The 119,547-nt window shown below is 41.1% G+C and overlaps 3 protein-coding genes across 14 annotated transcripts in view; 2 read left to right on the top strand and 1 right to left on the bottom strand.

Annotated features, from left to right (window-relative positions):
- Window positions 1–1,323, bottom strand: part of LOC113418589 (uncharacterized) — an 18,463-nt gene extending 17,140 nt beyond the window's left edge. The window contains exon 1 of one of the 2 annotated variants that reach the window (XM_087947578.1): window positions 1,070–1,323. The gene's annotated coding sequence lies outside the window, so the exon portion shown is untranslated. The remainder of the gene's footprint in view (window positions 1–1,069) is intronic. The other variant, XM_026677561.2, reaches the window with a different exon arrangement.
- Window positions 1,324–50,393: 49,070 nt separating this feature from the next.
- Window positions 50,394–96,480, top strand: KREMEN2 (kringle containing transmembrane protein 2). Of its 10 annotated transcripts, none has more exons than XR_015745996.1 (10): window positions 50,394–51,577; window positions 65,160–65,426; window positions 66,672–66,796; window positions 70,774–70,927; window positions 84,939–85,271; window positions 86,920–87,048; window positions 91,069–91,141; window positions 92,825–93,985; window positions 94,102–94,140; window positions 95,646–96,480. XR_015745996.1 is itself a non-coding variant. In XM_026677564.2 (8 exons), exons 1-8 carry the CDS (start codon window positions 51,511–51,513, stop codon window positions 93,120–93,122), a joined length of 1,446 nt encoding a protein of 481 aa, XP_026533349.1. In that variant the 5' UTR covers window positions 50,394–51,510; the 3' UTR covers window positions 93,123–96,480. The 10 variants fall into 10 exon arrangements, 1 of the variants encoding a protein (XP_026533349.1); XR_015745997.1 differs by having other exon boundaries at window positions 95,689–96,480; XR_015745998.1 differs by having other exon boundaries at window positions 50,421–51,577; window positions 92,825–93,799.
- A 4,594-nt stretch (window positions 96,481–101,074) lies between these two features.
- On the top strand, window positions 101,075–117,943 carry PAQR4 (progestin and adipoQ receptor family member 4). Of its 2 annotated transcripts, none has more exons than XM_026677568.2 (3): window positions 101,075–101,511; window positions 115,142–115,360; window positions 116,304–117,943. In XM_026677568.2, exons 1-3 carry the CDS (start codon window positions 101,349–101,351, stop codon window positions 116,735–116,737), a joined length of 816 nt encoding a protein of 271 aa, XP_026533353.2. In that variant the 5' UTR covers window positions 101,075–101,348; the 3' UTR covers window positions 116,738–117,943. The 2 variants fall into 2 exon arrangements, with proteins under 2 accessions (XP_026533353.2, XP_026533355.1); XM_026677570.2 differs by having other exon boundaries at window positions 101,199–101,317.
- Window positions 117,944–119,547: the final 1,604 nt, after the last annotated feature.

A 119,547-nucleotide genomic window follows, 5' to 3' on the forward strand; every position in this document is an offset into this window, starting at 1 on the left:
ACATCTTTGTGACCTAAAGCAAGATTTGCCTGGTACCTTCCCCTAACCCGATAATACATTTCGACTACAACTCCCATTCTGACTGGGGATCCTAGGAATTGAAGTCCCCTATTAAGGATTTCTGGTCTCTTAAAAATGTAGCAATGGAGCTCTTTTATTACAGAGGGAGTCCTTCTCTGCAAGAACTGAATACACCTTTTTGTACTCAGGGGCCATCACGTTAATTTTAAAAATTAATAATTTTTAAAACTACTGTTATCTCTTCCAAAGCTTCCAGTCCTGAAGAAAACTAGAATCCCACCACTGGTTGGGACTAAAAAAAAAAAAAAAGTGACCGAGATGCCTTGTGCCAAGTAGATCCCACTTTGTCTTACTCAAGGCGGATTCTGGGCTATTATCCCCCTTCCCCCCATCCATCTTTCCTGTACCCCCTTTCCCCGTGCGACTGCCTGGCAAAACCCAAATGCAGGTTCAGAAGATGCGTTTGAGCCTCTTCTCTTTTCTCTCCTCCGGAGAAATCGACGTCTAGGTTTCTCCAGGACGAGAAGCGTGTTTCCAAGAAAGCCCCTCTCTTCCCTTCGGCGAACAGCCCACCCACAGCCCTCTCCATGGCGCATGAGGCGCCCATTCATTTCTTCCCTCAAGGACCCAGGTATTCTCCTCCTGGCGCCGATCCAGCCTCCTTCCTCTCCGCCTCCTTTCTAACGGACCCGGCAGGACTAGCCCTGTTTCCCGGGGTGTAGGGGAGAGGATGGGGGCTCCTCGCCGCCGCCCTCCTTCCACCCCGAAGAACTGCTGAAGTTCTGATCCCGGGCTCCGAGTCCCGTCCCTCGCGGAACCGCCTTGGAGCTCGGGCTCCTCGCCTACCCTAACGGACCCGCGCCAGTCTGGAGAAGCGCCGAGTCCGCGTGCGAAGCTCCCAGATTCCCCTCCGGCTCAGCCGCCCGACCGCCCGCCTAAAGCCCGGGAGTCCCGGCTCCAACTACTTCTCCGCTCCCCTTTGTTTCCTCCGCCCGCCCGCCCGCCTTTCTTCGCCCGCCTTGGCGCGCCCCGGGCCCGGCTGCGCTACCTGGGCCGGGGCGCCTCCAGCGCGGCTCTCTTTAGGGCTCTTGTGGCGGCGGCAGCAGCGGTAGCAGCGGCAGCAGGAGAAGCAGCGGTGGCGGTGGCTCCGCCTTGAGTTCCGCGGCACCCATCATACCCTGGCCGGCTCGGCCCGCCCCAGCCCGTGGCCTCGCCCGCTGCGCCGCGCAAGCCCTCCTCGCCTTGCCCTGCCCTGGAGGTGACCACCAGGTTGGTTCCCGGGCTGCGCCGGAGAGGCTGGGGTTAGTCCCCCTCCACAGGGCAGGCAGTGGCTGCGATCCCTGTCAGTCAGCGCCGAAAGGAAGGGGAAGCCGGCTTGGGACAGCCCCTCGCCCAAAGGGGAGGGGAGGCTGAGGAGGGTTGCCTTGCCACGATTGCTCCATGGAGGAGTCGCCGAGCCGGGCCCTTCGCTGGATGATTTCCTCCGCCCGCTGGGATGCGCCGGGGCCCAATGGCGCGCATCTGGGCCCGCTGCTCCTTCTCCTTGCCCTCCCGGGCCCCTTTTCTCTTTCTCAAAAAGGGCTGGAAGGTATCCAATTAGCAGCATGTTTGGGGATGAGTTTTGTGTGTGTGTGTGTGTGTGTGCGCGCGCGCATGGCTTCTGAGTATGTGCAGAGTGTTCCTCCTCCGGGGGAAAGGAATGACCATCACTAGGGAAGGCACAGAGGTAGAAAGATGAAAGGGGAATTTCTGGGTTTCTATGGCCCAATGGAAAGCAGTGCTGAACACGAATTTGGAAAAAAAAATTGGTGGCGTCAACCTGGACAAGCCAAGAGATGAGTTTCAGGATTTCATTGCAGATCAAGAACTGCGGGACTGGGTTAGATGGATCAGTACTTGATAACAGACTTGGGTCTTTTCAGGTGGGATTTTAATCTTGCACTTACTGGCACACTTACTGTCTTATTACTTAATTTTCACTAGGGTTCCAAGTGATGTTGTGGTCCTTTGTTAACCTCCAGTATTTGCCGTTTACTACTTTTCTTTTTTTTTAAAAAAAATGATTCAATAGAAAAGACTCACTGAGGAGAAAGAGATGGACTAAGCCTTGTCAAAAAAACAAAAAAACAAAAAACCTAGCCCTAAACTCTTGCAGTTTAAGATAGCATGAGACAATGCCTTTTAAAAGGAGCATGATATGACATGACATCTCTTGGCACACGTTGCTAAAGTTAAGTTAGGAACACCAAACTTTGCCTGCACTTAGGAATGGGTTTACCAAGCAAAGAAATACTTTCTACCTACCGTCCAATCAATATGTATAATTCATAGTGACTGGCTTAAGTTTAAAAACCTCCAAAATAAAAAAAAAAATCATTTTTAAAATAGCATTTACAAGTAGCAGACTGAAGAACTAATGAATTATTTCTTAACCAGAGATCTCAAGGAATCCTTACCCATGCCTGGTGAACCTTTTTGTCAGGGTTTTCAATGGACAGGATCACTGCAGAAGAAGTCAATCAGAACTTTGATCAAAATAGAGCTGGAAAAGATCTTGTAGATCTTCTAGTAGTCCAACCCCCTGTTTAAACAGGAGACCCTATACCATTTCAGACAAGGGACTGTCCGGTCTCTTCTTAAACACCTCCAGTGATGAAGCACCCACAATTTCTGAAGGCAAGCTGTTCCACTGGTTAATTGTTCTCACTGTTTAGGGAGTCTCTCCTTAATTCTGGAAGACTGAATCCTGGAAAACTGCCCAAACTTCTGAATGATGAAGCATACTGACCTTGTACTATCCTTCTTAATGCCTTATATGCATACATCGGCTGTGATAGTACAATCATATGCTCTGCACTGTGATTTAATGTGGGTTAAGGAGCTGGCTAAGACCAGGCAGGCTCATCCTTGAACCCAGAAGCTCATTGAATTATTTGAGGCTCTCTGTCTCACAGGGTTAAGGAGAAATAGGATCTAGGACTATGGATGCCAAAGTTCTTCAAGGGAAAACGGGATATAAATTAATCAATAGCACTACTGGTAAAAATTGTAAAAACCCCTGAGGTGTGTATTCTTGCTTTGGTGGTTGGATAGAAAATATGGTCATTTGGTAATCTTATTAGCAACTTTTTGATAAGCATGAAGGGTCAGAAATGTGTAGAACTATTGTTATTTTTTAAATTTTTAATTCAATTTTTTTTATTCTGCCTTTGTTTTATAAGTAACTCAAGATGGCAAACATACCTAATACACCTTCCTTTTGCTATTTTCCCCACAACAACCCTGTGAGGTGGGTTGGGCTGAGAGGGAGAGCTTTAATGCCTAAAGTAGGATTGCAATTCACAGTTTCCTGTTTCTAGCATAGTGCCTTAACCACTAGACCAAGCTTGTGAAAAAGACCCTGGGGAAGTCGGTAGGGCAGTTTTCCAAGAAGTGATATCTGAGCTGGAAATCTAGGTCTTTTAATCCCAAAACTGGTTATGTGATGGGATAGCAAGATTCATTGCACTTTGCAGAGTGCAATTACCTGAGGAGAGAAAAAATTTCCCTACAAATGGTCTCACAACAACAGTTTAATATTTTGTTTGGCCTCCGGGCCATTCATAACGAAGAGTGCTCCCAAACCATTGAATACATACCGTATATACTCGAGTATAAGTCGACCCGAATATAAGCCAAGGCACCTAATTTTACACAAAAAACTGGGAAAACTTATTGACTCGAGTATAAGCCGAGGGTGGGAAATGCAGCAGCTACTGGTAAATTTCAAAAATAAAAATAATTAATTTGGGAAACGATCTCAAATTAAACGATCCTTTCACTATCATGAAAGGTTTAATTGATTCACTAACCCAAAAGAAGAAGATGATGATGACAGCGGAGGCAGGAGTCACTCTCTTCCTCCCTCGGAGGCCCCTGAGTCAGGAGTCACTACCGCCGGAGCGGCCCCAGTCCCGCCGCCTCGGGAAGGGAAAGGCAAAGCTTTTTGCCTTTCCCTTCCCGGGTTGGGGCTGTTGGGAGTCGCTGCCGCCGGAGGCCGCGACTCCACACCATTTATTTTTTTTCAGAGGGGAATCTGAATAAGCCGAGGGGGAATTTTTCAGCACAAAAAATGGGCTGAAAAACTAGGCTTATACTCGAGTATATACAGTACCTACTTGGTTCCCCCTACTTTTTTCCCCTAATAACACAGAAGTTTCATCTTTACAGGGCAGGGGGAGGTGTGAATACTTTTTTTTTTTAACAATTAAAGGTGACCTGATCATGTCCAGCTTTCCCTACAGTTATGGTACAGGAAGCAGTGGCAAGTTGTGATAAAGAATTCAGATAGTCCTTGATTTATGGCCAGTTGGTTAAGCACCATTCAGAGTTACAGTGGACAGTCTCAGAAAGAGTACTTTACAGTCCTTCCAGATGTTGTAAAATGTCATACTACACCCATCCGCCGTGTGGTCATATGGCCATATTTTGGACATTTGACAACTAGCTCATACTTATAACAGGTTGCACCACCAACAGTTACATGACTGTTTGTGATTTTTTTTTTGGCAAAAACTGCCCATTTTTCAGAATGAGTTTGCACTTAGGATGATATGATTTGAATAATGCCTGCTGTAAAACCAGTTTTGAAATCAGGTCCGGTCACATGCAGGCCTCAACTTTCAACTGTCACAGATTACAACCAAAATTTCAGGCCCAATTGCAGTCTTATAGGTACCTATAAGAAAATCAGTGGATGAGGATAACAGAATAACAGAGTTGGAAGGAATCTTGAAGGTCTTTACTCCAACCCCTTTGCTCAATTATTCTGTTTGTTGAAATGAATATTAGAGTCTGCTTGATTGGGTATTAACTCCAATGATATGAAGTCATGGAGCTATCATTGCCATCATCATCACTTCCCTTCCCTCTCTTCCTCCATCCTCCATCCCATCCAGAGGTGGTATTCAGCAGGTTCTGACCAGATCTGGAGAAACGGTAGTGGAAATTTTGAGTAGTTCAGAGAACTGGCAAATACCAGCTCTGACTGGAGATTTTAAGTATCCTTCCCCTATCACGCCCACCAAGCCAAGCCCACAGAATCGGTATTAAAAAAAATTGAATCCCACCACTGATCCCATCTATATTTGGTAGAACAAAAACACCAAAATCAAGTAGCGGTATGAAAGAGGAATTCTTGTTATTCTGTGTAGAGAGTCATTATTAGCGAAAGACAACAGACATGAAGTCACATCTATGATATTTCTTCTCTCACACTTTTTGGTTCTATTCCCGAAGCTGAATGTGGGTTACAAATGAACCTGGTAACTTTTCAATGTCCATACTGAATCTTATTTTTTGGCACATCAGATAAAAATCGATGCTGTGCTCTCTCTAAGTTGGAGCTGAGCCATAAGTTCAACTGGGTTAATTGTCTCTCAAAAGAAAACTGGGAATATGTGGGGGATGAATAAAATATCCTATTAGAGCTCTCTAACTTTCTCATACACTTTAACAGAATTCCTTAGAGATTAAAGGAAGTCTAACTGGTCAAAACAAGTAGCATTTCTGGCAAACCAAGAATTGGCTTTTTTAAAGGATACTCCCGTGAATGAAGTTCCTGAAAAAAACCACTAGATGGCAAACCGAGCATTAGACAAGAAAGAGGCTTTTATTCCCATCAAAGATAATAGTTTTTCTCCTCATCACTCAAAACTGGTTCTTGCCTTGCAAAGCTAAAGGGCCTGTGAAAGAAAGGCCTGCCTGGCTTTTGGCATACCAGGTGTTTTGCTCAAAAATGCTGTTTGCAGAAATTCTGGAAAACTTAACACACGGGGCAAAGAAATGCTGAGGTAACGGAGCGTATTAAGCAAGCTGTTGGTGCTTAGCTGCCCTCCAGGTTGGAACCAAGCAAAGGCAGACAAAATCTGAGGTGATTAAGGATACCACTGTCTCTACAGTGACCTTGGGAGGAAACTGTTAACTTAGTGGGAATTATATCATTGGGGAAGAGAACCCCAACAACTCAGATTTGATATTTTGAGTTAGATCGAATATACTGATATCAGTTGTACCTTTTCAACTTGTCAGAAGAAAAGAACATGGATGCCAGTAGGAGAAAATTGTAAAATTTACCAGTAAACTTCACATCTTTAACATTTACTTATTTGATTTAGATCCCACATTTTCAATCAGCAGTACACACAGCACTCCCTTGTCTATTTTTCCCCAAAGCAACAATAGGTAGACTGGATTAGGAGAGAGTAGCTGACCTAAAGTCACCCCGTGGAGCTTCCAAGGCTCAGGGTAGACTAGAACCCAGAGTCTACTGATTCTTAGCATAATAATACTTAACGATTGGCTCATTTGGGAGTTTTACACATTTGAGATGCGGCTGCTCAACTCCAATGGTTGTCGAGTTAGGAATGTAAAATTTAGCAGAATTAAAACTGAACACTTCGTGCAAGTTTATTAACCTCTTATATAAAGCAACTATTGAATGAAAAGATGGTTGGAGGATCAGTGCTTTTACTACCATAGATAAATACTATTGCCTCACGTGAACTATAATTTCTAAGAGCTAATTGCCAGCATCCCGATCTCAGTTTCAGATCTCTGCTGTCCTACTAACAATATTTATTTATTTGTTAAATTTGTTGCCTTATTGTTGATGACATATCAGGAATGTCCTTAAGAGGTAGCCTTCAATTTGTTTAATGGCAGCTTTGAAAAGAGTGCTTTTCAGACATTTCTAGTCCTTGTAAAATGTGCATCCCCTCCATAGTCACCTGACCACATTTTGGGCACTTGGCAACCAGCTTACAACTGCATGGGGCAGTAAACACTGGTCTCCAATTTGCTATTTCCTGCAAAAAGACCCCACCCATTTGGGAGAAGGGAAACACTCTTACGACTGTGATTTTATTTACTTGTTTGTTTGTATCCTGCCTTTTTATTTTTAGAAATAACTCAAGGTAGTGAACATATTCAACACACCCTTTTCCTCCTATTTTTTCTTCACAACAACCCTGTGAGGTGGGTTGGGTTGAGAGAGAGTGACTTGCCCAAAATCCCTATTTAATGACTAAGGTGAAACTTTTTTTTTTGTAAATTTTATTGGTTTTTAAAGACAAACATAAACAAACAAAACATAAAAACATCAAACTTTCTTCCATAGATATACAGACAGTGTGCCGGTTGGTTTACAAATCATTTTGTGCATCCATTTCGTAATCTTCAATTACAGTTACATTACATAAGAGCTCATATTATCAAACAAAAATTAAATACCCTAATATCATTATTAATGAATCATTTGACTATAATTTTATTCATTCATATTTTACAAGATAACCACAATTGATTTAGTTTATTTTATAACATTTCATATTATCTTCCCGAATCTATCCTAAAGACATTTTGTAGATATAATAAAAAAGAAATACATCTTTATATATTTATTATTTTCTAAAAATCTACATATTTCATTACTGTATTTTATTATCTAACCATTGATAGAAAAGGTCCCAAATTTTATAAAATTGTTTATCCTCTTGTTCTCTAATTTCAAATGTCAATCTGCTCATTTCAGCACATTCTAATATTTTCTTAATGATTTCCTCCTGTGATGGTATTTTCTCATTTTTCCAGTTTTTAGCAAATACAATCCTAGCCGCTGTTAATACATTTACAATCAGGTATTTCAAATCTTTGCTATATGTTTCAGGTAAAATTCCCAATAAAAATATCTCTGGTTCCAAGTCTATATGTTTTTTTGTCATTTTTTCCAACCACATGTGGATTTTAGTCCAGTATTTTTTAGCATCCGCACAAGTCCACCACATATGGTAATATGAGCCAGGTGTCTGATGACATTTCCAACATTTTTCAAATTTGTTCTTGAACATTCTTGCTATTCTTGTCGGGGGGGAAATGCCACCTGTAAAACATCTTATACAAATTTTCTTTATAAGCTGTTGACATTGTCATTTTATAATTTTGAGACCACAATTTTTGCCATTTCTCTAAATCAATCCCATATCCAAAGTTCTTCCCCCAAGCAATCATAGTTTCTTTAACTTGTTCTTCTAGTTTAATTTCTAATAAATATCCATACAATTTTTTAATCACCTTTTCATCAGTACCTGTCAAAATCTTATCTAGATCAGTCAATTTATCATAGGAACCTTCTGTTTTAAAATCTTTATCATACCTTGAATGTATTTGCGCGTATGAAAACCAATTCATCTTTATACCTTGTTCCTCTAGTTTTTGCATAGATTTAAGTTCACCCTTTTCATTCAATATTTCCCCATATATAACTGTTTGTTCCTTTTTATATATTATAGGATAAGAAAATGCTTCAATAATCGATAACCAGACTGGAATTTTCAAATAACATTGTCTTTTAATCTTCTCCCAATTTAACCACAAAGACTCCCGTATATGATGCCTTCTAAAATACCTCTGAATTTTAGTTCCCTTGTACCATAAAAAAGCATGCCACCCCAACAACAAATCGTGTCCTTCTAATGTCAACAATCTAGTATTTCTTAATGTCATCCATTCCTTGACCCACATCAAGTTTGTAGCTTGGTAGTACAACTCCCAATTAGGCAAACCAAATCCTCCTCTAATTCTAGCATCTTGCAAAAGCTTTAACTTTATTTTCGCTTTCTTACCTTGCCATATATATTTCAACACAATTTTATTTAAATCTTCAAAATAGTCTTTTCCAAGTCTAATTGGAATTGTTTGGAACAAATATAAAATTCTGGGTAATATATTCATCTTGATTGTTGAAATTCTCCCTATTAGTTGTAGATTTTCCCATTTCGCCAAGTCTAGCTCTATCTGCTGTTTAAGTTTGATATAATTATTCTCTTTTAATGTGCTACATCTTGCTGTCAAATGTATCCCCAAATACTTGATCTTATTCTTGACTTGAATTTTCAATAAATCTGCCAATTCTTCCTTTTGTCTTGATAACATATTCTTTGTCAAAATCTTTGTCTTGTCTTTGTTTATTTTCAAACCAGCCACCTTGCCATATGCCTCTATCTTTTCCAATAGTTTTGGTGCTGTTTCTAAGGGGTCTTCTAAGATGAAAACCAAATCATCTGCAAAGGCTTGCAGCTTAAATTCTTCCTTTTTAATTTTCATTCCTTTTATACTCTTTTCATCTCTAATATTTCTGTTTAACACTTCCAAAGTTAACACGAATAGCAAAGGTGATAGTGGGCACTCTTGTCTTGTTCCTTTTCTTATGTTAATGGAGTCTGTCAATTCTCCCTCTATCATTACCTTTGCCGTTTGTTTGTAGTATATCGCTTCTATTGCTTGAATAAATTTTCTAGCAAAACCCATTTGTTCCAACAATAATAACATAAATCGCCAATTCACATTATCAAATGCCTTTTGTGCATCTAGAAATATCAAAGCCATTTGTTTTTCAGGATCTGCCTCATAGTATTCCAAGGTATCCAAAATTACTCTAATATTATCTTTAATTTGTCTCTTTGGCAGAAATCCATTTTGATCAGAATGAATAAAGTTATTTAAATGTTTTTTAAGTCTTTCTGCCAATATTGAAGCATAAATTTTATAATCTGCATTTAGTAGAGAGATAGGTCTGTAGTTCTTAATTTGCAATGGATCAGCCTCCTCTTTTGGAATAAGTGTGATATAGGCTTCTGACCATGATTTGGGTATCTTCTTTAGCATAACTTCATTCATAACTTCTAGTAATGGGAGATTCAACGATTCTTGTAATGTTTTATAAAATTCTGCCGGGAGTCCATCTGGGCCTGGTGCCTTTCCATTATTTTGCTTCTTAAGTGCTCCATCATAGTTATATTGCTTTCTAACATTTTTTCAGTCTCTTGGGTAAATTAGCATTCTGTAAGTACTGCTTAACTCTTTCCTCATCAATATTCTCTTGCTTATGTAGTTTCCCATAAAAGTCTCGAATGATTTCCTTCTTCTCTTTACTGCCATGGCAAACTTGGCCTTGATCATCTATTAACTGCAATATTTTCCTTGATTCTTTCTCCTTTCTCAGTTTATATGCTAACCGTCTACCTGGTTTGTTTGCATCTTCAAAGTAGTTCTGTTCAGCACCTCTAATTTTCTGTGCTAATTCCTCTTTCTCTATTTGACCCATTTTGTGTTTAATTATATCCATTTTTAGCTTAATGTCCTTTTTCTGTGACATTTTCTGTAGCTCTTTTTCAAGTCTTTTATACTCATCCTCTAGAGCCTTAGAGGCTTGCCTTTTCCAAGTATTCCTTTTCCTTGTATAATCTATTATCAAGCCTCTAGCATATGCCTTCATTGTATCCCATACATTCTGAATTGATGTATCTTCTTTTTTATTTTCTCTAAAGAAAAAGGCCAATTCTTTCTTCATCCACTGTGTGAAATCTTTTTCCTTTAAAATAGTATTATTTAACGTCCATCTCGATCTTCTTTTTTGTCCTTTCCATTTAATTGTCATTGGATTGTGGTCTGCCCAGGTACTTGTTTCAATATTTATTTCTTGAATATTAGATATTAATTCTGTTGACATCCATATCATATCTATTCTGGACCATGATAAATGTCTATTTGAATAGAAGGTATATTGTTTAGTTTTAGCATTTTTTTCTCTCCATGTATCTTTTAAATTTAATTCATCAACCATTTTAAAAAAGGATTTTGGGAGAGTCTTTCTGTTTTGCTTTATTGTTGTTGCTGTATAGTCCAATTTATTGTCTACAATTCCATTAAAATCTCCCATCATAACTATATTGGCATAGTCCAGTTCAATTATTTTCATATGCAATTTTTTGTAAAATTCTTCTTGTTTATCATTCGGAGCATAGATTGCAATCAGGAGTGTTTTCATATTATTGTCCATTATTTCCACCATTAGTACTCTTCCATCTTCATCAGTATAAATCAATTTTGCTGGGGTGGTCTCTTTAATATATAAAACCACTCCTCTTTTCTTACATTGAGTCAAAGAGGTAAATATTTTCCCTAATTTTGGCTGTATCAACAATTGTTCATATTGTTTTTTAATATGTACTTCTTGTAGACAAATTATATCAAATTTTAATTTCTCTAATTTATGAAACGTTTTCCTTCTTTTGGCGGCTGAGTTGTCCATTTATATTAATTGTTATCAATTTTTTCTCTTCCATGGTTATATTTTATAATTGGATTTAGCAGCTCTCGTAGATCTTGGTTCACGTTGTTCTTTGGTTCCCTCCTTTCCACCTACTGCGCCTTCTTTTTCAGTCTCCATTTGACAGTCCTCTTGGAATTCAATTAGTGAGATCTCTTTTTCTGCCTCTTCCTCTTTCCTTCCAAAAAATTCTGTATAAAATAATTCCGCTTTCTCAAATGAATCAATTCTATGTCTCTGTTCTTGCCATGTGAACATTAACCCTTCTGAAATCAACCATCTATAATTCACCTCTTTTTTAAGTAGCATTTTAGTCAGGAATCAGTATTCTCATCTCTCTCACTCTTCTGGGTATTTGTTTTAAGACCACAATCTCCTTGCCTTTGTATTTCAATGTTTTCTCTCTTGCCACTTGTAATATTTGCATTTTAATGGCTTTCTTTGTAAATCTAATATGAACTTCTCTTGGTAGGCTATTTCTCATCGCATATCTTGTAAAGACTCGATAAACCTCATCTATTCCATCCATCATCTTCAGTTATTTCCGAAGCTTCGGCCAATATTTCTATCATTATCTCAGCTAGATTTTGTCCTTTTTCTTCCTCTATGTTTTGAAATCTAAGATAAAATTCTGATCTGTCCATCTCCCATCTCAGCACACCAGTTTTATCTTGTTCAACCACAGTTAGTCTGCTATCAATGCCTCCAATCTTCTTGTCTCTTTATCTTCTTCAATTTTTTGGAATCTCTCATCATACTTCGACATCGTTTGTTGAATGTTCTCCACTTTTTCATCAGTTTTCCCTGTTCTTTGTTCAATGTTCTCTATTCTCTTTTCAATAGTCTCTGATCTTGTTTTAATATCTTGAATTCCTTGCATAATCATCTGTAGAGTCACTTTTTCTTGTTCTTTTTCTTGCTTTAACATTGTCTGTATTGAACGTTGTCCTCCAGCTGGTGGAGAGGCAGAGTAGAAGTTGAGGATCCAGGACCTGTGAGTTTCCTACTCATTTTAAACAATTCAAAATCTTCAGTTTCTTCTAAACCTTTTTTTTTAAAACAAATTTTATTAATTTTTAAAGACATACAAGACATAAAACATAAGAACATAAAACCTCTTTTCTGAAAGTTATTTGTAAATTTTAACAAAACAAATAAAACATTTTATACATCATTGACACATCTTATAAACACATACATATCCTTTCAAATTTCTCATTATTTCTCCCTTTACTTTTATTCAATTATATTTCTTTTCTATATTTATCTATTATTTGCTTTATTCTCTTCTATCTTTTATTCTCAATTGTCCTCTTCTAACATTCCTCCAAGGTTTTATTAACTCAATCAAACCTAAACACACCAAAACACAAAACATAGAAACATAAAAAACATCTTTTCTGAAAGTTGCTTAGTCCCGGGTTACAACTCTTCGTACAGACACAAATTCAAATTCATATTCATTTTGTAAACCATTCCATATCTTATTACCATTTTCAATTTTCTGTATAGCTTCTCATCTCTTTTAAACTTTCTTAGTTTTATTTTATTTATCTCATCTCAATTCAAATCATAATATTTATTATTCTTTGTCTGTTCTTTTTCCAGCTATCCATTTATCTTTCTTCTTTAAACAAAACTTCTCCTGTACACTAATTGGAGTATGACGCCTTTATCTCTTTCCCCTACATTTATAATACTTAATATAAAATACATAGCTTACATTGGGATTCTGTTTGGTACATTCTAAAATTATACAATATTATCAATGCCAATACAAATCTATTCATTAATGTTAATATTCATTTATATCTTACACACTTAACATATTACTTCTCAGTTAAATATCATATTTTTATGGGAACACTTCTATTTTCCATAGTTATTTCCCCCCCCCACATCACATATTTTAAATCATTATTTCATTAAAATGTTCCCTTCTCCTACTTCAAATCTCTCATTTATTTCATTGCCTTCTTTTTCTTCACAAAAAAATTCACTGAAATAACACAATCTAATCATTAATATTAATATTCATTTATATCTTAAATACTTTACACATTTCAATTAAATATCATGCCTTTATGGGAACACTTTATGCTTTCCATAGTTATCCCCCCATCACATATTTTAAATCATTGTTTCATTAAAATGTTCCCCCTCTCCTACTCCAATTCACCCATTTATTTCATTGCTTTTTTCTTGACAAAAAATTTCACTAGATTACACTAAATATTTTATCACATTTTAAATTACATATTATTTCCAATTTTCTAAGGTTATTTCTAAGTACAAATATAAACATACAATCTTAAGTACCTTTCCAGAATCCCTTTTTCAATAAAGTTTACCCATTATCTCTAAAAGGCTTTTGTTTCTTTGCATCTTTCTCCCCACCATTGAGGCTTCTCATCCCTTCCTTTCTCCCTTGCTTATTCTTCTCCTTGCCCTCTTTACCCCCTTGTCTCTCCACCTCCCTTTTGTTCTTCTGCTTTCCTCCTTTCTGTTGTTTTCTAACATAGTATCCACTTTTCACCTTATTCTTCTCTTTTTTGGTTGTTTTTCCAAGTCTTAAAGTCCCCTTTTCCTCTTCCTTTCCTTCCCCAACTAAAGTCACTTGTTCATCAAAAATGGCTTCTTCTTTATCCCAGTCATCCTGTTGTGCAGTCAGCTTTTCATAAGTACAAACCGCCATTTCTAAAAATTGAAAAAGAGTGCCAAGAGAATCCTTCCCTTCTTGTTCTTCTTTTTTATATTTTTGATATTCAAGTTTCAATCCATCCACAAGTGATGCCATTATAGAGAGAAAAGGTTTTTCCAAACAACCACCCAAGTGCTTTTAATCAAGGATAGTTCTCAGAAGTTCCAAAATCACCAAGCAGTCCAAATAAGCTGTTTCTTTTAAGTACTTTCTCCTTCTTCACTTTCTCTTTCTGGGGTTAGTATTTAATCACAAAGTTCCATTTAAAATATATCTTTTAGAAGTCTTATCAATGTTTAATAACTCTTTAAAATTCTAGGCAATCTTCTCCTTATTTTCAAATTCTGCTCCAATTTTTTTTCCTCTCCCTTCCCACTCACAGCAAAAAAGTGTTTTTTTTAAAATGTTCAGAAATCCTTATCCCTTCAGCATTTAATTACCTCCAATGCAGATTTTCCGATTTCTCTTATGGTTGCACCCGTTGTCATGTTAGGAAGGAGAGTGAAAAGAAAGAAAAAGAAAGAAAAAACTTTCCCTTTTAGAATTCCATTGGCCGCTTGTAACTCTCTCTGGAAACAATTTATCTTTGGCAACTTTCAAGTTCCAGGGTACTTTCTCTTACTTTATCCTGGTCAGCAAAAACCACTTTCACTTCTTCACGACTCTTCCAACTTTCTTCCTCCTGCACAATCTTATCCAGCTGCCGGTTTCTTTGTGGCGGCCATTATTGACCGCCGCTCCTCCGCCTTGGGAAAAGGGGGTTTTGCCGGCTGGGGAAGGGGTCTGTGACACCCCCAAACCCCTATCCGGATCCCCTATCTTCAGCTGCCTCTACGGGCAGCTATATCCCCAAATCCAAAAGGATCGGGGGAACCATGGCGAGCGCAGCAGGGATCGTGCGGTATCGCGAATCCCTGCCGCTGCCGAAGCCTTGCAAACCAGAAGTCCCAGTTTCTTCTAAACCTTAATCCAATTGTGAAGTAGCCAATTATAATTCAGAGTAAAAAATAAAAATGGTAAAGAGGAAAAAAAGCCCAATAATAATAAAAGGGGGGGGGGAGACAAAATTTCTTCAGGTTCTTGTAAACCTTAATCCAATCAGTAGTTAAATAAAGAAAAAGACTTTAAAAAAAACAAGAGAAAGGGTAAAATTCTTCAGGTTCTTCAACACCTTAATCCAATTGAAGGGTCTCAAATATAAAAAAGTGCATAAAAATAAACCAAAAAAGTAGATAAAACAAAAAACAAAAAATGCCAGGAAAGAAAAGAGAAAAGGCTTTTAAGGCTTTCCCTTTAAAATAAAAAGCAAACGTGGAGATTGGACTTCCAAAAAAAAAGAAAAGAAAAACAAGCTCCAACCAGGCCAAAAACCCAAATAGTTATTACAAGAATAAAGTTTTTAAAAAAATACAATAAAGCTGGTAAGGAGGGATAGCACAGCTTAGAAAAAAAAAAAGAGCACACTGCACTTTGTTTTGTTATCCAAGGCTCTTATTATGACTCTCTTCTCCAAAAACTTATCACCTTTTCTTTTCGTAAGCTTCAACACCAGGCTCCAGCTGTTGATAGAAATCCAGAAGAGCACCTGCAATAACACTCTCCCATGCTCTTCCCTCTATCTTATCTCAGCAATGTCCTTGAAAGGGAGTCTCAGTTCTTTCTTTCTCAGATTTCTCATCTTCGTCTGGTCACAGGAAATAAAGCATTTTCAAGCCTCTAGTTGGCAGTGTTACAAAATTTCTTTACTCTCACTTTCCCCCTCCTTTCCCAAGCAAAACGTAATAAAAATTATCAAAAAAAAAAAAAAGAGGAAAGAAATATAAAAAGTAACTAAGTAACTAAAGGGAGCCTCTAGCCTAAAATATTACAAAATCAAAAAGGAGAAGAAAAGATAGGTATAAATAAGAAAAGAACCAGTCCAGTTTCAAAAATGCAAAATCGCATATAGAAATCCAGCAATAAGGAAAAAAAACACCTTACTTTGACACTTCCGTTTAAAATCGCTGCTTAATCACTTCTGCCAAAACTTTTACTTAGGTAAAAGTTAACTTAGGGTGTCCTTTCAAATCTTAGAATAAAAAACTTCTCACCAAACTGGCACACTTTCTCTTTCTGCTCTCTTCCGTTTTGGAGCTGTCCCAACTTCAGCAGATTTAATGGCTGCCTCTTTGCCGTTGGCAAGAAGAGCTTCTCCTGGATCTACCAGGGACTTTGCAGTGTCCCTGGGATCAGCAGGATGCGCTCTTCACTTTCGCCGTCTCTTCGGGACGGTTTAGATCCGTTTGGACTGTCCAGGGGCAAAGATATCGGCTGCGATCTCAGACCTCCGAGATTGCATGCCGTATCGTCACGACGCCAGCTCCGCCCTCCTCCTGACTAAGGTGAAACTTGAATTCATGGTCTCCTGCTTTCTAACCTAGTGCCTGAACCACTAGACCAAACCGATTTACTTAATAACCATATGATTTGGACTTACAGCCATGTTAATGGCCACCATAAAAACAATTGTAAAATTGGGTTTGATCCAGGGATGCCTCAACTTAATGACTGATGAAACCTATGAATGAAGTTCTGGTCCCAATTGCAATTGTGAGTTGAGGACTAGCTCTTTAAAAAAAAAAGTCATTTGATGTTCCTTTTCATTAGTTCTGAGCAAATACATCTTCCCCTCCTTGTTAAACTATTGTAATTTGCTATGCTGTATCATTTATCATACATCAGCCTGAAGCTTTCCAGATGTGTTAGGATCTGGAGGATACTTGCCTGAAGAAGGCTATCATTGGACACAATACAAAGAACAAGGAAAATAAACTTCATTTCATGCTAAGCATTTTATAAACTGTCCCTTTATCAACTATCTGTCTGCACTCTAGTTTTATGGTACTAATTAAGGCTGATAACTTAAGCAATCAAGCAATTATATTAATTAACCTAATCCACAATTTTCAAGCAGTGTTGAATTATGAAAAGTTGAATTAGCTAGATTAATACACCTTTATTTTTAGTACACATACTTAAGAAAACAATGATTGGCTGCCTACGTCTTACAACAGGCATTTCTTGTCACATATAGAGAAAAGATGGCTAACTTGTGTAAGGCCCCACTATCTTAAATCCCAAAAAATGAAAGATGATTTAATTTTTATGTAAAGCTACAAGTAGTCCTTGTTTAGCAATGTTCACAGTTAGGACAGAAAAACTTTGTGACCAGTTCTCTATGACCTCCGCAGCTTTGTAAAGCAATGGAAAGCTGAAGTAAAATCATAAAGTACAGTTGTGGTTCCACTTAACGACTACTTTGCTTAATGACCAAGTGGCCGGTCCCACTTGTAGTCATTAAATGAGGACTACCTGCATTCCGATTCTCAGCAAATCTCACATTTCCAAAGAAATTCCCACTGACTTGACTTAAGCACAAGTAACCGCACAAAAGATTACGCCGTTAATTCATCAACTGATTGCAGATCACATAATTAATAAATTTAAACCAGTGGAACCTCAAGGGAATCTTTTTCTAACTCTCTGCAATTCAGGCTCCTTTAGGTTTCAACACCTCTGTTTCCTCACTCTGGCCGATTTTGTTCTGCTGAAGGTTTCTGTGAAATTCCAAAGTGTGTATTCTGGCCAGAACATGTTTTAAAGTAAAATATGGATAGATATATCATGATTGCATTTGTTATCCCTAAAGATCTGGAACGATATCTGCCTGCATTAAGATGGCAAGTTTCACTCCTGACCCAAGAACTTTTCTTTTAGCCCCCTCTTACCAAACTCAGGTGTCCCCCTGCCTTTGCTTTCCCTTTCCCTCAGGCTTTTGTCATTCACACTTTCTCATTAAGCTGCTGTCTCTCTCCTGCCAATTCCAGCAGGCTGGGGCAGACTAACCGGTTCCTTTGCCAGGAGGAGAGGAGCAGCGAGGGAAGGAGGGGGTGCCTTTGTCCTGACAGGGTTCCCCCACACCTGTCAGCCCACCCACTCATTAATCTGCTGAGTGCATGCAACACCCCCACACACACACCCCTTGCATCTTTCGTCATGTACCCCAATATTTTATAGTCTGACCTCTATTCTTAGACCTCCTAGACACAGGTCTGGCTGTCAAGGGGCTGTGACTAATTTATGTGGGGAAGATTTCTGCTTCTCCTAGCAGCTGCCAGGGGAGGACAGCGGCAAGAGGGGGTTTTGCATAATGGTAGTAATTGAAAGCGAGTAGCAAACACCCCATTTCTAAAGGAATCTACGCTGCATTAAAATGCCAAAGTTAGCATGTGTAAAATCCCTGTCCGGGTTGCTAGACATGGAAGGAGATCACTGCAGAATATTGGGATTAATCTTATATTCAGTTAGGTACTCTTTATTAAGCCCATTTTGAGAAGCATTGCAATAATCTACTCTCCCCACATAAATCTGGTGGAATAATAAACCGGGAGTTAATTTTGATATGTGATGTCCTTGCAGCAAGAAGAGAATTGAAATTGTCACTTGATTTCATGATATTAAAAGCTCCTCTGTAACTACCATACAGGACATAAAACTTTCTGAAAATCCATCTTGTTTTACCCACCCCAGCAGTAAATCTGAAATTCTGAACATTAGGAGGCTGTTAATTATATATGTGAAGCTACTGTCAAAAAGGGTCCAAAATTTTATCTATTTCTTGCCTAATTAAGGGGTTTAAAAAGGGAGGGAGGGGTTAGGGTTGGATAATAAACTTCCAATTCCTCCATTCACTCTGAAATCTCATTTATAAGGGTAAACTGATCAGATCTGACTGCAAAAATAATTAATAAGTGTTAGTCATATTGAGTAAACTTGTTTTTTTCTGTCTTCTAAAATGATTGCCAGATTTTTATAGCCCAGGTTTGATTGTTCTGAAATGGGAAAAGATTGAGTAAAGAGGTTTATTTATTGTAGTCAAATCCCACTTTGTGCTATCTCATTTAGGATTGGTTTAAATGACTTGTGTGATCCCTTCCCATTTCCAGAATCTGGGATATTGATACAAATGTCTGTTCCTTGGTGATTTACAACAATGAGCAATTGCTGGTTTGCCAAGGGATATCACAAGTCTACCATCCCTGAGAGGGCCCCTTGGATCATCTCAGCTCACAACCACAATGCTTTTCTAGCAAGGTCAAATCAATATTTGACTGCCAGTTAGACGAACCCAGTCATACATGCAGGCGAACCCAGTCACATATGCAGGCATACATCTTTCCTTTGTAGATCTAAAATTCCTGGGTTTTTTGTTTTTTTTGTTTTTGTTTTTGCACAAAACACTCACTAAAAGGATAGGGAAAGTTAATTTGTTTACTGCTCCTTAGCAAGCCTGATTAATTAAGTGCCAGGTTAGTTAACAGGAATGTAGAGTTGCTGATTGCATTGAAAAAACTAATTTAAAACATGTATTATAAATCAACCTTACCTTACCTGGGAGTGACAATTGTTATCATCCCATTCTTGTTGGAATTTATAATCTAACATGGGTAGAGACCAGGAAGACAGCTAGGGATGGGAGTTGTAGTCCACCACAAGGTGCTTGATTGGGAAGGAACGGGCATATATAAAGTCCATTGCACTTTTTACCAGTACAGAGTTACATGCTAGATAAGAAGAAAAAAAACCTACATTTTCTTCCCTCTGCTAGTCTTACTTTGTCTTTTTTTTTCCAGTCATGTTTACAGATAGGTGATTTTTAATCAGTTTTGGGTTCTGGGGCAGGAGGGGGCACTGTTGTAAGTATGTCGAGGGTGCTGAAAGTCTGTCTAAAATAAAGGATCTGCATTCTGAGGAAAGCCCAACTCTCCCTCTGAAACATGGGATAAAGCCAAGTGCAGCTCTCCCTCAACACTGCCTCCCTGTCACAAGGCCAGCTGGTGGCTTCTGGCCTGCTACACACCGAAGTGGAGCCCACAGCTTCTGGGTTCTCCGGCTTCTCCCATATGGCTATGTGCCCTTCCTGCGGCCCAGCCTCTGGATTGCCTTCCCTCATTCGGCAGTAATGTCAAACAGTTGTCTGTGGTTGGAAAATAATGTTTTTAACTGACAATTTGGAAACTTGTGAGAGTGTTCAGCGTGTGATGGAGTGGAGGGAGCAACTGGGAGGTTCCCAGGCTGTGGAAAGGGACATAGGAACACGTACACACAATGCTGGATGATGCCCCTACGCTTAATGCCCTTCTCTTTGTCTTTCGAAATGCACAGGACCATTTTTGTTTTTAATTGACAAGGAAGTTGGTTTTATAGCACACTGAGTTTCTGCTTTTGACAAGCTAAAATTGGCTATGGTACGTAGTTAATGATTCAGCAATGTTGTTTGAGGCTACCAGAATTTGGCTTCTGGATTACCACCAGATGTGCCATAGAGATAAAGAAAGTGTAAGATTTGGAGTTTTGCAGTGTAAGGTCTGTAGCCTTGGTGTGGGAATCCAGCTCTCATTTTGAGACAATCCATCACATTAAGTCACAATATTGTTTACTTGCTTAGGGACAACATGCAGTAAGACTACAATTACATTTTGTGAATTTTCTGTATTTTAAGGTTTAGTAGGTGGTAGATAAACACTACTGTGTTTGTTAGAAACCCACTGCAATTACAGGTGGTCCTTGTTTAGCGATCACAATAGGGACCAGCAATTCAGTCATTAACTGAAGCAATTATTAAATGAAACTGAAACAATTTTATTTCAGCTTTCCTTAGCCCTAACGGATGTGTGAACATCATAAATGTGAAGATTGGTCATAAAGTTATTTTTGTTTGTATTTTTGCTTTGCTGTTGTAATTGTGAACAGCCACTAAATGAGGGATTCTACTAGGCTTTGTTCTTTGATATTTACTACTTGTCTCAGAAAAGCCAACTCTTCATTGGCCCAAATATTTATATGGCTAACTTGAAGCCACAATTGCCTCAGTGCCACCCTGAGCCCTGCACAGGTAGAGAAGTTGGCCATGTAAGGCAAACCTTTTCTCTTTCCCTCCTGTTGCCCATTCTGATAGGGCTGCCATTCCACTATAACTCCCTACATCCTGCAGCCCCTTTCCCCAGCCTTGAGCTTCCAGATATGTTATTTGCTGCCAGTGTTGATTAGGGATGATGGGATTACAGCCCAACCAAATTGTAAACACTGCATTTGGGAAGGCTGTTTTAAGTAGCCATGAGGAAAGCAGGACCCTTATGCAGAACAGAGGGGAACACAATGCAGAAACCCAATCTGATTGTTATAATCTAGAGACTCTAGAGCAGGGGTGTCAAACTCAAGGCCTGGGGGCCGGATCCAACCCGGCAGGTTGCCCTGGAAACAGCAAAGGACCATTGCAGCCAGAAAGGGAGCTCAGGAGCTCGTTTTTCACTGGCAGGGTAATTGGGCTGCCACAGGAGCCCCTGACACAAGTGATGTCCAGCTGGCCATGCCTACCCCCCCCCCCCCAAGATCAAACACAACCCTGATGCGGCCCTCAATGAAATCGAGTCTGACACCCCTATTCTAGAGAAAGAAGGCTTTGTCTAGCTAACCATTGGTTGATTCATAGGCCGACAGTTGGTCATTTCACTTTCTCCCTGTCCTCACTGCCCCTTTGCTTTGCTGATCGGTCCAAACGATATTGCTGTTCCAAAGAAGAGAGGAATTTAAAGAGCACCGTTAATTTGGTTTGCTTGGAGATGATACTTAAAATAGTAGATAAATCCAGGGAATGGTGGAATTAGGAATGACACTATAAGGGAATGGATTTATGAAAGTCTCACTGATGTTTCTCTATCTTTCTTCGTATAATCCTATCATCGTGGCAAGAGAGTGAGTTGGCTTAAGTGTAGTGGTTAAAGACCTCAAAGTAGAAATCAGGAAACTAATTTTTAATCTTAATTTAAGCCTGAAACCAACTTGGTGACCTTGGGCTACTCAATCCTTCTCAGCACTAAGAGGACAAACTACTTCCGAAAATGCTGCCAATAAAATTCCAGGGACTTGTCTAGGCAGTGGCCGGGGAGGTTGGCTAAGTTGAAGGCACAAATATATCTCATCATGATAATTAGTATGTGGATTGAGGTTGTTAACTTTGCAGTGTTTTTTAGAGATCCATTGGGTACGCTTGTCCTAGGGCAGTGTTTCCCAGCCTTGGCAGGTTTAAATGGGTGGACTTCAATCCCCAATGCCAAGCTTGGGAAACACTGCACTAGGGATTTCTTGTTTAACAAAGCCAAGCAGCTACAGATTTCTCCCTCTCTAGCAGATTATCTCCAAGTCTGGCCCAACTTTTTACAAAATGCCTTGTTTTCTTTATGTGAAAGCAGTTGATCTCACTTCCTTTGGTTTCATTCCTGGTCACGCTTGAGAGTGTGTTCACCGAATGCCAAGAACCGGACATTTGTGGTCTTCAATGCAAATGAGAACTCATGAGCCGTGTATGGAAGAGCAGTGGAAACAACATTGTCTGCCTTTCTGTCTGGATTCAGCTTCTCAGCTCTACTGTCAAGCTGAAATTACACAGTAAAGACCAACCCCAAAGGGAATAATATCTGTCCTACTTATTATACGTGATGGGACTTATAAGAGGCTTTTCTCTTTTCTGAGGGTCTGGGAAGGAAGAAAAGTTGATCGCTAGCAACTCTGATTGTTTCCTGAGACGAAGGGGATGTTTGTCTAAGGAAACCTATCAGGGTATCTGGCACTTTGTCTTTAAAAAAATTTTTTTTGGGGGTGAAGATTTGCAAATGGATAGAAATCTATTCTAGTGCCATTAAGGAAACCGAGGGCTACAGACGGGACTGATTGAGACTGAGACCTGTTTTTGATTTTTTAAAAACATTTAGTGAGATCAGTAAAGGGCAGCATGGCTCAAAGAACTATATTTGCCAATTGCCACATGTCAGATACCACATCAACATGTCTGCATTTATAGTGACTCACAAGCCATAGTAAGAGGCTGCATACACAGACCACCCTGGTGTGTTCTTTAATAGCATTGGCACATCCACGTATTATGCAGAATTTAACTCACGGATAGGAAGTTGCATTCAAAACATACACACAAAATGTTGACAAACCTTTGCTTCAGGCAAAATGGTTAGTGTTGTGTCCCCAAACTTTCCTTATTCATCTCTACCAATTTTTGTTTAGCATTTTAAAAAACAACAGTATGTACTGCTATGAACAAAGTGGAAGGTTTTAAAGAGAAAAATACCACACTCAAGTATTAAATCATACAGTATATATATTCTCTCTCTCTCTCCCACTCCCATCCTCCCTCCCTCTCTCCCTCTCTCTCACACACGCACACACTCAGTTGCTTTTTCCAAACCAGTCTTCCCTCCCTCTGCAAACTTCAACAGCTGCCCAAATTGCCTCCAGCACAAAAGCTTCTGTTCTTTTACATATACATATATTATATCACACACGAACGTATTAAGTTTCTCTCTCACACATACACAACTACTGTCCATTTTTAATGAATAACTATTGCTGCTCTCACACATGTTAGCCATTATACTTTATACTTTATATTTTTGATTATTTCATTTCATTCATTCATTATTCATCACATTTATGTAGCGCCAAATCTTTTGACTTTCATGTCTGCTTTAAAACTCTCTGAAGCCTGTTTATGTGCTAACTATAGCACAAAACCCACAATTAATTGCTGAATGTTAGCATTAGTAATAATAAAGGCCATCAGTTGTTAAAATGGAACCGCCACATTCAGGAGCAGTGTGCCATTGGATCCTAGTTGCTACAAAATGAGCAATAGTGAGGTGGCTTGTAAGCATCAAATGAGGCTTTGGGACTGATCATCCATAAGCTGCTGGATGAGATAGATTTCAGTGGGATTAAACAAAGCTTAAAAAGGAAAACTCTTGATCACTTTATCAATCAGTATGCCCATTCCTAACACTTAACTTGCATGCATCATTCTCTGTTTGCTGACAGGGGGCACTTAACAAATTTGCCCAACTGCAAGAAACACCAAATAAGCAGATGTCTCCATTGTGGCACACCAATAATTCCTGCTTCGTGCCACTAGTACACCGATGCAGAGAGACGCACATGCTTGACAACGTTTACCGTCTCCGCCTCTGTGAGTGACACATGGGGATGTTTGATACACATCTGGCAAAAGGGTTATGTTACTCCATCTGGAGGGTTGTGTAATGTAGATTCCTCAGACTGTGAACGAGCTGTTCCCACACCCACCTCTGCTGGAGAGGTACTTGTGCTTATACTTATAGGGATGTGACTGCACAGAAAAGACAAGGCTAAAGCAGTTGCTTTGGATCCCCCTCCATACATGGTGGATAGGGCCCAGAGGGGCATGCAAGAGTGTGAGGCAAAGGCAGAGGAGTTATAGGCCTGTGGTATGGAATAACTGAGGCAACATTTTTACATAGCGGATGTGCAGGATCTGGAGCCTGGTGACCACATCCTAACCTCCGGGGACCTCAGCGCTATTGATAATTTATTGCAGTCCCCAGTCCCCAAAAATATTTTCTAATCAAAAGCAACAAGAATGGCTTACAGATTGAAATAAAACACATTAAACCAATAAAATGTATGCCAATAAATACAGTAAACCTAAGTTGTGTGTCTTGGGAAAACATTTGGTCCATGATAATAAGTTGCCTTCATAGGTCTTCATAGCAAAAAAACAAAAGCAGCAACTGCTGCTTGCATCAAACTCCATTGCAAAGATCCAACAAGTTACAGTTCATTTAACGAGCATTCAAAGTTCATTTAGTGATCATTCATTTAGTAACCACTCAAAAGTTACAACGGCACTGGAGAAAGTGACTTATGACTGTTTTTCACAGTTACAACCTTTGCAGCATCCCCATGATCATGTGATCAATATTCAGATTCTTGGCCACTGGTTCATACTTATGACCGTTGCAAAGTCAATGGGAAAACCAGATTCGCTTAACAACCAGGTTACTAATTTATCAACTGCGGTGATTTACTTAATAACTGTGGTAAGAAATGTCATAAAAAAGGGGCAAAACTCACTTCACAAATGTCTCACTTTAACAACAAATTTTGGGCTCAGTTGTGCTCATAAATCACCTGTACCTTCATAGGCAATGCAAAACTTACCAACTGATCTTTCTAACATCAGGAAAGGGCTGAACTGAATACGCCCCGTTAGCGTAACTTAATTACCATTCAAGTTATGAACTGCTTGTAAATGTTCATGAAATGAAAGAAGAACCGACTTGAGGTCTGTCTCCCTCCCATCCACCACTTTCCTGAGGAAACGCCACTCAAAGAGGTACCATTGGCTAAATGGCACACTGTCATACAGCAACACTATAGTGGCAGGGGGCTAAGAATGCCCCCTGGTGACTTCCAGTTTGCAAGGCTTCGGCGGCGGCAGGAATCCGCGATCGTGCGCGGTTTCTGCCGCGCTCACTGGAGTGCCCCCGATCCAGTCGGATTTGGAGGCTATAGTTACCCCGTAGGGGTAGCTGAAGATAGGGGAGAACCAGGCAGGGGTCCGGGGGAATCGCAACCCCCTCCTCAGTCGGCTTAACTCCCTTCTCCGAAGGCGGTGGAGCGGTGGTCAGCAATGGCCGCCACAAAGAAGCCTTCAGCCGGATAAGAATTGTGCAGAAGGAAGTTTGAAGTGAAAGTTACTGGCTGACCCGGGACAATAAGGAACATCTAAATACCCTGGAATTTAAATTTTACTAAAGATACATTGCTCCCAAAGAAGACGGAAAAAGCGGCGAACGAAAGTAAAAGGGAAAGTTTATTTTTTCTCACTCTCCTTCCTTACGGTGATAGCAGATGGAGATCGGAAAAACCTGCTTTGGCATCAACAGGTAAAGCCAAGGGGACAATAACTAAACATTGCGGGGGGGGGATTAAAAAAACTTTTTTTGCTATAAGTGGGAAAGGAGAGGAAAAGAATTAAGATTCTGCTGGAGGAGGCTGCTTGGAACTTATAAGACTAGAGCTAAATTGTAACAAGACTTCTAAAAGATATATTTCAACTGGAACTTTGCAACTGTAACTCCAGGAAGAGAAAGTATAAAAAGAAGAAAGTGTTTAAATGAAACAGTTTGAATGTATTTGGATTGCTTGGTGACTTTGGGACTTTGGAAATTATTATTTGAAAGACTAAAAACATTTGGGCTGTTTTAATTTTTTTTTCACAATGCTACTACTTGTTGATGATCTGAAAATTGAATTTAAAAAGCTAAAAGAAGAGGAACAAGAAGGGAAGGGCTCTTCTGGATCTGTTTTTCATTTCTTAGAAATGGCGATTTCTACCTATCAGAAACTTCAAGAACAAAAAGATTGGGATGAAGAAGAAGCCATCTTTAATGAACGAGCAATTCTAATTGGGGAAGAAAAGGAAAAGAGGGGAAAGAGAAAGGAGAAATTAAGACTTAAAAAAACAACCAAAAAAGGGAAAAATAGGATGAAGAATTGTTACAATGTCAGAAAGTAACAGAAAAGAGGAATACAGAAGAGGGTGGAGATTAAGAGGGTGGAGATTAAACAAAGGGGTAAAAAGACTAGATTGGAAAAGAAAGGGAAAAAGGGAAGAGAAGTTACAAAGGTTTGAAACAAGATGTAAAGAAACAGGATTCATTCAGAGATAATGGGTAAAAATATAATCTAAAAAGAGATTCTGCAAAAGTACATAAGATTGTATTGTTGTATTTGTATTTGAAATAATGTTAGAAAATTGGAACATTATATGATTATAAAATGGGATAAAATATTAAAAGGAACGTGTAAAATGTTTAAGATTTAACGATAGAGTTTAATTTGTTATGGATTATTGTTTTAACTATATTATAAATTTATTATTCCTTATTTTAAAATATAGTATGTAGTTTTAGAGTGTACTAAGCAGAATCAGAATGAAAATTATATATTATTTTAAGTGTTATTTAGGGGAAAGATATAAAGGGGTCATACTTCAATCAGTGATTACAGGAGAAATTGTGTGTCAATGAGAAAAGATAATAGATAATTGAAACAGAACAGACAAAAGATATAAGCATAATGATTTAAATTGAGATGAAATAAATAAAATAGAATTAAGAGAGTGAAAAGAGGGGAGAAGCTATATAGAAAATGTAGAATGGTAAATAAGATATGAAATGGTATATAAAGTGAGCATGAATTTGAATTTATGTCTGCACAAAAAGATGTAACCTGGGACTAAGCCGCTTTCCAAAAAGAAGTTTTATGTTCTTATGTTCTGTGTTTTGTATGTGTATGTTTGTTTATTGAAAATTGATAAAATTCTTATCAAAAAAAAAAAAGAATGCCCCCTGGCACCCCCAGTGGTTCTTTGGAGAATTGCTCCAAGAGGGACCCAACTGCAATATTTCCAACCTCCCACATACACACGTTATGCCTCACCCCCACCACCCACCCCCGGTCACCCCTAACCGATCCCCAAGCATCCATCCACTCCTCTTAACACACTTGTTGCAATTCCCTTTGGTAGCCGGATGCCAAGAGCAGGAGACAGAAATAGCTGTGCTTGGTAGACTATAGGATGAGAGGAACAAAAGGCAGCATGCATGCCTGGAATCTCAGGCACCCTGCTTCAAACAGGAGCCGGATCAGAGCAGGCTCAACATTTGCCAGGTGCAGCTGGAGGCAGATCTGAGCGCAGAGGGGGTGGCGGGAAGAAAGCCATTCCTGGCTGATGCGCTTGGAGGATTCGGTTACTCGGAAGCTGTGGAGGGGGGCACTGGAGGGGGTAAGGAAGGAGCAGCAGAGACTCCCATGGGGCAGAGAGGTCCTAATCCCAATGCATTCACTGGACGATTTGCAAAATCTCTGTTTTCGGATCATCCCAGGATTTTTTTTTTCAGGTTGTAGATTTCAGAAAGGCTCTGCTACCGCTGATGTTGCCAAAGAGGTACAGGTAGTCCTCAACTTTTCGACCACATTTGACCCCCAAAGTGTTTGTTGCGAAGTGAGAAATTGGTTCAGTGAGTTTTGCCCCATTTTACGACTTTGCTTGCCACGTTTGTTAAGTGAACTGTTCAGTTAGCAACACGCCTGCTAAAGGAATCTGGCTTCCCTGTTGCCTTTGCGTGTCAGGAGGTTGCAAAAGGGGATCACATGACCCTGGGACACTGCAACCGTCATAAATATGAACCACTTGACAAGCATCTGAATGTAAATCCCATGACCCTGGGGATGCTGCAACAGTCGTAAGTGTGAAAAATGGCCATAAGTCACTTTTTTTCAGTACCGTTGTAACTTTGAACAGTCATTAAACAAACTGTAGTAAGTCGAGGACTACCTGTACTAAAAAAAGATCCTTGAAAGTCATTTATGAAGACCTGAACACTAGCTCTGGAGAACGTCAGAAATAGAGCCATGGGTGGAAGGCCATATTACTGGTGTTTTGGGATGTGCCTGTACACCTGTGTGTGCATATGGCACATTGAGACTAGCAAAAGGTGGGTTGGGCTCTGCATTCAGAGGTGACATTCAGCAGGTTCTGACCAGTTCTGGAGAACCGATAGCAGAGATTTTGAGTAGTTCAGAGAACTGGCAAATACCACCTCTGACTGGCCCTGCCCCCATCTATTCTGTGCCTCCCGAGTCCCAGCTGATTGGCTGGCTCTTCTTTGGTTGCCCTGCACAGGAGAACGGAGCTGGAAAGCAGGTTAGTGGGATGGAGAGGGAATGGGAGTTTTACAGTATCCTTCCCCTGCCACGCCCACCAAGCCACGCCCTACAGAACTGGTAGTAAAAAAATTTGAATCCCACCACTGCTCTGCATGCCTAAGAACTCTGATAACAAACAGCAGGTCATCACTATTCAAGCTAAGCATTCCTGTTTAGAAACTGATGTGAAAAATGTGTGTCTGATGTTTTGTCTGCTTTCTCTACTTCTGAATGGCTGAATGTGACCTGCTGTGTTAGGATACCAGTTTGAGTGAAAAGGGAGAAATGCTGGCATGACCTTCTGCTTTATGGCAAGTGGACTATAGTTCCTTGTTGAGGAATAGTTGAAAGCATGTATAATAGTCTGTGGTGAAATGATTATTTTTAGCCATTGTCTACCCACTGCAGGATGAAGGCCTCTTCCGCATGTTTCCAACCAATACAGTCCTGAGTTTTGTTTTGTTTTGTTTTTGCCAATTGGGCCCACAATACTTGCTGAGATCTTCGATCCATCTTGTTTTAGATCTCTTTCACAGACACTTTTTATCAAGTGAGATCCTCTGACTGCTTTGGTCCACATGCCATCTGTTCTTCCTGCCCGTTTCCATTATTTTTCTCTCTTGATATCGTATATTTTCGTTTGTTCTCTAATCTACATTCGGGTATCTTTCTGTTTTGTCTTGTAATGCCAAGCATTTATCTTTCAATGGCTCTTTGCGTCACTCAGAGCTTTTGTATCATAAATATATCCTATAAATAAACAGCTTCTTCTATGAGAAGCGAAATGCCTTCAAGGAAAACAGTTGCCTTTTGAAAAAGCAGCTTTGGGACAACTATGACCAGGATGACTGACAATCTCCATGGCCATATAGGAAGCCTTACCCAATCTGGTGCCCACAAAGTGTTGCAACTGCAGCATCCAGAATTCCACAGCTGCCCTGCTGTATGTTCCATCATGCAAGGCAATCTTCCAGCTGTAGAATTCTGGGAGTTGTAGTCCCAACATAACTGGAGGATGCCAGACTAGAGAAGATGGATACCTACAGAGGCACTGGGTTTATCATTACTGCGCTTGAGTAACTCTAGCTTCAGTTTTTCTTTAATTTCCACATTGGGGTGGCCTTCAGCAATGGGAGAGGAAGAGGGGGGTGTCCCTCTGCTGCAGCATCAATTCTGGGACTCATCAGGGCCAAATTAAAAGAAAAGGGATGTGGCATTGAGTGGGTAGGAAGTGGAGATTTTTGAGGCCGGTTTTTCAGCTGGAGGCCAGATGAAGATGAGGCCTGTCACATTGTCACCATTTGATTTGCATTCTACTTAATCCTTAATTAATGGACAGGAAGAGGCAGAAATTGCCACCCGCTCCTCACCCCGCACTTGTCCTCCCCTCTGGAACCACCTGTTTGAGTAGGAGGGAATTTCCCCCAGGATAGAGTCCTATGTCCCACATGAGTTAGGAAACAATCTCGCATGGAATTGCCCTCTGCTTGGGTTGCACAAAGGCTAGCCCAGAATAGCTCCAGTTCCCAGCTCACAAGATAAGGCTGGAGATGTTTTGATCTTCAGTTCCCACAGTCGTTTGACATTGACCAGGCTGGCTGGAACAGATGGGAGCTGGAATCCTACAGTCCAAGTGGACCCTGTCGGGTTCTTCTTCCCACTGTGTACAAGTAGTCCTCGGTATACGACCCCAATTGAATCCAACATTCCTGTTCCTGATTGAGACAAGTGAATTTTATCCCGTTTTATGACCTTTCCTGCCCCAGTTGTCGCATGAATCACTGCAGTTGTTAAGTTAGTAATAGGGTTGTTAAGTCAATCTGACTTCCCTTTTGGCTTTGCTTCTCAGAAGGTCACAAAACCTTCAACCGTCATGAATATGAGTCAGTTGCCAAGCTTCTGACACGGCAACCGTCATGAATATGAGTCAGTTGCCAAGCTTCTGAATTTTGATCATGTGACCATGAAGATGCTGCAATAGTTGTAAGTGTGAAAAGTTGTCACTTTTTTTCAGTGCCATTATAACTTCGAATGGTCACAAATGAACTGCTGTAAGCCAACGACTACCTTCGCTAGGCCAGGAAGGCTTGGGACAATCAAAAATCCATCTCCTCCTGGATTAGTTATGTTGTGCCAACACAACCACAGAACCTAACCTGATTTCCATTCACTTCTGCTCCCAAACACTTTTCCCCACCTGGTACCCTGAGCGTCATTTGGGGCTGCAACTGCCAGTATTTAAGCTTCCCTGGACATTTAGGAGGATTATCTTGACACATCTATAGGGCACTAGCATGAGAAAGCCCACTTGTACCCTGGTTGTGTTCACACAATATTTGAAAGCTAGCTCACGGTTCAGCCAATGGTTTATTTATAGAAGACTGAACCATAAAACCACCACTGGATGGATTCATACAACTCTGAGACATAAACTGGCAAGCCATAGTGGTGGAGTGTGTTGTGGGAGGACAGCCAAAGCTTTTCAGAGTTCTCCCTGTCTGCAGATGGTTAGAGGCCTTTCATACACAAGGCATATATTATCTATCCTTAGGCCACAACTTTTCGGCAAAAAGTTACAATTCTCTCCTCAACATTTGGAGGGGTAGTAAATCTGAACCACAGGGAAAATATATAGTTATCATGTAGTTTGCCTCTGTGGATTTGTCTTATTCCCTTTTAAAGGCCTCCAGACTAATGACCACCACCACATCCTGTGGTAGCAAATTCCACAAATTAATGACGCGTTGTGTGGGAAGATTCTTTTTTTCCTTTTTCTTTTGTCTGTCCTAAGTTTCCTGCCAAACTATTCGACTGGATGACCCCAAATTCTAACTTTATGAGGAAGGGTAAAATAAAATGTATCATTTGGGTCATTTTGCCCACATCTAACACTCTCTCCCCACACACAAACACATGTGCACACACATACACACACATGCCTCCCAGAGACATCTGCAGAAAAACAAAAAACTCAAAATGGCAGCCTCAACTTTGCAACTGAACCCTGTTTCTTTTTATGTGCACATAAAAAGCTGTGTGGCTTCAATCACACAATTGCAACTGCTATTTTGCCCTTTTGTTTTTTAAGCTGCTCCCCATCCCAACCCACCGTCACCCATGGCCCCACCTTTATAGCCTTTATAGCTGTTGCATTAATGTCAGTCTTTTATAGGACAATCTTTCCACACGTACTGGATAGATTCCAAGACTATGTTCAATCTTAAATCCAACCAAAACAAATAATTGTTGAGCTCTCATAAACATGTTATTTCTCTCCCTCCCCTACCAAACAACTCATTTAACATGGTGGCCTGCTTCAGAAAATGTGCTAAGATATTGTCTGGATTCCCACAACTCAGAGAACCACAAACTACCCAGCTCTAATTAGCCTCATCTAGGATACTGTGAGAACTCTGCCAATGTGTAATTAACTGATGGGATTCATTGCTGAAACAGCCTTTAAGAGGATAGGACTAAACCAGATACCCACAGACTCATTGTGGTGTTTGCTGGGGTAGCAAAATAAATCCTTCACAGCCACAGAATGAGAAGATGGGCCCCACCAGTGTTTAGGGTGGGGGGAAGGACGGGGGGGCAAATGTATGGAGGGAAATCTAGCTGGTTTCCTTCCCAATATTACCTCATCTGGGTTGGTGTTCCAGGTGTTGCCGCTACTGTGTTGTTGTCTGGAGCTCTGCTTAAGGCTACGTGGCTAAGCAGTGGGGGGAGCTGCATGCCCCTAAAATTTTCCTCCCATTAAAAGGATCTGGCTTTCAGGTGAACATCCAGTGGGCCCAATCCTTGCCTTTGGCGGTTTTATTGCTGAAAGTGACTTGTTCTGTTTTTCCTTTAAAAAAAAAAAAAAGAAGCTCCAGCCCATCTCCTGAAAGGCTGGCTTGGATTTTTGCAGTACCAATTTGGGAGTTATTGTAGAGTCAGCAAGTGAATGAAAGGAGAAGGAAGACGCTTGGCTTCTTGCCATCCATCCATCAACTGGATGCCAGCAGAATCCAGTTGCCGACTACTATTGTATGAGTCTCGGGGACGATGTGAAATTTCCTGCGTGTTGGGTCCTGGGGCAATGGTGAACTACTCTGCAGTCATCATATATTAAAAGATGAGAAAACAAGCTCGTCTCATGTGAGTCTCTCACTCCAGGTCCCTCACTCATAAAAGGAAAAATGATCCTTGGATGCTTGAGGACTAACTTTCCAGTGGTTTGGCAAAGCATGGCAAAGCCCTCACTCAGTCTTGTGTGCATAAAAAACAGTCTTTTCCTCCCCCTGCCCCAAATGGGCTCTTGCCAGCCCTCCTTTCCCACATATCTAACTTCTACTTCCAAGATGCTAATTGCTGGAAGGGACACAAAAGATGAAGGGGAGCCACGATCACATGTTCCATGATCTGGAAGAAGAGAAATTTGAGAATAGAATTCCGTTTTGGACAACTTGAACATTGAGGTTGGTTGGTTGACTGGCTGGCTGGCTGGGTCCCTATTCAGCCCACATTCCTACAAACCTAGCTTTGAAATCTATTGCTAATTATCAGCAGTGGGTTTCAAGAAGCCTTGTTCATCATTTTTCAGAGCCCTGCAAAGCAGACATAATGGCTAGAAATGCTGCTTTTAAAAAAAATGCCTAAAACCTGGTCAGATCAGTCAGTCTTTCCTAATTTTTTGCTTTGGGGACCTGTTCCCATTTTTTAAAAAAAATATATATGTAGAATTCCAAAAGAGGTTTTGTCTGCATGGGATAGATAGGTAGATAGTGTCAATACTGAGCTCTGGATTTAATGGACCAGCGGTTCCATCTGATAGCAAGCAGCATCCACTGGGCTCCTGAATACTGACAAAGGTAGAAACTGTAAATGTAAATGACCTGGGTGCTGACAAATGTAGAAGCTGTTTATTGACTAACTGTTTGGAGGGGTTATCTGTAGGCTTCAGGTATAGCAACTACAGGGGAGGGTATTTATTTGGTGATAATGTTTGCCCTCCCTGGTTGATTCCTCTATGGAGAAATGGAGAAACACCAGCGTCCAAGGCTCTACCCTGTCATCTCAGTAGCTCGCCATTCCAGGCTGCGCTGACTCCATGCAGCAGAAGGCATGCATTCTGCAATGCTCAGGGGTACCCTTGCAAACGGGATTCAGGACTCAAATCTGGTAGGGTTGCTTGCTCCTCAAGCAACACTAAGCAGGAAGATCTTCAGATGCAACATTTTGAAGTGTTGGTTCTGTGTAACGAGGCAAGCAGCCTGGACTGGTCATATCACTTCTGGGAAATCCCCTTTTTTCACTGGGGCCTCTTTTCACCCTGGGGAGCATGAGGAACAGTAGAATAACAGGCGGTGAAGTGGGGCAGTGACTGCTTGCAGTTTACTGCCCCAGGGGCACTTACTAATTACAGGTATACTGCTTCCAAATGGGCAGCCAAGTAACTAACACAGAGGTGCTAAATCATATGAAACTAGACACATCGTGGAAGCCTAAATCTCAAAGCTATGTTTCAGAAAAAACTATCCTGTAATCTGAAACTCTTACACTGCAAAAACATATGGACTACACAACTCGATCAGGGCAAAGCAATAGACGCAATCTACATAGACTTCTGTAAAGCCTTTGATTCAGTGGTACACGACAAACTACTCCTAAAACTAAAATCTTATGGTATCTCTGGACAACTGCATAACTGGATAGAAGCATTGCTGTCAAACAGACAACAAATGGTCAAAATTGGGAATGTCTTATCAAATTCTGTACCTGTCAATAGTGGTGTCCCACACGGCAGTGTTCTAGGACCAATTCTCTTCATACTCTACATAAATGACCTCTGTGATCATATTAAGAGCAACTGATGATGTAAAGCTGTTCAATACCACAGATAATACTGCTACCCTTCAAAAAGATCTTGACTATATATCAGAATGGTCAAACAAATGGCAACTTCAAATCTCAACAAATAAATGCTCTGTCTTACATATTGGCAAAAAAAAATCAGAAATAAAATACAAGCTGAATAGTCAAGACCTTGTTGATGATCCAAGCTCTGTAAAGGACCTTGGAATACTCATCTCTAATGATCTAAGTGCTAGAGCCCACTGTAACTACATAGCTAAAAAGGCATTAAGAGTTGTTAACCTAATCCTACGTAGCCTTTTCTCTGTTAATATCACACTACTAACTAGAGCATACAAAGCATTTGCTAGACCAATACTCGAATACAGCTCATCAGTCTGGAACCCACATTACATATCTGATATTATCAGAGTTGAGAAAGTCCAGAAATATTTCACAAGAAGAGTTCTCCACTTCTCTACTCGTTGTAGAATACCCTATGCCACCAGACTTGAAATTCTAGACCTAGAAAACCTTGAATTACACTGTCTTCAGTCTGATCTAAATATGGTATATAAAATCATACATTGCAACGACTTACCTGTCAATGAATACTTCAGCTTCAACCATAACAACACAAGAGCACACATTAGATACAAACTCAAGGTTAACTGCACCAAACTTGATTGCAGGAAATACGACTTCAGCAACAGAGTGGTCAATGTCTGGAATACTCTACCTGACTCTGTGCTTTCTTCCCCAAACCCCAAAAACTTTAACCTTAGACTGTCTACTATTGACCTCACCCCTTTCCTAAGAGGTCTGTAGGGGGCGTGCATAAGTGCACCAATGTGCCTACCATCCCTGTCCTGTTGTTTCTTTTATTTTTCTTATATGTACCCATTTCATGTATTTATAACTATGTATATACAGTACTTATACCTACTATCTTGTAAGCGATTGACAAATCAAAATAAATAAAATAAAATAAAATAAATATGTCTGGTTTGCTTTGGTCATGGCATACGTGCAAATTCAATGGAGAAGTCAATGATGCTCGGAATGGATAGTGGAAAGAGATGAAGGAGCAAGCAAAAAACCCAGTGGCTTGATAACATCAAATCTGACACACAAAATGAACATCCAACAATTGAAATAAGTTGTGTTTGACACAGTACAATGGAGACCACTTGCCTAAGAAAGTTGCCAAGAGTAGGAACAATGGAAAGATTAAACAACAATAACAACCTTCCAGATATGGAGGTTCTATGTCCAGAACTTGAGGTTGGGTTTCTTTTAGTAATAGTAACTGCTTCTGATGGGACATACTGATGGGGTTTGTGTGTGTGTGTGTGTGTGTTTCATCATCTGTTAAAAGGCAGAGCTGCATGTTCCCATCTTGCCACCTTGCACAACAAAGAATGTTCTTCCTGTGTCAACTCAAAAAGTGCAGACGGCCTAAGGAGCTACTAATACACATCTATAGAAGAATTATTGAATATAATTTGTACTTCTATAAGTGTCTGGTTTGATACAGTAACCAAACAGAACAGGTACAGATTTCATTGGATGGTTAGGACTGCAGAAACAACTATCGCAATCAGCCTATCTTCCATTGAGGACCTGTATACTGCATGGGTCAGAAAGAGGGCTGTGAAAATATCTACAAACCCCCCACATCCTGGACACAAACTGTTTCAACTTCTCCCCTCTGGACGCTGCTATTGAATATCGCATACCAAAACAACTAGACATAGAGAAAGGGTTTTTTTGGGGGGGGGGTGTGTGACATCCCTCTGCTTAACACTAATTCCCACAGTACTGTCTTATGTCTAAGTATATTTACCCATGTAGTATGGCAGTATCACTTTTAATCTTCTCATCTACTACCTTCTCTTATTAGTATCATGATTATGATTATTATTACTTTGATATATGATTATTATTATTTTGTTGTTTTGCATATACTCTAAGAGCTTATGCACCGGAGATAATTCCTTTTTATCTAATCATATGATCAAATAAACCTGTTCTGATTCTATTCTGTTCCTACTCTACTCTATCCTGATGCCTTTAAATTGTAGCTGAGGAAAATGTTCCCTGTTGCCAAAATTGAAGTTAGATTAGCTTGCCAGCCTGTTCAAGTGCTTTGTATGAACTGGAATCAGAACCTCTCAAAATCAAACCTTTATTACAGCCACAAGCAGGCATAAGGAAGGTGTAGAGTCATGAAAACAATATAATGGAGACATCAATAGTAAAAATAAAAGTCTGATGAAAGAATGATGAACAACTAAAAGATACAAAGAGTATGAATTTAAAATGAAAAGTATACAGGTAATCTTTGTCTTAAAGCTATTCATTTAGTGACCATTTGAAGTTACAACAGTGCTGAAAAAAATGACTTCCAACAGGCTCTTGCACTTACGACCATCACAGCATGCCATGTGATCAAAATTGGATGCTTGGCAACTGTCGGTTATTTGCAATGGTTGCAGCCTCTTTGGAATGATATGGTCACCATTTGCAACCTTCCCAGCTGGTTTCCAGCACCAAAGTCAATAGACAGAGATGGATTTGCTCAAGGACCACATGATCTACTTAACAACTGCAGTGATTATTTTAATAACCACAGAAAAAAAAAGACTAAATATGAGGCAGGACTCATTTAAACCATCACCTTGCTTAGCCAAAAAAATTCTGCTCTCAACCTAGATCATAAATTGAGAACTAAAGGTAAAGCTAAAGGTTCCCCTTGCACATATGTGCTAGTCAGGGTGGTGATCTCCGTTACAAAGCCGAAGAGCCAGCGCTGTCCGAAGACATCTCCATGGTCATGTGATTGGCATGACTAAACATAGAAGGCGCACAAAACACTGTTACCTTCCCACCGAAGTGGTCCCTGTTTTTCTACTTGCATTTTTACATGCTTTCGAACTGCTAGCTTGACAGAAGCTGGGACGAGTAACAGGAGTTCACTGTGTTATGCAGTGCTAAGGATTCGAACTGCCAAACTGCTGACCTTTCTGATTGACAAGCTCAGCGTCTTAGCCACTGAGCCACTGCGTCCCCTAAAAAACAGGATTACCTGCAAAGAAAAGTCAAGAATCTAAAATAAAAGGTAGCAGCAGTAAACTCGTATAGCGAGCATAAAAACTTAGTGTGTAGAAGACTGTGGCAAGTTACAAAACACTCTAATGAGGGAACTCAATGCTCATTAAATCTATTTATATAGCACAACTCATCAACAGATAAATTTTGAGCACTGTTGCACCAAACCTGGCAATGTTGTTGTATGTCACTACAGGTTTGGTATGGGAAGCACAGACTGGTATAAAATTGTCCTGTCTGTCCTGGGTATTGAAGCAGTAATGATGAGATGAGACAAGTTAGAGCATCCATCTTGTTATCTCAGGCAACAAAATTTCTCGGGCCAAGGTTCAAGCCATTAGGGCATCCGAGGGACAAAATCCAAATAGCAGACCTGCCTGTCGTTTTAACACCAATTCTGGCATTAATTACTCAACAGTTTGAAAAGGAAGTGGTCTGCTTTTCTTGACTGAAGCTTTCAGGTTCACAAGTCCTGTCCTGCTCGCATTCTTGATCTATGGCCCCAGAGAGACGGCCTCTCAGCCTGCCTACCCAGGCTTGTGAACAACATCAGCCTCACCCTACCATTGAGAAAGGACTTCCTCTACCCTCCCCCCAGCCTTAGTCATGTGATTTACATTCAGGGTGTTGTATATGCCCAAATATGGCCAAGGAATGGAGACTCCACTCATTGGCCCAGCCACTGGCGGGAAAAACGAAATCCCAGAATAGCCCGGATGAAAGCCCTAGCCAGAAGCTATGTATGGTGGCCGGGGATGGACAAGGAGATAGAAACCTGGATCGCCACTTGTACATCTTGCCAAGAATCTAGGGCCAGTGCCCCTGGCTGCAAGATCCAGAAAATGGGAAACACCCACCACACTATGGGCCTGAATACATGTCAATTTTGCAAGGCCCTGCCAGGGACAGACATTCCTGATAGTCGCCAACACTTATTCAAAGTGGCTGGAAGTAAACTTAATGCAATCCACCACATCAGAGGTGACAATAAAGGCACTCAGGCGCCTGTTCACCACTCATGGACTGCCAGATGTCCTCGTCTCATACAACGGCCCAGAGTTCACCTCGAAGCCGTTTGAGGCGTTTCTAGCCGAACTGGGGATTCAGCACGCACTATCAGCACCGGCCCACCTGGCCACGAACAGTCAAGCAGAGATAATGGTCTGGGCCACTAAGGAAACACTACAGCATATGGGCTGGGGGGACGAGCAGGAGAGGATCGACAAAATGCTCCTCGCTCAGCACATCACACCCCACACTACAACACACCGCAGCCCGGCAGAACCTTTAATGGGTCGACAGCTATGGACCGTACTAGATTGGGTCCATCCCAACTACAGCACAGAAACACCCCAGACTGCACGGGGAAATGAATGCAGACAATTCACAATAGGGGACTCGGTCTATGCACACAGCTACACCAGAGGACCAACGTGGGTGCTAGCAAGGGATTGTCAAAAACACAGGACCGTGGTCCTATAGAGTAGAGACGGAGGAAGGGAAGCTATGGGAGTCACACAACAATCAGTTATGGGGCCGGGTCCCAAGCACAGACAACTGGCCAATCACCTGACACGCATCAACTGAACAACTTAGGCTGCAAACACCAACACTGCAGGCACAAATCCTCGAACAACAACAACAAAGACATTTATCTTGAGAAGAGGAAGTCCTGCAGGATCCTTCTGAGGCCTCAGGCTCGACGGTCCCTACCGCACCAGTAACAAGCTTTGAGATGATTTCACTGGCAGGGACCGGAGCAGTGGCGGACCTGTCCGCTTGGGCCGCCATTCTAGGAACAAGTGAGGTGCGCAGGTCTAGTTGCACCCCTTGGAGCCCCGCCTACTTACATGATTACGTACGGTAGGCGGGTGCTAATTGGAGGAACACTAACTAGGAGGGGAGGGGTGTTGTATATGTCCAAATATGGCCAAGGAGTGGAGTCAGCTAATAGACTCCACTCATTGGCTCAGCCACTGGCAGGAAAAATTAAATCCCGTCAGTGGCTGAAGCTCTGGACAGCGCCGGCTATAAGAAGCAGGCGCCTGCCGCGGCTGAGCGGCTTTTTCCTTGACTAAGAGAAATAAGGGTTGCTTTACTAGTTCCCACTTCCTGCCTCTCCTTTACTGCATGGACCCATCGAACACAGAGGCTTGGCAACTGACTCATATTTATGATGGTTGGAGTGTCTCAGGGTCATGTGATCCACTTTTGTGACCTTCTGACAATGTCAATGGGGAAACCGGATTCACTTAACAAATGTGTTACTAATTTAAGAACTGCAGTGATTTACTTAACAAACGTGATGAGAAAAGTCATAAAGTGGGCAAAACTCACTTAACAAATGTTTCACTTAGCAACATAAATTTGGGGCTCAATTCTGTCATACATTGAGGACTACCTGTATATATCTCTTTGTTAAATTTCTTTAGAATTTAATAATCTTACATTTTCAAACTAGTGTGCACTGAAATGTTTCAAAAGCGGCTGTTTAGTTTAGTTTAGTTTACTTTAGTTTACTTTATTGTCATCGCACCTTGTACAATGAAATTAAATACCATCTTCAATGTACATTATGACCATGAAAATAAACACACGCATCCTTCACATTCTATACATTGAATTGAAAACCCCTGATATTGCATTAATATTGCACTATACAGCAGAATTCAAAAGAGTTACTGCCCTGGGATAGAAGCTGTTTTTCAGCCTATTTATTCCTGTTTTTATTATCCTTTATCATCTGCCAGATGGTAATAGTTCAAAAAAAAGGTGCCCAGTTCTCCAAATTCTGCAGTTTAGTTTGGTAATAGTTTAAAATAAATTGTGGAGGAAGAGCATATTAGAGAAAAGTCTGTGCAAAAGTGCAAATATTGAATTCAAATAATGTACCAAAGATGTTTTCTAGTGAAAACATTTATTTCATTGTACTAACTATTGCAAAGAAATGAGGGTTACGGTATTCAAAGAAATGTGCACCAAAATAAAACTGGCATTAGCCAGTTTTGTTTGTCTGAATCAAACTGTTTGTATTAAGGAGAAACCTATAATAAATGAAACTGACAGACTAACTCCTTTAAACTGGGTATTAATGCTCCTTACTCACATTCAGAGTCCTGAGTATATTTTCCAATACAGGTAGTCCTTGTTTAATGACTGTTAAATAATTATTCTAAATTGTAACGGATCCACCAAAAACTATTTATGACCTGGTTATAGAGTTCCAATGATAGCACATAATCCCACAGTCACATGGCTGTATTTTGGATAATTAGCAATTGCCCAAACTTTTTGAAGAGTTGCTGTATTCTGTAGTCATGTGACCACGATTTTTGCCAGTTTCTAGCCTTTGGGTTGATTTTTGTCAAAAAATGCTCATAAGAATACATTGATTCATTTAATGACTGCCATCTTCAATGAATGATCACCACAAAAAATGTTGTAAAACCAGGCCTGCTTGTGTGGGCACCTCAACTTACAACTGTCATGACTTATTTCAGAAATTCCAGGCTCCATTATGGCCATATATCAAAAACTACCTGAGGAAGAGATTGTCGTGCAAAAGTCTTACTATTTCTTCCACAGAAATGAATAAAGGTGGAAAGAATATTAACAAGGGCCACATTTGTCTTTAATGGTCATTTTTAAGAGCCTCCCTCTAAAAGTGGGCGGGAATGAGAGGGAAGTTTTACAGAAAGGTTTTATGATTATATCATGTTTTTTATACAGGTAGTCTTTAGCAACTGCCTTGTTTAGCAGCCATTCGTATTTCTGACGGTGATGAAATTGTAACTTTATGATCAATCCTCACATTTACGACTTTTGCAGCAAAGCAAAGCTGATGTAAGGTCATAAGCACAGTTTCAGTTTTACTTAACTACAGCAGTAGCACTTACACTTATATACCACTTCACAGTTTTACAACACTTTCTAAGCAGTTTGCAGAGACAGTATATTGCCTTCAACAACCTGGGTCATTTTATTGACCTTGAAAGGATGGAAAGCTGAATCAACCTTGAGCCAGTCAGGATCAAACTCTGGCTGTGGGCAGAATTCGCCTGCAATACTGAATTCTGACCACTGAGTCACTACAGCACACCATAGCATTCACCACCCAGTCCTTAGCAGCCACTTTGCTTTTTGACCCAATTGCCAGTCCCAATTATGGCCACCATATGAGGAGTGCCTGACATTTTCCCCTTCAATCGTACTGTCAAAAGTGGATGACAATTTCTGAGGGAAGTCTCAAATTCCCATTCCAGATTTTGTGGGCTGCAGCCTTGGACAGGATTCATACGACTTGAAGCCTCTTCCCATGCACCTTGATATTTGAAATCACACACACTTTGTCATCTGAAATGGCTGAATGTAGTATATAGTTAAAGTCTGTAGGTATTTGAATTTGATTGTCCTTTTCACTCAGTTGGAGCAGGTTCTGACCAGTTCTGGAGAACCGGTAGTGCAAATTTTGAGTAGTTCAGAGAACCAGCAAATACCACCTCTGACTGGCCCCACCCCCATCTATTTTCAGCCTCCCAAGTCCCAGCTAATCGGCTGGGTCTTCTTTTGTTGCACTGCACAGGAGAACGGAGCTGGAAAGCAGGTTAATGGGGTGAAGAGGGAATGGAGATTTTGCAGTATCCTTCCCCTGCCATGGCCACCAAGCCACGCCCACAGAACCAGTAGTAAAATATTTTTAATTCCACCACTGCTACAATCCTTTTATGAAGTAACCTAGTTCAATCACTGCTTGGCTTCTCTGCAAGTGAAATGATTCTCACCCTTCCCTAACTAACTTTCCTTAGTATAATTTATTGAGAATGTTTTGAAAATATTGGGCTGCGTCTGGTGGAAAAAGGATGCTGAATGAAAGGACAGATGGAATGAACGCGTATTTGATTTTTACAGGTAGTTCTCAGCTTAGAACAGTTTGTTTAGTAACCATTCAAAGTTACAATGGCACTGAAAAAAGTGACTTAATTTTTTACGGTTACAATCTTTGCAGCATTCTCATGGTCACATGGTCAAAATTCAGACGCTTGGCAACTGACTCACATTTATGACAGTCGCAGTGTCCTAACTTCATGTGATCTCCTTTTGCAATCTTCTGACAAGCAAAGTCAATGGGGAAGCCAGATTCACTTAACAATTGTGTTACTAGCTTAAAAACTGCAGTGATTCACTTACCTTTGGCAAGAAAGGTTGTAAAGTGAGACAAAACTCACAGTCTCCTTTATCCAAATAAATTTTGGGCAATTGGTGGTTGTAAGTTGAGGATTACCTGCACTTCCTATTAAATATAAAATGCCTGAGAAATACAAGATACTCCATCCCTGGACCTTTGACTGTGAACTTCAGAGCCAAGGAAGCTCCCACCTGTGGGATGAGATGGGAGGTGGTTTGGAGCAGCCATGTGGGTGGGCTTTCATCTGTCTGGGGCCTCATCACAGACCAGTACTGGGGCTCTGATGTGTCTTACAACCATCTTGCGAAAACCCAGTTTTCTGGCCTTAAAGATATTGTAAGTTTAAGTTAGTTGGCAAGATAAATTTAATGGTGAAGGGAATGCACTCATCATTAATCATTGGGGGTGAGCTCTTCTCATCTGTCCAACTTCAGAAAAATGGCTGACTGTTCAAAGAGATGCTAGCACACTCCATGCTCCGTAACTCTCCTACTCCCACCGGCCCCAGCCAGCTTGGCTGGTGGGGAAGAGAGTGGGAGTTGCAGTCCTTTCCAGGGTCATGGATTATCTGCCTTTGCTCTCTCTCCCCCCTCCCCTTTGTGAATGCCTGTATGCACTTGTACACTCTTCCATGTGGCTACCTGCGTGCTGCGCTACTGGCAAGGAATGTGTGTGTGTGTGGTTGCAAGGGGAACATTTTGGAGCTTGCCTCAGCATTTGAGGGACTTGGTTGCATTTCAAAGTCTGGATTTTTCTATGCTTGAGTGTTCACAGAAGCTTTTGTAGTCGAGGTATGATTGATGCCTCCACAGCCTCCTTCTCATCCCCCTCCCCAATTTGCACCGCTATTGCAGCTTACCACCTGGGGCCACTCCCTGCCCCCACCTTCTCCAACCCTGGGGGGGGAATTCCAAGCCCCCTTCAAAGGGGGCAGGTTTCTGCAGGCCCCAAATCTTAGCTGGCTTCTTCTCCCTGCACGGAAACCCCCTCAGCCTGCAAGGGGAGCTGCCAAGAGACACCAAAGCAAGCCACATCACACCTAATCCCCCTTGATCCCCATGAAATTGCTTCCCCCCCTCCCCTCCCCTTGATAGCTTTGAACCTGAAAGAAAACAGCAGATGAAAAGGAGGAGAAGAAAAAGGTGTTGTGTTCTGGGACTGATAAGCCACACTGCCAATCCACAAGAACCCATTCTGACACAGTTTTGTCCCCTCCACCCACAGCTGGCTAATCCTGGCATCCTTCTCTGCTATCTCATTGTTCCTCCACACTTAGCCTTCCTAGGAAACTCCACCTGGAATAATGCCCTTCCATCTCTTCACATCTATCTTACCAGAAATTGGCTTAATTTTTATATAGGTTAGGGTCATTATTGGTCCCCTCGAATGTAGAAAGGTCACTAGTAATCCTTATTTGAGAAGCAGAGTAGAACAAAAGCCCTCTCTCACACACAGTGTAACCCTCTCAGAGAGTTAACACTCTCAGGCAGTGTTAAGATTTGTGGACTTCAACTCCCAGAATTCTGGGGAATTCATGGCTGGTTGGAGAATTCTGGAAGTTGAAGTCCTCATGTCTTAAAATTGTTAAGATTGAAAAACACTGCTTTAAGGCAATTTTTGGTGTTGGTCCACACATCTTAAAGTTTCTGAGATTGAGAAACACTGCTTTAAATTATACTTTTTTGCCGTAGCGTCTGCCCTATGGAACCTCAACCCACACCCCCAGAGATTAGATTAGCCACAACCTTTCAAAATATCCTGTAAACATTGTTTGGCTAAAAGATAGGAGGATCAGAGAACATCATATAGCCAGCACAGTGACTGTGCTGAGTGTTAGATGCGAGTACCTCATGCTATGTGTTTTTATGTCACAATAACCCTGTGAGAGCAATTAGGCTTATGATTGTGAGTTTTTTGCACAGATCTGGCTTTTTTGGGGGGAAAGAATTGTTTAGAAGTAGTCTTCCACTTATCCCCCGTGATCATGGGATTGCATTTTGGGTGTTTGGCAGCCAGCCCACATTTATGGCCATTTGCAACACTCTGCAGTATTGTGACCGCAAATTATGATAACCTTGTTGGTAACCGGCATTTATTTCCTGTTTCTGGCAAAAAAAAAAAAAAAAAAAAACACCATAGAGAAACAACGCTCAAGCTACTCAAGCTCTCCAATATTTTGCAACTGAACATGCTGTCTCCACCAAGGAGTTGGAATTACCAACTCTTGAGTATGTCTACTCTGGCACTCGCTAGAAGTATTAGATGATGATTTCCATAATCCCTGGTCATCACTGCCATTGGATCATTAGAATCGTACCACACATTTGGGAACGACAAGTGTTCCTGAGACACCCTCAGGCAGGGGTGGGATTCAAAATTTTTAACATCCAGTTCTGTGGGCATGGCTTAGGTGGTGGGCCTGCCTTGGTGGTCATGTGACTGGGTAGACATGGCTTGGTGGTCATGTTATTGGTTGGGTGTGGCCAACTCAATATCACTCACACCGAGGCACGCATCTCCTCACCTGGCCTGTCATGACTGTGGGGATGCTGCAACAGTCGTAAGTGTGAAAAATGGTCATAAGTCACTTTTTTCAGTGCCATTGTAACTTTGAATGGTCACTCCACACAAGCAAAGTACCAGCAAAGGAGGGGAAAAATAACTCCAGAGACGTTCCAGAGACAGGAAGTCTAGTCCTGCCACGAACGAAATAAGGGTTAATGGAGAGGCAGTTTCTGTAAGCAACACCAGAATGTTTCCTTCCTGCCTTCCTTACAGGATTAGGCCAGTAATTTCTTCTAATAACTAGAAGAATAATTTCTTCTAATAAATGTTTTTTTTAAACAAATTTTATTAATTTTAAAGACAAACAAACCATCATTAACCATTAAATACATAAACCTCTTTCCATTATAAATTTTACAAGTCAAATAAAACATTATTTTATACAACATAATTCTATTTTAGACCATTTCCATATGAACATACAAATATCTCTTATCAAATTTCTCCTTATTTCTCTTTACACTTATTCAATTTCATTATTATTATTTTTCTCTATATTTATCCAATTTATAATTACCATCTATTTCTCTCTGACTTGGTTACCATTATTCTCATCCTACATTCCTGCAAGGTTTTATTAATTCTCCCACATACATAAACACACAAAACACAAAAATATAAGACATCTTTTAGGAAAGTAACTTGGCCCCAGATACCTCTCTCTATATGGACTTCAATTAAATTCATGCTCATCTTACATGCCATTACCTATTTTATTTACCATTCTATATCTTCTATCTTAGCTTCTCCACACATTTCACTCTTCTTGATTCTATCTTATTTAATTCATTTTAATTTAAGTCATTATATTTGTATCTTTTGTCCATTCTTTATTATCCATTTGTCTCATTCCCTATAGTAAAAAGGAAAAAGAATTTCTCCTGAAATCACTAATCAGAGTATGATGCCTTTCTATCATCCCCCTAAATTAACATTTAAAATAACACCTAATACCCAATCTGATTCTGCTTGGTACATTCTATCTACTAACTTTTAAAAAGAAAAATAATAAATCCAAAATGATTAAATACATAGTTGAATAATAAATCTAAATATTGAATCTTATAACATTCCAATTATCTTTTCCAAAAACAAATGCTACAATAAGTTTATAATAGCATCAACACCATAGTCAATTAGACTCTTTAATTAAACTCAATATTCTAAACATTCCCTTTAATATTTTATTAGGTTTTAAAATCAATCATTACTAAACATTTCAATATTTTAATCTCTTATTAATTCTTATAACCTTCTAATTTTCTATTTCTAATACAAATGCTACAGTACCATCTTATGTACCTTGCAGAATCTTTTTAAAGAAATTATACATTACCCTTTGTCCCTAAAAAAATTCCTCTTTTCCCATCTTGTTTCAAAGCTTTATGGCTTTTTCCGCCTTTTCCTTCCTTTCTTCTCCCACCAGACCTTCTTACCCCCCTCTCCTAGCCTCTGCCTTGTTAGCTTCCCTTCTCTGTTGTATTCCTTTTTTCTTTTGTTTTCTAACATTATATTGATTTTGCATCTTATTTTTTCTCTTTCTTGGGTGTTTTTTTAAGTCTTAAGTCCTTCATTTTCCTTCCTCTCTTTCTCCTTTCTTTCTTAATTAAATTTTGAGATTCATTAAAGATGGCATCTTCTTCTTCTTCTTCTTCTTCTTCTTCTTCTTCTTCTTCTTCTTCTTCTTCTTCTTCTTCTTCTTCTTCTTCTTCTTCTTCTTCTTCTTCTTCCTCCTCCTCCTCCTCCTCCTCCTCCTCCTCCTCCATCTGTTGTTGTGTTTGTTGATAGATAGCAAGCGCCATTTCTAAAAAGAGAAAAGCTTCTTTCACAGCGTCCTTGCCTTCTTTTTTTATTTTTCCATATTCTTTTCTCAGTTCATCAACAGATAAAGCCATTATAAATCTTTTCTTTTCTTTTTTTCCTCTTTCTTCTTAAAACAACCAAGATGCTTCAAAAGTTAGAACAGTCCCAAAGTCCCAAAGTCATCAATCAGTCCAAGCCAAAACAAAGTTCTCACTTTCTCTTCCTGGGGTAATATCAATTAAGAAAAAAAGAAAAACCCAATCTGTATTTTAAAGCCTTATTGCAATAGATTTCAGTCTTCAAATCGGGGTTTTGTATGTGGATCTTTGGTTATTCGGGTTTTCTCCCGCGTAAGATTGGAAGTATCTAGGCAAGCGTTTGATGAAGTCTCATTCATCATCTTCAGGCTTCTGTCTTCAGCTCTGTGCTTCTCAGAGTGAGTGAGAAGCACAGAGCTGAAGACAGAAGCCTGAAGATGATGAATGAGACTTCATCGAAACATTGCCTAGATACTTCCAATCTTACGCTGGAGAAACCTGAATAACTAAAGATCCATATATATATATATATATATATATATATATCCTCTCCTTCCACTTATCACAAAAAGCAAGTTTTTACCTTCTATAAAAGACAGGTTTCTCAATATCCATTTGTTGATTCCATAGGGAAGGAGAGTAAACTTTCCTTTTAGCACCTCAAAATTGCCGCTTATAATTCTCTTCTGGAAAGTATCATTCAAAAAGCCATAGTTTTCAGGATGTTAAATGTGTCTTAAAGTCCTGGGTCAGCCAAGAAAAACTTTCACTTCAAAAACTTTCTCCTCTTCCTCCTGCACATTCTTACCCAGCTGCCGGCTTCTTTGTGGCGGCCATTACGGACCGCCGCTGCACAGTCTTGAGAAAGGGGTTTTGCCGGCCGGGAGGGGTCTGCAACACCCCCAAACCCCTCTCCGGATCCCCCTATCTTCAGCCACCCCTGCAGGGCAGCCTTAGCATCCAAACCCGTCCGGATCGGAGGCACCAAAACGGCTAGCGCTGCAGGGATCACGAATCCCTGCCGCTAGCGAAGCCGACAAACCGGAAGTTTTCTTCTAATAAATGTTAACAACTGGTTCTAGCGAATACGTGCGAGCTGGTAGAATCCCACTCCTGCCCTCAGGGATGATCATGGTGCCCAACCTCTATACTGCAATGTGCTTTGGGTCAAGTTGATTCTTGTGAACTTCCCAACAAATAATCCTAGGAAGTTTAAGGCTTCAAAAGTGTTTTTAATTTGAACAAATTGTTTTACAGTTCCTAAGAATCTTTGAAGGAAATCCACAGTTGCTAAATCAGTTTCCTATACCAACTGAATGTTGCAAGTGTCAACTTTCTTCAATCCAGGGATGGACAGACTTAGGTTTTCTGAATTGACTGTCTTTGCTAGAAACTCCAAATCCATCTACCAGGAGGGTAGGTGGCAAACAGTGGTTTAGGAGATGAATCGGGATGGGGGTGCTGGGAATTAAGAAGCAGAAGTATCTCTGGATGTAGTTTTTAGTGCTCAAATGACAGTCCTTTCACATGAAACCCCAATTCTGATTTTTTTTGTTTCATTTTCTTAGATTTCAGCAACATTGTTCTGAGGGGGAACAAAATTTGATCTTGTTGCTTTTGCTAAATACCTGGGAGTCAGAAATGCATTTCGATCCGTAGAATATTATTGAGAGAATGGTTTAGGTGGAAATCAAAGGAGATGAATCTGCTGCACTCGGAGGAAGAGGGCATTTTGGAGAGGATTGCTCTAACCATTAACATCTCTTCCACCTTGGACTGTCTTCCACCTTGGAGTAATTTTATCCCCAAGATTATTGCAAGGAGATGAAGCAGGTTACCATACAAATTCAACCTTGGATCACACTTCAAATCTCTTTTTACAGCCAAAATATCAGATTTAATAACACGCATCAGTCTAGTGAATTAGGTGACATACACATCGCTATAATAAAAAAAAGAAAAGCATTTGAATATGAACAGACAATATTTCTACTTAAATTAATAACCAGTGAGATCAGGCTTTTACTGTGATTTTCTATCAAGTATTGAGCCATGGAAACACTCTGTAGAAAATCCTCTTGGATAGTCCCTAAGCTTAGCTCTTTCTGCCTTTCAAAGTAGGGTCCACAACAACCTGTAAAATCAGAGAAGCATTTTATCTGGGGGGTTTTGTGACATTGATTGAACCTACTAGGTGAGATTTGGAGTGTCATCAACATATCGATCACCCTGAGGAAATGGTTGATAGCTTGGATTGTCACTTGGGTTGGTTTAGTTTTGGGCTGAACGAGTGTGAACAAGCAGAGCTAATTTGGAGCTGCTATTGATAAAGAGATAGCTTGGCCCAGGTTTTGATTTCATATTGTTCCAGAAAGAGTTACAGGTTTCTTCTTGGAAATGCTTCTTTGTTCTATTTGGCTTACAGACTTTTGAGTGGCAGCAGTAGAATGAAATTGTCCCACAGTTAAGAGGAGTGCATGAACTGTAAAGTTTTCTTTTAACATTATTCCTCCATACTTTATCCACCGCGATTGGACTTCTGCAGTGAGCTCTAATGTAGGGCTACCCTTGAAGAGTATCCAGAAGGTTCTATTGGTGTGAAAAGTTGCAGTTAGGAGTATTGATTGGGGCAGGATACCTCGATTATATTCTTTCACTGAAATATCTCTGCTAGGTGCCATTGCTTTTCCAGCAGAGTTTAATTTATTAAGCTGTAAAAGCTTCCATGGTTGATCCCGGCTATCTAGACTGATCGCTCGCCCATATTCTATGACCTTGTCTGTTATTCATTCCAGTAGACAATCTTGTTTTCTAGGTGCCCATTGACCCAGCTTATGAGAAACGGCATTCTGGCAGATGAATGCCGATCCACCCACCCGCTCTGCTTCTGGGACGATTGCCAGAGCCCTTTTTAAAATTACGTGGTTGTTTTTTTTAATTGCGGGTCTGTATTTGTTAAAAGGGCTGATTCATTGATTCTGTTGTTTAATGTAGTATTCGTGGTGTTATTTTTGTTCTTTCTAGGTGATCGTTTGGTATCTCATCTGTGATCTTCATCTGCATGGTTTTCTCTTGCTGACGCAGGGCGGGTGTTGAACAAAAGCTGCCGGGCGGGGTGCAATCCACAGCTCCTGTCCTGGCCATCCAGCAACTTCCATCGCGTCCCGCCCGCGTCCCCAAAACTCCGTTTTCTTGTTACGAACCGCCTCCTCTTTCTTTGGCTCCGCCCCGTCTCGGATTTCAAGGCTGCGCGGAACGCTGAGAAAAGGCAGCGACTCGCTTGCAAAGCCGACGCCGCCGAAGAACGGCTTCTCCCTCCCCTCCCTCGGCCCTCCCTCCCCGGGATGGGACGTCCCAGGGGCGGCCGCCGGCCAGGGCGGGGAGATCTGTTGGGAGTGGGGTGGGGATGGCGGGGGAGCCGCCTTCTCTTCTGCCTCCGGCTGCCAGGGGAGCGGGCTGGGGGAACGGAACGCGGCGGCAGCGGTCGCGGCAGCTGCAGAGCCGGAGAAGAGAGCCGTCTGTCCAAGCGTCGTCGAGCCGGGGCGCGCGGCTGCGACAGGTGGTCGTCTTGCTTTAGGACGGCTACTGGAGGATCCGACCTCTCCCTCACCCAGGCGAGAGGACCACGACTCGGGCTGCCTGAACTGCGTCACCCGACCGATGTAAACAAGCGCCACGGTTCGACTCCCCTCGAATTTGGTCCTTCGGGGATTGGCCGGCTCCGCAGGCGACGGTGGCTGGCAGGATTGCTCTGGACGCCACCATCCAGTAGACGCCGAGCGAGATTCCTCGAGGGATAGAAGAAACTCACCTGAGGATGACACCTGGCGGGGACTGAGCTTGACCCGCCGACCGGTCAGAAGAGGGGAGGATCCGGAGATATCCGGATTCATTCCAGGAGCGAGAGGGGAGCAGAAGGGATTGGTTGGAAGCCAAGAGAGGCGGGGAAAGGAGGCGGAGAGACAAGAGACCGGGATCAATCCCTAAGCATCCTGCTTCTGGCAGGAGATCCAGCCGATTCGAGATCAGAAGTTTGGGAGCGAAGCCGAGAAGGGCGAGGTGCAATCCCGTCTCCGCGGCGCGTCTTCAATCCCGCCGCCAGGATGATCTCCGACCCGGAGAAATCCTAAATGTCTCCGGGAAGACGATCCTAATCTGCGGCTGCGTTGGGAGGGCGCTTATTAGGTTCCTGACTCCCGAGTAAAGACTCCAGATGCGCGTCCTTCAAATCGGGAGAAGGCAGCCTCCGTCGCGCTGCCCTTCGGAAACCCAGAGGAGAAAAAGCACAGTTCCCACGATAGACAGAACCACCCTGGACAGTGAAATCAGGTCTGGTACCGTGACAGTTCAGAGAGGGTTTGCAGCTCCAATTGCCAGCTCTAGCTGTCAGTTGGGATCCTGGCGGTTCCTACACCCCCCAGCTGTGGGGCAGCCTTGATGCCCAGAGCAGGAGTGACACTGTCCAGAGATGCCCTGGGAAGTCGTTGGTTTCCTGCTGGTGCTCCTTCAACGGTCATGGACTCTGCAGAAAGCAGGTAAGTGAACTGGGAAGACAAGTTTGGGAATGGGGCCCATAAGACCCATATCTTAAAACCTGGGAGGTGGGACAAAAAGTCTGTATTGGCCAGTGATGAGGACAAGACATCCTGACTTGGCCATCTCTGCTTTCCTGAACTAGTATTACCCAGGCAATTCAGACTACAATGCCCATCACAGTGGCCATTGTCTATTTCGACCCTTTCTATGCGCTCCCTAGCAGCATCATGGGAGTTCTAGATCAGAAGATGGAGTAACAGGTTTGATGGAGAGCTCAGCAAACATGCCTTCCATCTCAACGTGCAGGCAGCATTCATACATCACTATATCAATTAAAAAATTTACCAGCAGCATTTGTAATTGTGCCCAGCTGGTTTAGTTTTGAGTTTGGTTTGTCTGCTCATGGCTTACAGGGTTGTGGGAACATTGCTGTGCTAATACGGTACAACCCCCCCCCAAATGGGATCATTCCAAAACCAAGTTGTTGTGTGAACATGTATCTATTTATTCCAGGTGTGCCTGTGGAGGTTGTTGTGAGAGTGTTAGCCACATAAGATTGTTGGGATGCAGAAAGTGGCAGCTGGAAACGCAGCCATAGCCCTCAGCATGGACATGCCAGAGATTGCAAAGAGAAGAAGGAGAGCCACTTAAGTGGTGTTGGTATACTTGTCCTCTGCCTTTGGCCTGGAAGGACCCCCCCTGCCTCTTTCACTTGGTGCCTCTGCTTGGCCCGAGGAGCCCTCGGCCTCAAAAGCTCCCCATCTTGACCACCTGTCCTGCCACGACTGCAGACAGATGAGTGTCACCAATTTCTCCCTCACCCTGGCAGACCAGACAGCTGCTGGACCACAAAGACAGCTTGAATGGTGGTGGGATGGGAGGAGAATACCTTGGCAGAGATCCTGCCCTCTTCCCCTCCCCCTCCCCCGCCTTTCTGAGCCAAAGCATCCTCTGCCCCTCCAGATGTGCTTGACTGGAGTCCAGAATACCTGTGAGATGAGAATCCCAAATGACTGGAGAGTGTTGTGCTGGAGTATTATTGAGAAAAGACTGTGATGGCAGGAGGGGATGAGCCTCACCCACACCCCCAAAACACTCCCGTGCCACTATAATGATAGCAGCTTCAGTGACGGGTTTTCCCAGTTCTTCTTTTTTTCTCCTCTCCAAACAAGCTGACCCCTTTTTCAGTTATTTGCAAAGATAGGTTACATGAAGTACAGCAAAGCTTGGGGGGGGGGGCAGCTGTAAGAGTAGAAATGGGAATTGCTTGCTGTTTGTTGAACCTTGGTGTTATTAAGCAAGGAGAAACTAGGGAATTTATGATCTTGATGAGACGTCAGGGTTTTGTTTTCAGCACTCGCAGCGCTGAAAAGAATGAAGGGATAGGATGCTGCCCCAAAAGGGCCGTAAGAAAGAAAAACTGGAAAGAGCCAGAGAACTAAAGTACAGCGGTGGGAAAACAGCTCCATATTATCAGGTTTAGAAAGGGCTGCTTTACACAAGCAGGTGTCTTTTGAGATATGTCGTATTACAGTCCCCATTAGTCTCAAGCAATTGACACACTGGCTTGGGATGATGGGGGTTGTAGTCTTAAATTCTCAAGAAAAACTCCAGTTTGGGGAAAGCTGGAATTGGATGCAAGGAACTGTAGAGAGTTCCAGAGGTATGGTGGATTAATTAAAGTAATTAAATGGGAGGAAGAGTCTAGTGAAAGGTGTGTTTGTATCCATCATCACTAGAGTCAGTTTGGTATAGTGGTTAAGGCTCCAGGCTAGAAACCAAAAGACTGAACTGGGTGCCTTCTAGATACTCTCTCTTAGCCCAGCCCATCTCAGTGTTGCTGTTGTTGTTATTTTGGAGAAAATAGGAGAAGGAAGGTATATTCCCCACCTTGAGTTATTTATAAAAATTATAAAGACAGGATGTAAACAAATAAAACAAAATCACTACCACTGTGCCATTTGAGTGGGAAATCAGACCCTTGAAGTTTGAAAGGACCCAGCCAGGATTGCGATCCCTCCCCAGTGTACTGATACATTTTTGTACATATTCTTTCCTTTTGGAGTGTTCCTGCACACATTCCGGAGTGAACTTCTCCTTGGGAAGGGATTGTGGCCACGTGCTAAAGTACCTGCTTGGCATGCTAGAGGTTGGATTCCATTGGAAAAATCCAATTATAGCAGGTGAAGGGAAACATCTCTATTTTACCCTCCGGAGATGGCCTTCTGGCAGAGCAGGCTAACGCAGCCTCAGAGGACCAGTTCATCTCCGCATGAGACGGCTTCATATAATTCACAACCCAGCCAATATAGTTATGTTCTGGGCTAAAGACCAAATAACAAATGCTGTGCAGGTATGCAGGAAGAAGACATTTTTATTCCACACCTCCTTTCATTGTATCTCCCAGGGAGAGGGAAAGATGTCTGGCTACTTTCCCAGCCAGGCAAGGACTTATATCATGGAGCTGGATATTAATCCTTGAGATCTGACAGTTACTAGGGCTGCCAATATTTCCCCCCTTCTCCCCCCCCTCTCCCCAAACACATCTTGGCTGTCCTCCAGTGCCTTTAATGTAATACTTTCCTGAAGTCATCCTACATCTCTATTTATTCCTCTGTTTGGAGACTCTTTGTTCTCTAGCTCTTTCATGGACAAGTGGTGTGGAAACTCTTGGGTGGTATGGTTGATCCATGCATGGATGTGCTTGGTGGGTGCCATTATTCAGAGGGGTTCAGTATAGGGCTTGTAAGATTGTGGAGGAAGGGAAGACTCATCCAAGAAGATGAACAAATCTTCCATTTTTCTTCTTCCCATTTTGGGCCTCCTTCAGAGTGACAAGATGTCACTTGGATAAGGAAACGTGTGTCTTGAGAAGCATGGAGATAGCCAAAGAGAGATGCCAAAATCAGAATAGCAGTGAAAAGGATGAGGTGACGCAAAGAAGAGAAGCGAGATTCAACCTTCCAGTTTTGCAAACTCCACTCACTGGCTCCACCCACAGTTTGTTTTGGGCTCCACCCACTCTTTTTGGGGCCCTCCCCACCAACCCACTTTAATTTTGCTCTCCCCCCCCCACATCACCATCAATATTTCTCCATCCATTAGTCATTGTTCAGTTTAGCATGTCATATGAATGGAGCTACCACAGCTTTTTCATTGACTTGCTTAAATCTGGAGCACATGCACTAAATGACTAGGGAAGATTCATTAATTCTTTTTGAGCTTCTCTTAATCTGTGGTTAGAAGAAAATGATGGGGAGTAAAGAAAGACCATTCAACTTGTTCTTGAGAAAGAGTGGGATTAGGAATATTATGGATAAGGGAATGATTTTTTTGGGGGAGGGGTACATTTAATTTACCCAGAATTTACCAGTTGGAGAAGGAAAGTTTTACCTATCATGTGATCCAACTTTTCCTGAAACCTCCTCTGCACTTTATGCTCTCTTAGATTGATCTATTCAGGGTGAAACATCAATTCAGCAGATGAAATATGAATACTTGCAGTGAAGCTGTAATGGATCGTGTAAGATTCACCTGTTGAACCTCTGCCCTTTAATGCAGTTAGCAAAGGTGGGGTTATTCGTGTTGACAACTCTTGTGGCTGCAGATCATGAAATACTCCATTTTCTCTTTGTTGTTTTACTTGAATCAATTATAATTTCTTTCTATTTCTTTTGTAACAGGAAATGCCAGTTAGTCTCTTTCAAAGTAACTTTTTGTTTTTCTATGTTCTGAACAATAAGAGAAGAAAAAGCTAGTTTTAAAGCTTCGGGCTCCATAAGGGGGCACTGTGGTCACAGAGGCAGTTAGACCCGTTTGTTTCCTTTTGTTCCAGACAATTTTCAGAATGTCCCTACGCTACTTTGATTTATTTATTTTTAATCTCCAGGTATGATCTTTAATAATGCCTCTGCAATTCTCACTGTCCCTGAAAACATAGTTGCTTTAATTACCTGCTGAATCTCATTTTGGAAACCTGTTCAAAGATGAGACTCAGAAAGAGAGACACAAAAGAAAACAATAAAGCAATTTTCCAGTTTTGTGGAATGTGGAGTAGTTAAGAGTGTAGAACGCAGAGGCGTGACCTTAATACATAATCCGTGCTCCAAAATTAAAGAGTTATCTGAATTAGCGGCATTGTCACATCTTGCTGAAGGAATACCCAGTCATTTCATTATGCTGTTGTGTGGATTTTGGCTAAGCCAGGATTTATTAATTTATGTGCAAGAACTCCTGCCAAAAGGCTTAAGCCAAAGGGCTTGTATCAAAAGTGTACGCCTTTCAGTTTCTCACAAGTAAACTAGAGACGTTCCTATACTTGTAAAACCCATTATTCTGACGCCAGAGCTGCAGTCTACCCTACGCAATAGACTGAAGCTGTCAGTCTTCCCAAGTTCAGTTTCTTCAGTTAAAAATTAGGTCTCAGCGAGGGGTTGTATGTCTTTGTTTCCACATACAAATACACAAACACGAGGGAACATGTAGCCCCTGTCCTGCAAATACAGTTGCTGGGGAGGCCTACTCTGAATTAGGTTTTCCGAGGAACTCTTCAACTGGGGGGAAAAAAGTGCACTCTTGTTTAAATCAGGGGAAGACAGACTACAGTATTGCAAGCTAAATGAAGACCAGGCAGGACAGAAAATTCAGCAATGTGTAACAGATGTGTTCAAGCATTGGTTCCTGGTAGGCAAACTTGAGTTCTGTTTCTATCCCACCTTTTCTCAGAGAAGTTCAAGGCAGCAAATAGAATTTTCCTCCCTCCCCCCCACAATTCCTCTTGCAGGCAAGTCAATCAGAGAGACAGTAATTAACACACAAGGTCATTTGGTGTGTAATATAGCTGATTGTGGAAATGTGCCTGGATCTCCTCTGATCACTGACTGCATCATGCTGACAGGTTTCTGGGCCCATTTGCAATATTAAAAAAATAGGGTTCCAAAGCTAGAAGGGACTTCAGCTACTGAACCTGAAGCCCTCCAGATGTGATGTACTACAGTATGACATCAACCCCAGGCAATAGCTGCTCCAAGCCCTACAGCAGAAGAAACCACCAAGGCCACTGTGAATAGCTCACAATCATCAGGAAATGATTTCTAAGAAGTTAGCTAGAAGCACACACTTCCTTGCATTTTTCTTTTCCTACCCATGGCTTTCAGTCCAGGTCTCCAAATTACAACTGGGAACTTAGCTCCACTTTATATGTGACAACCCTTCAGGAATTTAAGACCATTGTCATACTTTTGCTTGATCTTCTCTTCTTAGGGTTAAATATGCTGAGCTTTTTCTTTCTTCCTTCAAAGGACTTACTTTCCAAACTGGTGACTCTCCTGTGTTTCTCAGTTTTGTTCTTGATTTTAAAACGTTGAACGTTTTAACTGAATTTTTATGGAACTTGTACATTCCCTTTTTAAACAGGTCCTGTTTTTCTTCAGCTCTTCAGTTTAATTAGTTAATCTCTCCCCCACCCCTAAAATAGGATAGGATGATGGGATATTAGATTTTTAACCCTGCTGGAGAGCATTGCTGCTTGATATATTTATTTAATTTGCAGCAATAAATGGTTTTGCATTCATGCTGCATTGTGTTGGCTGCAAGCAAAGAGGGCATGTGGTTAGTGAAAAAAAATAGGAGGAAAAGGCAATTTTTAAAAAGCGATCTTCATTTTATGGCTGCCTGAGTAGTATATGCTGCCAATAACATGCATATAAATGGCATGTGGTAGAAATCCAAAAATCATCTTTTTATCTCTTCTATGCTTTTATGGATCGCTTGGTAATGGTTTCAAAACTATGCAACAGGAATTATTGTCCTGAAATGTTTAGAAAAACATCACTTAATGTCATTGAACAGAGACATAGTAGCACCAATTTATCAGTAATGACATTATGGCAAATGTTGAACTGCAGCTTACTCCGTCAGATGATATTTGTATGAGTGCGTGTAAGTACTTATATCATCATCATTGTTGTTGTCATCACCATCATTTTAGCCATTGTCTACCCACTGCAGGATGAACGCCTCTTCCACAATCAATACAGTTCTGAGCTTTCTTTTGCCAACTGGGCCCACAATACTTGCTGAAATCTTCAATCCATTTTGTTTTAGATCTCTTTCATGGACGCTTTTTATCAAGTGAGATCCATTCTATGACTGCCTTGGTCCACATGCCATCAGTTCTTACATGTATTTATATATGCATACCATACTTAAATATATGCAGGGGTTTTCTTAACACTTATCATACAATTAAAGGAAACAAAAACCGAGGAAAACTCCTTTCTCTGAAGAGTCTGATTTATACTGATGTTTTGGGAGGTGGGAAGATGGAAAATTAAAGAGGAATGAGATGGGATATCCTGGAAGAGTTATAAATGGCTAGCCAGAAAACTGTTCCTTCTTTCCTCTTCATACCCTTATTCTTTCCTTAACCACCTCTCATTTGAGCATTTTAATTTTCACATTTGTACATGAAGCATCAAAAAGTGCATCACTTTTGTTTGTATTACATTTTTTATTCTCTCAGGTTTCTCAGAATTCAAATTGTTTCCAAATCTCCCATAGCACCATTGTTGACCTATAGGCCCTGAAGGCGAAACTGGATGTGGCAGTAATAAGAAACCCAGATCCCTTCACAATTTTGTCCACTGACATGTGAAATGAGGAGCAGAGAATGTAGATAGTTTTACTTAACTACTGGTATATAAAATGGTACTGAAGAAGGGCCCTTCAGGATTTCTGGGCCTTACTATTTCTTTAGTCCATCACAGTGTTTCTCTGTTCCTTTTCCAGCTCACTTTCACTATGTTTGAACTAAAAAGAGAATGATGCAGCTAGAAAAACATAGACTGAAATCCAAAGCAATGGTGCTTCTCTAACATGCTCCCTTTACGTTTGGCCACTTGTATATGAACTGTGTGAACATGTGAATGATGACCCTGGTCAGTCTGGCTTGGCCCCAAAACACCTCAGGTCTTCCCTCGGCCTGCTTGATGGGGAAGGAGAAGATCCGTGGGGGTGGAGCAGCTGTCGCAAATGATGGGCCATTTGCTGTAGAGCCATTTGCTATAAAAATGCAGTTATGGCATGAACTCAGAAGGAAGGGAGGGGATGGGTATTTGTGAAGCTTGCATAACAAAAAAAATTGGAAGAGGGGGTGTGGACAGGTGGGGCCTCTTTCAATGTAGAAAACAAGAGCTGTCTACCAGGCAATAGCAATAGCACTTAGACTTGTATACCGCTTTATAGTGCTTTACAGCACTCTCAAAGCAATTTACAGAGCTGGCATATTGCCCTCAACAGTTTGGGTCCTCATTTTACCCACCTCAGAAGGATGGAAGGATGGTTGAGTCAACCTTGAGCCTGGATACGACCTGCCAAATTGCAGTAGGAGTAGCTTGCAGTACTGCACTCTAACCATTGCGCAACCGAGGCTCTATTATACAAAGACATATTGCTAAGATAAGGAATAGGGCTAAAACAGCCAATAGATCAGGGGTCCCCAATCTGTATAGACCTCTGCCACTACTAGGCCACGGGCTATTCGTATGTGAGTGGATGGTTGGTGTGTGCAAGTGCACAACCCCACTCACATGAGCATCACCAGTGCTCAGGGTGTCACTCGTGCAAACATCGCAGGCATTCAGGGTGCCACTCATGCTAGCTTCATGAGAGTTTGCGGTTCCACTTGCGCTAGCATTGTGGACACTCGTGGCCCCACTTGTGTGAGTACCATAGATGTTCCCGGCCCCATTCAAGTGAGGGTCAGGCACACTCTCACCCCACACACACGAGCAACGGGTGCTTGTGCACATGCACACATCATGGTCCTGCCCCTCCCACAAAACCATCCTGTCTTTTCTCCCTCCCCCTTTATTCCAGGCCGCCAATCTGAAAGGGTTGGGGAATTCTGCAATAGAAGCCTTGCTAAAAATCTTATAGGAGGCCTATTAATTAACTTTTAGGAATAGGGTTGAAGTAGAGCCAATAGAATACTTGTTAGATAACTTTTGAAGTGTTTATTAGTTAAGACTTAGAAATAGAGATGGCATGGAACCAATATATGACCCTTTAGATAATTTTCAAAAAGCCTATTAAACAATGTTTCTTGAACAACTTGTTTTCTATGAAAGCTTGTTGAATTCTTTGTTCTGGGTCCTGGCATTTTGCTGGCTGGGACCCCTTTTGCTGAAGTACTTCAGCAAAAGGAAATCAACCCTGCACCTCGTGTTTGGATATCTTCATTGGTTTTGGCGCCAGGCTAAGACCCGAATTTGGGGACAACACCCAGAGCAGCTCATCTAATATGACTGCTATTCTCATTAAAGGGGCCTGGTAAGTATCCAAGGATCTCCAGAGTATCTGGAACACAGATGCAAGCCCCAGAGATACAGAATACAGGTGTGAATATACCTTTGATTTCTTTTTAAAGAAAGGCATTACAGAGATTTTTGACATTCTTGCCTGTCCTATTTGTCATCCTTTCTCCACAGCCTGTTGGTCTTTCGACAGCTGCAACTTCAGCAGGAGGAAGCTTTCCACAATGGTACCAAAATAGCTAATCCCACGTTTGTTGAAACAGAGCTATGAGCCTCCTGGCCCGCCTGTATGCGTTCCATTACATTCATGTCACAGTTCTTCAGCAATTCGAACAGTGCGGTAACACCAAGGCCTCCTGTACCATTTGTCTAATGCCTCACCCCTGATTTTTACTCCCCTCCCTCACCTCCCCAGGGCCATCTCACATTCATGCCCCCCCAGATAGGACTCCACTGGTCCTAAGCATCTTCTAAAGGACCAGCTGCCAACACCCACCACCTGCTAGACATCCAGTCTCCGGCCTCTGTAGGCTTCCATATCCTCCCATGAAGAGCTCTCTTTGCTACCCTCCCCTTCCTAGCCTAGTCCTCTTGCTTCATATCGACCACCTGTTTATTATGTTCTCAGCTATTTCCATCTCCAACAACAGGTGGGTCCCATCCCCCTGGGGCTCATGTCTGCTAGGTTTGAAAGGCATCTGGTTACACCAGGAGAGGATTGAACTTGGAAGGTGGGTGGTTGGATGGATTGATGGCAGGAGGCAAGTGGAGGAAGCACAAGTCATGGGTTATTCCCAGCTGTGGAAGGACATTACTATGTCTGGGATAAAACAAGGCAGGCTGGGGGCCAACCCTCTCAAGTTCTTGGCGGGGGCGAGGGGCAGCCTCTGGATGTCTGATCTCCTTGCCAGCCCAGAACGCAGCTTCCCTTCCCCTTTTGTTTACCCTTGTGAGTTCTACCACCGGCATTCGGCATTATTTAGACTTGCTGAATCTGTGCCATTTTTCCAGAATTAAAAAAAGAAGAAGGGAGAGCTACAGATTGGATTCTGCAAGGAAAATGGCCTGCTGCCACTTCTGCAACCTACTTCATGCAGTGCCAAGTTGCACACACAAATGTTTCTGTTCCTATTTTTTTTTTCCAGCAGATCTACACGCTTGTGCAAATTGCCCTAATGCCTGGCTGTGATCCTTTTGCTTCCTCAAAGTGTTATTCTATGCCAGCATTCTTCCTTTGCACCCCTTGCAGGGCAGTTCGATGCCAGGACAATCTTCAAAATGGCAGGGGGCCACTGGGCTTAGTCTTCTGTCACAGACATCTCTTCAGATCCAGAATGCTATTTTCTTTGCCTAAAGCTGTAATGGAAATCAGTGGCAGGGTTCCAATATTTGTACAAAGCATATACTTCAGACTCTGGATGACAGAACTAACTTGTGAAGGTTCTTGCTATGTAGACACATAGGAATGCAGTGAGGAACATGCTTGTATGACTTTGAAAGAGAATACAAGCAAAGCCAGGGCTGGGTTGGGCTAGAACTTTTTTCCTTGATATGTCAGTTTTTACTTGGGTGAAAGGGAGTATAGGTTTTGTATGTTTTGTTTATATGCAGGGACATTTAGAAATGACATAGTAACTTGTAACCTGATGTGATGCATTCCTTCCACCATTTTCATATTTCTCCCACTTCAATCAGTTGCCTAGAGTAGTAATTCTCAACCTTGGTCCTTTTAAGATGTGTGAACTTCAACTCCCAGAACTCTCCAGTTTGCATTCTGAAAATTGAAGTCCACACATTTTAAAAGGGCCAGGGTTGAGAACCACGGGGCCTAGAGAGATAAGACTTTTCCCTGGGATTAGTGCTTATGATCTGTGGAGAAAACATTGTAAAAATGGGATTTCTGGGACAATTAAATCTTGTTATTGCAGATGCAAATGGATGGCACTCCACAGTGGGACAAGATACTTAGTAAGGGGCCCTATCAGGGATGGGATCTGACCGGTATAACTACTGGTTCTGTTGCTCTGTGTTGCATGTGCAATTTATGACCTGCTGAGCTGCCTGGACAGCTGAGCAGTGCTGCGTGCAAGTGCGCAGCGGTTGGAAAAGCCCCTTTCCCCTGCTTTTTCAACCACAGTTGTGTCGTGCAAAGCAGCTGTGGTTGAAAAAACAGGAAATAAAGGTCATGTAAGAGCCCGGGCAGGCAGGTTCAAAATAGCAGCAGACATAAAACCGGTTCTATGTATGTTCTCTGTCAGCTGCTCTTCAGAACTACTGGTTCTACAGAGGTGGACAGAACCGGTAGAATCCCATCCCTGGACCCTATGATCACCCCATCAACCCTAAAAGCCTTGGTTGAAATACTTGGAGCCCTTCTACAATTTTTAATTCTTAATGAATTAATTAATATATGTAGTCCTTAAAAAAGTCCTCATGCTTATAATTGTTGTAGCATTCCCGTGGTTATATGATTGTGATTTGGATACTTGGCAACTTGCAAATTTATGGTGGATGCAGTATCCTTCATTCATGTAATCACCATTTCTAACCTTCCAAGCCAGTTTTGGACAAGCAAAGTCAATGGAGAAGCCCTCAGCAAAAGTCACAAGTTGCAGACAAGTGATGTCTGGCTTTATGACCATAGCCAAAAAGTTAAAATCAAGTGATTTAAACATGTGATGTCTCACTTAATGATTGCACTGTTTAACAAATTTTCTGGTTCTTATGATGGTCGTAAATCCAGTCAATAAATAAGCATAAATAAGCATAAACAGGAAAATTAAATATATGGGAATAATCCTATCATCTTCATGTAAATAAATCAATTCCATTTTAATCCAACTGAATTTAATTCCATCTTGGCTTTGCCAAGTTCATTATGTCATCTCTCCCACCTTTGGGGAATTTATCCCTACCTGTAACTCTACTCAAAGAACCAAATGTGACTCCCCACCCCAAATATTGCTCATCCTTGGTTTACAAGGACTCATTTTTGACCTTGGTAGAGGTCAGAGATTTAGCAGAGGCTCTGCCCATCTCACTGTCCCCCCATATTCTTTCTTTGTGTTCTGCCTGCACTTGACTGTCTTGGCATGGGTGATTAAATGTGTCTTTGAACGCTTTGATCCTCCTCCAATCCTTCCTCTTCCCCAAATGTGAGATCTAAAAGGGTCTCCTGTGTTTCTCTTGCCTCCAGCCAAATCTCACAGGACACCCTCCACCATTTCCCTTTGAATCTTCAAAGCCTTTGCATGCTTTAACTGATTACACATTTAGCATCTCTAATCTTGGTTTGGCCCCCACCCTGGAGGCAGCCTTGAGAGGAGCCCCTCTTCTTCCAAGCTTGTCTTGTCACGCTTGCTCTGATGTTTCTCCAGCTCCACATTTCAGGATTGGGAGGGGAAGGAAAGAAGGGGCAGCTGGAGGTCTCCTGTGAATTTCCCAGAAGACCTCAAAACCTCTTCTCCAGCTGCAGGTCTTCAAACATGTACTTCCCTCCAACTTTTTGACCAAAGCGAATTCCCCAATTATGGGTAAAAGAGAAGCAGGATTATCTTTTCCAATTTTCTGCCCCCAAATTATAACTTGTTTTGACAGAAGCTCTTTCTGTGAAGGAACAGAGGGACTTTCCTTCACCAATAAGAAATCAAGGCCTGAATTCAGCCCTTCAGGATTCCTGTAGGACTGAGAGATTTAGCTTTAAGATTGTTTGAAAATTTGGGATCTCTTCCTCATCTAGAAATGAAGTTCTACAAGTCGTAATTATATAGGATGTCACAGCTATCCTGCATAATTTATGCCTGATTGAATATTTGAATCAAGTACCACTGATAGTCCTAGTTTAACAGTCACATATGGGATAGACAATTCGGTCATTAATTGTAACTAAATGACTTACATGAGCTTTGCTTTACAGACCTAAATATGAGGAATGGTCATTAAGTTACTTTTTCATCAACATTGTTAACTGTGAACGGTCACTAAATGAGACAGTGACTAAACAAGGATTAGTATCCTACTGTGCCAGTCTTATCAATGCCACAGCTCTCTCTCTCTCTCTCTCTCTCTCTCTTTCTCTCTCTCTCCCTCCCTCCCTCTCTCTCTGAAAATACATTCAGTGGGATTTCCTGATTATAATTACAAAGTTCACTGTCTTGTTGACCTGACCCAATTGGGAGCATCAGCTGCATTCACACAACTTAACCTACATGGATTTTCCTGGTTTACACAATACACTGAATCATGCATTAATCAAAGAAGTTGAATTCACCCCATACACCAACTCACAAATACTGACTGAGATTAAAACTAAAACATTTAGTAACTTGTGAGTGAATGTGCTATATTTTACTTGACTGACTGAAACTTGTAGTATAGATAGGCACTGATCTCTGAACAAGTACAAATTCACTAGACCAGAAGCCTTAGGTTTTTAAAAATTGAAAAGCTCTTTATTTCTTGATTATATAATTTGTATCTGTACATTTATTTGTGGGTGTATATATGTCTCTCACCAGGAACTGGTAGCCTTCTTGATGTTGCTGAACTATAACTCCCAGCAGTCCCAGCAGATATGGCCAATGGCTGGGAATGAGAGTTTCAGTAATACCAGGAGAGCCACAAGTTCTTCATTGATGAGGAACTGTGGATTGTTTTCCGGGCAGGCTACCATAAGTTCCTTGGATGACCTGGAGCTGGTTACTATATCTCAGTTTAACCAAGCTCTCTGGGTTGTTGTGAGGACAAATTTGTTTGTGTATAACAGCTTCCCGAGGGATAGCTGTGTTACTCTTCTGTAGCAAAATCAAAACAGACTCTTATGACACTTCAAAGGCTAATTTATCTTTACTTTTTGTGCATTGCGATCCAATTTATCACTTGCATGTGATACAGAGAGAATTGTTGTGATGATCAAGGGAGAAAACGGCAAGGGGAATTGTTGATCAGAGATATGTCTTGGGTTGGAAGTGATAAAACACTTAGATTTCGTCATAAAGCAGCAATCAAATATGGCTCTGTTGTGAAGATAAGGCTGACTTTGCTAAGAGCTGGGTCTGATAAGTTGAAGTACATCCATGCAATCTTCAAGAGTTGATGATTTATCTCAAAATAATCATTACTTTGTATGACTTCGTTCTTTAGTGAATGTGGAGGAAATGCACGATAACAACCACCAGTATTCATTTAGGAAATGAAATATGCAGGAATAAACATGGAGAGGAAACCTGTCTCTTACCATCTCTTTTTCCCTCTAATTATTCCCCAGAATTATCTGAATGTTTTATGGTGAATGGAGCTGATTATCGGGGACTGCAGAACAGAACTGCTCCTGGATCCGCTGGGAAGCCTTGTCTCTACTGGAACCAGACACGAGAACATGCCTATAACACGGCCAAATATCCCAATGGCGAGTGGGGGCTGGGCAGTCACAATTACTGCCGAAATCCAGACGGTGATGTACAACCCTGGTGCTACATCTCAGAGAACGAAGAAGGGATCTACTGGAAGTACTGTGATATCCCAACCTGCCACAGTAAGTGCTGGATTTTGCATCGAGGTGGAGGGATCAGCCAGAATTGGATGAAAAAGTTTGGCCTATGCTATAGGAAAGTTAATAACTAGTGGACCTTCTCTGAAAGTTGAACATCCTATTCTCAATTGTTTGCTGGTTCCGCTTGGAGTCTGTAACCCAGCTTTTCCTAAATTGGTGTCATCCTACTGTTCCTCTTCAAATTGACATTCTGATAGATCACCAGCTCAGAAAAAAGATTGTTTGCTTTGAAATTTATTTCAAAGGAGAAGAACATTTTAACAAATTTTCAGAGATGGCGTGTTATGATTTTGTCTTTATTATGGGACAGCCAAGAAATATGGATGAAAATCCACTCTTGGTCTTTGCTTCACTCAAAGGCAGTCATCCAAAGGGTAGACAGGTCCCTTCTATTGGCCCTTTTCAGATTTTGAAGTTTGATCAGCCAGGGCATCTTTGAAATGAAAGGAACAAAATACAGCGGTAGCACCCTTGTAAGTTTCAACAGGAATGTACTGTAAACCCAATACATCAAGAAGAGAAATTTGAATAAATTTTGAAGCATTCTGAAAAAAATACAAGAAAACATAAATAATACAGGGGCAAAACATTTCAAAGAAAGCGTAAGGCAAAGGTTGGCATTAAACCTGTTGAATCTGACAAGCATCTATTTTGAGACAGCTGCCTGTGCCTTTCACTTAAAACAATAAGGCAGTGTTTCTCAACCTTGGCAATGTCAAAATGGGTAGAATACAGCTCCCAGAATTCCCCACAACTGGCTGCTGTGAATCATGTGGCCAGTTTGCATCACAGATAGCCATCACTTATTGACTGCCTTGTTTAGTGATTATTTGAATTTATAACAGTTGAAAAAGAAAAACAGCTGTGCAACCAATCTTTGCATTTACAGCCACACAGTTTCCCATGGTTAAGTGATTGCCATTTGTGAGCTTCAAACAAGCAAAATTAATGGAGAATGTGAAAGGGAAATCCCAGTCATGTGATGTTTCACTTAACGACCATGGTGATTTGTGTAATGACAGAAGCAGAAGATAACATCATAGGTCCAGTGCAATCGCGTGACTTATTTTTGCTTAATGACTGTAGTACTTAACCACAGAGTTGCAAGTCCCAACTGTGGTTGGTAAATGAAGGCTATTTGTAAAGTCCTAAAGTTGTGTAGTGTTGTGATACCTTCGCGCATAAACATTCAAAATGTCTACCCACATTCTTCATTGTTTCTTTCAGTGCCCGGCTATGTTGGCTGCTTCCTGGACTCGGGCACTCCCCCAACATTAAGTGGGAGCAGTGGCACATCCACCAAACTCACAGTACAAGTTTGCCTCAGTTTCTGCCGCAAACGAGGCTATAAGGTATAACCGTCTCTTTGTTATGTGAAACTCGGGAGGCCTTTCTCAGTCCATTGAAGAGGTTGCTTCAAAAGGGGGGCTGTCTATGTGTGTTAATACTACATCTCCCAGAATTCCCAGATAACAAGCTGGTTACAAATTCTGGGCTTGACTTACAAATTCTGGGCTTGACTTCATGAACTGAGTTCTTGAACGGTCCGGATACAATTAGATGAGATTGGTTGAGAAAAAGAGAGCTTATAGATTAATATAAAATAATAAACAAAAGTCAGGGAATGATGCCACTCAGTTCCCACATTCTCCTCTCCAGCCTAGTCAAAAAAGCACCAGTGAGAAGGATTTCATTCTTTCTAACCTGCCACACTGGAGTTGTGTGATGCAGCTCTGGGCTTGTTTTTAATATAAACATAGAATCCTGACATTGTTTCAAATACTGTGTGCTTTTAGATTCGTCTTCTCTAATCTGACTTGGTTTGCAAAGCTTGAGAAGACTAATTTAATGACCTTTAACATTGGTATATATAAGGATGTAGCCCGGTTCAAAGAGATACAAAGCAGTGCTCTGACACAGCTAATAAAATTTGCCTGTGTGGGACTGGAGATTATTAAGAGATTTTAATTAAAAAACCCGATGAACTTATGTATTGATTTATAATTATTGGTGAATTAAATTTTTTTGAACACAACAGAGTTTAGTGACTACAGAGTAACAGAGTTGGAAGCGATCTTGGAGGTCTTCGTGTCGAGGCCTCTGCTCCCTTATACCATTTCAGACAAATGATTGTCCAATCTCTTCTTAAAATTTCCAGTGTTGGAACATTCACAATTTCTGGAGGCAAGTCCTTCCACTTGTTTGATTAATTGTTCTGTCAGGAAATTTCTCCTTGCTTCTCTCCTTGATTAGTTTCCACTCCATTGCTTCTTTTCCTGCCCTCAGGTGCTTTGGAGAATGGCTTGACTCCCTCTTCGTAGTCGCAGCCCCTGAGATATTGGAAGACAGCTATCATGTCTCTCCTAGTCCTTCTTTTCATTAGACTAAACATACCCAACTCCAGCAATCATTTTTTTAAATATGTTTTAGCCTTCAGTTCCCTAATCATCTTTGTTGCTCTTCTCTGCACTCTTTCTAGAGTCTCAACATCTTTTTTACATTGTGGCGACCAAAACTGGATGCAGTACTCCACGTGTGGCCTTACCAAGGCATTATAAGGTGATATTAACACTTCACGTGATTTTGATTCTATCTCTCTGTTAATGCAGCTTAGAATTGTGTTGGCTTTTTTGTCAGCTGCAGCACATTCATATTTATGTGATTGTCCAAGTGATTCACTATTTCTGTGCCTGGGAACCAAAAAGTTCTAGTTCCCTGAATAAAAAATATTTGATAGAAAGCTCCATTTGTAATTTCAACCTCTTTTTCATTTGTACTCTTATCGCCCCATTAAACTACTATTCCCATTAAGAACAGTATGATCATTCTTTTTTTCTATTAATGGGTAGCCAAGATGGCTCACCTCTTATATTTCAACAAATACCATCAAAGCAGCAATAGAGGTGCTGCTGGCCACTGATCCATGGTTTTCAATAAAGAGCTATCTATTTAATATTGATATATAGATAGTTTATTTGCCAGCTTTTCTGAACTGTCTTAACTACTGGGCCTTGAGCAGCTGCTGCTTGATTTGATGGGCAACAGTGCATATCTCTATACCATAAAAAGCTTTCCCAGTTGATTTGTTTGCTGATCACAGCACCATCAGCACTTTGTAGGCAACTAGCTCTCCACCCTTCATTTGAAATTCAAATTCATCTAAAAAGCAAATCAAATGATGACCAACATCTAACCCCCCAGAAGACAAATTCAGGATCCAAAAATATCTTGACAGACTTAAACAATGGGCCCCATCCAACAACATGAAATTTGATGTGGAAAAAAGCAAGGTTTTACACTTAAGGCAGGCAAAACCAAAGGTACAGGTACAGATTAGGTCAGTGATCCCCAACCTTTTTTTATGCCGCGGCCGGTACCGGCATCAGCTGGGCGCGCGCTGACCGGTACCGGCATCAACTGGGCGCCGCCATCTTTTTGACGAAAAAGTGCTTCCGGTGACCTCACGGAAGCACTTTTTCATCAAAAAGATGGGCGCAGCGCTTCCGGTGAGCTTTTTCGGGTAGAAATGGCTTCTACCCGGAAAAGCTCACCGAGAAATCTGGCGCCGCCATCTTTTTGATGAAAAAGTGCTTCCGGTGAGCTTTCTACCCGAAAAGCACACCGGAAGCACTTTTTATCAAAAAGATGGCGGCGCCCAGCAACCAGCGGCCCGGTAAGACTTGTTCCGTGGACGGTACCGGTCCGCGGACCGGCGGTTGGGGACCCCTGGATTAGGTGAAACCTGGCTCAAACACAGTAATTGTGAGAAGGACCTTGGAGTCCTAGTGGACGATCACTTAAACATGAGCCAGCAGTGTGTGGTAGTCAACCAAAAATGCTAATAGAACCCTTGGTTATATAAACAAAGGCATAGAATCAAAATCATGTGAAGTGTTAGTACTGTTTTATAAAGCCTTAGAAAGGCCACACCTGGAATGCTGCATCCAGTGTTGGTCACCACATTAAATAAAAGATATTGAGACTTTGGAAAAAGTGCAAAGAAGGGCAAATAGGATAATTAAAGGCCTGAAGACTAAAACATATGAAGAATGGTTGCAGGATTTGGGTTTGGCTAGTCTAGATAAAAGAAGGGCTAGCGGGGGACATGATAGCAGTATTCCAGTATTTGAGAGGCTGCCACAAAGAGGAGGGGGTCAACTTATTTTCCAAAGCACCAGAAGGCAAGACAAGAAGCAATGGATGGAAACTAATCAAGGGAAGAAGCAATCTAGAATTAAGGAGAAACTTCCTAAAAGAGAGAATAATTAACCAGTGAAACAGTTTGCTGTCAGAAGTTGTGGGTGCTTCATCACTGGATGTTTTTAAGAAGAGACTGGACAGTCCCTTGTCTGAAATGGTACAGATCTCCTGCTTGTGAAGGGGGTTGGACTAAAAGACTTCCAAGGTCCTTTCCATATCTATTCCGATTGATTGAACCTCAGAATAAGGCAGAGTTAGCTTATATGGAAGGCCTGAATCCTGATTTTCTTCACTTGCTCTTGGCATGTGTCCTCACTGATCTATTTTTTCCCCTTTTTTGGATTGGTCTTTCTAATCTTCTCAGACAACTGATGGGAGTAGAGTAGACACATATTATTTCCCTTCTCTATTTTCATCCCATCAGCCCAATTCTTGGCACCCCGTGAAACAGAGCTCAGCCATCAAACAGCATTTGTTTTGTCGTTCCAGGCTATCAGTTTTTATTAGCGCAACAAATGCACAGTTGTTATCCATTTGTCACACTTGGTTGAGACGGCTGCCCTCATGGTTATGCTTCTGTTCTGGAGATACTGAATTTGAAGATTGGTCTATTTTTTTTAATACCTGGGAAAGCATTATTCAATCTGGTGGCTTGATTATGGCCGCTGTTTAAGCTTTCTCATTTGAAAATAGCAAGAATTTGGGGTTATCGCAAATAATTTTGGCTCTTTTCCTATAATCTTCCATAGTCACCACCCCCTTTTATTTTATGGAAACATAAATCTGCTGGTATTACTCCACATAATTGCTCCATAGAAAGTAAACCATTTCTTCTGGCCCTAAAATGGACAACTGGTTCTACAGTTTATCATGCAAATACAGTCCTTAAGGTCTGTAAACCATGATTTATGGCCTAGCATGTTGAGAGAACCCAATTTGTCTTATTCAATAAACTATGATTAAATCAGGCACAATATGTCACAGGAAGTCTTGAATTTCCTTCAAGACAACTGCTTGTCCTATCTTTGCTTCCTTGTAAAATTTCACATTTCAACATTTTAGCCATGCAGTTAAAAAGATGGTGCCATCTTAAATCGTCTCTTATTTTCCTCTCCCGTTTTGGAAAAAGTTTGCTGGCGTGGAAGCTGGTTATGCCTGTTTCTGTGGGCATGAAGGGGATATCCGCCACAGCCAGCAAGTGAGTGCTGTGGAATGTGATCAAGTCTGTTTTGGCAAGTCCAGTGAACTGTGTGGAGGAGATGGCCGGATTGGCATATACAATGGTAAGTGTGAGAATGTGCACGCTCATCTTGGATAAAAGAATGTTAAACGTTGAAGGCCATCCAGTGAAGTTGATGCGGTTTAGAAACAACTTCAATACACTTTTAGAAAGACAACATTCAAGTTATCTTCTTATTCAAGGATTTGGAATCCAAGGCATCCTAAATCAGGAGTCCCCAACCCCCAGGCCATGTCCCTCTACTGGTCTTTGAGCGGTTCAGAACGGGGCTTCGGAAGTGGGGAGCTCATTGTGTGCATCCCCACTTGAATGAGCAAATGGAGCTGTGTGTGCGTACTTGCCCACTGTTCATGCAGAACCATCCCCTCTCCCCTGCCAGTCTTCAAACCCAGAAAGATTGGGGAACTCTGCCCTAAGTCGCATATTGAACTGCCTCAGACCGTAGGGGTTTCTCAGAAGTTTCCTGTTGTTTATACCTGTGTTTCTCAGCAGCTTGAAAATGTACAGATTTTGACTTCCAGCATTCCCTAGAATTCCCCAGCCAGCATTTGGGAGTTGAAGTCCATCCATCTTCAAGCTGCCATGGTTGAGAAATCCTGTTCTATACACATACTGAGGCCATGTTCACATATACAGTAAGTTAGGGACTGAGATTGTCATTGGCCCTCCCTGTGTCCCCATGGACTCTGTGAATTCTCTGTGCGGCTTTGAAAAGTGATCTAATTAATTGCTGGCTCATTTCCTTCTCCAGAGAAAATATTTCTCCTTTTTTTACTTCCTAGATGCTAGAATTTCCCTCTTCTTGCCTTGCCGCCATTCGTTTATCTTCTATACTTGCACCATGCAATGGCTGGTCAGGATTGGGTTTTTTTTTTTTGGTTAATTCTTCTCACAAAAATGTGAAAAAGAAACAATAGCAATAGCACTTAGACTTATAGGCTGCTTCATAATGCTTTACAGCTCTCTTTAAGTAGTTTACAGAGTCAGCATATTGCCCCCAACAATTTGGATCCTCATTTTACCAAACTTTGGAAGGATGAAAGGCTGAATCCACCTTGAGCCTGGTGAGATTCAAACTACCAAATTGCAGGTAGCTGACAGTCAGCAGAAGTAGCCTGCAGTGCTGCACTCTAATCTCTGCGCCACAAGGTTCAAACAAGAAAGGTAGAAGAGTGCCAGCTTGCTGCCCTTTTTCAATCTCTTTCATTGGATTGGATCACTTTTCAAAGCCTCAAAGAGAGTTCAAAGTATCATGGGGACATAGGGAGGGCAATGACAATCGGTTGGAAGAAGTGCCAGGCAGCTTACAAGATAGAAGGTAAAATCCTTGCTGAATCCATCACGCTGGCATAAGATAAGTTTTAAGATGAACACTGGCATGGAAATGCTGCTTACATTTGGAAGGGTAAATTGCTGGCTATGGAGAAGAGGATAAAGTTCCATGAAATTGAATGGGATAAAATCCTAAGAAGAGGCATTCATAGATTCAAAGGCATCTGAGGCAAGAGGGATACGCAGGGTGAAAAAAAGACAAAAACAGTGTCATGCTATCATGATGAACTCTGTTGTGTGTACCATGTGACTTTGCACACATGTGCAAAAGGAGACGAGCTTGCACTGTTGAAGGTGCAACTTTGTTCTCCTCATTTAAGATGACAGCCTCCAATCCTGCAGACTCTTCTGCGTAAATTGTGTTTTCTTTTGTGGAAATGTATGCTGCAGCACAACACTTTTTTTTTTTACCTGGGATTAGAAACTTCTACTGTTAATGATTCAGGGATGTGCTTGAGTTCATATTTTGCTATAGCAGAGAGTGTATTTGCAAGTTTTATTTGCAAGTGCCATAACCCTCATTATAAATAGGAAGGACGCTTTAGGAACGAGCTGTTGCACATTTTTTTGGTATAGGAGAGAAAGATGGTATTTTCTTTGGCCGTTGGCTGTAATTTGCTCCCATCCTGCTAGTTTTATGTTCTCAACATCTGGAATGCAGTTATTTATTTATTTTAACTAGTGTTAGTTTTCAGGAACTTTGTTTTGTCTTCCTGTTTATTTAAGATGCAGCTGGACTCTTTCGTGAGTTTGACTGTGACAACAGCTTAGTATTATTTCCATTTTAATTTGTTTTTAATAACCATAGCAAGTTAGGACCTACCACTATGTAAGAGCTCTTTAACGTGTGAGGCGGAGCACTGACATTTTTCCATAATACAATTGCAACTTAGAAGGCACATAATAAACACAACAAGGCAGTGTTTGCATTGTGTAGAATATGTGCATGAGATCCACACTGAGTAATTGTGGAAGAAGTGGGAGGTGCTAAAAAAGGTTGTGTGTTTTTTATGACTAATAGTTCTGTAATTGCGAGCTCCAGCTTGGCCTTTTCTATCTGTTTTTCTCTTTTGAATTGTTCTTTGCTCCTTTAAATTTAATAGTTTTATTTTAAAAAGGAAAAGAAAAAAAAATTCTTCCAGCTCACCAGAATCTTCTAGAGGCAATGTGATGAGGACTGCTCCTATCTATCATTTCCAGAGTCCTTCCAGCTTGTTCTGCTATGGTATCAGTTTTATATCCTCACCCTAGTCTAGTCAATTTCATATGCCTTTGTCAATTTGACTATACTAACTAGGCAAAGACACATGAAATTGACTCCGCTTTATACCTAAAAGTAAAATCAATAGTACTGCTTTGAAATATATGTCACATACAAACTTGGGAAAAAAACAAAAAACTAGCCAGAATGGTAGGGAGAACAGTTTTGTTTAAAGAATTAACCAGACAGTTGGTTCCTTCTTTGCATAGTTCATCAAATTAAGCAGCTGAATCCACCTTGTTGCTCCCTTCCTTTCCCTTTTAAAGTTGGTAGGAAAACTTTTCCCCATAAAGGAGAAAGAAAAACGGAGTGTTTCTGCAAGGCGGGGGGAGAAATAAACCCACCCCTTGCTTTTCTAATTTTGCCACTTCCCTGTTTCCCGTTTGCCAGCACCTCTCCGGGGATTATTTTCTGGTGGTGGGCTGAACTGGGTCCATGTCCAGTTGCCTGGGGTGACTTGTTCTGCACCCACCTGGCCATGCCCACTTGGCCACACCCACCTGGTTGCATTCACCTGGCCACACCCACCCAGTTACCCAGAGTCATCTGCACTGACCTGGCTGCACCTAATTCTCTGCATTCACCTGGCCACACCCACTCAGCCACACCCACAAGATGGCACTCAGATGGCCGCGCCCACCCAGTCATGCCCACCTGGCTGTTGTGAGTCACCCCATTCCATGTACAGATAGTCTTTGATTTAAAACTATAATTAGGGCCAGCATTTCGGTTGCTAAGTGAGGCAGGTGTTAAGTGACTCACACTTTATTTTATGACCATTTTTGCCACGGTTAAGCAAATCATAGCAGTTTTTAAATTCATCCAGCTTTGACTTGGTATTTCAGCTGGAAAAGTCACAAATGGCAATTACATGACCTCAGGATAATTCAACCATTGTAAATATATGCCAGTTGCCAACTCCTGAATTTTGGTCACATGACTATAAACATGCTGGATGTTGTATGTGTGAGGACTGGTCATAAGTCAATTTTTCAGTACCATCAAGGACTACTTGTCTGTCTCAAGAGCTAGTATATATTGACATAAATATTGGGGGAGGGGGAGAATTTCGGGGATGTCAAAGTTAATGACATTGAGGGCCGCATCAGGGCTGTGGTTGACCTGGGGGCTGGGTGGGTGTGGCTGACTGGGTGGGTGTGGCCAACTGGGTGGGCGTGGTCAGCTTGATGCCACTCATTGGGCATGGCCAACTGGGTGTGCATGGCCAATTTGACACCACTCCCCAAACTGCTGGCATGTTTTCTCTTCGCACTGGGTAGACCAGGCCAAAGTGATCACTTGAGACTTTCAAGAAGAGATTGGACTCACACCTGTCGGAAATGGTGTAGGGTCTCCTGCTTGGGCAGGGGGGTTGGACTAGATGACCTACAAGGTCCCTTCCAACTCTGATTATCTGTTACATCTGATGTGGGCTGGCCCCTTACATTTTCCGAGATGGCCCCATGGGCCGGATCTGACCACATCATGGGCCAGATCTGGCTCACGGGCCTTATGTTTTACACCCCTGACATATTTGATCAATCCCTTTGGCTGGTTATAGTTGCTTACTATGTGAATAGGAAAGGTAGCTTAAGGTGATCCAGATATTTCACATTTTGTTCTAAACAATTCCAGATTTAATTAGGATTAGATTAAATTAAATTATCTTCTCCTGGATAGTTGCAACTAGATTCAGGAGGAATTAATGGCCAATTCTGAGATCTAGGTGACATCCTAAAGAAGAATAGATTTTCTTTAGCGTCATCTGCATTCTGATTTTCACGCAAATATACCTGTGACTACATGGGGTGATGAAAAAGAGGCCAAAAGGGATGTGAGTGAGTAAAACATACCCTTGTCCACAGGGGTGGGATTCTACTGGTTCTGTCCAGCTCTGTAGAACCGGTAGCTCTGAAAAGCAGCAGACATAGAACCAGTTCTATGTCTACTGCTGTTTTGGCCCACCTGCCTGCCCGGACTCTTACCTGACCTTTTATTTCCTGCTTTTTCAACCTCAGCTGCCATGCGAGGCACAGCTGCAGTTGAAAAAGCAGGAAAAAAGTGCTTTTTCAAACGCTGCTTCCCTGCACACAGCGCTACTCAGCTGTCCAGACAGCAAGCTGACGAAGATTTACACACACGCGCAACGAACTGGTAGTTAACCTTGTCAGATCCCACCCCTGCTTGTCCAGCTTCTCCACAATCAGACAATCTAGTTGTGCCTTCTTTGCAATGGCTGCAGATATTTTGCCATGTTTAAACTCATTCTGCCAGTCCCTGAGTTCAACAAGTCAATTGCCTGGGAGAGAATGGCTTCAGTTGTCAAGAGCTTCAGCTTTTGTGCTACCGGAAATCCCTTCTCCTTACAAACATTTGTTAAAGGTAGTCCTAGGTAACCATTCTCTGACTGAGCATGCTGGTTGAGGAATTCTGGGAGTTGAAGTCCACACATCTTAAAGTTGCCAAAGTTGAGAAACACTGCTCTAAACAGCTGAGTGTCTCCCTAACCTAGAATCCAGTGAACATCTTTTTTCTGCCTTCCAAATTCATGGCCAACTGAGGATCTCTTCAGGCATAGCTGTCATGCTAGTCCAGCAATTGACATCATGGCAATGAGTTCCTACAACTGATTTGCAGTGCTGGAGCTCTATGGAGGTTCGGATGGACAGTTTTTCTATACCAAGGACTCTTACTTCTCCACTTGGCATTGGCTAGGAGGTTTCCCCCTCCCTTTCTTCTATTCAATCATACTTGATTTTTAGAGATTGCCTGGGCAAGTCGCTACAATTTTCTTGGCAAGATTTTTGGGAAGTGATTTGCCATTGCCTTCTTCCTTAGGGCTGAGAAAGAGTGATTGGTACAAGATCATCCACTTGGATTTGTGGCTAAGGTGGGACTAAAACTCATGGTCTCTCAGTTTCTACCCTGATGCCTTGATCACAACGCCAAACTGGTGCTAAGATAGCAATCCTCAAATTAGCATCCTTTGTGTATTAAATTCCATCTATCAGAGAACCTGGTTTTGGACAGCATCTGGATGAATTGGCAAGAAGGGTCAGATTGACAGAAACTGGGTGAGTGTACCATGATGTAAGTCTTACCTCTTTCCAGGCTCAATTACACTATAAGTCAAGGACTACCTATAGCTGATCTTTTTTCCCTAGCCCAAACCTTTCAGAGGTTGGAATTTCAGGACTGTTAATATGCCTGCCTCATCTTAACTAGAGCCTGGTTGTTTTGCACTTTTTTGGCATCCTTGACTTTATCTTTTAGGCTGTTTCTCAACTTGGGGAGGAGAATTACATTCCACGTTGACTGCTCCAGCATGCCACCATTATTATACATCCTTCTGGTTGAGAAACCTCAAAATCTAATGGATTTTGCAACCCTATCAGGGAACCCAATCTTAATTCTCCTAGCAAGTTTCACCATAGCGCAAAACTGCCCTGCAATATTTTTCCACCTTCTTTAAACAAGTTTCCACAGAAGGGCAGGTAGCACCCTACGGGATTATGCTGACTTTGAGAATTTATATGCAGAAAAAAAAATGCATGTACAGGCAGTCCTCAACTTACACTAGTTCATTTAGTGACCATTCAAAGTTACAACGGCACTGAAAAAAGTGACTTACGGCCATTTTCCACACTTATGACCATTGTAGCATCCTCATGGTCACATGATCTACATTCAGGTGCTTGACAACTGATTCACATTTATGATAGTTGCAGTGTCCTGGGGTCATATGATCCTGTTTTGTGACCTTCTGACAAGCAAAGTCACGTTTAAGATTCACTTAAAAATGTGTTATTAATTTAACAACTGCAGTGATTCACTTAACAACTGTGGAAAGAAAAGTCATAAAATGGACCAAAACTTATTAACATTTTTTTTACTTAGCAACATAAATTTTGAGGTCAACAATGAGGTCATAAGTTGAGGAATACCTGTAAAAGAAATTTTCCCTAGGACCAGTAGTTTAGGGATGTTTTTACAAAATGCCCAGCAACAACAACAACAAAAAAGACTGTGTATGGAAAACATGGCGGTGGGCTTAGCAATTTGGTTCCCTCCCCTTCAGTTGGGATAAGATACAAGAGGAGTTTGTGACTTTGGAACTGCTGTAGCTCAGGGTACAATTCTGAAAGAATGGTATTTTTGTGTGCTCACCTTTTGGTTAGCTTGAGGGGTTGGCTTATGGTATTCTTGCCTGTCCTCAGAGTTCCAGGGAGTGCCAACAATCTCAGGTCTGTTTCCAAATTTAGTGGGGGTGGGAGAATAGGACTGGGAAGTAGAATAGGTGCTCTGCAAAAGTTCTGTAAAATTGAGAATAGTTTAATCAACACTTGTACATCCCCTCAAAGGGAGCTACCTACCTATGCAGAGTATTATATTATGCATATAGTTCTTCTAAACAGCTGCATTCCTGGGTTCCACCTTCCTCTTATCTCAGGTTGCACACAGAAATGGATGAGCTGATGAAGCATAATTGTTAAATCTGAGCCAGCTGCAAAATATAAGAATATTGCTTGCATAGGAAAAGATCCAACTGTTCATGTAGGTGGATCTTACCTTTGGCCAGGTTATAACAGTTCCATGATAGTTGGATGCAATGTTTAATACTCCCTGTTAATTGCCTTTAACGTTATGATCTGGGATGTAGTACTGTAGTTGTTGACAAGCTTGGTTCAGCCAAGTGTTTACTGCTTAGCCTTAGGCAAGTTGCTCCCATTCAGTTTTCACCAGCCCTCTATAATCATAAAGGCTATGCAGCAGTCCAGGTTCAGAGGTCTACACTGAATTTTGAGCATACTTAGGCATGCACATAGCGCTTGCTGTGAACACCTTTTCCTGGAATTGTATGTGAGTAAAATAGGGTATAAATCTAATAACTAAGAAGAAGGATATGTGAGGGCAAGAATATTGGTTATACACTAGCAGGAGATGGGATACATTTAAAAATGAGAGGAACCCCTTTCTCCAGTTTTATGAGAGTTCAACAGAGTTATTAAGAGAGGTGTAGCAGAAACATGGAAATGTTGGAAATCTCGTCTCTTCTAGGATACTCATATCTGGACCTTAACTCTTGCTACTTATAGTGGCTGGGCAATTCTCACTGGTTCCCAGGCAATACTTTATGGACATCTTCACAGTCCTGTTGTGTATGTGAAAGAGTTTTTTCACCACCTATCTTGTCTTGCTGGCAATAGCAATTGGGGGGGAAATTAAATTTTATAATGCAACCTGCTGGTCATGGGGGAAGAGGAAATGACTTTAAGGGATAGGAGGAAGAGGCATAGCAGATAAAACAGGCCTCAGCCCAGAGCAAGAATGTAGTATGCATAAATATCTCAGGCAGGCCCCTCCCTGGTTTTCAAGAAGATAAAAAGAGGGAGGGTGTGCTGTCCTGCCAGTGTATGGGGATTGGATAGTTAGGTAGCAATTGTGAGCTGTTCCCTTAAGGGTAAATGTAGTTAAGGTATCCTGGGAAATGTAGTCCATGTCATGTGATCACATCTGTAATCCTAATTGGTCACTAAATTGACCTTCGATGGGTTGGGGGAGTTTTCCTCACTCTTGGCTGAACTCATGGACTCATGGTAACTGTTCTACTTCTATCGTTACAAGATGGGAGAAAAAGAATAGGAGGTAAACCATCTTTTTACCTACAAGTTATGCAAAGGATTGGTCATTAAAGAAGAACTTTGTCACAAATGTGAGTTATGAGGATACCTGATGAACCAATAAAAGTACTTTGTTATGGATGTTTTGTGGAGTTAATCTATCTGCATCTGTACAGGATACAGAATAGTAAAAATATGGTTATTTGAAGTCCTGAAGCCCATCAGTATAAAGACAGTTAATTTGGATTTGTGATAAAGCAAAGTAATGTTGAAGCCAGGAGAGAATGTGGAATGCTAAGCTCTGTGCCTCAGTTTGAATTGCAGGGAGGGGCAAGAATACCCCCCTTCCCCTTTTACGCAAGAGACTTTTCAAATATCCTATGCTTTGGCTTTCAAAAGCAATCAAATTTGCCTCCTTCGATCCTTTTTTTTCCTCTTCCTTTACTGAGGCAGGATTCCTTTGTCTTCGTATCAAGCCAGGAAGGGGCGAAAGAAGTGCTGTGTCTCAAATTACAACTCCTAACTCAGAAAGACCAATTTGTAAAAGAAAGGGAGGGGCCAAGTATATCTCATCCATCCCTGTATTCATCCTTTCCAAATGCAATGAGAAAGTTTCAGAAATCTTGCTGGCATTTCTAGAGAGGAAAACTAATTTTGCCCTGCTCATTTCAGCTGAAAGGCTTTGCATTTTTCCAGCTCAGAGGCAATAAGAGAAGCCTCTCCAGCTATTTTTACAACTACTCTAGCCGTTTTATTGGGGGTCATAATTCATTATTGACAGACCATCTTCAAAGCAAAGAAGGCTAATCCTAGCAACGTTTTAAAAAGGAACAATTTCTTTTTCTGTTCAAAACCTTAAAATTTCTTCATGTTCCCCTATATTTATTAAACAATTAAAAAAATACATATAACACTGCAAGCAAACCTTTGGAGTGTTGTATTCGATTGATTGGTTTTTCTTCCAGCAAGGAAACATAAATTCCTCTGGAGTTCACCCCGCCCACATAGACTCAAGCAAAGCATCCCACAGCACCATTTCGTTGTCAAGAAGAAATTTCTCAGAGTTTACCAATACGTGCTTGCAATGATAATCCCTTTTTGCAATTATTGTGGACAATTTAATCAATTTAATTCAAATGTTCCAAGATTAACTGCAACCTAACAGACCTAAGCAAAGCAGCCCACAGCTACATCTGGGGCTCAAGGAGAAATTTCCCAGAGTTTGATTATTTTTTTTACACAGTTTCTCAAATTTGACCAGAGTGTTTATCCAATGATAATTCCTTTTTGCAATTATTGTGGACAATTTATCAATTTAATTCAAGGTTCCAGGATTAACTGCAACCTAACATGGGCGTAGCAACAGTGTCTTCCATGCATATTTCTGCGTTTAGCCATCCAGTCTTCTGACTTCGCTACGCAACCTCTACTGCCACCTTGTGGAGCAAGCGACACTAACAGGCATATTTTTGCGTTTAGCTTCCAAGTCTTCAGACTTCGCTACGCATATTTCTGCATTTAGCCCTCGAAGTCTCAGACTTTGCTATGCAACCTCTAGTTCCCCCTTGTGTAGCAAGCACACATCGCACCCTAGAAACTGCTATACTGTGTGCTGTGCTAGCATCGCCCAGACTCTGCAACTCCACCTACGTGCTGAAGTATTAAATCCAGCAGCAATTCTACTTTCTGCTACCTGCTTTCAGCACACCCTACAAAAAAAGGGAATTACATGGAAAATCACTAAATTTTCCAAAAGTCACCTTTTACCAATTTGAAACATGGTAACTGCTTCAGCCATGACGGATGTCCCTGAAGTACCAGAGGACTTGAACCCTCCACCCACCCTTGCTGTAAATATGGAGCCTGTTCCCGAAACCCAGTTTCAGATGTCCAAATCTCTACGGAAGCGGCGATACCTCCGAAAGCCTACACCCTCAGAAAGAGTAAGAAGCTTACGAAACCCATGGAAGAACACTTGAGGAACGATTGGGAGAAGCAATATCGCCACTACACAGACTCCTGGGTGGAGCTTGAGAAGATCTGTGATGCCTCAAAACACAAGCTGCCCCCCGAGAAACTCCACACATTGCTAATTGATCTAGATGCCCTTCTCGCACGGTGGAGATGCAGCGAAGAGAACATCAAGTCCATCCAGTCAAGACTGGGTGACCCCAAACTCCTACAACATGTCCAATGCTTCAAGGAGTTTCACAAGGGATGCAAAGACTGTGTCGAGGCAAGCAAGACAGCCCTCCAGGCAGCGCTCCACAATGCACTTCGGCAGGAAGTAGCATCAAGGGAGCAGGCCACATCTGATATAGCTCCTCAATCACATGTGCCTTCTTCCCACCACTCTAAGAAACCCTCCTCCCTCCATCCCAAATCGGCTAGATCACAGGCAGGTTCCAGTGTCTCGCGCCAATTCTTTGCTACCAGCTCTCACCATCCTTCCAGAGCATCCTCCCATCGTAGTGGTGCATCTAAGGCCTATGAGGCAGCCAGCTATGCCAAACGAGCTGTAGAAGCCAAGTTGAAGCTGCAGTAGCAGAGGCAGATTTGCGTATTACGACAGAGGTGATACGGCAGAAAGCTGAAATGGCCAAAGCTCAGGCCCAAGTGGAGTTACTTAGGCCCAAGTGGACTTACTTACAAAGAGAGACAGCAATGAAAACAGCACCAGCCGCAGCATGACAGAAGGCGGCCAATGCTGCTTCCCTCAACTTTGACCTCAAAGAGTTGGGAGAAGAGAGCCCAGATACACGGTCAAGGCCTACATGGATGAGCAGCACTCGCTTCGAAATGAGCAGGCAGAACTGCCTCTGATACCTAGAAGTCTCCCACCACCAAGGGAATACAGGGAGGAATCTCAACCAGAGACTCTACACATCAGTTATGCAACTGACGTTGTACGACCTAAAGTACGAGATTCACTTCCCACCAACAGCGAACCTTTCCCAACTGATGTTGTATGTACCAAGGTCCAAGATTGTCTTCAGGATACAGAATAGAGGGGAAAGATGTATTCAGAGTTGCAAGATTCTATTACTGTAACCTTGCAATAAAGGCAGGGGTGGGCTCTTGGGGGCTTGCAGGGGCTCTGGTGAGTCCCTAGCTAAGACTCTGTGGGGCTCAGAGAGCTCCCAATAACCTCAGAAAGACAAGCAGCAAGGGAAAGCTCTTAATAGGCTTAATTGAACTTCTGGGCATTCAGCCAAGAGCATTTCACACTTCATAAAACTGTTGCAAGCTAGATAAACAATCCACTCAGCGAGAGCCATTGAAAAAATCAGATAACATAGCCAAAAGCCTCCAAGGGGATTAATTCCCAAATAATAAGAATCACGTAACTCAGAAATAATAAGAATCACGTAACCCAGAAACTCCAAGATTCCTCTCACAGTCACTGTTATTAAGCCTGGTTTCACTTAGTCTTTTATTTAAGTATTAAATGCACAAAACATTAAACAACTTTTTGGTAGATATCCTTTTTAGGTAATTAGGACAAAGAAGTGACGTTGAGTTGGCCATACCCGCCCAGTCACATGACCACCTAGCCATGCCCACACAATCACATGACCATCCAGCTATGCCCACCCAGCCAGTCATTAGGGCAGAGATCCCCTTGCTAAAAAAATTGAAGCCCACCCCTGAATAAAGGAGTATATTGACCTGCATGACCTGAGTTTCTTAGGCTAATCCACCTTGAAAGGCTGAGACTGGCCTAGGAGCATGGACTCAAGGAATTTCAGCCTTTCTTTCCTCCTTTTGACAAATAGTCCAATTTCACAAGAGATGAACAATAAAAGTTTACTGACAAGACATCAGCTAAGATGATAGGTAGCCCTTGTTTAAAAAATATTCATTCAAACATTCAAAGTTATGATGGGACTGAATGAGGAGGACCACCTCACATGTCACAATATATTGCAGTCACATGATTGCTACTTGTGACCTTTGCTGTTGATTTCCGACAAGCAAAGTCAATGGGGAAGCCAGCAGGAAGTCTCACATGCTGAGTACATGGCTATGGGACATTGTAACCTTTGCAAGATTCATCAAACAACTGGGACTGTGAGAATTGCTGTCATAAGTTCAGCGTGGTCATGTAATGTCACACTTTAAATGCAGTCACTTAGCAACAGAGTTTCCAATTCCAATTACTGTTGGTAATTGAAGACTACTGCTGTACAAACCTCTATTTACTATAAAAAGACTACAGGTAGTCCTCAACTTCCAACCACAGTTGAGCTCAAAATTGATGTTGCTAAGTGAGAAATTGGTTAAATGAGTATTGTCCCATTTTACGACTTCTCTTGCCATGTTTGTAAATAGAATCACTGCAGTTGTTAAGTTAGTAATGCGGTTGTTAAGTAAATCCAGCTTCCCCATTGGCTCTGCTTGTCAGAAGGTCTCAAAAGAGGAATCACATGACCCTGGGAATTCTGCAACCGCCATAAATGTGAGTTAATTGTCAAGCATCTGAATGTAAATCATGTGACCATGAGATGCTGCAATGGTCATAAGGGTGAAAATTGATTGTAAGTCGCTTTTTTATTGCCATTGTAACTTCGACCAGTCACTAATCTAATTAGACATTTTCGATTGATCAAAATCCTTCAATATTAATTAGTTTAAGAGATATTCTCTGAAGTCACAAATGACATTAAATCATTGTGTGGATTTCTCTCTAAACATATTTGAAAGGTAGGAAAGTGTTTATGTTTTGACGCAAAATCACATAGGAAACTAATGCTGAATTATCCAAATTTGAAAATAGAGAAGAGGATCTTCAGCTTGAATATCTGGGCCAAACAAAGGATAAATACCTTGTTAGTTGATTTTTAGTAGTTGTTTTAAATATTTTGAGGGACTGTATTCTGAATATGATTTACCCATAACATCTGTTTGGCAGTATATATTGTTGAAACATGTACTGACAAAACAGCACAATCCAGATGCTTTTAGCAGTTTTAGAAGTACCTGGAGTCTTGAGATCCTTAAAAGATGCAGCACTTAAAATGAACCCAACAATTCAGTTTTATATGAATTTAAAAAATAGAAGGATGACTAGCTTTAATTACATATCTGTATTGTGGAATGAAGAATTGGAATATCCAATTTTGGAAAAATCAAGGTGCAGCTTTTTTTAAAAAAATAATCATAATTTTTAATAAACATAATTATTTTTAAGAATTTAAGAAATTCAACATAACATTATTTGATGTCTACCAGACTTCTGAAAGTTTTAAAAATGTTGGACATTAGATTTTTTTGTACTGGCATTATAAATACTTTTAAAATCATTTTGAAAAGAAATGGAGTGTAAATGAAATATTTATTATATTCCTAAAACAAGGAATTTGGTGTTTTATGAAGAGGTTTGGCTATATTCTAAACCTAGGTTTTGGTAAAGTGTATAATTTAAATAAAGCTTATCTTCCTGATATGAGTCCGCATATTGATTCAGCATATGAGTTCTGTTGTCTATCTTTGAAATCTTTTTATTCCAAAAATAAGAAGGTGAAGCAATAGGTTTCTATATGGTCTAGATTTAATCATAAGAACTGAAATAATCTCGTTTCAACATAGAATGGATTTTACATGCATTTGGATCTTTTAAAATTAACTTTTTATTTTCTGTTCTGTTACATTTATTTTCATCATTATATATATTATACTAAGTACCCTTTTATGTTGATGTTGCACTTCTCTGTATTTCAGCATTTTTAAAAATTTAAAAATATTTAAATTTCATAACCTGAAGATGAACTCGATTCATCAGATGGTTTTCCTTTAATATTGATTTCAATTCTATTCTGATTTTTCTCCTCCCGTTCCAGTCTCCATGGGGGCCTGTCAGGGGAACTTCAGTGATCTGTCTGGAGTGATCTACTCTCCTCAGTTCCCAGATGACTATGAAGCCAACAGCAACTGCAGCTGGGTCCTTTATCCTGCAGGTTGTGATTCTATAGAGCTCAGCTTCCGGATCTTTGACGTTCGTGATCCAAACGACCACCTAGAGGTCCGGGATGGACATAGCAATCTTTTACTGGCCCAGTTTGATGGGCGCCGAAGGCCAGCTGTACCTCTGCTGTTCCCCACGGACTGTCTTTCTCTCTCCTTCCAATCAGACCAGTTTCTGCAAGCCCAAGGCTTTGCCATCTTGTATCGAGGTAGGCACGGAACTTTGGCTTCCTGGATGATGCTGTCACCTGACTAAAATGTTAGAGGAAAGTTCTAAAACTTACCTGATGATGTTCCATAGGAGCTCTTTCTCTCTCCCCCTCCCCTTCTGTCTCCCAAGTGGCCCTGCTTACAGAGGGGGACAGGGGCAACCATCTTAGTAAGGGAAATGAAGTCAACTTTTCAGGCAATGTAACCATAGACGCCTATGACCTGCGTGGTAAATTGTACTCACTTGTACTAGTGACATCTTATCCTTGCATTCTGGGCTCAATCCAATGCCTTTTGTGCTTGTTTCCCAAATTAGTAGAACCTAGATCCACATGTATTAGGAATACAGATGTTCTGCCTTGGAAAATATTTCAGGATTCCTTGAGAAACTCCAGAAATCTATTACCCAGATCTATTGCTATCTGGCCTATATGAAACATGTTTCTTCCTAAATCAATCAATCAATCAGGATAGAGCTGGAAGGGACCTTGGAGGTCTTCTAGTCCAACCCCCTTCTCAAGCAGGAGACTCTATACCATTCCAGACAAGTGACTGTCTAGTCCCTTCTCAAAAACCTCCAGTGATGAAGCATCTACAACTTCTGAAGGCAAGCCGTTCCACTGGTTAATTGTTCTCACTGTTAGGAAGTTTCTCCTTAATTCCAGGTTTTTTCTCTCCTTGATTAGTTTCCATCCATTGTTTATTGTCCTGCCCTCCGGTGCTTTGGAAAATAAGTTGACCCCTTCCTCTTTGTGGCAGCCTCTCAAATACTATTATCATGTCACCCCTAGTCTTTCTTTTCTCCAGACTAGCCATACCCAATTCCTGCACCCATTCTTCATCTGTTTTAGTCTCCAGGCCTCTAATCATCCTAGCTACTACTATTCTCTGCACTTTTTCCAAAGTCTCAACATCTTTTTTGTAATGTCCCCAATTTTTTAAATTACATTTTTTCTAATTACATTTTTACATGTAGTGTAAGTAATTTTTGTAATATCCCCAAAGGTTCATGTAGGCCAGTTTCTCTTGACATCCCTTTGAATCTTTCTGTAGCCCGTGATCAGTAATCTGGCTGTGTCACCAGAGATCTCTTTTAATAGAGATGGGCAGAGATGAATTTGCAAGGTTGCGGGGACACAATTGTCCCAGGCTTTCACAAGGTATGGTTTGGTCGTTGAAATGAGTGGTTTTCATCAGTAGTTGTCATCTCAGTAATAAGAAGAAAAGCTAAATCGATATATTGTGCATTGTGAAGGAAAGGTCAAATGGACATTTTGCTTTTGAGCGTCTCCAAATCTTAAAGATGCTTTGAACTGGCTCCTTTTGCAGTGAAGTTTTTGTTTGGTTGGCTGATTTAAATTCTTGTATTTTATTCAATCTTCTTCTAAAGCAGCAGTCCATAACTTCCACTAATTGAAAAATGGTCTCTGTATGGGGAAGACTCTAGGCCAGTTCCAAAAAGTTACTAATGAGCTGCATTTCTTGCATTTGTGCAACCTGCTCTTGCTACAGCTCTCATCATGGCAAAATTGGTAAGGCTGGTGTTACTGTTTTAACATATGAAGAAAGCCTGAGATTTTGATAAGAAGTTAAGTTGAAAATCCACTGTAAAGTCCTTTGTGATTCATGATTCTGATTTCCTTCCAGGATTGAAAGCTTCCTCTGTCAATTTACGGACCTTTCCAGGGGATGGATCCCGTCTGATCCCTACCTCTTCTGATTGGCTGAATTCAACATGGACCTACAGTGCCAATGACTCTGCCATTGGGGTAGGAGGTAAAGGACTAGATTGGATGGGATGTATTATACTATGAAGCTGTTATATGTTATATAAACAGATTCTTTGACACTGCCTTGGACCAAGGAACCCTTTGAGCCATTCTAGTTATACCCTTAAATTTACAATATTTGAAAGAGAGGAATTCGAAGCAGATAATTCATTTGCAAGATGAAATGTACTTAATTCTTTTTCCTATCTATTTCTTTCGTCTGAATCTAGGGTGAGCCAATTGTATGTACCACTGTTTGGCATACATCTTCAGACTCAGTTTTTTTTAGAATCACCAGATCACAGTGCTTAAAACTGCCCTTGTCTGATTTTGCTCTCAAAATATGCTTAAAAGATGAAGCATACCAAGGTTTAATCCACTTTTTTTTTGCATTTTAAAGCCTTTTTAAAGCCTTCCAGATGTGGAAAAATGTAAAGCTAAAAATGTTGCCTGCCCATCTTCTTCCTGTTATAATTTTATTTTTAGTTAAAATTACCCACCCACCCCCAAAAAATCCAAAAAACCAAAACACAAAACAACCAAGGCATTTTAAAAGCCCATTAAAAAGAATTTTTAAACCGCCCAACACATATACACATATTATTCCCCCTTCTGAATACTGACTAATACATTAATATATTCCATCCATCTTCTAAGTCATTGTTTCTCAATCTCACGACCTAGAAGATTTGTGGACCTTAATGTCCAGAATTCCCCAGTCAACAGCATTGGCTGGAGAATTCTGGGTGTTGAAGTCCATACATCTTCAAGTTGCTGAAATTCAGAAGTACTGTTCTAAGCAGAGCACTCTTTCAGCATTTTCTCCCACAGATGATGATGCTTGGATATTTTCAAGGCTTATAATTTGGAACGGATCAATAAGTATGGATGGAAAGCAGATCCCCAACCTTGTATCCTACCTAATGATTCTTTGCAGAATTTTTCTTTCTCATAAATAATTCCTGGCTGAAACAAAGAAACAAAATCCCACTGAGGTGCTCTAAAACTTATTCCAAAAGTATCTAAAACATATTTTTCAAATGGAAAATAAGAACAATTGAGGAATGGGTTCTTTTCACATTTTTACACAAACTATTCCTTCTTCCTCAGATTATGAATTGCAGCAAGGCTATCTACAGGTAGTCCTCGATTTATGACCACAATTGAGCCCCAAAATTGTGCTTGTTAAGTGAGACATTTGTTAAGTGAGACATTTGTTAAGTGAGTTTGCCCCATTTTACAACCTTTCTTGCCACAGTTGTTAAGTGAATCACTGTGGTTGTTTAGTTAGTAACATGGTTGTTAAGTGAATCTGACTTTCCCATTGCCAAAAGCTTGCAAAAAGTGATCATGTGAACTTGGGACACGGCAACAGTCATAAGTATGAAACAGCTGCTAAGAATCTGAATTTTGATCACATCTTCATGGGGATGCTACAAAGTTTTAAGTGTGAAAAACAGTCATAAGTCACTTTTTTCAATGCCTTTATAACTTTGAACTGTCATAAATGAACTGTTGTAAGTCGAGGACTACCTGTATTCTTTCATTGCCACACATTTGGAGTGTGTATTTTTCTAAACAAGTTCATACCAGGTAGTCCTCAACTTACGATCTGTTGCTTAGCAACAGTTTGAAGTTATAATAGACCTCCTGGAGGGGGCTACTTCTGACCAGATTCAGAGTTCTGATTATTGTGCTCCCCATAGTCATGTGACCCAACTTTGGGTGCTCACAAACCAGGTCCCATTTATGGTTTTTGCAACGTCCCGTGGTTGTACAACTGCAACTTTGCCAAAACCCAACATTTGCCTTTGGGTTTTGGCCAATTACACCCACAGTAAATCATTGCTTCACTAAATGACTGTGGTGTTTCATTTAATGACTAGAGCAAAAAAAGATCAATTTTGTGACAGATCCCTTTTTATGATCGTCATGACTTCTGACCATCATGGGCAGCTCCATTATGGTCATAAGTCAAGAACTGCCTGTAAAGAAATATTAGAAAGACAATAGGTAATTATTTAAATATATCTAGTGCTCTGTAAAATTAGACACAGGATAAACAAACAAACAAACAAAAAACACTGGAAAAGGATACAGTCATTGTAAACAGGTAATAGTGGTTATGGAGAAGAAACAGATTGATGTGCAGCTCAGCTTTTCCTAATATGGTCTCGCTCCAGATGTGCCAGCATAGCAACTCTCCTAATTCTGAGACTGTCTGGGCAAACTGGGGCATCACAGTCTTGCAATGGACCACTGCAGCAGCATTTATCACCTGTGGCAACTTGAAAATATATGGACTTCAACTCCTAGAACTCCCCAGCCCCAGTTCTGTGAGTTGAAGTCCACACATCTTCAAATTGCCACGATTGAGAACCATTGAACTAGAGATGACCTCTTCCTCTCATTTTGATATTTGTTTCATTTTATTTTATTTCTATTCTGCCTTTATATATAACTCAGGGTGGCAATCATATTCAACACACCTTCCTCCTGCTTTTTCTCACAAGAACAACCCTGTGAGGTGGGTTGGGCTGAGAGAGAGGGTGTGATTGGCCCAAAGTCATCCAGCTGACTTTCATGGCTAAAGTGGTACTTGAAGTCACGATTTCTTGCTTTCTATCCTTGTGTCTTAACCAGTGGTGGGATTCAACCAGTGTAACCACCGGTTCAGTGAGCGTGCTCTTTGCCTGCACAGCGTTTTAAAAACAGCCATTTCCAGCTAAAACTTACCTCTGCTGCAGACTGGAGAGTGAAACAGCTGAGGCGTGGTAATCTGCTGTGCCGCGTGAATCAGCTGGGCTTCAAAAGAAGGAAATAAAGGATAGACTAGGGCAAGGGCAGGTGGGCGGGGCCAACGGATCGCCAGAACTACCAGTTCACACAAACTGGTCCGTACTGCAGAATTCCACCCCTGGTCTTAACCATTGAACCAAACTGGTTCTCTTTGCATTTATTTACACATATATACTTTATATATGTATTATGTACTTTAGATCAGTCTCTTTTTGATCAAAATTGGGTGAACGAACGAACCCAGGATTTAGCAAATAACCTCTTATTTGGGAGAAGACTTTGAATCTATTGCATGGGAAAATAACAAAAGCAAGATAAATCAGAACTCTATGCAGGAAAACAGGGCACGGTGATGCACATAGAATGCAAAGTTAGCAAGTTTGTAGATATATGCTTATTTGGCATTATCTTTTCTGCTGCCTTTATGGGAAAGGGAAAGAGTGGTTTGGAAAACTCCCTTTTTGGCTTCTGTTCAGCCTCTGCCTTACCTGACTTCAGTTCTACTAAGTGTTGCTCTGCCAGTTCAAATCTATCTGTTAAACCAGAGGGACTAACAAGAGCACACCAAGCCAGAGCCAAAATTTCTCAGCTTGGCATATACTTCCATGACGCAGTCAAAGAAGAATGGAATGCACGCTGTCAATAGAAGGGGCCTTCCTTTGGCTATGTTCCTTTTTTGGCTTGTGTTCATGCAAACCTGCATGTGTGTATATATACATACATAGAAGTATACTGGGCCACACATATTTTCATGGCAAGTATCTCTATTTTTGAGGTTTGTGCCACATTCTTAGGAAGATTAGCATCAGTAAATCACTCCTCTTGTCCATCAGGCTATCTGGGATTTAATATAATTAGTCATCTTCTAGCTTTCTGTCTCCTCCAGAATAATGAGGTTGCTGCTGTGCATTACCCACCCCATCTGGAAGACATTGGCACCATTCAGTATATATTAAATTTGGCACCACCTAGTGGCAGAGGCTTTGCAGTTATAGAGAAGTCGACGGGGGCTTTAAAACTGCCCCAGTTAGGCCAAAGGTAACCTGGCTTGGAGTTCTGTGATCACTTCTTAATTTATTTTAGTGGCAGGAAATTAAGGCACTTTAATTCCAATACATTTGGAAGGCACCAGGTTGAGGAGGCTGTTGTGTTTAGCATGATATTGAATTAATGGTTCAGTGTTTGTTGAAGCCTCCCCATTGATTTCTTCTGTTCTTTTGTGTCACAGCTTGGGTGATGTACACGGCCACAGGGACCTTCATCTTAGCCATCATCATTGTCTCATACCATTTGCGCAAGAGGTAGGTTCAACTTGACTGGGAGATGTTGTGTAATTTGTTGTTCCAATTTCTTGGAGGAATGGAAGTCCAGGCATCCCTGCTGGGAACAAGGAGTGGTGGCTTCCCTTCCTGTTTTGCAGGATGAAAGAGAATAAATTTTGGGAAAAGTAAGTTAAGGCCCAGAGATTGAAAAGAAGGTGTGTGGAGGCCGCATGGGTACAGGCAAATTCCCTGAGCCCCATGAAAGAAAAGTTGTCACCAAGCACAAGTACAGGCGGCCCTCAACCACTTATGACTCTGTGTGATGTATTCATGCAAGTTTCTGTGGATACTTGAAACTTTTGCTACCGTTAAGTTAAGCCCAAGTTTAGCATTTTCAGAACAAGCATTTTAGTTACACAATCATTTTGCCTCATTCATGGAACTTTAGGTATGTAGAAATTGTTTCTTCTATTTGTAATCTTCAAATATTTATATAGCCCATAACTTCCGAAGGCAAGTTGTTCCAGTGATGAATTGTTCTTATCGTCACCACAAGCCAAAGAGGCCTCTTTGGTTCATGGTGAATGACAGAAGATGCACCTACCCAAAGATGACCCAACAGATGCCATCTCTTCCCCCCAGGCCTAAGTTATAGCCAAACTCACTTAGTTCAAGGAACTAAGCATTAATGAAGAAGGCTGAGCATTAAAGGTTGAGATGTAGGATGATAAATAATCAGAGGACAGGAGGCACACCAACATCTCCCCAAACTCTTCCGCAACCGGTCAATCTCAGGGGTGGGATTCAAATTTTTTAACAACTGGTTCTGTAAGCGTGGCTTAGTTGGGGGGCGTGGCCAACTCAATATCACTCACATCGAGGCACGCATCTCCTCGCCTGGCCTCTCATGATCGTGGGGGTGCTGCAACAGTTGTAAGTGTGAAAAATGGTCATAAGTCACTTTTTTCAGTGCCATTCTAACTTTGAATGGTCCCGCCACACAAGCAAAGTACCAGCAAAGGAGGGGGGAAAAACTCCAGAGAAGTTCCAGAGACAGGTAGTCTAGTCCTGCCAAGAATGTCATAAGGGTTAATGGAGAGGCAGTTTCTGTAAGCAACACCTGAATGTTTCCTTCCTGCCTTTCTTACAGGATTAGGCCAGTAATTTCTTCTAACAACTGGTTCTCCAAACTGCTTAGAATGTTAACAACTGGTTCTAGCGAATAGGTGCGAACTGGTAGAATCCCACCCCTGCCTTAATCTCCAAAGCAATTGCAGTACATTTTATACATTTTGAAGCTGGCTGGTTTGTAGGGAAAAAGACAGCTAAAGGCAATTTAGAAACGTACAGGTAGTCCGTGTTTAGTTACTGCAATTGGAACCCACAATTCAGTTGTTAAACTAAGTGGTCTCTAACTAAAATCACCACTATGTTTATAATCATATTCCAGTTCTCCTTTGCTTTATAGACCTGCAAAGGTCAAAAATGCAAAGGCTGGTGCCAAAGTTATTTTTTTCATCACCATCACAACCGTGAATGATTGCTAAACAAGATAGTTGTTAAATGAATCTACCTGTATCACCAACTGCCTGGGAAGGTGATGAAAACTGATATTCATGATTGTGCTCTGTGAGCGGCATTGGGCATGATTGTGTGGCTACTTGCTGACGTCTTGCTATCAGAGTTAGGTGACCATGTCACCTGTTTCTCCCTCTTTTCCAGGACTTGCCTTTTTGTGCAGAAGAAGACGGGGAATTCTTTAGTCCCATTTGCCTCCAAAGGGCCACGGAACCGCTGCCAGTGTCTTGGGGGTGAGGCGTGGGCTGTAGCCTACCGACATACCCGTGTGGTGATCTGCACGACGCGTGGGGCCCCCCATCACCGTCCCCTGCACAATGGGAGTGGAGTTGCCGGAGGAGATGACGAGACATCCTCCGATTGCTCATGCCTGTGCCACAGCTATGAGAACCTTTCTTCCACCAACCAGTCCTCTCTCAAATCTCTCATCTCTACCATCTGAGGAGCTCAAATCCTGCAGTTTGTGACTTTTACTGCCAGACAGTTTAAGCAGACCTTCTTTGGTTCATTATGGACAAAAAGACTGGGGCTTTACAGTGTTTAGCCACTCAAGATGGGCGGCTGTGGCTCTATGACATAGTGGAAGTTGAAGCTTTTAGGATGAGAACCACATTCCCAAAAGCCAAAGGTCATTGGGTAACAGGACTCCATAACAATATCCCCCACATCACAGCTTTCTTTGAGGCAGGAAAAGCCTGAGGGAGTGGAGACACTCTCATCATGTCTCCTTAGGGAAGACATGTCGGCCTAATTTAATCTTTATGGCACTGGGATCTTGTAAAAAGATCCTTTTGGACAAAGAGGACTGGTAGAAATCCCCATCATACCAGAAGTATTCCCCAATGGCATTCTGGTGTAATGACAACACACCTGTTCCTTAAAACCGATAGAAGGGGGAAAACGTTGGAAGGAATGGAGGCCTGGGTATAGTACGCTTGATGAATTTTTGGACACTGACTAGGGAAAACTGGTTCTCATGTTGTGGTTGTATCATCGGTGAGACATTTAGCTTCAAACACTCCGAAGACCACAAGACCCACAGAAACATCATTTACTGAAATTTTGTAGACACACCAAAGAATGAGAAAAAGGAAAACTTGGCTGTCCTTTGTTCCACAGGTACAGGACAGATTTTGGAACTTGAAGCCTTCATTAAATTATTTTCATATTGGCAACGACGCTTCTGTGTTATAAGCCATCAGCTCTGTTGGGTTGTGGTTCAGAAATTGATAGATTTTCTGCTTTCTTGGACTGAGTAGGAGATACACTGGATTGTCCATTTTTCATTGAACGTGGCTCATTTCTGTGAGTATTTTGCCTTTAGCAATGGGGAACCAAGCGATCTTAAATAAGAGGACAGGTTCTGGAAAAAGGTGAGGGACATTGGTGCTTTCTCCTGACTTTTGCTAATCTGGTTTCAGATTCCTGGTTTCCTACTGGACCTGCAGTGTGTTTGGGAGGTAAGGTATGGTGGGGCTGTCCCTAAGGCTCTGTAAGCCCTGCAGCTGTAGCCAAGGCTTGGATGGCTATGCATCTATACTGTTCTTTACAAATTAAAAAAAGGTACAGAATATAAGGTGGCAACCAAAATCCTTAGGAGCCTTGAGAAATTCCCAAATATTTTTTTTTACAATATTGGGATGAATTTCATGAGGAGGAGAAGGTGAGCAGGACAGGCAATGACTGTATACAATTATACAGAATGAATAATCAGCAATAGTAGAAGATGAGTACATGCAGTGAAGCTGAACTGATAGAGGAAATACCAGCGTTCTTCATGTCACATAGCAAATCCTAACTAATGGGACAAAATGTGCTGCATACAAATAGTGTGTTATTTTATTGAATCATAGACTAGATTTGTGGTGATGAAGATGTTAGTAAATCCCTATGCCAAATTCTTTCAGTGTTCCTTCCCTAGTCATAATGGTTGCCAACACAGAATTGTTTAAAAGAAGGGGGCAAAGTAATCTCCTATTGTTTTCATTTCCTGTTTGGAGTACCCAGTAGCATCTGGTTAGCCACAATGTGAAACAGGATCCAGAACAACTATGACATTGATTTAATGCAGGGCGTTTCAAACTTGGCAATTTTAAGATGAATGGACTTCAACTCCCATGCTGGCTAGGGGATCCTGGGAGTTGAAGCCCACATATCTTAAAATTACCAAGTTTGAAAAATCTGTAATTATCAGATTTTTTAAAATAATGTACTATAATGTAATCCATTAGCTCTTGTAATTCTTCAGCTGAGAACGGAGTTTGTGTGTGGTGGTGGGGATTCCTGCTCCGGCTATTAACTTCAAAACAATATCCCATAGATTAGGAGTGTCAAACTTGATTTCATTGAGGGCCGCATCAGGGTTGTGTTTGACCTGGGGGAGTCGGGGGATGGCATCCCTCATGTGAGGGGTCACTCATGTGTTGGTCCAAGCACTCTGCCAGCAAAAATGGAGCTCAGGAGGGCTGCCCTCCCGAGCTCTTGTTTTCACTGGCAGAGGCACCGTGGGCTGGTCCTTTGTTGTTTCCAGAGCGGCCCTGCGGGCTAGATCTAAGCACCCCACGGGTTGCACCTGGTCCTTGGGTCTTGAGTTTGACACCCCTGCCCTAGATTTCCCCAATCTGGTGCCCTCCAACTGAGGGCCTCGTTATGCTTTTCCCAAGGTTTAGTATAAATCAGACCAACACAACAATTACAGAAATATATTATTATAAAATTAGTCGATAATTTAATAGCCAAACCTGTAAACAAAGTTTAAGGGAAACTAGGAATTACAGTCCTAGTACTTCTAGAGTATCCCAGCTTGTAAAGGATTTGTTTGAATGGGCATCCTTTGTGTGAACAGTGGGAGCAGTGTTAATTAGGGAACACTTGTGTGTGTGTGTGTGTTTTGTGTGTGTGTGTGTGTGTGTAATTCATGAACAGAATGTACAGAATGTTTCAGTTCCAATCATTTTAATTTCAGGATCTTCGACCTTGTTTACACACGTGCCTTTTGTCAATATTAGGTACCAGAGACCAGTCTTTGGAACTCTTCAATGACTTGTAAGAAGATGAGTCCAGACATTTTTAAGACTGAAAGAGAACAAGATTAAATCTAAACCTAAGACCATGACTCCGGGAGCTGTGGGTTCAGCCCTCAAGTATGTGAAAGAATAAAGAGTACCTCTGAACATCAGTAAAGTGCTTTCCCTCAACAATTAGCAACTACCTTAAGTGCCTAGGGCAGCAATGTAAAATGAGGGCTGATAGATTTGTCTCTTGATGGGCCGCACCCATTGTTGGTTAGCTCTCAGTTTTAGAATCATTTTGTAACAACTGGAAATGATTACAAGCCACAATTTCCAATTTCCTGGAAGGATGCTGAAATGGTATTCCAAGAAGTGTGGATAGCAGCCCATTGGACAGTTTTAAATACCAAACCGTGCATGGAATGGGGCCCTTTTCCACAAAATGGGACCTGGGTTAATGCCTCATTCCTTTTCCACTTTTTTTTAGGTTTGCTGAATCTCCAGGGCCTTATTTTAGAATCATTTACTACAGAGTATACATTCAAATATATTTGGTATTTGTTCAGTCCTTTCAATGAATTGAATCCATATCAGAAACTTTATCAGGCCGACTCCTCTTGTCATCCTATTGTATAGAATTGAAACTTGTTTAATTATTTAACTTATTATGAAATAATTGTGCTGCATGTATATTAAGAAAAACATAATAAAGCAGGTAGCCATTAAACTTAATTGTGTGATCTGATTATGGGCCTGGTGTGAAAATACAGATTGGTTTATTTAAGGAAACATCTTTGTATTCAGAAGTCAGTTTTGTATACAACAGTACATCTTTTTAAAAATGTTCCTACTTTAATTTAAAAAAAATGTCTTCTTTCCTGGAAGACAACAGAATCTACCATACGCAGGGAAAGCAATCGTCTTGCTGATATCAGCATTCTGGTGATGGTGTAACACAATCAGCTGACGAACCCAGCTGCTCTGCAAGCTTCATAAAAGCATGTTTCTGCTTGCATCAGGGGGAAGAGACATTTGGTTTTCCTTGACCTTCAGCCAGAGAAGCTGACGCCCCCCTCTGCATCCCTGCCTCCTACCTGGCAAGTTTCTGAAAACATTTTGCAAATCCAATTTGTGTGATCAGTAGAGAGAAAGAGGAGTTGACTTACCCTCCACCGAGAACAGCTTGCAAAACTGCCAAAATCCGGTATGGCAAGTTTCATATCCTGCCAATTCTCCAATTCCATATTATACACGTACATCTTACATCAATGTACGAGAATTGTACCAGAATTGCAGATGTACCAGAATTGCATATATTGATAGATAACCTTTATTGTCATTTTTTTATTGTGGGCACACTGGCACATACTAAAAATGAAATTTTGTTGCCTGCTCTCAAAAGTGTACACATACATACATAACACCCATATACACATTATATATATATATATACCGTATTAATATATAAGTATGAATGTATGTATAGGATACACACACACACACACACACACATATATATTGCTAAAAATATCTATTGCAGGGATGTTCTTCTGTTATCTTAGACTTTCTCAGTAAATCAACACCTTGAAACAGGTTGTATCTGAAGTACACCTTTCCTCTATTCACTTTGCATTTAGAAAGACCCCAAAGCCTATTTTATTTCAGTGAGCCTTAGGACTATATTGATTGTAGCCAATCACAGATGATTTTCATGGCTATTTTTAAATGTTATAAGTAAATCTTGCTTAATGATTATTCATTTAGTGACTGTTTGAAGTATGACAGCACTGAAAAAAACAGACCTATGACTGATCCTCGCACTTATGACCATCACAACTTCCTGCAGTCACACGATCACCATTTGTGATCTTCCCAGACAGCTTCCCACAAGCAAAGTCAATGCGGAAGTCAATAGGGAAGGTTGCAAGTTGCACTCATATGATGTCTCACTTAATGACCACAGTGATTTGCATATTGCCCAGGATAAAAAAAGGCTGTAAAATTGGGTGTAGTCATGTGATGACTCATTTAATGGCTATTTAATGATGGATTTTCTTGTTCCCTTTGCATTTTGTATCAACTACACATTGTACACTTTGGTGTGTACTATCTAGAACAGGGGTCTCAAACTCACGGCCCGCAGGCCAATTGCGGCCCACACCTGTGGCCCCCACCGTGATATGAAAGTATAATATTAGTGCAGCCCGCAGGGGGAATGGACCTCTGAAGGAAGTCCCGCCCGCCGTTCCTCGTCGTGGCTTCTTCTCCACCCTGAACTTTAATAAGTCCAAGTACAGGTCCAGACTTACTGATGATCATCTTCAAGCCATACTGAGGGTCTCAAGTGCCTCCTCTCTCAAGCCAAATGTGGCTCAGATATGTGAGAGGAAGCGTTGTCAAGTCTCTGGCAGCAAGGAGTAAGCTGGAGAAGCCATGTTCTGAGGAACTGTTCATGATCTTCATTCAATATTCCATTCATGTGTTCAGGACAGTTCATGTATTGGAGAAATCATTAACTGTTGATGACATTTGAAGATATTTTTTTAACGTTTTTTGTGGAATCCCTTATGCGGCCCAGCCTCACCCAGACTCTGCCTCCAGCGGCCCCCAGGTAAATTGAGTTTGAGACCCCTGATCTAGAACATAAACATCCATGGGGGATGGGGAGTGAAATAGGGAACAAATTATATATATTGCAACATTGTGATGCAAGCCCCATTACTTGTATATTTGGGTTAGATACTAAGATACAACTGAGCAGATTCTGTACATTGGCCTAGATATGGCTGGAGTATATTGGGCAAGATTCAAAATTGACACAATAAAGAATAAAATAATACAACTTTTTCACATGGCTAGAACTAATATAGTTGATTTCTTATGAAAATGTCGGCATTTTATGGGTGAATGGTCAAAACAACCCAGTCCTTGATTCATAAACTATTACCAATCAAAAATAAGTGAAGGAGTGCACTTCCAAACTGTATCAATTTTATATCTTTCTTTTATATAAGGAGAATCTTCTACTACTACAGTGTATTACTTGAATTTTCTCCTTTCACAATGGCAGAATGATTTACAGACTAGGTCAGGGGTATCAAATTCAAGGCCGTGGGGCCTGGATCTGGCCGTGGGGTGCTTAGATCTGGAAACAGTGGAAACACCTTGGAAACAGTGAAGGACCGGCCTGCAGTGTCTCTGTCAGCAAAAATGAATGCCCTCCCCCACATCCATTTTCACTGGCAGAAGGTTGCAGGAGGCCATCACAGCTGGGAGCCCGTTTTTGCTGGCAGACCGCTTGGGCCACCACAAGCGCCCCCCGACCCGAGTGACATCATACTGGTCATGCCCATCCCGGCCCCCCATTGGTCAAACCCAACCCTGATGCAACCCTCAATGAAACCGAATTTGACACCCCTAGATTAGGTATTTCTTCTTCAAAGTCTATTTCTGCCAAACACCCACTCTGATCTCAGATAAATCACTATCAACAGCCAGCAATTTGAGAGAAATGATGAATTAGACTACCATACAGGGCTGTTGGGAGTATTATTGAACCCTGACCTTTTCTGAACTTGATAGTCTATGCAAGATCAGATCTGGTTAGTATTTGGAATTTCAGGCCTATGTGTTCATCACAAAGCAAATGAGAAGAAAGCCTTATCAAACCAATTCTGTCTTGCTGAAAAGCCTGTAACATGCTTTGGCATTTTTAAAAGCACAAAAAACCCTCCTAAATAAGGGGGAAAGTTCTATTAACCCGTATTGAAGAAATATTATGGATTCACTCAATCCCAAAATAGTCTGCACGCTTCAAAACTCAAAGCCGTTCCCTCAGACTTTTATTTATGATGGAAACCTGCACATGCTTTTTTTAGTGCTGAATTGGCTTGTTTGTGGAATTGTTTTAAAATGGGGATAATCTTCAGGAGAAAAAGTGTCCTACGAATGATTTAAAAATTAAATACATCTTACAACACCAAACACCAAGAAGAGTAGTCATAGAATCATAGGGCTGGAAAGGACCTTTGAGGCCTTCTAGTCCCGCCCGCTACCCAAGACATGAATCCTGGTTTAATAATAATAATGCACCTCATATATTGTAATATTGTAGAGGTAGTCCTTGACATAGTTCATTTAATGTCTGTTCAATGTTACAATAGTGCAGAAAAAAGTGACTTATGACTGGGTTTGTTTGTTTTTTGCACTTAATGACCATTGCAGTATCCCCATGGTCATATGATCAAAATTTGGATGCTTGGCAACTGGTTCATATTTATAATAGTTGCCATGTCCTGGGATCATATGATCAGCTTTTGCAAATTTCTGACAAGCAAAGTCAATGGAGAAACCAAATTCACTTAACAATTGTGTTACTAATTTAACAACTACAATGATTCATTTAACAATGGTGACAAGATCATAAAATGGGGCAAAGCTCACTTAACAAATGCCTCCCTTAACGACATACATTTTTGGCCCAAATGTGGTTTTGAGTCGAGGACTACCTGTATATATATACACAGACTCAACATTAACCGCTCCAAACTCGATTGCAGAAAGTACGACTTCAGCAACAGAGTGGTCAATGTCTGGAATGCTCTGACTCTGTTGTTACATCCTCTAACCCCCACTCCTTTAACCTCAAACTAACCACTATTGACCTCGCCCCATTCCTAAGAGGTTTGTAAGGGCCGTGCATAAGTGCACAATCGTGCCTCCCGTCCCTGTCCTATTGTCTCCCATTTATTCATACTTATTTCCTGTATATTCTTACTCACGCTTATACTTAAACCTATTATCTTGTAAGCCATTGACAAATCAGATAGATAAATAAATAAATAAATAAATAAATAAATATTGTAATAGAAATATGATATAAAACAGATTATTATTAAGACTCTATAATATAGTCCTCCTTCAAGAAGACGTAGAGCTGTTGAGGCGCTTAGGTTTAACAGATTACCGTACAGTAGTTTCCGATTAATTAGGATTTAGAATCATGTGGCGTTAACCTTACACACCCTTCTGCCTACGGAGGGGCATCTTTTGCCTGTTTCGGGCTACCTTCCGCGCGCGCCGCTCTACCCAATCACAGTCCTCCCTGGGAGGAGACTGAGGGCGTGTCTCAATGCTTAAGCAAAAAGCTGACGCTTCTTAACAGCGGGCACCGATGCGAGGAGGGCCTTCGGTTATGCTAATAATAGAACGCTATAGTTTTCTCCCGGACAGTTGATAGGCTCTCAAAATAGAATAGGTGTGGTTTGCATCTCTACATCCTATAGTATTACGCAACGCAGAGAATCCTGGTTTGGACAGCCGTGCGTACCGAACTGCGGTGCAGGGATTATGCAAACGAGACGAGGGGCAGTGGGCGCGGCTTGCATAAGAAGATGCAAATACAGAAGGGCAGGGCGCGTTGCCTGCGAGAACCGCGGGCAAAGGCGGCGGGCGAAGCCGGCATCTATTATATTAATGAGATCGGTGGGCGGGGCAGAATTGTGAGCTCAGGCTGCAGAGAGGAAAAGGAGCGGGGGGAAACCTAAAGAAGAGTCCCCGCCTGCAGCGGCCCCATCAGCAACGGCAGAAGCAGGAGGAAGCAGAGCTAGAAGGATGCAGTACCCGGGTAATAGCTGACCCTGGGGGGAAGCTCGGCCATGGCTTTCCTGGGGGAGCCCGGCTCCTGGACTGGGCCAGCTCCCCCTCATTTGCAATTCAACCGCTTCGTGCTAACGGGCTACCGGCCGGCTAGCTCCGGGTCCGGCTGTCTCCGCAGCCTCTTCTACTTGCACAACGAGCTGGGCAACATCTATACCCACGGTGAGATGCGGCAGATTCTCCTCCGACCCCATGCGTGCTTCCTCTACCTTCTCACCCTCTCCGCTTCCGGACTCCGATGCCCTCCGATCTCCGTTCCCTCCCTGCAAGGCCCTCCCCGCGATTGCCCTGGCCGCTACCCGCGCTTCTGCCCATCCAGAGAACTCGGGAGTTGCGTGTGGCATCCGGAGGCTTCCCCGCCCGTCCCGCAGTTTTAGCCGGCCCCGTGTCCTTGCGTGGCTCCTGTATTTCACAGGATGAGAAAATAAGTGGCAGCAGTGATTTCCGGACGCTGGCCATCCCACAGAGCCGGTATCCCGATCTCACTCTTCTAGGGCCTGGATATCCCACCCGTAAAAGACTTGGAACCAACCCCTTTTGCTTTTTCCCGCCCTAAATCTATAGTTCAGGCCAGTTAAATATTGAAATATTGAAGCTCACTATACTGCAACCCAGTGCAGTATAGTAGTAATACCCATGGAATCAGTAGTCTGCTGGAAGCTTTCCTGCACAGCATCTTCAGACACAAAACAACCCCAATTGCCAGACAGCCCTCCTTCAGAAGTTGAGGTACCTGCTTCTTCTTTGCATACAGATATTTTTATCTAGACTTTTTCAACTTTGGATTATGCCCCCTTTCCCCTGGCTGACTAGTGAGGGATTACTCCTACAAAATGGCAAAGAATGCAAGTTTGCCAGACTTGCGGCAAAGTTGTGCAGGGAAGCGTGGCCATAGAGTGGTTTGATTGTAGCAGTGCCTTGCCTTCTCCCAGCAAGTTTGCTATGGGAGCCTTAGTTTGGATTCCATGGACTTCAGTGAGCAAACATCTGAGAGGGACCAAGCTTGTACTTGTATGCTTAAGAACTTGGGTTCAATCCTTGGCATCTTTTTGTGGATTCATTATAGGCTCTTGTGCCTTCTTGACCCTTGGTCTGTGGCATTTTAGTATGCATCCTGTCCTGGACTTAATTCTGTAGTTTGCATCCCTGACGAATGAGCCTGTGAGGATTTAAATTTGCTAAACCACAATTCTGATTAATGACAGGAGTTATACTTAAGGAGTATTTAGAGGTTGCAGTATGCCCATTTATCAAAAAGTGAATAGAAATGGGTTGCTTTAGAATTCCCTTAGATTCAAGGAAGCAAAGAAAGCGACTAGTCCTCATCATTTCCCCCCTATACTACATAGCTATGTGAATAATTTTGTGACATGTTGATGATATTGAAGCAAACTTGGCCTGGCTATGCTCAGAAAGTCAGATAAATAAATAAAGACTGCCAATGAAAAATTCTGACTTTGCAAAACATGACATATATTCAATAGTCTGCACTACTTTGCAATCTGATGTAAGCAAAAAATACTGCAATTAAAATCCATGGAGAGGGAAAGAATGCAAATGGAAATAGGTTTTATTTCATTTATTTCAAATTGATGAAGCAGATCTACTATACGGAACTCTCCTTCTGGTTCTTCACTTGAGTAGAGACTGTTTCTACCCTTCTAGCAGGATAGTTTGTATCACTTTCCTGTACTTGCTGCCAAGTTGCAATCATAAAAGCAGGCATCTTTGTGAACATATATTTGTGTTGATAGATCACAAATTAAGGAAATCTGTTTTGGACTGTCGATTGGAAGAAAAATAGGCATAAGTATCTAAAACATTCTTTCTCCTTTGAGAATTCAAAGGATATTGTGATAAAAGTTTCATTAATTCTTACAACATCTTTGTAAACTAGTTTCATCCCCACATCCCTGATGTTTATGAAAACTCTGTGGTGAGTATTGGCTGTGGTGATATTTGAAGTGTTGCTCATATTTTAGTTGTTCTATTGCATTAATTTACTGTTGAAGAAAAAACATGGTTTATAACATATAATTTATCCTAGGGCTTTCTCGTGCTGAAGTCTTTGCTGTGTTCAAGGAAACACAGGTACCTGTTCCTGAAAGTATATATTGTACTATAAAGCCTTTATTTTATGAACCAATTGGGAAGAGGGTGTCTGTTTGAATGTATGTAACTACATAACTACATGAATTATACATATTTTAATGTAATTTATGTAACACACACACACACACTTTATGCAGAATGATTCACCAGAGAGGACTTCACTGTTTAAGGAAGCAACATATATTCAGATTTTGTTTGCTGCGCCCAAAGAACACTGAATGGAATGGTATGTTTTACTCTTTCATTTTTAAAAAGGTTCTAATGTTAGAAAGAAAACCATGCAGGTAGAAAAGTCTACAGCTAATTCTGTAAAAACTAAAATCAATGTACCGTATCTTAAAAGATTTGTGTAAGCTATTTTTAGTTGTATTCTCATATTATCCTCAAATATTTGGCCCTTCTTACTACAAAAGTTGTAGTATGTCGGTGCAATTTCAAAATCTAGCTTTTCACTTGAGCATGTAAAGAAATAATACCTGTATTCCTAATGGATGCAGCCACCATCCTTTAGGAATTGTTTGGGGATCCTGTATATGTGATTTTGCTTTCCGTTATGGAAAAGAGGCAGACTTTCAATATACCACATTTATACAGGGCAGTATTTAAGCTGTTGGAATTGTGAGATTGGGTTCTAGTCATCTTCAAAAATAAGCGTTCTCCAGATCACCTAAAATCAATCATTTTCTCTCAGCCCAATCTATTTCCCCTAGTCTGTAGTGAGAAACATTGGATGTTTGCATACCTACCCTAAATTTATTGGGAAAAGGCAGAGAGTTAGATATATTTGTTAGACAGAAATCTAATCAATGAATAAAATAAAATAAACAAATTAAGACAGGTGCCTTCAAGAACTGAACTTCTGCAGTCTTCTTTAAACAGCAGCCAGTAAGTTAAGATATACAGGAAACAAATGCCTTTTTGTTGTTTCATTATTTCCTGTGAGAAAATGAGAAGAGCTGTGTTTCTGCTCTGGCAAGTGCATTAGTTTGGAATAATAAAGGAGCGAAAAGGGAATAAGACTGGTTGTAACAAATTGTCTTAGGATCTTTCAAATTTCCTTTTGCTACTGTTCTTGTAATTCGATGAGGCCAGCCCTTCCTGACCTCTTATGCCTAACCAACCAAGGTGCTCAGGGAAGTTGTGCAAAGCTGCTGCTTATTGTTGCTCCTTATGGGGAAAGAATGAAGTAGAATGTTTCCTTTCTTAAACAGTTTTCTTGTGCAAATAGCTTTCCCCATTCTGGCTCCCTTTCAACACGGAAACTGTAGTTCCTTTGTCCTCCTCACCCTACCAGATCACTTGGAGCAAAACAGTATTTCGCAACTTCAGAAGATTTAAGGTGGGTGGACTTCAATTCTGGGATTTCAAGTCCATGCATCATAAAGTTGCTGAGGTTGAGATACATTGATTTAGACAATGCTACTTTGGGAAAAGTTGGCTTAGAGGTTCTCCATCTTTGTAAGGATAGTATGGGTTCATTCGTTAGTTGAATTAATTGAGAGTTATTTTTCATGGATTAAGAGATGTTTGTCTTCTGTGGTCACCTCAATTCCTCTTAGGTGTTTTACAAGATTGGGATTGCAAAAGCTTCCCATCTACTTGTGTCAAAGAAATCAAGAATGTAATAGGAACTTTTCCACCTTACAAAATATACTAAGAGGCATAAACATTTGTGAGCTGCAATACATACTTTAAAATGTGTGTTCTGCCAAGCTCCCGATTTTATGGCCACCTTAGACTAACCAGCTCTCCTTCTATCATATCTATAGCATAGATGGTGCATATTATTTTGCACCAAGCAAGAATCTGTGGGTTGAGACTGAATCCTCCCTGAAACTCTTCCAAAGTGTTCCTTTCTTCCCTATGTACACTTTATTTAAATGGACCTATTTCAATTTACTCGAGTCCATGCTATCCTCCCCACTAATCCCAAAGTGCTTTTTCTAGTATATCTTGGTCATCAGAAATGTTCAACAAACCAGAATGTAGGAAGCTGGTCAGCCTGCAGTCTTTTGGAAAAATGGCATATCAATTGTCTAAAAGCATCCTCCTTGAATAGTAAGCTTTTCCTTGATGTTCCTGAGCTGGTCAAAAAGAGCATCATAATGACAAAGAGCATTGTTCTCAGTCCATTGATGTCAAATGAGGGCAAGGAAGAAGAACAGAGGAGCAGTTGTAGTTGCCTAAGCATGTTGAATGGCATTAGTAGAAACACAGCAGAAAGCATTTGCTGGCTAGATAACTTTGAACAATAAATGGTAGCAACTTCCGAAGTTCTCAGAAAACACCCTGGGCAGTGTCCTCTGGAGCAGTATTTCTCAACCTTACCTGCTTTAAGAGGGATGAACTTCAACACCGGGGACTTCTGGGAGTTGAAGTCCATCCCTCTTAAAGCAGCTAAGGTTGAGAAACACTGTTCTGGAGATATGGAGCCCTGAGGGTGTTGCTGCATGTTTTTTTAATGAATCACTGTCCCACAGAGAAGACAGGCATTTAGTTTTCTTCCCTCTAATAAGAAAAAAAACCTGTCCTGGCTTAGCGCATTAGAGTCCATGTTCCTAAATGGAGATACTTCCTTCTACATTGTTTCTTTGTCAAGGTAATGCCAGCCCATCTGCTAAGGAATCTGTGTATATTGCAAAGGATTCTGGGAAGGGGGAATATCTCAGGCATGCTGGATAAGGGTGGATGTGCAGCCTTCTCATCTGGCTTATTCCATCCTTTAGAAACAATTTGCATCTCCGTATTGCTTGGGGAATGGCCTAAATTTTAGAATTTTAGCCAGCATGGCCAACAGGAGCCTGAAAGTTCTGGGAGTTGTAGTCCCTCACGAGTGGATGGTTTCAAGTTAGAAAAGATGATCCTAAAGGGGGTGGGGGGGAGGAGAGATAGGAAGGAGCAATGGCAATGCTAAGGTAGAAATCCAGTAACTGGAAGTTAATTGCAGCAACATCTTTTGAAAATCTAGTTCTTCCAGCAAAAAGCTAAGGTTCAGATAGATCCCTGAGCCATGACAGCTGTTGAGTCAAGTGGAACTAAGAATCTGTGTTTGCATGCTTGCCTATACTCACTTCCCAGGAAAATTGACTTATGGATGCTATTATTTTAGCGTTACAAGGGTGGAGATCTCCAGGAAATGGCCTGTATCAGATGCTTGGAGTTGGTTTGGCAGTGTCACTTCTTAGGGTTGTGGCCCAAGAATGCAAAAGGAAGAAACAAGGGTGCGGTAAAAACAGGATTCAGGTTAAGTGTTGATCTGATCTAGCCTTCTTTTTCTAGTGATGACTAACCCAAATCTCCTGAGAAGCTTAGAAGTAGAACATGTAAATGTTATTCATCTATTATTTGTCCTTCAGTGATTATCTCAGCTACGCTGCCTTTGCATGTGGGGGACTTTTGCTTGATTTTGACCAGCACTGTGCCCTGCACAACTGTAATTTCGGGGTTAAAGAATATCATCTGTTTGATGCTTTATAAAGCCACTGGCAGTTGGAATAAGCCATGCTATTCTTAGATCATTGTGGTTTATTTTGATTTAGTTTTTTCCCCTCCTATGCTGCACTATAGATCCTACCCAAGGAGCAAATTGGACTAGATGACCTCTGGACCGTTCTTGTTCCAGTTATCAAGTTTCCTAATTGGCTTGTTGTGCAGCTCAATATATAGGAGTTTAATCTGTCCTAGGAGAGCTTTCTCCTAGTTCAGTCTAGCTTAGTGTTTATCTCTTGTAGAATTGAGGAGTCCTGCTGGGAGGTGAGAAGGAATTGTGGTTTATAGATATAGAAAGGCCTGATTTTGAATTGGAGAAGAAATCGTTTAAATAGTCCATATTCTTTACCCAATACTGAAGGATAAGGCAGGATTTGATTACCATATTTGATCTGCAAAAATCCCATTGAGCAGATTACAGCAAAGAGACAGCACTTCCTGTATCACTTTACTCTTGTCTAAAGGTCATTCTAATTTCTACAGGTCATATACTGTATGATAGCCATGACAGGTGTCATATGCTGCAGACTCTTCAGCAAAGAGGCATAGATACTCTTCTTGTTTTGCTAAAAGTTTTAAGTTCTACGATTTGTGAAACAAAGGACTGTGGCACAGGTAAGGATCAGGGAGTATGTGTGTGTGGCAGATGTGACTTCTATATTATGAAGTTAGTTATATAATATACCCCAGTAACCACCTTAACAGGTAGCTCTTCCAGAAAATCCAGAGCCCAAAATGCCAGATCATGTTTTGCACATTAAAATGCCCAAAATTAATCCTTTGCTTCTTTAGGCGGGAACAGCAAAATCTCTGGTCAAACTACAGGACGATTGCTTATCTTGGGCTCTGTTTGGATGAGTGGGCTATGTCCCAGAACTCCACAGGCAGTGCGTTGGCTTGGGGACATGAAAGGCAGCCTATACCATTGTTAAGAATTCTGGAAATGGAAATGCACACATCTGGAGACATCAAATTTGGAAAGATTGATGTAAAGATTCTATAGAGCAAGGTGGCTGCAGGATCTAATTCTGTAAACCTTCATCTATCTCAGAGGTGGGGAACTATGGTCCCTTTATGACTTGTGGACTTCAATTTCCAGAATTCCTGAACCAGCCATGCTGGTGCTGATCTATCATACTAATCATGTCAGTTTTTTAATGAGTTCATGCTGTTTTTTGAAGTCCGAGATCAGAGGCTGGATGTGCCTCATGATCTGATGAGTCCACGCTTGGAGAAATTAAGTGATATTGTGTGGCCATGAGGTAGGAGGAGGAATTGACCTGGACTTCCCCCTCTCTTAAATGCTACACGTGGCTAAAAGAAGATTGTATGTACTACTCATCCTTCCTTCCTATTGGCTTGGATGATTCTATCTAAATAGGGTAAGAGAACCAACATATACATTGCAGTCTGCTGCAATTCTTAATTCTTTGCAGAGCGAAGAAAATTTGACTCTCCTTTGACAGATAGAGAACTGAGGCAGATGGCTTGGGATTCAGCTAAGATTTTATGAAGGTGGGAGTGGAAAACCTGAATTCATTATTATTTAGAAGTTTTATCAAAAAAACTGCTTTTTGATGGCTCACAAACATTTGAAAAATACCCCGATTGAAAAAGATGGATTCACTAAGCCTAGAAAATTAAATAATACATTCTAAGAACAAATACAGTAAATGGGTCAACAGTAGCTAAAAAAAAAAAAGATCAATATTAATGGCTGTTTAAGGCTGAAGAGAACAGGATAAACTGCGCCTGATATCTGAAAGGTGATTGTGCCAGGCAAATATGCTTACAAATGGAGTTTCATAATTGTGTTGCTGTCACAGAGAAGGCCTTCTCACGAAAAGTTACTCACTGGCTACCAGAAATAGGAGACTGCAAAAAGCAGACTCTAAATTATCTTATTCCGTGTAACCAAAATTCTGCAATTTGCCTGGGACAGTGGGTCTTCAGAGTTGGCAGGAGCTGCTTGAAAAAAGAGAGTGGAGGGAGAAGACATCCATTTCTATTTGGAGCCCAGTGTAGAGATCTTGGTTCATAATAAGATGTTTAGGGTGCTCCAGATCTGTTGCATTGGAATTCCCTTACAAATTAAGAGAATTGTGGTTTTGGAGGACACCAGTCTGGGGTTAGCTAAAACCATCGATATATTTATTCAGTGTAGATTTTGTGCAATATCCTTTTAAAAAAAAAAATTAAATTGGGGACAGAGAATCCTTTTTTCTTACCCCCACCCCTTTCAGCTTGCAGAAACAGCTCATCAGATTACATTATCAAGACTCTAAATCTTTTGAGAACCCCAAATTATGACAATTATTTTCAATTCTTTCTGACTTTGAAACCATAATTACTCTTAACTTTGTCCTGCCACATGGAAGGTTTAACACTAAGCCTGCACTCTTTTCCTGAGCTCATCTTTAAATATTCCACAGATATGAAACAATTATCCACCTTCTATTTATCTTCCTATCTCTTTCTTTCCAAATAGCTAATGGTGATCCTATTATAGGCTCAGTTCTTTTCTCTCTTCCTCCCTCCTGCTTCTTTCCAGCCAGAGGACCCATGTCACAGGTCCCGTGGGAAGGAAGATACATCCTATCCCATAGATACGCTGAAATAGTAGTTTCTGAACTGAGTGGTTTACACTTTAGCAGCTGGCCGTCCAGGTGCAAGGAGAAGCCTATATGAACTCTTGCAAAGATATTTTGGGTGTTTAAGCACAAAATTGTTGGCCTTGCATAATGCCTTTTGCACGTGTTTATATAGGTACTGTATATGTACATGTGCATTTACACTCACACACAGCCCATTTATTGTTGCTTTCATTATTGACTCTTCTTTCTGCAGCTCCTTCAGTGAGAATCTAATCATCATCAGCTCGTAACAGAGTCCTGTGTATCCTACACATAGACCTGAGTTGCTCAGCCTCCATTCTAAACTATATTGTGGCACAGCCACAATGTTTTCCCTTACCTTTGGGAAATCTAATTTTGCTTACAAGTTCACTAGAGGAAAGATGGAAGTTTAACTCTATTCTAGTGCTCATGAGAGTGGTTAGCTTTCTGTTTAGCCGCAGAAGAGTTTTTTAAGTGACTTATGTATGCCTCATCTATCTCAGCAAGCATGGTCCTCTGTGCTGTATGTGTTACATATGTAAATGACAACCCATAGAAACAAGTGAGGTTTGTCTTCTTGTCAGGAAAAGATTTGGTGTAAAGAGCAAAGGGAAGGTGTATTGATTCATGAGAGAGGGTGATGGTGGGTGGAAAGCAGGGGAATCCTCCCCATCCCTCTTCCAGGTAATCTCAAATGGTATAGCATGGTGCAGCATATTTTCCCTTGCCCAAAACTGTATGGCTTGGGGAGTATCATTATTATTGATTAGTATTATATTGCCATGATGCCTCTGAATCCAAAGTCCCATCTGTGACGCAACCTTGAGAAAAGCAAGCAAAGTCAGGATGTGTGCAGTAAGAAAGAGAAATGTCAAGAGAGGCACTGAATTGAAAGATAAGATACAATTGGAAAACTCCAGTTAGCTTCCTTTTCTTGAGCCTGGAGATTGAATGGTGTTGAAGGCCACTTGCTTCCTAGCCTCTAACATTCTGTACAGTTCTTCAAGTTGTTAGATTTATTTATACCTTGTGCCCCTCAAGAAAGAGATCTTGCAGGAAAGCCTAATACACGATGACTTCCCAAGGCCATCACTGTGTTTTATGGTTAACTGTAGATTTGATCCTTGCCTCTCCCACATCTGGTACAGAACTGAAATTTAAGACTACAGCAAAGAGCTAGATCCTTCCCATTTAAGTGCACTGAATTTTGCATCCTCAGCCTAAATCTATGGTGTTAAGATATTCACATACAATTTCAACTATTATCCTGCACAGACCCACCCAATTTCTAAACCTAATTTCCCCACCCAATTTCTAAAAGCTATTTTCAGCTGCTTTCAAGTTTCTTAGCATCTTTTTGGATGCTTCAATTCAGGTGTTGATAGCTTTCTTCTCTAGGTTAGAAATCAAGTTCCTCAGTGGTTTGAGGGTAGGGATGTGAGAAAAATAACAGCAACTCGATATATTTTCTTCTAAAGTAAAAACAACCTCCTCCAGGAACAAAGTTGCTGCTTAGCTTGTTTAATTGGTTTGGCTGCATTTTGGAGGCATTTGCTACTGTACAGTTAGAGCTTGGTACCAAATTTCTGCTGTCAGCAAAATGTAGTTGCAATTTATCTGCTGACACACCATCCCTATTGTCCTTGAGGCTGTCATCCCATCCGAGGGAGTTTCTAGGGACCAGTGAGAACTAAGGTGAAAAAACACTTAGGCATCTCTTCATTAAAATACCTGGTATTTTCTTCAGTGGCTTGGTTATATGATCATCATTATTTATTTGATCCTTATACACAAAGTTTTAGATTCCAAGCCCATAATCCTCCCTATCAGTGGGAACATTCTTAAAGGCAGTGGAACCCATAGTTTGGAAGGAAGGTACAGGTAGTCTACAATTGAGGCAAACATTTCTGTTGCTAAGTGAAACATTTATTAAATAAGTTTTGCCCCATTTTATGACCTTCCTTTAACAGAGTTGTTAAGTGAATTACTGTGGCTAAGTTAGCAATGTGATTGTGAAGTAAATGTGACTTTCCCATTGACTTTGCTTGTCAGAAGGTTGTAAAAATGGATCACATGATCCTAGGACACTGCAACTGTCATAAATATGAGCCATTTGCCAAGTGACTAAATTTTGACCATGTGACCATGGGGATACTGCTATGGTCGTAAGTGTGGAAAATGGCCATAAGTCAACTTTTTTTTGGTGCCGTTATAACTTTGAATGATCACTAAATAAATTGTTGTAAGTTGAGGACTACCTGTACATGCTTTAGATGTAAAATATCCAAATTCCAGTATTTACGTCAGGCAGGAAAAGTTATGTCAAATTTCCTTAACCTAGAAGATATAGTTGCCTGTAGTTGTGATTGTCACAGAGATGTGCTGATTATGGGGGTTGTAGGAGAGCCACGGGTTGGGGAATTGTTAGCTTAGGCCAGTGGTTCTCAATCTTTTCTTCACCACAGGCCCAAGATTTAAATCATAACATTTCTTCAAACCCCTCTGATGACATTGCAGCCCTCCAGGGTTCTGTGGACCACAGGCTGAGAACCACTGGTTTAGGCAATGTTGAGGAATGCTTGGAATAAAACTTTGCCTGTCCTTTTCTGGATGGAGCTTTGGCCAGATTAAAAAGTGGAGTTTTCTCTTTGTGTAATCAAGATAAAGTAACCTGCTCTATCAAGAATGTTTGTTCTTGCTGAGCCTTTCATGATGGAAGTAGCACTCTTGGGATTTTTTAAGAGACTCAAGGTTTTCTTCCTAAATATTACTCTCCCCTTTGCTCCCTGCCTCTATCAATTTTAATTTAACTGAATTTTAAAATTAAATTTAAGATCATTTATTCTTTTGAATTTTTTATACTGCCTTTTAATTGAGTGACTATAAATTGCCTAGCGTTGCTTATAGCGAGATGGGCAGCATTAAGTTAAATAAATCAATTCCCACCGTTTTTTGTATTTTTATCTCCTGACTACTGCCCAGTGCTGTTGATATATGTCTGACAAAACTTAAAGAAGTCTCTCTCTCTCTCTCTCTCGCTCCTCCCTCCTCCTCTCCCTTCCTTTCTCTCTCTTTACAGGGGTTTGAATAATTTGGAAGGGGAGGAATGATTTATCAGTTAACAGTTTTTATAGTGTTGTTAAAGTCACAGAAATCCTGTTAACAAAACGTGTTTGGCCACAAGCTTTCTGCATGTGAGGCATGATGCCTCAATTTGTGACACTACCTCTAGTCTAGTGGCAGGCCTCCTGAGTTTTACTTGTTGACACCATCACTTGTAGAATCTTCTCTTGGGCCTGACACAGGTAGAATGGCTGGCCCTTAATGAACTTCAAGATGGGGGGAGAGGTGTTTATCATCTTCCTAATTGAGATCTGGCTTCAGGCAGCCTCAATTAACATAGTAATTGGGCTCAAGGAGACCTAATCTGTTTGTGTAAAGCTTCAACCGCTGGGGAAACAGGAGATGAGAAAAGGGAGGATAAGGTCAAGCTTAGACAGCAGGATGTGCAAATCAGAAATGGATTAAATTCATTGGATTTGGAGTGGAAAGGAAATCTACTCCAGATCATAGTAATAGGAACATACCATATTTTTTTCCCTCAGAATAAATTTTAGGAATCATCAGGGCTGGATGACAGATTACAACATATGATATCCTTGAGAGTGATGAGTTGGTATCAAACAAGTGTGAAGATTCCTTATATTTGTGAGTGTTTTTCTTTGAAGGAAAAAAAAAAAACACCAAAAAATGCCACGTTTTACTAGTTACACTGGACAGCAAAAAGCCCTATATGAACAGATCTGTCCTTATTGAGATAGGAAGATGCTATTCTGTAGGGTTCAAAGCCTCTACCAACAATTTAACTCGTGGACATTTGCACCTTAGTGCAAGTCAGTGCAGTGCATTAACTTCAGCAGCTATTCAGGTCCCAGCACTTGTTGATTGCAGGAAGGAATATGGGGAAGTGGTTTCAGAATGGGCAGGTTGTGTAAAATTCTGAACAGAGGGACATGAAGTAATGTAACGCCTGTATCTCTCTGCTTTGAGAGTTTAAAGAAAAGTAGACTGCATATGCCATTCTGATAGCACCTCTAGAGATCTTTCTCTGCAACCAATAAATGCCAGAACCTGGAGAGCTGGATAGCTAATGCACAGAGTAAATCCTCAACTTACAGCCATTTGTTTGGTAACCATTCAAAATTACAGTGGCACTGAAAAAAGGTGACTTATGATTGTTTTTCACTTACCATCCTTGCAACATCCCTGTGGTCACATGATCAAAATTCAGACACTTGGCAACTGGCATTTATTTATGACCGTTGCAGTACCCTGGGGTCATGTGTTCACTTTTTGTGACTTTCTGACTTTCTTCACTGGGGAACCAGATTCAGTTTAACCACTATTACTAACTTAACAACAGTGGCAAGAAAGGTTGTAAAATGAACCACAACTCACTTAACTGTTTTGGTTAGTAACAGAAATGTTAGGCTCAATTGTCATAAGTAGACAATTTATGGTGTCCCCTCTTCCCAAAAGGAGGTTTGGAAATCATGTAAAACCCCAGGCAGGGGTGGGATTCCACAGGTTCGGCCCGGTTCAGTCGAACTGGTAGCTCTGAGGATCATCTGTGAGCTAACTGGTTCATTCCAATGATCAGCTGTTGCTCCCCCCTTGCTCTGTTCTGACCTTTATTTCCTGGTTTAAGCTCAACTGCTTTGCGCGGCACAGTGGATTGCTGCACATCAGCTGTTTAACACAGAGAGATTGCAGGATAAGGTCAGTAGCAAACCCTCTGTGTGCGTGCAAAGCTCACTGAACTGGTTGTCACAGCGATTGAATCACACCCCTGCCCAAAGAGCTATGACAGTGTTTCTCAACATCAGCAAGTTTAAACTGCAAATCTGGCTGGGGGATTCTGGGAGTTGAAGTCCACGCATCTTAAATTTGCCGATGTTGAGAAACACTGAGATATAATGGTTGCATCTATACCTCTCTGCTCAGAGAACCTAAGAGCAGTTTTTAGTGTAGATTAAGTAGATCACAAACTTGGAGATCTGCAAGTGGATCTCTTCGTATTTGTGCTTTCTTCTGAGAAATCTCCAGTATATCATTCACAAAAACGACTGGGACACGGATGCCACTTCTTTCATCCCCCACCCTCTTTTTTTTTAGTGTTGCTGAAAGCTTCTTCACATGAAGTAAACAAGAAACCAATAAACCAGCTTCCTCCAGTCTGGTATTTTTCAAATATGTTGGAATTTCAACTCTCAGAATTCCCAACCTGCATGTAATCCCAATACATTAGGAAGCCACCAAGCTGTGGAAGGAATAGAAAACTCTACTAAAGCAAAAATTATCTCTTAAAAATAGGTTGAGTGTCCCTATACAAAAATGCTTTGGTGCAATTTCTAGGTTTATGAAATTTCTTTCATCGTTGCTTTGTGACAGCTGATGAACAAAAGATGCTACTTAGGCCAAAAACACATTATGGATGGAATAAGATGCAGGAAGTGCTGACAGGATTGCAAAAAGAGGCAGGGATCCTCTCTCAGTTTTCTTTCATCTTCTTTCAGGTATCCCTCTGCTGGGGTTTCTCTTCGTGCTGCCGCTGACCATTCCATGGGCTCGACTTTCAGAATCATGGCTAGGAGTCGTGCACTATTTGGCTTGCATTTTTCCACAACTGGGCAGCGTGCTTTACCATCTCTTCATGAATCATGAGGGAGGCCCTGCTGTTTACCATACCTTGCTCACCCTGGATATGTGTGGGGTTTGCATGGTCAACACTTTGGGTGAGTTAAAGTGCTCCCTTGTTATCCATGGATGGCTTACTGGATTGGAGCAGCAAAAAAGGGACAAAGTTGCAATCCGTGCTGAGAACACAGCAGGTGTGAAAACGATATTTTTTGAGCTGGGAGCAAGTTGCATAGAGGTTATATGAGCCAAATTGTGTTTTGGTACTTTGAGTACTGAAGAGCCAATCTTTATGTGATGGCAGAAGCCATCTTGGGTAAAAGCTCAGAATGAAGAAAATGTAAGAGGGTGTAAAATTGAGCAGTTTTGGTTATGTTTGGAAAAGAAATACTAATGCTGACAAAAGAAATTGCATTTAAAACAATGAAAAACATTGTCTGTGAATGATTCTTGCATTGTAAAGATTATTTGGGGAAAAGGGGACTTTCTATTGTTGTAAATACAAGACTGTTTGTTCTGAGAGAATCTGAAGGACAGCTGAAATATTTCAAGTGTTACATGTAGTCCTTGCTTCACAACTGTTTACAATAGACTTCAAAAAAAAGTTATGACCCATTATCAAATTTATGACTCCTGCACGCATTCTTCTGAGGTCATATGATCGCATTTTAGCCTCTTGGCAACCAAGCATTTGTGACTGGTTGCAATATCCCGCAGTCATGTGATCACGATTTGCAACTTTTTTTGCCATTTTCCAGCAGAAAACAGCAAACAATGCCCACTGCGTATGCTGGATTTGTTTAATGATCATGTGGTTCAACCAAGTGATTCACTTAACTTCTATATTGACTTGCTTTATAATTGCTATAAAAAGATTGTAAAATTGAATCTGATCACATGCCTTGATTTAGGCCACAATGACTTACAAAATTCCAGGCTCCATTGTGGTTGGAGACTACCTGTAGTGCCTGGACATGTAAGCTGATTGCCGTTGTTTTTATCCTTAATTTCTTGGTGGACTGACTGTCTCTTTCCACACAGGTGCTCTACCAATCATCTACTGCACGCTGGCCTGCTCCCCACTTGTTCGTTCTATTGCCCTGTTGGGCTACACAGGCTTGTCAAGCTATGGTATATTTTGTGCAGTGACTGCTCGTTCCAGTGTCCGGCGCTTACGAGCCTTTGCCTGGCAGGCTCTGTTCCGCTTCTTCTTCTTCTATTTGCGGTGGGTGGGATTAGGCACCGGCCATCCCACCTCTCTGCGTTCATACCTCATTATGGACGGTCTGGCCTTTCTTGGGGGCGTCATCAACATCTCACGAGTGCCTGAGCGCTGGAAGCCAGGCAGTTTTGACTATTGGTTCAACAGCCATCAGATTATGCACGTGCTGGTGGTGGTCAGTATACTCTATCTTCACTGGGGAGTAGTGGCTGATCTTCATTGGATTGCCAACTATGCCTGTCCAAAGGAATGACCACATCATGTTTGGATTCACCCCTTCCACAGAAAATCTGCTGACCGAGAAGTGGGTTATGTATAAGGTGTGAGCCACTAATCTCATAGTTCAAGGTCTTCTACAAGGGTTGAAGTACATAAGAAAGGACATCTTCTGGATGTGATTTATTTAAAAGAGGCTGCATTTTTTCCCTGTGGGGTTAATACAGTAGTTTCCTGTTGGTTGATTATTCATGGATCAGCTTGTCTAGGATTTATATACTTCTCAGTGTAAAGTAATGAATTTCCACTACTTGAAGTTCTTAGATCATTGTGCAGTTCCAAATTACAACAGGCAAACATAATTTGGTTAAAAACAATCTTTATCACTAGTAAGATAGAATCAGAGAAATAATCCACTAGTGAAAATTCCCATCCCATCCCCAACTCTTTTGTTTGCTGTAGGACTTTTTGTCATCAGAGCTGTTCTGGAGGTAGCTTTGATGATAGTAAGAACAAGATTAGTTGCTTCTTTTTTAATTTGCATTGAAAATGAAATGGGCACTGGGAAAAGAGAGGTGTCCTTAGTAGATGATGTTGGAGCTGCGTGCAACTTCTCTGCTTTTTAGAGGCAGTTACTTAAATACTTTTTATCCAGTGTCTTTGAGACACCATGCAATACTTTCTGATTTTTAAAAGGGCTTGTCAGAGACCAGAATATTAAACTCTGCTGCATAATTTGGTTTTTCTTTATCTGCCAGAAGGATAACCAGGGGTCTTGAAACTGGATTTGGATTTGAAGTTGGAAGAGTCCTGATTTCAATTTTGGGGTAATGTCATCAACTTTAGGGCCATGACTCTTTTGCAGCATACCTCAGTTTCCTGTCTCTCTCTTGGCAGTGTACAATGTTTATGGTCAGATTGGAATTCTTTTTTCTGCTACCACATTCCAATTTTACCCTGACCAGAGCAATGCTTTTCAAAGCTTTATAGTTTTGTATGAATTTGGAAGAACTTTCTACTACATTGATATGGCTGCTGCAATTGCAGTAATCAATAGGCAAGCACTGCTATCTTTCCCTTTGTTATTGTCGTGACATTAACTACAGCTTCTACATTTTGCTTCCCTTCTTTCAGTGGTTTCTTGAATTGATCCATTCTGAGGATTTTGCTTTTCAATTTGATCTGTTTTTGATACAAATAGAATCCTGAGATTGATTCTTCCTCTGAAGAATTAAGTTTTTAACTACTGGTCCATGGTCATAATTTTGGGGGGAAAGGGCAATTTTTGAGAACCTAATCAAAAGTGGCAGGTTGAGGATCAAAACAGCATTCTTGCAAACATTTTACAATCCCTTTGAAGTCTTTTGGCTTAAAATTAGGAACTGGGAGAGTTAGCATTTCTTTTAGGTGCTTAAATTTGGCTCATAGTCCTTAGTCTGCTGAACTATACTAGATCCTGATGCATGTAAGACTATTGTCTAAATAGAGGTAAAGTATGTGAGATCTTATAGGCCCTGATAATCTTCTACATCTGAACACTCAAATAATTGTGCATAATGCTACTTTCAATGTAAAAGGGATTTTCAAGTGGAATTTGTTTTAGTGTTTTATGGCAATCTTAAAATCATTTTTTTTTGTTTAGCCTCAAAATACACCTAAATCAAGCAACTCATTCACTATTTGGTAGCCCTTCATATTTTTCATTTTATGTAGATCACTGTAATTTGGCTTTTAAAAAGCTATGTGTAGGGGTTCTCCTTGAAATGGGGAATACTCTATTTTCTATGCAGCACAAGTTACTTCTTATTGTTTTAGTGAGCGAGGCACAGAATATTTAAGAAAATGGTTAAAGTATTTTATGTGACCATTACTGTAAACTAGTTTTCAATGTATAGTAAGCCAACCTACTTGGATTTTAGTTTAATTTATGGTCAAATAAGAAAAAACATCTACTTGTATCTTTCTAAGAATATAAGTGGCAATGAAAACTCCTTTCTCCAAGGAAAGAAATTTGGAAACGGAAGAGGGTGGATGATATTGTGACTCAGCATATCAACTAAAATAAATACATTTCTGATTCCTTTAAAGATCAAAATTGTCTCCTGCAGCACCTGTAAATCCACCTTGTTAAAACCAGCCAGACTGAAAAACAACTATAGATATAGAGACCAATTTTGATTTTTAAAAGAATCAGAAAAAAAAACACCTTATATTAATCTATACAATATGTCAGTTTGGATGTATCGTCTTTCGAAAAGGTAACTAGGATAAAACATGAAAGTGTCTGATGTAACTTAAGCTGAAAAGTAAGTCAAATGAGATCTTGAAGGAATAGAATGAAGGTTAAATTCTTTGTTCTAGGTTGCAAGTAGATCTATGTTATGAAAAGGGAAGCATTGACCTAAACCTTCCATGTTAGAATGTGAATTTTGTGTCATACAGTTATTTTGGGAGAGGGTTTAATCTGCTGCTAATCAAGTCTTGTCTCTTGTTATCTCAGGGTAGATGGACATTGCTGATGTTCACAGCTTCTAAAGTTGAAGTATCACATATCTTTAAAATAAAAGAGCAAGGCATTACATCAAAAAATGCACTTCCTATGGGAGGGAGGGAGGGAGAGATGGGAATTTTAAATACTTAAGATCCAGAGCTTTTTTTAAAAGGCTGAAAAAAAGTTGGATGTTTTATAAAAATTACAAAAAATGTTTAGCGAGACATAGATCAGCTCAGTGCTAATAACCTGCTTATTGAAAATTTAATTTTCAGTTAAATCAGTACAGTCTAAAAATTTCATCGTATTCAGCTGAAAAGAGAGTAAGACTTTGTACCCTGTATTTGCTTGATGTT

Source organism: Notechis scutatus, chromosome Z (genome assembly GCF_049901735.1).
Source record: "Notechis scutatus isolate UNSWTSFEM ecotype Mainland chromosome Z, rNotScu1.2, whole genome shotgun sequence".
NCBI classification, from domain to species: domain Eukaryota; kingdom Metazoa; phylum Chordata; class Lepidosauria; order Squamata; family Elapidae; genus Notechis; species Notechis scutatus.

What these genes read in the sequence shown, in the direction of transcription:
- KREMEN2 (XM_026677564.2), top strand. Translation starts at nt 51,511, where the DNA reads ATGCCCTGGGAAGTCGTTGGTTTCCTGCTGGTGCTCCTTCAACGGTCA. An exon ending in ATGGACTCTGCAGAAAGCAG is followed by an intron (nt 51,578 to 65,159) that starts GTAAGTGAACTG and finishes ATTATTCCCCAG; the next exon opens with AATTATCTGAATGTTTTATG. An exon ending in GCCGCAAACGAGGCTATAAG is followed by an intron (nt 66,797 to 70,773) that starts GTATAACCGTCT and finishes TTTTGGAAAAAG; the next exon opens with TTTGCTGGCGTGGAAGCTGG.
- PAQR4 (XM_026677568.2), top strand. Translation starts at nt 101,349, where the DNA reads ATGGCTTTCCTGGGGGAGCCCGGCTCCTGGACTGGGCCAGCTCCCCCT. An exon ending in GGGCAACATCTATACCCACG is followed by an intron (nt 101,512 to 115,141) that starts GTGAGATGCGGC and finishes ATCTTCTTTCAG; the next exon opens with GTATCCCTCTGCTGGGGTTT. An exon ending in TTGCATGGTCAACACTTTGG is followed by an intron (nt 115,361 to 116,303) that starts GTGAGTTAAAGT and finishes CTTTCCACACAG; the next exon opens with GTGCTCTACCAATCATCTAC.